Source organism: Lepus europaeus, chromosome 5 (genome assembly GCF_033115175.1).
Source record: "Lepus europaeus isolate LE1 chromosome 5, mLepTim1.pri, whole genome shotgun sequence".
In the NCBI taxonomy this organism is placed as follows: domain Eukaryota; kingdom Metazoa; phylum Chordata; class Mammalia; order Lagomorpha; family Leporidae; genus Lepus; species Lepus europaeus.
This window is the reverse complement of record NC_084831.1, coordinates 112890338-113034516: the sequence shown is the minus strand read 5'-3', so window position 1 is coordinate 113034516 and position 144179 is coordinate 112890338. Positions and strand designations below refer to the sequence as shown.

At 41.9% G+C, this 144179-nt stretch overlaps 2 protein-coding genes across 5 annotated transcripts; one reads left to right on the top strand and one right to left on the bottom strand.

The window, feature by feature from the left end:
* Window positions 1-41262: 41262 nt before the first annotated feature.
* LOC133760930 (cyclin-dependent kinase 1-like) lies at window positions 41263-42286 on the bottom strand. The gene has a single exon (XM_062193511.1). The coding sequence runs from the start codon at window positions 42261-42263 to the stop codon at window positions 41370-41372; it is 894 nt and encodes a 297-aa protein (XP_062049495.1). The 5' UTR covers window positions 42264-42286; the 3' UTR covers window positions 41263-41369.
* Window positions 42287-52151: 9865 nt separating this feature from the next.
* WARS2 (tryptophanyl tRNA synthetase 2, mitochondrial) lies at window positions 52152-142916 on the top strand. 4 transcript variants are annotated; one of them, XM_062192066.1, is made up of 7 exons: window positions 52171-52256; window positions 99311-99508; window positions 103639-103896; window positions 126206-126286; window positions 130449-130534; window positions 137050-137168; window positions 139795-142916. In XM_062192066.1, exons 3-7 carry the CDS (start codon window positions 103648-103650, stop codon window positions 140241-140243), a joined length of 984 nt encoding a protein of 327 aa, XP_062048050.1. In that variant the 5' UTR covers window positions 52171-52256; window positions 99311-99508; window positions 103639-103647; the 3' UTR covers window positions 140244-142916. The 4 variants fall into 4 exon arrangements, with proteins under 4 accessions (XP_062048048.1, XP_062048047.1, XP_062048049.1 ...); XM_062192064.1 differs by lacking the exon at window positions 99311-99508 and having other exon boundaries at window positions 52152-52256; window positions 103642-103896; XM_062192063.1 differs by lacking the exon at window positions 99311-99508 and having other exon boundaries at window positions 52152-52256.
* Window positions 142917-144179: the final 1263 nt, after the last annotated feature.

Sequence of the window (144179 nt, the reverse complement as noted above, 5' to 3'; positions counted from 1 at the left end):
ATAGGGGCACTGGTTTGAGACCTGGCTGCTTCACTTCCGATCCAGCTGTCTGCTATGGCCTGGGAAAGCAGTGGAAGATGGCCCAAGTCCTTGGGACCTTGCACCCGAGTGGGAGATCTGGAGGAAGCTCCTGGCTTCAGATCAGCACAGCTCCAGCTGTTGCAGCCAATTGGGGAGTGAACCATCGGATGGAAGACTTCTCTCTCTCTCTCTGCCTCTCCTCTCTCTGTGTAACTCTGACTTTCAAATAAATAAATCTTTTTAAAAAAAAAGAATATATGTTTGCATTTTGGATGAACTTTTTAAAGACCCATCATACTGGCTTCTCTTTGGAGGAGTAATTAATACCCTTTCTCTTAACAATTCACTTCTAAAATTTTATCCTTTGCATATATTTGTATGTTAATTATATATACATGTAAGTGCATGTATGTATATGTGCTTTTCCAAGTTTGTGGGAAAAGTGGGTAGAATTAAAAGTTCTTTGTTTTGATGCAAAATTTTTGAACTCCATGATTCATTTTTCATAATACACATTTTCTGTAAACTTCTTGAAGACTCCACATATGCCTCACACACACATACTTGAGTATGTACACACAAACATATAATACTCAGATAGCATTATTTATAAAAGCAAATAACTGGACATAGCTTCAATATGCCTTTCTTGCTTAAGTAATAGACTATTTGCATAAATTCTGATAACCAATTTATGGGTCATTATTTGATTATTAAAAGAGAATTTTAGGGGCTGGCACTGTGGCACAATAGGTTAATCCTCTACTTGTGGTGCAGGCATCCAATATAGGCGCTGGTTCGAGTCCTGGCTGCTCCTCATCTGATCCAGCTCTCTGCTATGGCCTGGGAAAGCAGTAGAAGATGGCCCAAGCATTTGGACCCCTGCACCTGAGTGAGAGACCCAGAAGAAGCTCCTGGCTCCTGGCTTTGAATCAGCCCAGCTCTGGCCATTGCAGCCATTTGGGGAGTGAGCCAGCGGATGGAAGACCTTTCTCTCTTTATCTGTGTCTCCGTAACTCTGCCTTTCAAATAAATCAATATATAGAAAGGAGGGGAGGAGAGGGAAGGGTTTCAGGAAGAATTGAATTCAGAACCAACTTATTTATTTATGGCATTCTACAATGTAGGCAACTAACTCTAAGTAGTTCTGAAAGTATAGAATGTGAATACGAAAATTATTCTTTATATCTTCCTTCTTGTGGGCTTAGAGGCTAAGGAAGAAAATGTATATACACAGGGTATGGGTGGGTTACGAGGCTTCAAACTACATTGCTGTAACTGTCACTTAAATAACTTACCACCTTTGAATAGTAGTGACTGCCACAAGGACATGAAAGTGAAATTAGGTATTAATGAGTTAAGAATTAAGAGCCAAATTATAACTCAGAAATTAATATTTTACTAATCCATAAACACCAATTTAACAAATAAAAATTTCTGCCTTGTATTTTTTAATTAAAAAGGCAGGGGAAATGAATAGTCAAACAGGCTATTTATAGTAAGATGGTCATATAATTTCTTGATTGTGGGAACCAATGATCTAGATTGAGAAATATGATTGTCATTTAGATGTTAGTCTCCAAACTTACACTTGTAAATGTTTTGATTGCAAATGCACTGAGATCATGATGGCAATTAGAAATGTGTGTCTGATTCATTTCCATTTACCCAAGAGAGCATACAAATAAGTAATGTAATGTCTCAACAGACTGGAAAATTAAGGTAATTGATGAAAATTTAACAATTCAGTGAAAGAATTGTCATCAGCCATAGCACCAATGGAATGAATCAGGAAATCTCAGGCACCAACTCATGTCAAAGCCACTCAGCCTGACTGTTAAAAAATGTTGAAAAATGGGCTGGCGCTGTGGCTTAGTGGGTTAAGCTTCCACCTGTGGCAGCGGCATCCTGTATGGGTGCCGGTTCTAGTCCTGGTTGCTTCTCTTCCAATATATGTCTTTGCTTATCACCTGGGAAAGCTGTGGAAGATGGCCTAAATGCCTGGGCCCTTGCACCCTTGTGGGAAACATGGAAGAAGCTCCTGGCTCCTGGCTTGAGAACAGCCCAGCTCTGGCCAATGTGGCCATTTGAGGAGTGAACCAGTGTATGGAAGATCTTTCTCTCTGTCTCTCCCTCTCACTGTCAGTAATGCTACCTCTCAAATAAATAAAATCTTTAAAAAAAATAAAAGAATTTTAAGGTATATTGTTAGATTAGAAAATTCAGGCAGAAATCAGTATGAATGGTATGTGACATTTTCTATTCTAAACAAGATACATAAAACATATGTAAGAGTACCCAAGAAATCGTTATTGGTGGCTAAATGGCTAAATCTAATTAATAGAGTAGAAAATGACTTGGTCTTCATTAAATTTCCTATATGCTCTAAAAACCACATAAATATATCAAAATATATTATATATTCACACATAAAACACATATGTATATATTTATATATTTGTATGGGGTGTGTGTGGTTATGCTTCCTCTTATCTTACCCAGAGTCAACCTTTCTATATTTTCTCCTTATTACATAGGATCCCTCCCCCAATTTGGACTTCAGCCCCTCAATCATCCACTCTTTTCTGTCTTTATTTTTTCTTTTCATCTAGCTATTTCCATCATTTACAAACAAACTCATCCAAAAGTACGATCCTGTCCCCAGCCTCTCATCCTAAATTGTTGGCTTGCTACCTCTTTTTGCCACCTTATTTCTTTTTAAAAGATTTTTTAAAAAATTTGAGAGGTATGAATGGTGGGGGAGAAGGATGGAGAGTTCCACCATCTGGTTCCCTCCCCAAATGCTTGCAACCACTGTGGCTGGGCTGGGGTTAGAGCTAGGATCTGGGAAGTCAATGCAGGTGTCCCACCTGGGTGGCAGGGACCTAAGAACTAGGGACATTACTGCTGATTCCCATGGTTTACAATAGCAGGAAGCTGAGATTGGGATCCAGAGCCAGGAATTGAACACAGACACCCCAGTGTGGGATGTGGGCATCTTTTTAAAAAAATATATTTATTTATTTATTTGAATGAGTTACACAGAGAGAGAAGGATAGGCAGAGAGAGAAGAAGAGAGAGAGAGGCCTTCCATCTGCTGGTTCACTCTGCAATTGGTAGCAATGGCTGGAGCTGCGCCAATCCAAAGCAAAGAGCCAGGAGCTTCTTCTGGGCCTCCCACATGGGTGCAGGGTCCCAAGGACTTGGGCCATCTTCTACTGTTTTCCCAGGCCATAGCAGAGAGCTGGGAAGGAAGTGGAGCAGCCAGGACTCAAACTGGTGCCCATATGGGATGCCTGTGCTTCAGGCGTGTGTTAACCCACTGCGCCATAGCGCCAGCCCCGGGATGCGGGCATCTTAAACACTAGGTTAGACATCTACTTCACCACCTTATTTCTTGCTGAAATAATAATAGCTAAGGTTAACAGTACTTAGTGTGTGGCAAGCACTAGCCTAAGTTCTCAATGTGTAAGTCATTTAACCACGAAAACTCAGTGATATAGGAATTATCACGTTTTGCATATATGAAGAGTGAGGGAAAGGGAGGCAAAATTACCTGCTGTGAGAAACAGCCTCATCCGTCCACTCAAAGGATGGGACTCAGATTCAGGAAGTGCAACGAAAGCGAGACGTTATTAGCAATCTTGCAAGAGACAGTGCCTGGTGGGCCAGCACATCTGAGGTAGTTTACAGCGAACTATTTATTTCCTAGCATGTAGGTCCCTCCCCCAGTTCCTCATTGGCTGAGTACTATGGCGTTGCAATCTTCTCAGCATTTGCTTCAGCTGGTTGGCCACTAGCATCCTGCTTGCCTGTGAACTTTCAGGTGCATATGAATCTAGCTGATATGCTAGCTAATCGTCTACTCACAGCTAATCATTTTACTTTGAAAATTAATGAAATGATTACTTCTCACATCTGCCTAAGATTGCAGAGTCAGTGAACAATGGAGCTGATCACACCAACTCAACAAGTGCAATTTCAGTGTGTTTCTAATTTCTTCTCCCTGTAAGTTTCTTATGTATTACCTTATATATAATTATAGGTACTTCTATGTATTATATTATATATCTTACACATAGGAAGTTTCTATAACCTTCCTACAGGTTTCTGTTGTCTCCTACTTCTTCACTTCCTAGTAATTTCTCAGGCTCTGTAATCTGGCTCCTTCTCTCTACAATCCATCATTGAAGCAGCATAAAAGATTTTTTTAAAATGTGATCCTACTGTATCTGTTATGATATTAATTCTGATGACTCCTTGTCTTTTCCTTAATTTCTATGGTATACTCTCTTATATTTCTCTCACTATGCTTTTACCATTTCTTGATGGGCTTTTCATTGTTCAATCACCCTTTCCAAGAAAACTCTTTCTCAAGACTCCATTAATGACTCTCTTCTCCATCTATCTGTTTTATCCTAAGGGATATTCCTCCCCTTGCTAGTCAGGCAGACTAACCCCACTCCCGTTGAGAAGTCCAAATCTGTATTTCTTCTTCCTGAGGAACCAGTAGCTATGAGAGCCTCAAGCTGTGTCCGTCTTCCAGCTCCTCCTAGAATTTTCCTTATTTTAATTTTTTTTTTTATTTTTGACAGGCAGAGTGGACAGAGAGAGAGACAGAGAGAAAGGTCTTCCTTTTGCCGTTGGTTCACCCTCCAATGGCCGCCACGGTAGGCGCGCTGCGGCCGGCGCACCGCACTGATCCGATGGCAGGAGCCAGGTGCTTATCCTGGGCTCCCATGCAGGTGCAGGGCCCAAGGACTTGGGCCATCCTCCACTGCACTCCCTGGCCACAGCAGAGAGCTGGCCTGGAAGAGGGGCAACCGGCTTATTTTAATTTTTTAAAGAAGCATTTATGTTAAGGACAGAGTCTCTCTCTCTCTCTCTCTCTCTCTCACACACACACACACACACACAGAGTGAGAGAGTGAGAGGGAGAGAGAGATTCCATCTACTAGTTTACTCATCAAAATGGTCACTATGGCAAGGGTTGTTCCAGGCTGAAGCCAAGAGCATGGAGCTCCATCAGAGTATCAGAGTCTCCCATGTGAGTGGCAGGGGCTCAGGTACTTGGGCCATCCTCTGCTGCTTTCCCAGACACATTAGCAGAGAGCGGGATCAGAAGTGGAGCAGCCAGGACTTGAACCAGTGCTTCAGTATGAGAATGGGACGTCAGTGTCACAGGCAACAGCTTAACTGGCTGTACCACAATGCTGATCCCACCTTATCTTGTTATCTACTGTGTCACTCATTTAGAAGCCAGAGTCATTTTTTAAAATATCATCCCTCTTCCTCTTATTTATCTGCTTTAGCTCAGGTTCTCTTGCCATAGGTCCATAACATGACAGTAACTTCACAGCTATCTTTCTGCCTCAGTCTCTCTCTCTTCAAAGATCTTTCACATCAGTGTCAGCTGTCATTCTAAAGCAAATATCTACTCATTTTAATTCCATATCTAAAGTTCCTAGATGGCTCTTCATTGTCAATGACAATGACAAAAAAGTTCAATTTCCTTAAGTTATTATTCAAGAGATTTAATTTTATGTCCCCACATGCCTTTCTAGCTTCACCTGCTACCACCCCATCCCCCATCCAAACTAATTTCTTATAACTATTTTCCTGGCACCAAACACAATGCACCATATTTTCACACCTCTTGGCTTTTGAACATTTTATTTCCCTGATTATGAATTGTTTCCATTCTTTTAATGGTTGGAAAATTCCTGGTAGTATTTTAAGATTAGATCAAATGGCACCACCATTATGAAACATTCCTCAGTTTCTCTACTAGTCACTTCCTAACTGCTTGGCACTTGACATTTTATATATACATATACATATGCATATACATATATATATAGCATGTTATATTCATATGTTTCATATCATAACATTTTTCACTATGTATTTAAATTATCTGTTTATATGCTCCTCTGTCCACTAACCTCTGGGCCTATTAGCTTCAGGCCCCATATCTTATTTGGTTTCTTGTTCTCTGCACCAGGAAGACAAATTTTGCTCTGTGAGGTGTCAGAGATGGGAAACATCATTGGAAAATATTTTAACTGCATCTCAGTTGTGGTTGCTAAAACATGTGTTCAAGTTAGCCTTTATCCAAGTTATAAAAATCAAAAACAAACAAAAATTCACTTCCCCAAAGTGAGAGATCCTTACATCTATTGGATCTTCAGTGAGATTTTTCCTTAGTGCACTTTATATTTGGATAACCTTACTCAAAATCCCACAATAAGAATAAACAAGGTGTAAGTAATAAACCCAATTTGGTTAGATTAACAGGTTATTTTAGGTGGTCTTTTCAGATTTAGTGACTGAATAGACACATCCAAAAAGAAGTACTAACATGACATAGAACAGTGGTCATCAAATCTTTTCAATGAAGGTCCAGAAAGTAGATATTTTAGGTTTTGAAGGAGTAGTCTCTGTTACAACTACTCAACTCTGCCAATGCAGGAAAACCACCTATAGACAATATGAAGGTAAATGAGTTTAGATATATACTCAAAAAATCACTATTTATGGTAACTGAAATTCAAGTTATATGCTTTTATGTGTCACCAGCACTATCGTTTTAAACTCTTTTCAACTATTTAAAAAGGTAAAAGCCATTATTGATTCACTGATCACACATAAAGAAACCTTGGGTTAGGTCTGGCCCTTGAGCCATCATCACAGGCTCCTGAACTAGAAAACAGTTCAGAAGACAAGTATCTAGAAACACACATGGAGAGACAAAAAGGTGAAAAATATACAAGATGATAAGAGACACAGCGAATATAATGAGAGGTTTGAAGAGTTAAATGTTAACCGTGCGTCCCATGGTCAATGTTGAGTTCCATGGGAAAGGAGAAAGCAGGAAAGAAGGAGATGGCTGCAATTTTTTTAGAACTCATAACAGTACATCCACAGGCTCAAGAAGCTTAGCACTTCCCTAGCAGTTAAAAGTTTAAAAAAAAAATCACACACATAAACACACACCATGGAGATCATCAAAAAGTCATTCTTGCTTTTAAAATTTTGAATCAATTCATTTGTAAAGAAGAGCAAGGAGAGAGAGAGAGAGAAAGAGAGAGAGAGAGAGAGAGCTTCCATTTGGTGGCTCCCTCCCCAAATGCTCACAGGAGTTGAAGCTAGGATAGGTTGAAGCCGAGGGCCTGGAACTCCTCTCAAGTCTTCCGTGCAGGGGGGAGGGACACCAGTTCTTGAGCCATCATCTGCTGCCTACCCAGAAGGTGCATTAGCAGGAAGCTGGACTCAGAAGCACAGGCAGGACTCAACAGGAGATGTGAGAATTCCAAGTGGTATCTTAACTGCTGTGCCAAATGCCTGCCCCACAGATTCTTTTAAAGATTCCTTTAAGTGAGTGACAATTAGATTTGCAGTTGATTTTTTCAATAGTCATAATGCAAGCCAGAAAGTGGTGAAATGATAACTTCAGTGGGAAAAGAACCCAGTAAGTGCATACCTAGAATTATATACTCCAGAAACTTATCCTTTAAGAACAAAGATAAGAGAAAGTTTTGGACAAAACCAGAATTTACCACCAGCTGACCACTATTGAAGGGAATTCTGAAATGATGGGCTTCAGAAAGAGGGAAAATGATGTTCTCTGATAGGCTTGAGAATCACAAACAGCTAGAGAGCAAGAAAAAATGGTAAAACCAAATGAATACTCACCATAAAATGCCATGTTAATATTGTCTTTTGGTTTTGAAAACTATAAAGCGGGGGTTGGTGCCGTGGCGCAGTAGGTTAATCCTCCACCTGTGGCACTGGCATCCCATATGGGCACTGGTTCTAGTCCCAGCAGCTCCTCTTCCAATCCAGCTCTTTGCCGTGACCTGAGAAAGCAGTGGAAGATGGCCCAGGTCCTTAGGCCCCTGCACCCACGTGGGAGACCAGGGAGAAGCACCTGGCTCCTGGCTTTGGATCGGCGTAGCTCCAGCCATTGCGGCCATTTTGGGGGTGAACCAGTGGAAGGAAGACCTCTCTCTCTGTCTCTCCTTCTCACTGTCTGTAACTCTACCTCTCAAATAAATAAATAAAATCTTTAAAAAATATTATAAAGGTAATAATAGTACATCAGTCAAAAGTTTAAAATAGGTTATATTGTATGTCTGCATTTTTAAGGTGAAGTGAAAGATATTCTTTTTTTTTTTTTTTCTTTTTGACAGGCAGAGTGGTCAGTGGCAGAGAGAGACAGAGAGAAAGGTCTTCCTTTTACTGTTGGTTTACCCTCCAATGACCGCTGCGGCCGGCACGCGCGACCACCGCACCATGCTGATCTGAAGGCAGGAGCCAGGTGCTTCTCCTGGTCTCCCATGCAGGTGCAGGGCCCAAGGACTTGGGCCATCCTCCACTGCACTCCCAGGCCACAGCAGAGAGCTGGCCTGGAAGAGGAGCAACCGGGATAGAATCCGGCGCCCCGACCGGGACTAGAACCTGGTGTGCCGGCGCCACAGGCAGAGGATTAGCCTATTGAGTCACGGTGCTGGCCAAAGATATTCTTTAATATTACATTTTGATATAAGTATGATGTCATTGCTAGAGTAATAACCAAACTAATATAAAAAAATATGTAAGGGAAATATGTAAGCAAAGGAAAGGCACATGATAAAAAATGATTAAAGAAATTTTTAAAAGGAAAGAAAAACAGTGGCTCAGGAGTGCAGTGGAGGATGGCCCAAGTGCTTGGGCCCTGCACCCCATGGGAGACCAGGATAAGCACCTGACTCCTCCCTTTGGATAGCGCATTGCACTGGCTGCGGTGGCCATTGGAGGGTGAACCAACGGCAAAGGAAGACCTTTCTCTCTCACTCTCTCTCTCTCTCTCTCTCACTGTCCACTCTGCCTGTCAAAAAAAAAAAAAAAAAAAGGAAAGAAAAACAGAAGGAAAGCACAAATAAGATGTAGATTTATGATTCTATTAACTGGAAATGGGCTAGATATTTTGGCTAACAATATTATCAATCTGGAATATTAAACAAAAATCAATGAAATTATGTTTATAGGAGAGACATTTAAAATGTAATAATACAAAAACTTTGAAAGAATAAGGACTGGAAAAGACACACCATGCAAACACTAGCCAAAGGAAAGCTAGATTTATAAGTAGCAGATGAAATAAATTTTTGGGAAAAAAAACATGGTTAATGATAAAGAGGGTTACTTCATAATAATAAAAAGTTGAATTCATTAGGAAGATTATTTTATAAGTCTTAAATATCTATGTACCAACTTGGTTATACTTATGGGTTCCATCAAATTCCTGTAAAAAGCAATTTTTCTCTTGAACTCAGACTTACGGAAAATAGAAAAATGCTATATATATTACTCAACTCATCAGATTAAGTTAGAATAACATTCATAACACAAACACACAAAAAAGAAAAATATATGTACAAAATATAGCTCAAAACCAAAATTTAAAAAGGCAAAATAATTTGGATATTGAAAAATGACAGTGGTAACCCTTGATTCAGTGTTTGTTTTGAAATATTTAATGTTTTAAAAAGTGCCAGTAATAATTTGTGCAACAAATTACAAATATCATGTACTAGTTACCTTTAACAAATAAAATGTTGGATTCTCTTGGGGAACTATTTATCCCTTAAAAAAAAAAAGCAGGCCAGCGCCACGGCTCAATAGGCTAATCCTCCACCTTGCGGCGCCGGCACACCGGGTTCTAGTCTCCGTCGGGGCACCGGATTCTGTCCCGGTTGCCCCTCTTCCAGGCCAGCTCTCTGCTGTGGCCCAGGAATGCAGTGGAGGATGGCCCAAGTCCTTGGGCCCTGCACCCCATGGGAGACCAGGAGAAGCACCTGGCTCCTGCCTTCGGATCAGCACAGCGCGCCGGCCGCGGCAGCCATTGGAGGGTGAACCAACGGCAAAGGAAGACCTTTCTCTCTGTCTCTCTCTCTCTCACTGTCCACTCTGCCTGTCAAAAAAAAAAAAAAAGCAAAATACACACCCACCTCATTTCTGAATACCAATTCAAAAAGTATAAGAAAATATTAGCAAATAAAATTTAGCAATATATAAAAAGAGTGATACATAATGACCAAGTTCTTTATATCCCTGGAATACAAAATTGATTTGACATTTCAAATAATTAGTTAATATAATATCTCTTACACAAGGCATATAGGAGAAAATGGAGAGCCTTTCCCCTATCTAGACCTTCCCTATGCTTTCACAGACTGTCATTGCTTAGAAAAGCTGGGAAACCAAGAGTTTAAAAGCATGGGGAAATCTTTCCTTTACCAGCATCAAACCAAGGCTGGAGCTATGTACCAGTTTGCAGCCAGCCAGCTTTTAGATCCACAGGGGTGGAGGATTTAACATATTTTTAAATTGGGTAGAATTCAGAAAACTGGCAAAATTATTAAATGGACTGGAGAGACTGGTTTATAAAGAAAGATGAAAAGACCTAAATGTGTGTGTTTTGGCTAGCTGACAGCAGGGCCAGGCAGTGGTTAGCACATGCCAGTATTTGACAAATTCAAATATCAAGAAAGGAGAGGAACAGTTGAGGAGAGTGGTAGAAATAGGAAAAGAAAAACAAAAAGATATCCAAATAAAAGTTTTGTTCTGTCCGTCTGTCTCTACCTGTGAAACAGCCTTGTCAGAGAAGCAATGACGTCTGGTCCTTGGATGGCATCTGAAGACATCACTACCTTTTTTTTTTTTTTAAGATTTATTTATTTATCTGGAGTTACACAGAGAGAGAAGGAGAGGCAGAGAGAGAGAGAGAGGTCTTCCATCCGCTGCTTCACTCCCCAATTGGCTGCAATGGCTGGAGCTGTGCTGATCTGAAGCCAGGAGCCAGGAGCTTCTTCTGGGTTTCCCACGTGGGTGCGGGGGCCTAAGCACTTAGGTCATCTTCTACTGCTTTCCCAGGCCATAGCAAAGAGCTTGATAGGAAGTGGAGCAGCTGGGACTTGAACTGGTGCCCATATTATATGCCAGCACTGTAGGTGGCGGCTGTACTCACTATGCCACAGCACTGGCCCTGATATCACTTCCTCTTAACACAAACCAGCTGCCAGCCAGGTGGTGAGATGTTATCACTGAGCCCTTTTATTTCTGCTTAAGCACTGTCTCCCCACTACCTGTCTCCTTTAACTAGCAATTTCCCAGAACTAAGTCGACACTTGGCGTATTTTTTCTTGCTTCCTTGTGCATATCCAATGAGAAGCAGACAGTTTTTAGGGGACCTGTGCAGAGCATATTAATCAGTCACATTTCTAAATCATGCTGGGTGTCTATGATGAAGTTGGGTAACAGGATTGCCATTCCCTGCTACCATCAGAATTTGAGACAACCCATGATAGCTGTACTACCCAGAAGTGACCAGTGAGACAGCCAGGCAGCAGTGAGCTGTGCATTGGGTCACCTCCCTTGTCAGTCTCTTCTTGACCCTATCCCTGGAGCATATAGAAAATCTGAACCATAGCAATGCCATTAAAAATGAATGCCATGGAATTACTGTCTTCATTTGTGATCCACCTGCTTAGTTTCTCCAGCTGTTCTATTTATTCTATAGCTGCTGTATCTATTCTATTCCTTATCTGCCCTATTCTCTAATCCTTAGTCCATATTCCTTTGAGTTTTTGTATCAGTGCTCCAGAGTAAATGCTCATTGGTATGCATACTGGTGTGGGAGTAAATGTCAAAATCTATATGCATGTATGTGAAATCATGTACAAGTCTGCATGTGCATTTCTGGGTTTATAGTGAAGTGTTGCTGTATATCTAAGAAGATAGAAAATTGGTGTTGTGAGCCAAAAATAAAATTTAAGAAGCACACTGGTAGCAATTCCAAAACTAATACACAAGAGTTTATTTTAAAAGCATTGTGGTTTATGTATATTTTAAATTTCCCCATTTTCAGATGAACAAACTGAACTGTGGCTGCAACTTAACTCTGAAGTGCTTCTCATTGGCAGCATCAGGTGAGGCCACACCCCAGAGGGTGGAGAGTAGGGTCTGAGAGAAGCAGTCATTATTAATCAGTCATCCTGGAAAAGAGGTAGGTTCTGCATCTGGAGATTAAAAAAAAATGGCAGTTCTGCCTTAGACTGTGGACAAGGGAAGGATTGCTTCTCCCTGGGCCCTAGTTCTCTTAAGTAGAGGCTTGAGGAATCCACCTATGCTCAAGGACTTTCCCATGTGGTGGAGAGAAGCTGAAATCTGCCCTATGGAGCAAGGTCAACCCCATAGCAAGAAGGAGGGAGGTTCTTGGCTACTGTGTCACAATTAGGTTTGCCTACAGGTTATAGAAAACCCAAAACAGCAGTGACCTAGGCGCTCAAAGAAGTCCAGAAGTGACTAGACTACAACACTGTGGTGGCCTCACCAGGTAACCAAAGATTTTAGTTCCTTCTTTGCTCTACCCCCTCAGCATCTATGCCCAACCTCAAGACCACCTCATATTCCAAAATGACTGCCATAAACCCTGTCATCACATCCTCATCCAGGAAGCAGGAAAAATACAAAGGAGGCATTTCCCAGCTGAATTAGCTTCTATATGGAGGCTTTCTTGCAGTCCATTCTAGTTGTGTTCACCAGAACTTAGTCTGGTGAATATATCTAGCTGCAAGAGAGTCTGGAAAACATATCCTTGAAGCCTTGCTAATCACCATGACTAATGAAATTGTTTTTCTGGTAACTAAAGAAGAGAGAATGGATATAAGGTGGGAAGTTTTTCTGCATCAGCTGAGCAAAAATGTGTGGTCTAGATTAGACCCCAGAATGTTGAGTAGATTGCCAGCTGAAGGATGATTTTGGTGTATGCTTCTTTTTGATTACACCCGAGGCAGTACCACCAACCAACCAAGTTATGTTAACTGTTGTAGTCTGTTCTTGTTCATGCGTGGGGTATTAAAGACAGGGTCTGTGTTCGTTCTTAAACAAAAGGAAGAGCAGCACCCAGAGGCAGTGTGGTGGAGTTCCCAGTGGTCTCAGAAAGCACTGGACTGAATAGAAGCAAAGAGAGCTTTCTGTAGCAGCAGACTGACTACGCGGTCACGGGCAATGTGTCCACAGATGGAGGGGACACAAGCAAGACACCTCCTAGAGACTCTCTGGCAAATACCAGAAGGCAAGACCACCTCAGAAATGGAGCTGGTATCCTGCTGTCCCCCGGGCTAGGGGGTCAGTGAACTTTATGCTGAACCATAAATACACGACATTATTTATAGTCCAGGACAGGTGAGGTTGCGTTTAGGGGTATTTGAGTGATATGAAATAGACACATTTCAAACTTATTTGTTTTACACATGAACAATTAGTTAAGAAAATGTGGGGGCTGGTGCTGTGGAGCAGTGGGTTTACGCCCAGGCTGGAAGAACCAGCATCCCATATGGGCGCCGGTTCAAGACCCGGCTGCTTCACTTCCAACCCAGCTCTCTGCTACGGCCTGGGGAAGCAGTAGAAGATGGCCCAAGTCCTTGAGTCCCTGCCCTCATGTGGGAGACCCAGAAGAATCTCCTGGCTCCTGGCTTTGGATCGGTGCAGTTCCGGCCATTGCAGCCAATTGGGGAGTGAAGCAGTGGATGGAAGACCCCTCTCTCTCTCTGCCTCTCCTCTCTCTGTGTAACTCTGACTTTTAAATAAGTAAATAAATCTTTTAAAAAAAAAGAAAATTCAGATGCAATCCTCTTAGATTAAGTCTCAGCTTCCCAAAGTGGGCACTGGCTGATGATTGGAGAGCATGAGATTTTTGAAGCATTTTTCATGGAACTCAGAGACCAGAGAGAAACCAATGAGCTTTGGTGCCTAACCCTCCTTCCTACACCATATTCATAAACCTGAATTCCACCTAGCTTCTCATTTGAAATCACTTCCACTGCCCCCAAAGTTAGAAACTAATGGCCTAGGCATTACATTTACTAATGTTGACCTCATTGTCTTCAACTCAGAAATATTGCATATATGCTTAATAAATTTCATGGATATGTTATGTATATGCTTCTAGTCCAGCCTATATCCACAGGAGCTAAGATTCAATATTGTTCACAGTTCACTAAAGAAGATTCCAGACATCATCAATTACATGATTTAGGAGAGGAAGGGATTTTATAGAAATCAGGCTTTGAAAACTCTTATTTATCCTTCTGGAAGGATGAAAATTATGCTGGAGGGAATGTGGAAGGGGTGGGAGGAGTGTGTAATAAAAACACAATTAACATTTACCAAGTTGTAAAGGATACAGAAATGGTGAACTACAGACTCTTGCCAAGTCCTGGAGTAGTAGGAATTGATGAAACTCCTTGAGATTGAAAGCAGCATACAGAGGCTCTGGGTGTGCAGGTGTTGCAGCTGCCCCAGGGCACCTGTTACTGCAGCCTCCACCACGTTCCTGGGGCTCATATATCCAGAGTTCACATTTATTTTCCTGTGTCTGATTCCTGGTGAAGTTGAATGTCTGCCATGGCTGAACAGTCCCAGCCTTTTCTAATGGTCACCTGGCTGCCCTGGTGTTAAATTGCAGCAGCTAGTGCGTTGTGAGGCTCTTGTGATGGTCATGGTCATGGTCTCATGTATCGCAGCAGGTGTCATCCCTAATCTGATATTTTCCACTGTTATTCTTTTATGCTCCAAAAATTTAATTCTCAGGGCTGGTGCTGTGGTGTAGCAGGTGAGGCCACCACCTGCAGTGCCAGCATCCGATATGGGTGCCAGTTCAAGCCCTGGCTGCTCCACGTCCAATTCAGCTCTCTGCATGGCCTGGGAAAGCAGATAGAAGATGGTCCAAGTGCTTTGACTTCTGCACCAGCATGGGAGACCTGGTAGAAGCCTTTGGCTCCTGACTTAGGATCGGCACAACTCTGTCCGTTGCAGCCAATTGGGGAGTGAACCAGCGGATGGAAGACCTCTCTCTCTCTCTCTCTCTCTCTCTCTCTCTTTCTCTCTGTAATTCTGCCTTTCAAATAAATAAATAAATCTTAAACAAAATTTAATTTCCCAACTAGCCAAAGTTGTTGAACTTCTGTATAGTATCTTCAGTTCTTAGTAAGTATCTTTTACATTTAAGACAAATATTGATGTTTATTTTTGACTATTTTTTTCTGGGCTAACTTTTCTCAATCCCTGTGCATTGCTGCGCTGGGTTCCTTATCATCTCCTAAATGTCTCCCAGGTCTTCACTACGCAATGCATCCTTTTTCTGCTGCCTGTCAAGGTCTGTTTTCTAATATAGAAAACATCAATTTGTGGCCTACTAAAAAAAAGAAAGGAAGAAAGAAAGCAGACACCCAATAAGGGGAAGCACTCCTACAAAGCAGGTGGTGAAATTTAAAATTGTATTGTCTCAAACAGGCATTTGGGTGGAAAATACAAACTAGGTACCAAAAGTATTTAGGTCCAATTGTGGCCCCCTGAGTTCTTCAAGACTTAACTTCTATAGTTGACTCTTGGAAATCTGTAACAGGGAATGAAAATAAAATAGAAATATATTAAGGTCCATCTTAACATTTTTGGGTCAATTTTTTTAGGATAGTTATTCTTCCCACACACAATTCCATAATTCTAGTTTCAGATTCAAATGTTGATCTAGGTAAGTGATGGACTAACATGCATTGTTTTGAATATTTGTATTATACTAATATTGACATTTCTTCTACAGATAGATTTTCCTAAAGCAATGGAATATAATGTCAATTAAAATTCAACTTATAATACATATATTGCTGTTATGAGCCACGTAATACATATGTCTATTTTGCTTGGTTTTCTTTTTTGTTTTGTTTTGTTTATCATAACATAGATGATAATTGTGAAAAGAAAAGTATTTGTCATACTATGCTAATAAGTCTACCTTAAATTATTTTTTGGGGTTGGCATTGTGGTGAAGCAGATTAAGCCACTGAGTACAACACTTGTATCCCATATGGGAGCACAGGTTTGAGTCCTGGTTGCCCTGTTTACCATTCAGTTCCCTGCTAAATGCGTCTGGGAGATAGTAGATGGTGGCCCAAATGCTTGGGCCCCTGCCACCTACATAGATCTAGATGGAGTTCCTGGTCCTGACTTCAGCTTGACCCAGCCCTGGCCATTGTGGTCATTTGGTGGTGAAAGAGCAAATGGAAGATTCTCTCTCTCTCTCTCTCTCTCTCTCTCTCTCTCCAAATGTAACAGTCTTTCATAATAAATAAATTAATCTTTACATAAAATTAAATTTTTGAAAATGTATTTATTTTCATTTTATTTGGAAGGCAGAGAGACAGACAGAGAGAGCTCTTCCATTTGCTGATTCACTCTTCAAATGCCTGAAATAGCAAGGGATGGGCCAGGTTAAAGCCAGGAGCCAAGAGTCAATGCAGGCTGCCTGGTGCCAGGGAACCAAGAATTTGGGTCATCACTTGAGGCTGCCCAGGGAGTACATTAGCAGGAAACTAGAATTAGAAGTGGAGCCAGGATTTGAACGCAGGCAATCTGAATGGTTGAGCAGTGGCTTAACTACTATGTCAAACAACTTGCACCCTATCCCCTAAGAGTACTTCTATTGATTGCTAAAGAAAGGTCATGGGTAGCACTGTGGTATGGTGGGTAAAGCAGCTGCCCACAGTGCCAGCATCTCATATTGGCACCAGTTTGAGTCCCAGCTGCTCCACTTCCTATCCAGCTCCCTGCTGTGGCCTGGGAAAGCAGCAGAAGATGGTCCAAGTCCTTGGGTCCCTGCACCCCCATAGGAGACCTGGAAGAACCTCCTGGCTTCTGGCTTTGGCCTGGCCCAGGCCTGGCCGTTGCAGCCACCTGGGGAGTGAACTAATGGATGGAATATCTCCCTCTCTCTCCTTCTGTCTCTCTGTGTGTAACTCTGCCTTTCAAATAAATAAAATAAATCTTTAACAAAAAGTCACTACTCCTAATTAAAAGTGAGTATCATTCAATGCTGACTTTGTACAGTGAATCAAGATATTATAGGTCTATACATGTAACTTTTTATTTTTTAAATTTTTACCTTTTATTTAATGAATATAAATTTCCAAAGTACAGCTTATGGATTACAATGGCTTCCCCCCCCCCATAACTTCCCTCCCACCCGCAACCCTCCCCTCTCCCGCTCCCTCTCCCCTTCCATTCACATCAAGATTCATTTTCAATTCTTTTTTATATACAGAAGATCAGTTTAGTATATATTAAGTAAAGATTTCAACAGTTTGCCCCCACATAGCAACACAAAGTGAAAAAATACTGTTGGAGTACTAGTTATAGCATTAAATATACATGTAACTTTTTATTAAAGCTTCCTCTATTGCTGAAATTTTAGGAGTAAAAAACAAAATTTTTGTTATTGCAAACCCAATATTTGTCTTTTAGCACTTTGTTTTCTTCTGCAGCAACAGGATTTGAGGGTCACAGGAAGTTCCTTAAAAGATAATTACTAAACTATGATAGAGCAACCTGCAAATGGGAGCACTGAGTAGGCAGCGTACTATAGTTAGCAGCAGAAGATGTGGTTCATTAGAGGGAAACATCGGAATATGATTCCAGTGACTTTTGGAAAGATGGGCATAATTCCCTCAAGATGGAGTCTGCTCCAAGACTGTTCAAAATGTGGTCCTTCACAGAAGACAAAGGGATTGCTGCTGAACTGACGGGCTGCACATGCCCTGCCAAGGCCATCTACTTCACAGGCAGAGGGGAACTGATGATAAGGCAGTGTGCTTTAAAGACCCTGCAGGAGAGGGAGAGAGAGAGAGAGAGAGAGAGAGAGAGAGAGAGAGAGAGAGAGAGAGAGACGCCATTCCAGGATCACTCACTCTAGCAGAAAGAACCTTTACTGCTAAGAAATTTTTCTGAGTTAAATACAATTCTTCATGCTATGGCTAGTTCACTTTCACTTTTGTTTTCTATTTCCTTCTCCTTAGAGACAAATAAGCTGGTCAAATAAAACTAAAGAACCAAAAACAGGAGCACAAATTGCCCCGAGTTGGCAAATTCTTTTCCCTGGGTCTGAAGAACAGCAAATGCTCTTCTTGGCAGGTAGAGGGCACTGGCCGGAGGCAGCTGGTCTACCTACTTGCGGATAACCGAAATTCTTTCTATTAAGGCACAACTCGCCAGGGAATGATTTGCTCGTGCCAACCAAAACAATAATAATCATAATAATCATGGGAATGAGAGCAGCAACTTTGAAGTCTATAAAAATGCCAAGCTGTGCGGGTTTCGGGCTGGTGTTCCACCATCAGGGTGAGCAGGAGGTCTCGTCCACCCAGGTAACATTGTGTGAGCCCCATAAGGAGATGGTTAAGTCAAACGCTGAGATGACTGCTCCTAAGAGGGGAAAAATATGTCAATCACACTTTGCCTTTGACACAAGGAAATTCCTTGAAACTGAGAATGGAGAGTGGAAGGGAGGGAGAATGTCTCCTGATGTGGGTGGCCAGGAAACCGGGTGCCAGAGAAGCATGAGAGGAGAGAGGAGAGAGGGAGACAGAGTGGGAAAAAAAAACACAAGATTGAATTCTAATCAAAATGCTATGAGGCGTTCACACCAAGCCTTCAGAGAATATTAACAAGGTTACCCGAGGGGGGGGCTTTAGCCCCAGGAATTATTAGTGAATATGGAATTATATTTGCACAAACACTACCAGATGCAAGGAGCTAAATGTCCTGCAGATGTGGAAAGAGCCAGCGTATGTTCCAAATAGGCGGCAGCTTTATTTGTTTTACCTTCTTCCAAGATCCTGGGTAGCACGTTTCTGAGGGCTTACATTTCTGGAATGGCCACCACTCCACCAGGGCCCTGTTTCCCAACTGCTGCTTGAACCAGCCTCGAAAGTATCTCTGTCCAGGACCATGTGGAGTGTCCCTGAGACAGATGTGACAAACTCACCAACCTACCTCTACTATTTCTATTTTGTGGGATGGGGATCATAGCTTTCCTAAAAGGGATTTTTATGAAATGTGAAAGAATTTGCAACTAGATAAATTGTAGGAATTTCAAGCAGGGATTTTGAACTCAAACATCACCATGTCATGCCGGGAGAATAAAAGAGAAGAATACAAAAGGAACGGAGAGTTTCCTTTTATCGGAACCATCACTTGCAAGTCAATCACATCACATTCACCCTGTTAAAGGAGACTACCTCAACCTTGAGACTGTCAGTCCGCTGCTCTCAGGGGGGGTCCCCAGAATGCATGTTCCCAGGTCCACACCACAGCTCTGCTCACTGTGAGCAAGAATCACCAGTCTGATAGAAGAGTTGCTTAGCACACTGATAGGACATGTAGAGCAGGTGATCTGGAAGTTAATGGCCTGAGTCCCTTCCAAGTCTCTTGCAGGGGCCCTGTCAAAATGTGGGCATGGTGATATACTTTTATAAAGTTTAAAAAATCAAGGTATTTAACACCAGTTAGCTAACACTGCCCCCACTTCCCTCTGTCACTTCTCCCTTTGTGTAGCATCAGATTGGGTTTAAGACAGGTTTAGTCTGAGTGGAGTGGACTGTCTTATTTGATTCACATCGCTTCTGTATAGAGTTGGCTGTAGCTACCCAGTTGTATGAATGGAGCCCAGAATACTATCAATCCACTGCTTACCTAACTCACCGGCTGCCCAAGATACATCATGCTGGGTTGTGAATGCCCCCTACAATACCTACCTGGGAAATCAAGAGGATGGTGGAAGAGAAACAATATCTAAATGCATAGGACCAGAAGCAAGTCATGGAAGAATCATCTAAATTTTATAGCTCTCAGGTATAAAAGCTTGATTAAAATTTTTCCAAATTTGGCAGCACAACAAAATCTTGCTTGTTGAGCAAACAACAAGTTTTGGTGCTGAAAAATGTTTTTTCTAACTACTGACAGTAAAAAAAGTTAATAAGCCATAATAGAGGAAAATTGAAATATGTCTCTATTCTCTCTATTCAGTATATCACAAAATGGTTATCATATGAAGAAGCCATCAGTACATGCTTCATGTATATGCCTGTGCGTGCACGTGTGCACACGCATACCCACACACACACACACACACACATGGAGATATTTCAGGCAGTTAATAAATAAAAGCATATTGTTTTCCTGGATGTTGTAATGTTTGTTATATCTGTCACCTTTTAAAAAATGTTTGGGGGCCAGCACTGTGGCATAGCAGGTAAAGCCACCACCTGCAGTGCCAGCATCTCATAGTCCTGGATACTCCACTTCCTATCCAGCTCTCTGCTATGGCCTGGGAAAGCAGCAGAAGTTGGCCCAAGTCCTTGTGTCCCTGTACTCGCTTGGGAGACCTAGAAGAAGCTCCTGGCTCCTTTGGATTGGATCAGCTCCAGTTTCAGATTGGATCAGTCCTAGCTGTTGCAGCCATTTTGGGAGTGAACCAGCAGATGGAAGACTTCTCTCTTCCTCTGCCTCTCTGTAGCTCTGCCTTTCAAATAAATAAATAAGTCCTTACCAAAAATTTTTTTAAAAATAAAATTAATGTTTGTTTTAATTTTTATTATAAATATATTATCTAATGTTATTTTAAAATTTTTAATTTACTTGAGAGACATAGAGACAGATAAACATATATATATATATAGAGAGAGAGAGAGAGAGAGAGCGAGAATTCCCACCCTCTTGTTCACTCTAAAATGCCCATTACAACTGGAACTGGGCCAGGCTGAAGATAAGAGCCTGGAACTCAGTCCAGGACTCCCACCTATACAGTCAGATTCAAACACCTCGAACCGTCAGCTGCTGCTTCCCAGGGTGTGCACTGCTAGGAAGCTGGAATCAGGAGCTGAAGGTAGGCCTTGCACGCCGGCATTCTGATACGGACCACAAGTGTCCTACACAGGGACTGACCCTCCCTCCACTAGAATGATGCATAACCAGACTGTGCATGCCTTTTCTCACAGAAGGCTTCCAATATTGTATAAGCTTCCAGCCCTTATAACGGAGACTTGCCCCTGGTACCATGAAACATCTGAGCACTTTTTAGACTTCCTTTTCTTCTACTCATCAGCTGCTAAGGCTGTTTTGTTCAAATAGTTTTACAAGTGAGGAATCCCATACTTTTAGTTATATCCTTCCCAAATGAATTTGAATAAAAAATCTGTCTTATGCCAAAAGAAGTAGTGGCCCTTGCCCTAGGTGTATTCCCTGCCCCCAGTGGAGGGCATGCTGATCTCTGGTTTCCTGTGCTTTGTTGAGTCTAATTCCAAGGTTTCTGCAGATAGTCTCACCCCTAATCTCAACTCCACCCCATAGCTTCTCATTGTTAATAGCCCTGAGCCACCTCATGGCCAAAAACCTTTCTTTATTTCTTTGCCTTTGCTGTGAAAGATGCCTTCATGGGCTGAGCCCCTGGCAATTCTCCCTTCTTAGATAGTTAGCAACTTTTTGGCAATACTTATACTACATAGAAATAAGCAGGAAAGGGATTCCAAAGCATTTTGTCTCAGGTTCTTTGAAAAAAATTTTTAATTGGAATTCAAAATACACCCCTCTAAGAGGTCCACCAGATTAATTCCAGGCAGCAAAATCTCCAAGACATCCTCTCAGAGTCTCTTTGCAACTTATTATTGGCTATCCAGAACCACACTGGATCATTGGATGCATCTGCTTGTATTCTCTTTTTTATAAGAAAACCCAAGATCAGCAATGACTTACAATCTTTACTGCTTAAATGCTGATTTGGATTCCAGAAACTCTGTGGGAACCCAGCAGAATTTTCAGTCCATATTCTGCAAGGAGGTATAAAGTCTGGTTTTTTTTCCTTCAGTACACCTATCATGTTGCTTTCGATGTGAAAAATAAGCGAGTCCATTTTGCGAAGAAGCAGAAAACCTGACTTCTGTGGTGGAACAAAGTCATCCAGCTGCTGGCGTGGCTCCCCAAGTCCTAACACAAGGCTTCTGCTCTTTCCCTGGGCAGCAGCCACAAACAAGGTGCTTCCGTTTCTCAGCGGCAAAATAAGAATTGTGTCATTTCTTTCCCATTTATTTCACAAAAGTCTCAGGGGGAACAGAAGTTAGATGATTAATGGCTGAAAACTCTTGCACAAACACAGAATTCTTAATAAAAATAATCCCTCCTTGCCACAGTGATAGGCACCACTGACCTGATGCTAAACCTTGGCTGAGATTGAAGGCAATTCAGATAACTCTGGGCCCTGTCTGTGAATTCAGACTTCTTTTTGCCCTTGTGAGGACAACCTGAGTTCATGCTGCCTGACTTCCTCCTCTGACAAGCTCCCTGTTCACAGCCCTCCCAGGCTCCAACTCAACCCCCAAGTAAATGAAATCTTGTTGAGGAGCCATACATGGGAAACTGCAAAATGTGCATTGTGAGGTCAACATAATTTTATCCTGTCTTTTTCAGGGCACATGCCTGCTCAGCCCATACCACAACATTATTAAGAAAACTACTTGAGATCAAAACTCAATTTTTCATCTAGTATAGGCCCTTCCTGAGAGCCCCTGCCTGGCTCTGTAAAGAGTCTCCAAGTCAAACACATTTCCTGTCATGCCTGAAAGCCTGGGGTGTGTTTGAAGAGTAAATTCTCTCTTGGTAGAAACTGGTAAAGATTATTTTAAAATCAAACAAGGGCTTATGACATATTTTAAGCTATTGTGATTATTGATCATGATCTATTCCTGGTCTTCAGGTGTAACACAGCCACGAGAAATTGCCCTGGACTCAATCTAATTTCTAAGTAAATTCAGAAAATTCAAGGTGCATGGTTAGTTATTTGACCAACTCTGATGCATATTAGACTGTCTTGTCCTAAAACAACCTTCTTCTTATTCCCTTCCCTAAAAGGAAGAAAGACAGAGGAAGGAACTTCCTAATGGAGAAAAGAACCATTAAGCTTCATTGTGTTCCATGATACAGAGGACAAAGAAGCACAAGAACCTGGGCATTAGAATCAGATGGACCTGGATTTGGAATCCCAGCTGTTCCAGTCGCTAGCTGTGGGATTTCAGGTATTTATCTAATTTTACCAAATCCACTTCCTTGCCTACAAAGGGAAACTAATACCTTTCAAATAGACAATGTTTTTGTACTACCTATTCAAGCAGATAGAACAATATATTAGCACTTTTAAAAATAATTTGTATTTATTTATTTGAAAGGTATGTGTGTGTGTGGAGAGAGAGATATTCCATCTGCTGGTGTTCAGTCCCCAAATGCTTGTGATAACTGGGGTTGGGCCAAGACAAATCAAGAACTTGGAATTCACTCCAGGTCTCCCATGTGGGTGGTGGCAAGGACCCAAGTACTTGAGCCACCACCTGCTGCCACCTAGGTTGCATATTAGCAGGAAGTTAGAATTGAAAGCAGAGCCAGGGCTCAAGCCCAGTTACTCCAGTATGGGTTTTGGCATCTCAAGCAGTGTCTGAAGCACTGTTCCAATTGCCATCTCTATACATTAGAACTTTAGGAACCAGGACAAGTGTTTGATAAATTTTTGTGCCACCACAGAAGTAATAGTGAAAATGGAGTAGATGTTATATCTATAAAGTGTTAGCAGAGTGTCTAATGGATAGTAATCAATATGTAATATGATGATAATCATAATAATGAAAATAATAATATATTCTTGGACTACCAGTAAATCTATTCTAGCTAAACCACAAATAGTTTGTGAAAATCTATGTGCTGGGCACTATAGGAAATGGAAATACAATGATTTGTGCAAAATAAAACTACTTTCAAAGAATGGGCCACCTAGTCTTACTTTTAAAAATATTAGTTAAGATCTGACTTTGTGAGTTCTCTGCCCAAAATATATGATAATTATATACTTCAATTGTATGGGCTATACCTGCTATAACACAATATATTCATTCCTCAAAAATATTGTTCAACTATAAAAATACATGTGAAACTGAAAAGAGAACAGGTGAAAACATTTAACTTTGTAACCAGGGAACTAAAAAATCAGTAATTATTACCTGGCAGATAAATTGAAAAGGCCAGGGAAGCAGATCAGCAGAAGCTTATCTCAGGGGATATTTGAAAAATGCATAAAAATAGGGGCTGGCGCTGTGCCTCCGCAGGTTAACACCCTGGCCTGAAGCGCAGGCATCCTGTATGGGAACCGGTTCTAGTCCCAGCTGCTCCTCTTCCAATCCAGCTCTCTGCTGTGGTCTGGGTCCTTGGGCCCCTGCACCCGTGCAGGAGACCCAGAAGAAGCTCCTGGCTCCTGGCTGCAGATCGGCACAGTTCCAGCTGTTGTGGCCATCTGGGAAGTGAACCAGCAGATGGAAGACCTCTCTCTCTATCTCTACCTCTCTCTGTAACTCTGCCTGTCAAATAAATTTAAAAAATAAAATAAAATAAATCTAAAAAAAAGATAAATGCATAAAAATAATCATGTGGGACTTCTGCATCTGAAGAACAGAAACTGGGTTTACTTTCTCCAAAACAACTTCTTAGTCAACTTCTCATTTTACAATAACACATACTATTTATGGAGGAGAGATGTTAATTTTGGCTCATAGTTTTGGAGGCTCACTGTCCAAGATTGGACAGCCCCACTGGTTCTGCCTCTGGTGATAGTGGTGGATACCAATGATAGAACATGTGTAGAGAGGGCCTGCGCCGTGGCTTACTTGGCTAATCCTCTGCCTGCGGCGCCAGGATCCCATCTGGGCACCAGGTTCTAGTCCCAGTTGCTCCTCTTCCAGTCCAGCTCTCTGCTGTGGCCCGGAAAGGCAGTGGAAGATGGCCCAAGTGTTTGGGCACCTGCACCCGTGTGGAAGACCAAGAGGAGGCATCTGGCTCCTGGCTTCAGATTGGTGCAGCACGCCGGCCATAGTGGCCAGTTGGGGGTTGAACCAATGGAGGCAAGACTTTTCTCTCTCTGTCTCTCTCTCACTGTCTAACTCTGCCTGTCAAAAAAAAAAAAAAAAAGAAAAGAAAAAAGAACATGTATGGAGGAAGGCTCACATGGTGGCAAGCCAGAAGGTGGAGAGTGCAACTGGGCTCAACTCAATTTTTATAATCAATGCTCTCTCAAGAACCACCTTCCAAAGGCACTGCCCACCCCACTCAGGACCTAAGGACCTCTCACTAAGCCCATCCCCCCAAACATCATAACTGCGTTAAGTTTCCACTCTCTTAGGACCACTAACTTAGGACTCTGGGGATTAAAGTCCTGCATGCGTTTGGGAGCTAAATCATGTTCAAACCCCAGCAATAATGCCTAGAGTGTAACACAAACCTGTAAGAAGTAATACCTCTGAAGTTATTGGAAATAAGCAATAAAGGACATATGAGTGATGGAAACAAATGAGGCGAACCCTAGGATTTCTCAGCTTTCTATTAGAGGGCATGACATAGAGAAGGAAAACCAGGGAGAGTCCAGTGGTCTTCTTGAGGTGAGCAGTTGGGGCTGCGAATGCAGACAAGCCAACATGGCCAGAGTTCTCAGAAGAGAGAACTAAGAAAGGAGAGAGATCAACAGAGGGGAGTGAACATCTGAGAGCTCCGGAGGGTTCCCTCCTAGGTTTCAGTTGAGAACTGATACTGCGAATGAGAAAACTGCCTGAAACCAGAGGATAAATCACCTTAAAGGATAAGAATGGACCATCCCACGGCTTATCCAGGGCTGGGGAGAATGGCTATTCCCATCAACCAGAGTGGGAAATCTCATAATTCACAAGGCTAAGTGAGTAATAAGAAGGAACCTGCAGATGACATGATCCTATACATAGGAGAGCCAAAAGTCTCTACCGAGAGACTATTGGAAATCATAACAGAGTTTGACAAACTGGCAGGCTATAAAATTAACACAGAAAACTCAATAGCATTTGTATACACAAACAATGTCATGGCTGAGAAACACTAGTAAGGGATTGGGGCCAGCAAAGGTAAACAGGATAGAGCACAGTATCAGACACCCACACACAACCATTCCTGACCTCCGATCAAAGTCCATTAAGTAAAGAGAGGATAGTCTTTGAATAGTGAATAGTGCTGGGGGCCAGCATTGTGGTGCAGTAGGTTAAGCAGCTGCCTGGGACACTGGTATCCCACATGAGTGCCAGTTCAAGTCCCAGCTGCTCCACTTCCAATCCAGCTCCCTGCTAATGCGGCTGGGAAGCAACAGAAGATGGCCCAGGTATTGTGCCCCTGCCACCCATGTGGGAGATCCAGAAGTAGCTCCTGGCTCCTGGCTTCAGCTTGCCTTGCCCTGGTAATTGTGGCCATTTGAGGAGTGAGCCAGAGGATGGAAGATTTCTCTGTCTCTTTCTATGTGTGTAGCTCTGCCTTTCAAATAAATAAAGAAATCTTTTAAATAAATAAATAGTGCTGGAACAATTGTATATTCATATGAAAAAAGTAAATTCTATCCACAAATAACACCATATACCAAAATCAACTCAATTTTGATTGTATACCTAAATGTGAACCCTAAAATTATAAAATTGCAAGAAGTTGCTTGTTTGTTTGCTGAATCATTTGACATAAGTTACAGATATCATGACATTTCAACTCTAAGTACTTCAAAGCATGTTTGGAAAAATTAAGTGATTATTCTACTTATCGATGTTACTGTTTTCACATTCAATAATGACTATACAATAATATTACCTGACATACAGTCCATAGTCAAACTTTCTTAAGTGACTCAATAATATCTTTTTCCTTTTCAATACAGGATTAAATCCGGAGTATGCATTGCATTTAGTTTTCTTGTCTCTTTATTGCAATAATCTAAAATAGCACCTTCCCCTCAAAGTTCACATTTTATGACATTCACATTTTTCAATAGCCTTACTAGAAGCCATGAAGGGTGCCCAAAAACATGGATTTGTTTGGTCCCTTATGTTTGGATGTAGGTTCAACATCTTGGCAAGCATACTGTATCAGTAAATAAATAAATCTTTTTTAAAATAAAAAGAGAGACAAGAGAATGCTTGCATTTTTAAAAGATTTATTTATTTATTTGAAGGCAGAGTTACAGAGAGGCAGAGGCAGAGAGAAAGAGCAAGAGAGGTCTTCCATCTGCTGATTCACTCCTCAGATGGCCTCAACAGCCAGAGCTGTGCCGATCCCCAGCCAGGAGCCAGGAGCTTTTTCCAGGACTCTCATGTGGGTTCAGGGGTCCAAGGACTTGGGCCATCTTCTACTGCTTTCCGAGGACATAGCAGAGAGCTAGAAAGGAAGTGGAGCAGCCAGGACTCAAGCCAGCGCCCATATGGGATGCTGGCACTTCAGGCAGCAGCTTTACCGGCTATACCACAGCGCTGGCCCCAGTGCTTGCATTTTAAAAAAGAAAAAAGATGCACCACAAAGGGCTAACAGTGTTTCTCTTGGCTGTAGGATTCCAAAGCAGAAGTATGATGTAGGAGAAGAGAACATCTACTTCTTCTGTATTTTTCTTTATAGTTTGAATTTATTTTTCCCATGTGAATGTATTTCCTTTAATATTGAAAAAACACATTCTAAATAAGGAATTTCCATGTTTGGGGGCTTGACTCCCACTTACAGAACACTGTTAAGTAGATCATGGTGCAATAGTTTCCCATTGTTCCTGGAAAACTTTTTCTACATCTTTTGTTTTTTTCTGCCATTCTACATAATGGAGGAAAATGACTGAGTTTTGTCTACATTATAGGAAGATTGGAAAAATAAAGAAAATAAGTTTGGCTTTGTTCTATGCAATTTTTTGGTTGTAGTAATATACATAACTCCCTAGGGAACTCACCAAGATGTGCTGAAGCAAATAGAGGAAGAATTTTGAAGTGGAAAGCTTAGGATGGAGATATACAGAACACTTGACTCTCCAAACATAATCCTAACATTGTTAATTGTTATATATTTACTTTCCAGACCCTGGAGGTCAGGAAATTGTTTTCTCATACCAAAATTACGTTACAGTCATAAAAAGTAGATACTTGGTTACTTTGTTATTAGAAAGATTTCAATATTTATTTAAGAAAGACCAAGAATTACCAGAACTCATTAGACTAAGGCTTTATAAAATAATAAAATGTTATCTTAGACTTAAAAAACTTTTACTGACACATAGTAAAATAAGTATGTGCTGATCCTGACATTTGGCAAGGGGGAAGTTGGACAGCATGGTAAAGCAGTCCACCCACATCTCATTCAGAGAATTACAGTTGTGTCTCAAGGCTGCAACATGTTACAGTTGGCTATGTCATTCCCCAGTACTGCCATTTTTTTTTTAACTTTTATTTAATGAATATAAATTTCCAAAGTACAGCTTATGGATTACAATGGCTCCCCCCCCCCATAACTTCCCTCCCACCCGCAACCCTCCCCTTTCCCGCTCCCTCTCCCCTTCCATTCACATCAAGATTCATTTTCAATTCTCTTTATATACAGAAGATCAGTTCAGTATATATTAAGCAAAGATTTCAACAGTTTGCCCCCACATAGCAACACGAAGTTAAAAATACTGTTGGAGTACTAGTTATAGCATTAAGTAACAGTGTACAGCACATTAAAGACAGAGATCCTACATGATATTTTTAAAAAATTAATTAATTTTCTATGCCATTTCCAATTTAACACCAGGTTTTTTTTTTTCATTTTCAATTATCTTTATATACAGAAGATCAATTCAGTATATATTAAGTAAAGATTTCATCAGTTTGCACCCACACAGAAACACAAAGTGAAAAATACTGTTTTAGTACTAGTTATAGCATCACTTCACATTGGACAACACATTAAGGACAGATCCCACATGAGATGTAAGTACACAGTGACTCCTGTTGCTGACTTAACAATTTGACACTCTTGTTTATGGCGTCAGTAATCTCCCTAGGCTCTAGTCATGAGTTGCCAAGGCTATGGAAGCCTTTAGGGTTCGCTGACTTTGAGCTTATTCTGATAGGGTCATAGTCAAAGTGGAAGTTCTCTCCTCCCTTCAGAGAAATGTACCTCCTTCTTTAATGGCCCCATTCTTTCCACTGGGATCTCACTCGCAGAGATCTTTCATTTAGGTCTTCTTTTTTTTTTTTTTTTTCTTCCCAGGGTGTCTTGAGTACTGCCATTTTCTAAAAGCCCTGGATAGCAAATGCAAGTGGAAAAAAAATGAATAGTTTCATTTTTAGCATATCTAGCAGTACTTTGCAACTCCCCCTGGAGAACTGGAAGCTCCTTGGACATCACAATTCCTGCCACGGAAGACAACAGAATTGGTACAAAACGGAACTAACGTGTTTCTGCCACTTGTTTGATCTAAATTTTAAAAATCAAGAGTTGACCCTTCCTAGTAGGTACCCAAATAATGTTACTGATCAAAGATGTTTGAAACCTGGCATTGACAATTAAGGGAAAGCAGAGTCCACATACTTCTCCCACTGTTCCTGACCAATTCTAACCGTGGAAAACCATCTCTGTCCAGGCTAAGCCCAGAAGAACTGAACACAATGGAACAAGTAAAAGTCCCCCCACCCCTTTCTCAAATACCTGCAATGGCTGGGGCTGGGGCTGGACTGGGCTGAAGCCAGGAATTGGGAACTCAATCCAGGTTTCCCACATAGGTGGCAGGAATGAAATTACTTGGGCCATCAGTGCTGCTTCCCTGTATCAGCATTAGCAGGAAGTTGGAACCAAGAGCTGCAGCTGCATATGGAACCCCATTACCATGACTTAGGTTAACTGGTAGGCCAAATGCCCATATTCACTTTTTCCTTATATATATCTCCTGTGCTCCTTCATACACCCCCACAAGCTAGAAGGCAGTTAAATGCAATTGTTGTGATATACTCAATTTACACTGCTCCTCAGTCCATCAAATGAGGTGGAAAATGTCACTGGTGAACATTTATTTGAGGATTGTCAATCAATTTTTATATTTTCTTAGAAATAATCAATTAGGGCTGGCGCCACGGCTCACTAGGCTAATCCTCCACCTTGCGGCGCCAGCACCCCGGGTTCTAGTCCTGGTCGGGGCGCCAGATCCTGTCCCAGTTGCCCCTCTTCCAGGTCAGCTCTCTGCTGTGGCCTGGGAGTGCAGTGGAGGATGGCCCAAGTGCTTGGGCCCTGCACCCCATGGGAGATCAGGAGAAGCACCTGGCTCCTGCCATCGGATCAGCGCAGTGCACTGGCCACAGCGCGCCAGCCGCGGTGGCCATTGGAGGGTGAACCAACGGCAAAGGAAGACCTTTGTCTCTGTCTCTCTCTCTCACTATCCACTCTGCCTGTCAAAAAATAAATTAAAAAAGAAAAGAAAAGAAATAATCAATTAGGGGCTGGCGCTGTGGCATAGTGGGTAAGGCCATTGCCTGCAGTGCCGGCATCCCATATGGCCGCTGGTTTGAGTCCCAGCTGTTCCACTTCCAATCCAGCTCTCTGATATGGCCTCGAAAAGCAGTGGAAGCCGGCGCTGCGGCTCAATAGGCTAATCCTCTGCCTGCGGCGCCAGCACATCGGGTTCTAGTCCTGGTTGGGGCACCAGTTCTGTCCCGGTTGCTCCTCTTCCAGTCCAGCTCTCTGCTGTGGCCCAGGAGTGCAGTGGAGGATGGCCCAAGTCCTTGGGCCCTATACCCGCATGGGAGACCAGAAGAAGCACCTGGCTCCTGGCTTCAGATCAGCGTGGTGTGCTGGTTGCAGCGGCCATTAGAGGGTGAACCAATGGAAAAGGAAGACCTTTCTCTCTGTCTCTCTCTCTCACTCTCCACTCTGCCTGTCAAAATAAAATAAAATAAAATAAAAAATTTTAAAAAAAGAAAAGCAGTGGAAGATGGCCCAAGTCCTTGGTCCCCTGCACCTGTGTGGGAGACCTGGAGGAAGCTCCTGGCTCCTGGCTTCAGATTGGCACAGCTCTGGCCATTGTGGCCAACTGGGGGAGTGAACCAGTGGATGGAAGACAGCTCTCGCTCTCTCTCTCTCTCTCTCTCTCTCTTTCTGCTTCAGCCTCTCTGTACCTCTGCATTTCAAATAAATAAATAAATCTTTTAAAACAGAAAGAAATAATCAATTGGAGGCTGGCATTGTGGTACAGCAGGTTAAGCTACCACCTCTGCCTCCAGCATCCCATGGAAGCACTGGTTCCAGTTGCAGCTGCCCTGTTTCTGATCCAGCTTCCTGCTAATGCACCTGGGAAGTCAGCAGAAGATGGCACGAATACTTGGGCCCCTGCCACCCACATGGAAGACCTGGATGGATTTCAATGTTCCTGGCTTCAGCCTGATGAGCCCTGGTAGTAGCAGCCACTTGGGGAATAAACCAGAGGGTGGGAGATAGCTCTCTCTCTCTCTCTCTCTCTCTCTCTCTGTAACTCTGCCTTTCCAATAAAAACAAATAAATATTTTTTTAAAAAAATAATCAATTAAAATTGAAGTTTTTTCCAGCCTTCCAAAATGAGAATTGGATTTCAAATATTTCAAAATTTGCTCACACTGGTACCTACATTGTTCTGTTCTATTCTATTCTATTCTACAAAGCAATTATTTATTGAGCAGTTGCTGTGCACAGGGCTTGTACCCTACAATCCCAATCAAGGCTGGCCACTGCTCTTAGTGGTCCTCAGAGAACACAGCCAGCTGGGAGATGGGATAGGGTGTGAAAGATTCTATGAAATACGGGAGTTCAGGGCGGAGAGGGAATGCCAGGAGGGGCACTAACTCCATCTGAAGAACATAGCTTGTGGCTTCACGTCTTCACAGTATGTACAGGAGAAACATACTGTTTGCATTATAGAAAGTGGTGTGAAAGCATCCTGTTTGGGAAAAGGAAATGAAAACATGCATATTTCCCCCTTGACTTTGTTCTTGCTCGCTATGTTTTCTTCCAAGTTCCTCCTCTTGTCTCATCATGGGCTTATGACTCCTCATGAGCTGCCCAGGATGCTGGCTCTAAATAGATTCCTGGGAAAGGGTCTGAAAATGTCTGTGTCATGCCAGGGCGTGAGAGGCAGTAAGTGAAGGGGATGCCTGGGCAGGGGAACAGGCACTCACCACACAGCTGGCTCTAGTTAGCAAAAAAAACCCAGGCCTAAGGCGGCAAGGCCAAAAGGCCCAATCTTTGATAATGATCCGACCACTCTATTGAGATGTTACGTTTGGGATTCTCCACTCAAGCTATGCTCCCCAATGCTGTCCCCCAGGCAGAGTTAAGTGGCCCTCTGGATCTTCACAGAAACCCTGTTTCCTTTCCCTGGTGATATTTGCTTTCAGTGGGGCAATCCTCTGGTCACTTCTCATTCTCATTGGGCTCAAGACTTCTCTTTGGTCTTTAGTGATTACCATAGTGCTTGGCTCAAAGCAGTTCTCAGTAAATGCTTGTATCTTTTTTAATTAAAAAAAAACCACAAAATATCTCAAATTAAAGAGACACACACACTTTTAATCCCACTGCTTAAAAAATTACACAAATATTTGAAAGTTCTCCTTTAGTATCCTTCCTTTTCCTTCTGATAAAGCAGGTACACCAACATTTACGTTAAGCTAATTAATGAATGAGTGAATAAATAAATCTAATAGAACTGAAGAAGCCAAGGGAAAGAATGTCAAAGTTAGGGCAACCAGCAAAAGGCACCTAAAGAATGGCCAAGGAGACCTGGGTCTTACCAGAGCAGATCAGCCCAGGCTTGGTTGCCTTAGAGATGCCTCCTCAGGTGAGCCTCAGCTGCAGGCTTGTTGACAGCATGTGACAGCCTGGGCAACACACAGGGATAGAAAATTCCCTAGAATGTTGGAAGCATGTTCTTAGATAGAGGCTCCCAGTTTCTGCATCTGGGGCTCAAAGAATCAGTCTTAAGTAAAGCACAAATTCCTCCTCTGATAGCATGTTAGCTTTTTTTCTTTTTCAATACTGATTTATTTATTTGAAAGGCAGAGCAGCAGAAAGAGAAGGAAAGATAGAGAGAGATCTTCCACCTTCTGGTTCACTCTTCATAGACTTGCAATAGCTGGGGTAGGCAAGGCTGAAACCAGGATCAGGAATTCCACCTTGGTCTCCATGTGGTAGTAGGAATCCAAATACGTGGGCCAACATCCACTGCTTCCCCAGGTACATTAGTAGGAAGCCAGATCAGAAGCACAGTAGCTGGGAGTCAAAGCAGCCCTTCAATATGGGTTGCTAGTGTTGCAAGGAGCAGCTTAACCTGTGGTGCTACAATGCTGGCCCTGGTTGTTAGTTTCCTGAGTGAAGCATTTGTGTTCTTCACATTGTCTTACTACACACAGTATCGAGCAGCGTTCCATCACAACAGACGAGGGGAAGGGCGAAGGTTGTCAGTGGTACACAGCATCTTAAGGTGCAATGAACAGAACTTGCATTAATTTTCTATTGCTGCTCCAACAAATCACTACAACTTAGTGGCTACAAATGACACATATTTATTTTCCTACAGTTCTAGAGGCCAGAAGTCCTGAAATCAAAGTGTTGGTTGGGTCATATTCCTTGTAAAGGCTCTAGGAAGAGAATCCATCCTATCCTTTCCTAATTGCATTCCTTGGCTGGTGGCCCCCTTCCTTCTTCCACACCGTTTTCTTTCCTTCATTTTAAATATTTATTTATTTAAAAGACAGAGCAAGCGAATGAGCGAGCAAGAGGGAGAGATCTTCCATCTGCTGATTCACTCCCCCAGAAGGTCACAACAGCCAGGGCTGGGCCAGGCTGAAACCAGGAGCTTCATCTGGGTGTCCATGAGGGTGGCAGGGGCCATCTTCTGCTGTTTACCCAGACTATTAGCAGGGAGCTGGATTGGAAGTGGAACAACTGGGACATGAACTGGTGCCCATATGGAATGCCAAAGTTGCAGTAGGGGGCCTTTACCTGCCACAGTGCTGGTCCCACACCCCCATTTTCACCTTCACATCTCCTGGAGATTACACTGGGCCCACCTAGACAAACCAGGATAATCTCCCCAACTCAAAATCCTTAACTTATTTGTATCTGCAAAGCTCTTTCAGCCATGTTTTGGGGATTAGAATTATTTTGTCTGCAGAGATTTCTTGAAGACAGAGAGAAGATCTATGTGCTGAATAGTTCAGATTGTCCTTAGTTCTAAGAAGTAGTTTGACCTCGTTTGCTTTGCTTGTTCTATTTATTTGTATATTTGAGAGGTACAGTTACAGAGAGAGAGACAGAGAGAAAGATCTTCCATGCTCTGGTTCACTGCCCAAATGTCTGCAATGGCTGGAGCTGAGCTGATCCTAAGCCAGGAGCCAAGAGTTTCCTCCAGGTCTCCCACATGGGTACAGGGGCCCAAGGACTTGGGCTATCTTCCATTGCTTTCCCAGGCCATATCAGAGAGCTAGATCAGAAGAGGAACAGCTGGAACTAGAAATGGCACCCATATGGGAAGACCGTGTTGCGGGTGGAGGCTTAGCCCACTATACCACAGTGCCAGCCCCTGCTCTGCCTCTTTGATCTCATTTTTCTTATGTGAAAACAGAAAATTTCATTCAACAAGTATGTTATTAGCCATGCACACTGAAAATTCAGAATAAAGCAGACAATGACCCTTTGTTTTATGAGGCTTACATACTAGAGGAAGGGAAAATAAAGTGAAATACAGTAGGTACAGATAATGCTGAGGACTGGGGAGGAGACCCCCATATGTGCAGAGGGCAGTGGGAGGCTAGGTTGGAGAACACAGATCATTTTGGCTGTACAGGTTCTGATAAGGACTGTAGAGTTTTGCCAAGTGACAGGGAAGAGCCACCGGAGGGTTTTAGGCAGTGGAGTGGCATGAGTTGGCATTTTAATTATCTGCTGCGTGAAGGAGAACTGAATGGTGGAACGGAGCAAGGGTAGATGCAGAGAGATGTATTAGGTCCTTACTCTCCTTACCTTCATGTCTTTACTCATTAGCATTTACATCTTCATGCTTTGTTCATGCACTTCGCTCTTCTAAGGGCACCCTGTTCCTCTTTCCAATTCAAAATTCTGCTCAGTAACCCTTTCAAGATCTAACTATATACTCATTTTATTTTTTTATTAAACTTTTATTTAATGAATATAAATTTCCAAAGTACAGCTTATGGGTTACAATGGCTTCCCCCTCCCAAAACTTCCCTCCCACCCACAACCCTCCCCTTTCCCGCTCCCTCTCCCCTTCCAATCACATCATGATTCATTTTCAATTCTCTTTATATACAGAAGATCAGTTTAGTATATATTAGGTAATGATTTCAACAGTTTGCCCCCATATAGCAACACAAAGTGAAAAAAAATACTGTTGGAGTACTAGTTATAGCATTAAATAAGAGTGTACAGCACATTAAAGACAGAGATCCTACATGATATTTTTAAAAAATTAATTAATTTTCTATGCCATTTCCAATTTGACACCAGGGTTTTTTTTTTTTCATTTCCAATTATCTTTATATACAGAAGATCGATTCAGTATATAATTAGTAAAGATCTCATCAGTTTGTACCCACGCAGAAACACAAAGTGTAAAAATACTGTTTCAGTACTAGTTATAGCATCACTGCACATTAGACAACACATTAAGGACAGATCTCACATGGGATGTAAGTACACAGTGACTTCTGTTGCTGACTTAACAATTTGACACTCCTGTTCATGGCGTCAGTAATCTCCCTAGGCTCTAGTCATGAAAGGCATAAGGGGATGTGTGGAACTGGTTATCCTTTGTCCCCACTTTCAGATGAGAACATCAAGGTCCAGAGCCCTTAGGAAGCCTCTCCAAGGTGATGTCACCAACAAGCAATAAAACTAGGACTGCTCATAAATGTGGTTCAAAGGAAATTGAAAAGTGTGTCCTCATTCTCACTGTCAGGGACCTTGTGGGCTCAGACTGAGCTGCCCTGTTGCTTGTATTTTTTAAACTGGGGTGCTTGAGTTGACATGACCTTGTTTGTGCTCTAGAATAGCTCCTATCCTGCTGTATTTTAGTAGGTTGACAATAAACCTCCCAAGGGCCAGTGTTGTGAGTCATAGCAAGTGAAGCTTGCTATGCCAGCAACACTGGCATCCCATATGGGGCTGGTTCATGTCCCAGCTGCTCCATTTTCGATCTAGCTCCCTGCTAATGGCCTGGGAAAACAGCAGAAGATGACCAAAGTGTTTGGGCCCTTGCCATCCACGTGGTAGACCCCAATGAAGCTCCTAGCCCCTGGCTTCAGCCGAGCTCAACTTTGGCCATTGCAGCTATTTGAGGAGTGAACCAGCAGATGGAAAATCTCTTTCTGTCTGTTTCTCCCTCTCTCTAACTCTGACTTTTAAATAAATTTTAAAAATCATTAAAAAGAAAGGAAGGAGGGGCTGGCACTATGGCACAGTGGGTTAAAGCCCTGGCCTGAGGTGCCAGCATCCCATATGGGTGCCAGTTCTAGTCCCAGCTGCTCCTCTTCCAATTCAGCTCTCTGTTATGACCTGGAATAGCAGTAGTAGATGGCCCAAGTGCTTGGGCCCCTGTACCCGCGTGGGAGACCCAGAAGAAGCTCCTGGCCATTGCGGCCATCTGGGGAGTGAACCTCTCTCTCTGTCTCTACCTCTCTCTGTAACTCTTTCAAATAAATAAAATAAATCTTAAAAAAGGAAGGAAGGTGGCCGGCGCCATGGCTTAACAGGCTAATCCTCCGCCTTGCGGCGCCGGCACACCGGGTTCTAGTCCTGGTCGGGGCGCCGGATTCTATCCTGGTTGCCCCTCTTCCAGGCCAGCTCTCTGCTATGGCCTGGGAAGGCAGTGGAGGATGGCCCAAGTGCTTGGGCCCTGCACCCGCATGGGAGACCTGGAGAAGCACCTGGCTCCTGGCTTCGGATCAGCAAGATGCGTCGGCCGCAGCGGCCATTGGAGGGTGAATCAATGGCAAAAAGGAAGACCTTTCTTTCTCTCTCTCTCTCTCTCTCTCTCTCTCACTATCCACTCTGCCTGTCAAAAAAAAAAGGAAGGAAGGAAAGAAGGAAGAAAGAGAGGGAGGAAGGGATGGAGGAAGGGAGGGAGGAAGGAAAGAAGGAAGAAACTTCCCCTGCTTCTCTGTGGTGGGATCCAAGTATTGAACAGGACCCTGTTAACACCTGTAGTGTGACCAATAAACATGGGAAAGGACGGCAATGAGGAAGTGAGGGAGGAAGGAAGAATGCTGGCTTTTGAATTGCATTTGCCTTTGAGGTTTTAAAAAAGAAGGAGATCCCTGCAATAACATTTCAAAAATACCATGTGTGGTGCTCGTGGTGACACAAAGATGACCTTTGTCATTCTTTACCTTTATGAGCATGCAGAATGCATGCATTAAATGATCTCTGAGTGAGCGAGTAGTATCAATGGATACAATGACTGTACCTTGCCCTGACAACTTTTATAACCAAGTGGTTTTCTGCTGCCTTTGCCGCCTCTTCCTCCTTCTCTTCCTCCCTCTCTTCTCCTCCCTCTCCTTCTTCTCCTCTCCCCTCCTCCCTTTCTTCTTCTTCCTCCCCTGCCCCATCTCTACTCTCCCCCATCTTCCTGCCTTCCCCAGCCCTTACACTGCCTTTCTGCTGATGCTAGCTTTCAAATTATCCCTTTCCCACATGTATGTGTTCATAGTAGAAGATTCTTTATTCTCCCTGTCTTAAATTTATTAGCTAACTATTTTTTTTAACCAACACACTCCATTCAAGCTAGTCACAATTTGGTCCTATTCCTCTAAAACTAGCAAACCCAGGACACAGTTTCTGGTGTCCCGCAGATTTAAAATGCGATAATCAGAGAACCCTTTAGATCCCAGTGGGACCGTCCATCAGATTAGGATAAAGTTTTAGCCTGTCAGCCTGTAGGTGTACTTCCAAAGTATTGGGAGATTGGTTAAAAATGCAACATCTGCATGAGCATAAAGTTAGATGGTTAAGAGCAGGAAGGAACCTTGAGAACCATATGGTCAACCATGTCTTTTTCTTTTTCTTTTTTTTTTCAGATAACAAAGCAGGCTCACAAGTAAAGGACTTCCCAGTGTGTCTTTGCTCATCATGGCAGAGCTGGGCCTGGGAATAAAGTTCAATGTTCTTTACAGTGCACTCAGGGGCTCCTGGAACAGTATCTTCTTTTGCTTCCCATTGCCTCAGCCCTCCTAATAATGGAAATGTACCCTCTTTGATGCACAACTGATATTGGACAGCATGCCTGACAGATATGCTGGCAAACAGAGGCCTTGATGATAAATAGGGAGAAGATGCATGCATGAGGACTGAACCCAGAAATAAATCATATCTTCACATAGTGTTTATAGAAACTGCATTTTGAGTAATTTCCATAGAGATTATTTTACCCACCACAGGAATGCTATTCCCTCCCACAGGGATCTGACCAGACAAAAAAGGGAAATGGAATGGAGGAAGAATAGTAATTTAGATTTATATATAAAACATTAGTTGGAACCTAAGTAATAACCCACAACTAATCAGAATATTTTATGTGTTCTGCTTTTTAGCAGAAACAGCAAACCACAAGAAAACCAGCTCATATCAGAGAATTTAAAAACACTTCCAGGGTTTATCTTAAGCTCAAAAAAACATTTTTTCCAACTCCTTGCACCATTTATCTTTATGATACCCTACTTCCTATCCCCCTCCCCATCATGTGTGTTCATTTACTCACTTAATCAATCTCCTAATGTTTGTTGAGCCTCTCTTTGATATGCCAAACACTCTGCTAAGTCAGAGATGAAAATGGCTTTGCCTTCAAGAAATTTCACAGAAAATTATCCTTAATTTAATTTTTTAAAAATTTTTAGAGTTATATTTCTAGTTCTGTAAATGGTTAGCCCTAATTATTTCCATTAGACTTTCCAGATCTACTGAGCACCATTTTGCTTATGGACCAGATATATCATGTTCCTCTGCTCCAACGCTCAGCAAATGGGAGGAAACAGAAGATGAGAAGATCAGAGGATGAGAAGAGCAGGGGTATTTATCCTCCCTCTAACAATACACCTTGTTCCCCACACCTGCCCAACTGTGGGGGACAGTGGCTCTATTCTCCCAAAGGCTGTAGCATGTGGAGCTGGAGCTATGGTGCTGTGCCTTAAGCCTCTGCTTGAGATACCTGCATCCCATATCAGAGGTCAAGTCCCCGCTGTTTCAATTCTGATTCAGCTTCCTGCTAATGCAAAGAAGATCAGCAGATGGTGGCCCAACTACTTGGGCCCTTGCCACCCATATGGCAGATCTGGCTGGAGTTCTGGGCTTCTAACTTCAGTGTGGTCTAGCCACCATTGTAGCTATTTGGGGAGTGAATCACTGGATAAAAATTCTCTCTCAATCTCTCTCTCTGTGTCTCTCAAAATTTTTTTTTTTTTACAGGCAGAGTGGATAGTGAGAGAGAGAGACAGAGAGAGAGAGAGAGAGAGAGAGAGAGAAAGGTCTTCCTTTTTGCCATTGATTCACCCTCCAATGGCCGCTGTGGCCAGCACATCTTGCTGATCCGAAGCCAGGAGCCAGGTGCTTCTCCTGGTCTCCCATGCGGGTGCAGGGCCCAAGCACTTGGGCCATCCTCCACTGCCTTCCCGGGCCATAGCAGAGAGCTGGCCTGGAAGAGGGGCAACCGGGATAGAATCCGGCGCCCCAACCAGGACTAGAACCTGGTGTGCCAGCGCTGCAAGGCGGAGGATTAGCCTGTTAAGCCACGGCGCTGGCTCAAAGTTCTTTTCAAATAAAATAAATAAAATCTCAATCTTCAAACTCTTAGGCTAGTGTTGTACAAATCATTGCAATTGGCAATAACAAAATAATGAGCACACTTTTTTTTTTTATTGGACAGGCAGAGTTAGACAGTGAGAGAGAGAGAGATACAGAGAGAAAGGTCTCCCTTCCATTGTTTAACCCCCCAAGATGGCTGCCACGGCCGGTGCGCTGCACCAATCCGAAGCCAGGAACCAGGTGCTTCTTCTTGGTCCCCATGCAGGTGCAGGGCCCAAGCACTTGGGCCATCCTTCACTGCCTTCCCGGGCCACAGCAGAGAGCTGGATTGGAAGAGGAGCAACCAGGACAGAACCAGTGCCCCAATCGGGACAAGAACTCGGAGTGCCAGCACTGCAGGTGGAGGATTAGCCTGGTGAGCCATGGCGCTGGCCTAAATTTCTTTTTTGATTTCTTCTATGACCCACTGTTCATTAGGAGCATGTTGTCCAGTCTCCATGTGTTTGCATATGTTCTAGAGATTCTTAAGTTGTTGATTTCCATCTTTATTCCATTGTGGTCAATGAAGATGCATGGAATGATTTCAATTATTTTGAATTTGCTGAGACTTGCTTCACGGCCTGGCTTGTTGTCTATCCTAGAGAAAGCTCTATGTACTGGTGAGAAGAACGTGTATTCTGCAACTTTGGAGGAAAAGTTCTGTGGATATCTGTTAGGTCCATTTTGTCTATGTGTCAATTAACTGTTGTTTCCTTGGTGATTTTCTGTCTGGTTGATTTATCCATTGCTGAGAGTGGGGTACTGAAGTCCCCCACTATTATTGTATGGGAGTCTCTGCCTCCTTTTTGATCCATTAACATTTCTTTTACATAGCCCGGTGACCTGTAATTAGGTACTTATACATTTATTACAGTTATATCTTCCTGTTGAATAGATCCCTTAATCATTACACAGTGCCCTTCTTTTGTCTCTTTGAAATTTTTGTGATAAAGTCTATTTTTCTAATATTAGGATGGCTATATCAGCTCTTTTTTGGTTTCTGTTAACATGGAATATCTTTTTCCATCCTTTCACTTTCAGTCTGCATGTATTGTAGTTGGCGAGATGTGTTTCTTGTAGGCAGAAAATAGATGGGTTCTGTTTTTTTAATGCATTCAACCAGTCTGTATCTTTTAACTGGAGAGCTGAAACCATTTATATTCAAGGTGACTATTGATAAGTAACAACGGCCCTGCCATTTTTCCATGAATATTCCTATTGTTTACTTTGGGTTTCCTTTGTACTTTTACTGAGAGATTTTCTGCCTTTTCTTTTAGTGATGTGATGACCATGTTTCTGTGTTTCTGTGTGTAGCACATCCTCAAGCATCTTTTGTAAGGCTGGAGAAGTGTGACAAATTCTTTCAATTTCTGTTTGTTATGGAAGGTCTTTATTTCACCTTCATTCATAAATAAGAGCTTTGCAGGGTATGATTATTGGGATTGACAGCTTTTTTTTTATCTTAAGACTTGGAATATATCTGGCCATTCTCTCCTAGCTAATAGGGGTTTTTTTTCCTGACATCAATATTAGATTTATTGTTTTGTTATAGTAACAAAAAGTTGTTACAGAAAGATCTACACACACATACAGAATTACATTTAAATTCATATAGAACAATATTTACATTTTTAAGTTACAGTTTTGAAATAAGAAGAACAGCTTAAGTTTTACAACAAAGAAAAGAAAAATATACAAGACAAAAATAGAGTTAACAGTAAAAATACAACTATTCATTCTTGGTGTAGCAATGTGGAAACTTTGTCAAAGAGCTATATCTTCTTAATCTGAGTGTCCAAATCATTAAAATATGGATGATTTAGTGCCATTGTGCCAGAAATCCGTTTGGCAGGATCATAGACTAACATTTTCGAGAGCAAATCCAAGCCATTTTCATCCAAATTTTTGACATGAGATGCCAAGCTTCCTGGTTTCCACTTGGGAAATCTATTCTTATAGTCCTGTAAGGATTCCACTTCTGGCCACACTTCGTTATTGGGTGTGCCCAAGGCTCTGAAAATCCGGAAAAGCTGATCAATTTCTGAATCTCCATGGAAAAGTGGTTTCTTAGTTGCTAATTCTGCAAATATGGTGACTATACTCCAAATGTCAACTGGAGTCGAGTAACGAGCTGACCCCAGCAATACTTCTGGAGATCTATACCAGAGTGTTACTACCTCATGTGTATACACTCTAATAGGTATTCCAAAAGCTCTGGCAAGGCCAAAATCAGCCAGTTTAATAGTTCCTTTGTCATCAATCAATAGATTTTGAGGTTTTAAATCTCTATGAAAAACTCTTCTAGAGTGACAAAACACAATCCCCTGTAGGATCTGGTATAAGTAACTCTTAACAAGCGAAGAATCCATGAACCGACCAGGAGGGACTGAATCCAAGTATTTCTTGAGATCCATGGAAAGGAATTCAAAGATGAGATATAACCTGGAATCTTGCATAAGCACATCTTGAAGACTGACTATATTTGGATGACGAAGTTCTTTTAATAGAGAAATTTCCTGAATTGCAGTACTAGGAACACCTTTCTCTTCACTTTCTAGTCTGATTTTCTTCATGGCTACCACTTGGCCTGTAGTTTTGTGTCTACCCTTATATACAACTCCATAGGTACCTTCTCCAATTTTCTCGATTTTGGTATAATCCTCCATAGTTAATCAGTAGGTATGGTAGATCCTTGCCAGAGCCCGCTAATAGGGTTTTTGATGAGAAGTCAGCTGGGAGTCTAATTGGAAATCCTCTGAAAGTAATCTGACATTTCTTTCATGCATATTTTTAGAATCTTTTCTATATGTTTTACTGTGAAGTTTCACTACAATGGGTTGTGGTGAAGAGCTTTTCTGGTCATGTCTATTAGGAGTTCTATGTGCTTCCTATACTTGAATATCCCTTTCTTTCTCCAAATTAGAGAAGTTTTCTGTAATTATTTCACTAAGAAGGCCTTCTAATCCATTTTCTGCATGCCTTCAGGAACTCCCAAGACCTGTATGTTGGTCTGCTTGATAGTATCTCATATATCTCCATATCTCCAACACTATTATTTAGTTTTCTAATTTCTTCGTTTTTTTGGTCTAACTGTAAAATTTTCAGATTCTCTTCTAACTCAGATATTCTTTCTTCTGCCTCACTGATTCTGTTGGTAAGGCTTTTCACAGCTTTTTTTTTTTTATTTGTTATATTGAATTCTTCATTTCCAATATTTTGTTTTGATTTCTCTTTAAAATCTCAATTTTATGAGAAAAATTTTCTTTCATGTCATGTATTGATTTCTTTAGTTCATGGATTTGCTTCTGATTACTTCTGAATAATCCTACAATCAGGCTGGCACTGTGGTGCATTGGGTAAAGCTTCCACCTACAGTACCAGCATCCCATATGGGTGCTGGTTTGAGTCCTGGTGGCTCCACTTCTGATCCAGCTCTCTGCTATGGCCTGGGAAAGCAGTAGAAGATGGCCCAAGTGCTTGGGCCTCTGTATCCACGTGGGAGACCTGAAAGAAGCTCCTGGCTCCTGGCTTCAAATCTGTGCAGCTGTGGTTGTTGCGACCATCTGGGGAGTGAACCAATGGATGGAAGACCTCTCTCGCGCGCTCTCTCTCTCTCTCTCTGCCTCTCCTTCTCTCTGTGTAACTCTTTCAAATAAATAAATAAATCTTTAAAAAAATTCTAAGATCAATTCTTTGAATTCCATTTCTGGCATTTCTTCATTTTCTCATTCTAGTATTGAAGTGTTGTGTTCCTTTGGGGTGTCTTGTCTTTCTTATTCTTATTTATTGAATTGCTGCATTTACTTTTAAGAGTTGTGGAGATACTTGTTGGTTTATTTTTTTTCCTTATGATTGATTTTATCTTTGGACTATGCCTCTGTGGATTAGTGGAGTGTCTGCTCTTTCAGAGGTATGTGCTGGTTATGGCCAGGGAGCTCTATTCAGTACCACAGGTTGAGGGGAATGCCTAAAGTGACTCCCAAATTGGGCATGATAAATTTCCTCTTTTTTTTTTTGTTAATCAGAGGGGAAGTTTGTTCAGCTCTGTTGGTTTAGTCTAATGCTCACCTCCTCTCCTCCAAGGAGACCAATGCCTGGGGCACTAGCCCAAGGAGGTACTATATTCATCTGCAAGAACCACAAAAGGATCACTGTGATCCTCAGTGTGAGCACAGATCCCACAACAATGACCCTCACCAGGGAGTCAGGGAGCCCCAAGCATGTGGAGCTCCTCACAGTGACTGCCCAAAGACCTAGCCACATGCTGCACCCTCACACACAGCCACAGTGTTTTTACAGTCCCAGTACACAAGGCTCCCACAGTAATGAGCACCTAGCCCTCTGTTAATTCTCCCAGCCAGACTCAGGCATCTCCTTTCAGCTGGCTGCTGGGCACATGGACATGAGCTGGTGCAGCTGTTATGTATGTCCAAAATGGTGCCAGTCCACTCTCAGCTAGTTACAGGGCACCAGCGCTGGGTGATCAGGGAAAGAGAAATGTTCCTTTTTTCACATCTAGGTTGGCAGGTATACTGTCCCCCACAGAGCTCCAAACCAGACTCATTCCAGGTTCTTCTTACAGCTTTATTGTTAGGGGCTTGGGCTGTTGCAGTCTGATCTCACCTCAGTCTCCAAAGCTGGAGACTACTAGGGTCCTGAGTTGTGTGCATCCACGCTCTCCACATAGATCCAAAGTGTCCCTCTAATTTGCATGGAGTTTCCTCTGCTGTTTTCTCCCTAACTCTTCCCTGAGAGTGTACTCTCTCTGCATTTTTTAACTCTCTTTCCCTAGGCTAGCACAGTAAGCTCCCTCTCTATTCTGCCATCTTGGTGCCTCATGACCCAAAGAATGATATTAAAAAAAGAAATGTGTATAGATTGCATTTACTGTTTACAACCATCCCATCTAGAAGATAGTCACGCAAAAAGACAACAAAGTAAGAAACTCTTTCAAAAATTTAATTTTGTTAATTGTTAAGTTCTATTTTCTCTATAGAATACATGTCCAAAGACTGAGGATGAACAGTGACAAAGGTGTACTATTGAAAATAGTCTATGCAGGGGCCGGCGCCGCGGCTCAATAGGCTAATCCTCCGCCTGCAGCGCCGGCACACCAGGTTCTAGTCCCGGTCGCTCCTCTTCCTGTCCAGTTCTCTGCTGTGGCCCGGGAGTGCAGTGGAGGATGGTCCAAGTGCTTGGGCCCTGCACCCACATGGGAGACCAGGAAAAGCACCTGGCTCCCGGCTTCGGATCAGCGCGGTGCGCCGGCCGCAGAGCCATTGGAGGGTGAACCAACAGAAAAAAAGGAAGACCTGTCTCTCTCTCTCTCTGTCCAATCTGTCAAAAAAAAAAAAAAAAAAAAAAGAAGAAGAAAAAGAAAATAGTCTATGCAGTCAGGTGTTGTGGCAGAGTGGGTAAGTCACCTGTAATGCCAGCATCCCATATGGGTGCTGGTTTGAGTCCTGGCTGCTCTATTTTTGATCCAGCTCCCTGCTAACAGCCTGGGAAAAGTGAAGGATGGCCGCTGCCACTCATGTGGAAGAACTGTTTGAAGCTCCAGGCTCCTGGATTTAGTCTGGCTCAGCCAGGGCCACTGCAGTCATTTGGGAAGTAAACCAGTGGATGGAAGATCTCTCTCTCTCTTTCCCTTTTTCTCTGTAACTATGTCTTTTTTCATTTTTTAAAAAGATGTATTTACTTATTTGAAAAGGCAAATTTATAGAGAAGCAGAGGCAGAGAGAGAGAGAGATTTTCCATCTGCTGGTCCACTCTCCAAATGGCCACAATGGCTGGAGCTGCGCCAATCCAAAGCCAGGAGCCAAGAGCTTCTTCTTGGTCTCCCATATGGGTGCAGGTGCACTTGGGCCATCTTCTACCACTTTCCCAGGCCATAGCAGGGAGCTGGATCAGAAGAGGAGCAGCTGGATCTTGAACTGGATCTTGAATCTATATGGGTTGCTGGCACTGCAGGCAGCAGCTTTACCTGCTATGCCACAGTGCTGGCCCCTGTAACTCTGTCTTAAAAGTCTAATTCTCCAAAATTAGTCTTTTATTTTTAAAGATATATTTCTTTATTTGAAAGAGTTAAAGAGAAAGGGAGTGAGAGAGAGAGAGAGAGCTCAGAGATCTCACATCCTCGGATTCATTCTCCAAATGCTGCAAGGCTGGGCCAGGAAGAAGACAGGGGGCAGAAGGTTTTTCCAAGTCTCCCACATGGGTGGCATGGGCCCAAGCCCTTGGGCCATCTTCTGCTACTTTTCACAGGCCATTAGGAGGGAGAAGGATTGGAAGTGAAGCAGCCAAGAATCCAATCAGTGCCCATATGTTATGCTGGTATTGCAGGCAGCGGCTTTATTCATTACACCACAACAGTGCCCCACCCAAATTATTCTATTGTAAATCCACACATAAGGGAGAAATTCTCTGTCTCCTCTAAAGACCTGTTCTAGAATGTTGAAACAGTAGTTTGAAAGAATATGGAGAGAAAACATGACATAGGAACAGGAATTGTAGGGCCTGTAACACTCCTGTACAATCATTCGTCTTCCTGCTCCTACATATGAGCAACTATAAAAGTAATGGGGTCATGATCAATACATGTGAATCATTCACTGAGGTCTGCTCTGACTTTAGCCCTTCTACCCACCTTCTCCTAACCCCAATAAAGATGCCATTGCTCTTGAGTACTGTCAGAGACCACCACATGGCCTGAATTCTGTTAAAGGCCTAGATTTCAGAAACTACCACATGGCCTGAATTCTGCTGAAGGCATTCTTGTCCAGACTGCAATGGTGATGGGTCAAGTTATGTTAACAATGGCAAAAGTCATCTGACATGATGCTGAAGCAGCTAAGGAAATGTTGTGTGCTCTGGTAAAGAGTAAGGGGGAAATTCATGCCAGTTAATAACTAGTCCCTCTCAAGGCTCCTCCACACTGTGGTTGTTCTCTTAATCCCAAATTCCAAGTGAACGAGTCTTTCCTGTAAAAACCAAAACTCCCCACTATTCCTTGTTTCCCTATGTTTGTAAACTTCTTCATCATGAAATCCTGTTTTCACAAAACTGCACATTTTTTATGATTTATCGCTGTCACTTGATAATAAATACTTGGAGTAACCAGACATTTCGGCCTCTACTTCTGCATCTACCTTTGGCAGCAGTGTCCCCTGGTTTCCCCACATTAAAACTCTAATCTGAGTCTGCTTCCTTAACCTATGCGATGTCGCTCCTCTTTTTGGTTAACCTGACACGTTGCCATGCTGGATGCAGCAGAGTAAGAAACAGTGTTCTTAGGGCAAGAAGTTAAATTTGGCAACCCAAAAACTGTTGCCTTGTCCCTTAATTTTAAGGAAATGGTACCCTGAGGACAATCTCATTTTTGCTATTTACATCACTGTCTCTCTGGATTTTGTTGAATGGAACTGTCTAGAAAGAGTGATGCTGCCCTTAAAACTCCTAAGTAGCAGCTGGCATTGTGGCACAACAGATTAAGGAATAGCCTGGAAGGCCAGCATGCCATATGGGTACCAGTTTGAGTCCCAGCTGCTCCACTTCTAATCCAGTTCCCTGCTACCACACCTGAGAAAAAACAGCAGCAGATGGCCCTAGTGATTGAACCCCTTCACCTATGTGGAAGACTCTGATGAATCTCCTGGCTCCTGGCTTCAGCCTGGCTTGGCCCCAGCTGTTGCAGTCATTTGGGGAGTGAATCAGCAGATGGAAGATATCTCTTCCCCCCTCTGTCTTGCTCCTTTTCACTGTAACACTGTTTTTCTTTCTTTTTTTTTTTTAATAATTTTTTTTTTTTTTTTGGACAGGCAGAGTGGATAGTGAGAGAGAGAGACAGAGAGAAAGGTCTTCCTTTTTGCCGTTGGTTCACCCTCCAATGGCTGCTGTGGCCGGCGCATCATGCTGATCCGAAGCCAGGAGCCAGGTGTTTCTCCTGGTCTCCCATGCGGGTGCAGGGCCCAAGCACTTGGGCCATCCTCCACTGCCTTCCCGGGCCATAGCAGAGAGCTGGCGTGGAAGAGGGGCAACTGGGATAGAATCCAGCGCCCCTACCGGGACTAGAACCCGGTGTGCCAGCGCCGCAAGGCGGAGGATTAGCCTGTTAAGCCACGGCGCCGGCCTGTAACACTGCTTTTCAAACAAATCAATCTTTAAAAAAAAATTCTAAGTAGTCTACCTAAACACAAGCCATGTCTTCTGCTTACTGTCCTCAGATGATGATGATTCTCCCCAAAACTACAAGGGAAAGACAGTGTCTTCTGACATTGGTGTAAAGAAATGGGAGCATCAGCCTTTTAAAAATCAGGTGTGTACTTGTTTTGACTTTTAAGCCTGAAAAAAAGATCTGGCTATAAGAGAAACATGCCCCAACATGGAGCAGCCTAGCCTAAGCTTCTCCAACTTTACAGTGGTGTCTTTCAAAGTAGAGCACTGGTCTGCAGATTGAGGTTCTTTCTAGTCCTGCTGTTTATCTGTTTTATGATTTTGGCCAAAGTACTTAATATCTATTGACCAATCACATCAATTCCAAAATGAAGAGCAGAGATACCGTTAAGCCAAAAGTGAAATAGTGTCTAGATCATCATTACAGTTTCCTATATAGTTAACTTATAAGTTTTCTCACTCTAGGTTTCTCATTTTGATTTGGGTCTTCAGAACAGGTCCATCACAAACAGCATAGCTAGTGAACTGCAGCTGCACTGCCGTAATTATGAAACAAAAGGTTTGCTTCTATTATAAAATCTTCTCCTCTAGATTTGAAAGACATATTCAATATAAATGAAAGGTCAGGGGCAAATGGATTGTGTTTTAAGTAAGTTTTGAATACAACTGCCAGTTAGTCTTTGCAGTCTGCAAAATTTTTCTTTAAGTGGATAAATGTGTAGCGGCAACTCTCTGTTACCTTGATCAGCATCTAATACCAGCCTGACACTTGGAATTAAATTAGAGAAACAAAATTGGATACTTTGAGACTTGAGGGCTGATTATACTACTAGAGCTAAGAGTGGATTTAAACTCTTCCCTTATCCCATTTAAATCTAACTAGGTATAAACTCTCCATTACTGAGGAACAGAGGTGTGTCTGCAGAGGTGGAGGCTCCCCTTGATGTTCCTGGACAAGGAAACCTAATCCTTTCTTCTGACACACATGGTTGCAATAGAAACCGTTCCCCAACTGCCAGTCTGGTTTTAATCTGTCATTTCTAGCAAGAGGATTTGCAAGCAATGTGAAGGAGAGAGCAAAATTACCAGAGCTTAGTATAAAATAAAAGTGTTGATGAGAAATCAAACTTTAAGCAAGCATTCAAAATTGTGAGCATAAACATATGCAGACATACGATGATGCTAAAAGTACAGGACTATAAAATTTTTCATTTTAAGTATATTAAAAACTATTTTTAATATGACATTTTAATCTCACTCTACTAAGGTTTGTCAGCTCACCCAAATGATAGCAGGGGTAAAATACTGTCATTAAACACAGTGGTGCTTCATACATTTATTTATTTTCATTTTATTTAAAAGGGAGAGATAAAAAGCGAATATCTCTTTCATCCACTGGTTCATTCCCCAAACACCTACAATAGCCCAGAGTAGGCCAAATAGCAGAGCTTCATTTGAACAATACTATTGGAAAATAAGGTAATCCATAGATGAATTTTCCATAATCAACTGACCACTGCATAAAACAAACTTACAAAACATTCTATGGAAAAAATTCAAAAGTGTATTATAGATTTTCTTTGAAGATACACTGAATAACATATAATCTTTCCTTGAAGTCTTAGTAATTATTATTAAAATCACTTATTAAAATAAGCTAGATAACTCACCACTGTTTCTCTTAGAAGACAGTGAGATTTGGAGTCACAACATTCCCAACACCAGAATACTACTATGAAAATGTGTGAAAGTACACAGAACTGCCCAGTGTCTTTTCTGCCTTCAATCTTCCTTCCGGCTGTTGGAAGCCATCAATCTCTGACAATTAGTTGTAGAATTTGTTAAATTCATATTTGTGGGGCCAGTGCTGTGACATAGCGGGTTAACGCCCGGACCTGAAGCGCTGGCATCCCATATAGGCACCGGTTCTAGTCCCAGCTGCTCCTCTTCCGACCCAGCTCTCTGCTATGGCCTGGGAAAGCAGTGGACGATGGTCCAAGTCCTTGGGCCCCTGCACCCACGTGGGAGACCCAGGGGAAGCTCTTGGCTCCTGGCTTCAGATCAGCGCAGCTCCGGCCGTTGCGGCCATCTAGGGAGTGAACCATCAGATGGAAGACCCCTCTGTCTCTGCCTCTCCTCTCTTTCAAATAAATAAATAAATCTTTTAAAAATTCATATTTCCATTTAAAATGTGTGACTCATTTGCATAAGGCACTACTCTAGGGGCTGGAGGAACTGTAAGACTTAAGAAATACCGTACAGGCCAGCGCCGAGGCTTAACAGGCTAATCCTCCGCCTTGCAGCACTGGCACACCGGGTTCTAGTCCCGGTCGGGGCGCTGGATTCTATCCCGGTTGCCCCTCTTCCACGCCAGCTCTCTGCTATGGCCCGGGAAAGCAGTGGAGGATGGCCCAAGTGCTTGGGCCCTGCACCCGCATGGGAGACCAGGAGAAGCACCTGGCTCCTGGCTTCGGATCAGCGAGATGCGCCGGCCGCAGCGGCCATTGGAGGGTGAACCAGCGGCAAAAAGGAAGACCTTTCTCTCTGTCTCTCTCTCTCACTATCCACTCTGCCTGTCAAAAAAAAAAAAAAAAAAAAAAGAAAAGAAAAGAAATACCGTACAGACCTCATCCAGGAAGCAACCAAGCTATGAGTGACAACAGGGAGGCACCAGATCACCACCACAGCAATGAAACAGAATTTATGACTTCATTGAAGTCTTGAAGTTTGTAAATAATTTTCTTTATAAAATTAAGGTACTGAAGTGATCAAATCTGGGTTCTGATATACTTTCTTTAGTGGGAATGTCTCAGAAATGTCCCCCCAAAAAATACCACCAGTGGAATATGTCTCAGCAGATAAGACTCAGAATTACTGCTGAGGAAAAGTGGATGCATCCTTTGATAGCTCTTGGTGCTGTTTGGTTGCTAGGTTTTATCTTGCAATCTGAATGGCTGGGGAGGCCAGAAGTTTAACCTTGCTAATTTCTACAGTCATAAAATCTAATTAATACAACTGCAAAAAATGCTGTATTGCAATGCTTTATGTATGAGTGTCAAACATTTAAGGCATTTATAAAACTGCATTTCACAAGGTGTACTACTTATCACTTCCCCTCGCAAGATCTCTTTCCTGGGAATTCAGTACTAACACATTCTTTAGATTCTCTTACATCTCTCAGTTATTTTTGAAAATGTCCATCATCTGACGTTTTTATTTTACACATTTTATCTGGTGGCCCTAAAGATTCCCTTGGTTTCAAAGACCACATTTTGCAGTTCAAACCTCTCTCCTGAGGTCCAGACCCATGTATCTATCTAATGGGCATCACATTTGCAAATACTGCAAGCACTCCAAATTTTAACCAACAAAACCAAAACGATCTGTTTTACTGAAGAATAAAACTTGATTTCTTTAAGTGTTTTTCCTTCATCGCTAGAATTCCTCATCTGATCGCTTCTAAATTAAACCGATTATGCTTGAATTTCACCAGTACGCTGTCCATTTATGAGATTTTTACAGTATGGTTTCAAGTTTCATCTTACCCTGCTAGATTTCAGCTCCTTAACTGAGCAGGCGTCTCTCACACAACTTACCTCCTACATATACCTTGTAACTTCCAATATTAGCTCAATGGATCAATGCAACAAAACACATACAGGAATTCTGACACACCTCTTCCAGTTATACATTTACTGAAAGATGCTTACTCTGTCTGGGAGTCTTGCAGGTGCACTAAGAGAAGCAGAGCTGTATCAACCCTTCTTAATAATTCAATCCAGGACACAACACGATGTCTTTCACAAAGTATCTGCTTCCCAAAGCCTTCCCGGATCGGGCTGAAGCGGTGCCACACTCCTACCGCCCTTCCCTCTCCGCCTCAAACTTGGGTGACTGCTTCTACAGCACCAAAAACAGTGCGCATGCTCTATGTATCTGCTGTCCCACTGGCCTGCACACCTCCTGAAGGGCATGCACATTCCCCTGTGTGCACTTAGGGCCTGGCTCCTGGTAGGGTTCAACCAAGTTTGCATACTGAATGAATTTATGAGTCCTCAGGTGTCTTCATAAGACTCACGCCCTCTAAAAGGTCGCACTCCGAGAAAAAGCTGCCTCTAGATGGCCAGGCTCGCTCAACCTACTCGACTTTCTTCGCCGTCTAAAATCTGCTACACACATTCGCGACACAGAACCCCCTCACACCTGTGCTAAGACTCCACGGAAAACTTAAGCCAGGCTCCACCCCATTCCTGACCCCACCTGCTCCGCAGACAACTTTCTCCAGTGCCCTGAGCGCATGCGCAAGAGCATGCGCAGCAACCAAAAAGTGCTGTGGGATTCTGACTGGCTCGGTGAGCAAACGTCATTCGGAAAAAGACGGCTCCGCCCTTCTCAAGATGGCGCTGCACTCAATGCGGAAGGCCCGCGGGTGCTGGAGCTTCATCCGGGCACTTCATAAAGGACCCGCAGCTGCTTCCGTTCCCCAGGTAACAGAAGCCGGCCCTTTCCCGCTGGTTTCCCATCCCGCGAGGTCCTTCTCATCTCTCTTCTCTCCCTCCACTTATTTTTCTCTTCCTGCTTCCTCGGAAGGCAGAGCCATTTCTCTCCCAAGAGCATGTCGCCTGGGACTGCTCTCTTCCTCGGGGAGTGGCGACGTCGCGAGGCTGCGTGATGGCGTAACGCTCTGCGAGCGGAGCGCGACACCGCCGCTGTTGCTAGGCAACGCAGGAAGCCAGTCTCGGCTCGGGTGACGTGAGCAGTGACCGGAGACGAGATAATTCCGGGACTGTTCTTAGGGTCCCATTGCTGTTTTTAATCTTGCTTCCCCTCACAGCAGGCCAGCGGGCCTGTTAGGAATTGGGCCATTTAGGTCGGTACCTCTCCCTGGCATTGCGGTACTGGACCGAGCGTCAGCGCGTCTTCCACTCTGGTTGTTCCTCTTTGAGCGCATTGGTTTGGCAAAGGGTGTCCGCTTGCCCTGAACTTGACGTGTGTTCACAGCACGACCCGTCAGTATTTGCGCTTTTACCTTCGTGCCCAGAAACGGTGACGAGGGTGGGGAGGACCCTGTCGCTCATTTAAGTGTGTTCTCGGGGATAACTTCTTTGTCGTACATTATCTACAGAGATATTTTCTGGGAGCTAGAAACTTGAGGCCTGGTGGTTATTGGGTAATGTCTTGGCATCCTTGCCTATTCGTTGCCATAATGCGTGGGTTTGAGGGTGTCTTGTAACTGGTGTACTGGAAAGAGCACCAGACTGGAGGTTAAGAAGCCGAGCGTCAAGGGGTGCACCTGCCACGAGCTAGCTGTGTAACATGAAAAGTCACAACCGCTGGACGGTTTTTCTTCCTTCAAGCTTTGGAAAATCTGTGCCTCTGTGATTATGGGGCCCAAATATGATAGTGCTGTGATTATGAAAATCAAGGTTTAAGTTCAGCTTAGTTTTCTGAACATCCCACTAATTACTTCATATTCTGAACTTCTGTTTTCTCCATTGGTGTGAGCCTCACAAGATTCTTGTGAGGGTCAAGAACATACTGTACCAGAGAATTCTTTGTCGAGATACAACTATTCAGTATTATTTAAATCAGGTGGTGGTGTTAGCTAAGAGTTGATTTTAAAATCTACCAACTACTTCTCTCCTTGAAGTTTGAGGGTTTCATTGTGCACAGCCTGAATTAGTTGATTATGTATAGCTAATAGGATATTGAAGCTTATGCTAAGAAACTTAATCTTAGACCCAAACTTTCCCTCATTCCAAACTATAGAATGTCATGGGAATAAAGAATCAAAAAGAAAAAAAGAAGAAAAATTGAAACCCACTAGTAATTGCCCAGGAACGTTTAGGACACTAAATCTTTCAAGATGCTGAAGATAACATTTCTTAAGCCTCTACTGTTGTTTTGGTGGTATTTATTATTTAGTGGTATTTATTAGTGGTATAACATTAATCAAGTATGAATCTAGATCATTTCAAGGTGTAGAGTTTCCAGAACAGATTAGTATTTCCAAACCTTTAACTTTGAGTAGAATACGAAATAAAATGTTAAAATATTTTTAAGTCTAAATCTACATACAATTTAAGTCATTAAAAATGTGGTTTGGGTAGGTGTTTGGCCTAGCTGTTAAGACCTCCCACATCCCATATAAGAGTGCTTAGGTTAGAGTCTTAGCTTTCACTCCCAATTCCAGCTTTTTGCTAATGTGCGCTCTGGAGGGCAGCAGGTAGTTGGGTCCCTGACACATACGTGGGAAACCTGAATTGAGTTCCTGGCTTTGATCTAGCCCAGCCTGCCCATTTCAGGCATCGGGAGAGTGAACCAACACATGGGAAGCTCCATCTCTCTCTCAATAAGTTTTTAAAAAGCCTTTCAAAAATATTATGTGAAAGATTAATATCTTTTGAAAGACCAGTTGAGGAAATATAAAAAAATTATATTTATGGTGTGGTTATAATTTTGTTTACATAGAGATAGTTTTATAAATATGTATACAGAAAAAGACTAGAAGGAAACCATTCTTAATTATTTGTTTTGGTTTGGTCTTCCTAAATAGTGGATTAAAAGTGATTTTTCTTTAAGCATTCTCTATTTTTCACATGTTCTAAGTTGAAGTTATATCACTTTCATAACCAGAAAAAGTTTTGAAAGCATAAATCTCTATACAAATCTTCAGTCATTAATACTGTTTGTGATATTTTAAGTTTCTGAAAGAGATACTTGTCCCACACTGCTGTTATTAAAATGGTCTTAGAAAAGGACTACTAAAAATTTATGGCCCCTTTTCCTGTGTGTATCTTCTTTTTCTCTTGAAAAGCTTTCTTTGAAGTCAAAGGGATTTTGTGAACAGATGCAGAAATATGTGAAGGAAGAATTGGATTCTTAAACCAGATGCATTAGACGTTTTTATGACATCTCATAACCTTTGTAGAAAACAAAAATTATTTTGCAAGAGCATGGTATAGTTGAAAGAAATGTATATTTATCATATGAATGATATTATCAAAAACCCAGAAATGGCAAGTTCCTTGTTATTAGTTTTGGCTGTGCAGACTTACTCCCTGAGGTTGGAGACAGAGGTAGGAGAGCCACGCCAGTGTTCTGTTAGAAACTGTGACCGATGGACTGTTGTGATTCCTAACTTATTCTAATGTTGTTTGGATTTATTTTTAAAAAATCATGGATAAAAAGCTTGGCATTGACAATCTTTAGTTATAGCAAATCACGGCTTTTACCTCTCAATGGTAGATGTAAAGTCAAGTTCAAAATAAAAAAACAGGGAGAAAACAGGAACAACAGCGTATCATGCCATATTCCTTATGGTATACCTACAATTTGTATGAAAATGGTTTATTTTGCCAGGTGTTGCCTGACAGAAAACTGTTGAAATGTGACAAGAGGAATGAACATCTGATGTTATGTTTAAATGCTGATGGTATTAGATAAATTTCCGCCTGTCATCATTGGCCAAACACAGAGTCCATACTTCTTTAAGCACTAATTCATGATTGTGTTATGCAAGCAGTGAAATATTAATGGTTAGTAGATTTTTACAAGAATATTTATAATCATTCAGTTGAAATATCAAAACGTCTGCATTTTATTGTGGTTGAACAGCCTGCTTCATTATTCGCTGTCCCCAGCCTAGGTCTGACCAGAATTAAAACACTGTTCCTGCTGTTCACGATCACTCAGTCTGACTCTTAGTTGCAGGAATCATGCCTGCAAAAAGCAAGCACTGTATTAAATTTTTGATTTTTATTATCTTGTATTCTCACAGCAACTTTTTTTTTAAAAAGAGCAACTTTCATTTCAAAATATTTTTATTTACAAAGTTGCAAAATATTTGCAAAGACTTCCTGTATACCTTTCACCAACCTTTGCCTTGAATAATCATAATGATCAAAACCATGCAACTTAACACTGATATAATACTGTTAACGAAGTTAGCTATAGATCTGGTTCATGTTTCACCAGCTTTGTCATCAGTCCTTTTGCTGGTCCAGAATCAAATCCAGGACTGTACACTGCATTCAGTTGTCATTTCTCCTCCAATATGTGACAACCCGTGTCTTCCATGACTTTGCCCATTTTGAACTGTCCTGGTCAGTTATATCTCTCACAGGGATAGTTAGAGTGAGATCATGCATTTGAGCAAGAAAACCACAGAAGAGGTGTTCCTAACAGGGCTTTATGGCAAGTATTAGCACATATTTTTAACAGGAGGACATAGGCTTTAGATAGTGATTTTCCCACATAGTTAATTAGTGGTGAAATTAGGATTGTAAAATTTACTGCATTTGGCAATTAGTAAGAGATTTGTTTTTGTGCAAAAAAAAAAAAATAGAAATTCATGCATTGTTTTTCTTAATATGCATTTTCTTTTTTAAACATTTATTTATTTATTATAAAAGAGATACAGAGAGAAAGAGAGGAAGAGAGAGAGAGATTGAGAGATTGAGAGATCGAGAGATCTATCTTCCTTCCACTTGTTTACTCCCAGATGGCAACAACAACCAGGGCTGGGCCAGGCCAAAAGCATGAGCCAAGAGCTTCATCTGGATGTCCCAAGTTGGTGGCAGGGCCCCAAACTCTTGGGCCATCTTCCACTGTTTTCCCAGGCCATCAGCAGGGAGCTGGACCAGAAGTGGAGCAGCTGGGTCTCAAACGGCACCCTTATGAGATGCTGACATTGTAGGTGGCAGCTTTATGCACTAGCCATAATACCTGTCCCTATATTGCACATTTTCCGTGAACTTTTTGAAGACCCCTCATGTTGGAGTCATCGGCATTGCATGTTTTCAGGACCTGCTGTGGTCATTCAGGAATTTTGCTAATCCATCACTGTTTCCTTTTGAGCAGACAATGTCACTTACTGTGCTTTTCCTAAATAATAAATACATGGATACCTTGGAGATATTGCAGGTTTGATTGCAACTACCATGATTAAGCAAATAATCACAATAAAGTAAGTCACACAGATTTTTTTGTTTCCCAGTGCATATAATCCCAGTGCATTATATTTACACTACACTGTAATCTGTGAAACATGTAATAGCATTATGTCTAAAAACAACAAAGTACATTTCTTAATTTAAAAATACTTTATTGAGGTGTGGGCATTTGACCTAGCAGTTAAAACATCTGTGTTTCATGTAAGAGTGCCTGGGTTTGATAACTGGCTATATGCCTGACTCCATCTTCCTGTGAATGTAGGCCCTAGGAAGCAGCAGGTGATGGCTCAAGTAACTGAGCTCCTGAAACCCACATGGGAGACTGTATTAGTTCCTGGCTCCTGGCTTCGTTCCAGCCCAGTGCTGGTCATTGCAGGCATTTGGCTGGGAGCTCTCTGGCTGGCTGGCTGCCTTTGTCTCTCTGCCTCTCAAATAATAAATAAAAATTTTTAAATGTGGTTTATTACTGAAAAAAAAAAAAAACTAATGATCATCTGAGCCTTCAGTGAGTCACGATCTTTTTGCTGGGGAGGTGTCTCAGCTTGGTGTTAATGGCTGCTGACTGATCAGGATGGTGGTTACTGAAGGCTGGGGTGGCTATGGTGATTTCTTAAAGTATGAAAACGGTGAAGTGTGTGTATTAATAGGCTCCTCGTTTCATGAAGGAGTTCTCTGTAGTTTGACAGGATTTTACCCACAAAATTGGAATCATTCCTCTCAAACCCTGCCACTGCCTTCTCACCTAGGCTAATGGATATTCTGCATCCTTCGTTGTCATTTCGTGATGTTCACAGCATCTTTACCAGGGTACATTTCATCTCAGGAAACCACTTTCTTGGCTCTTCCGTATGAAGCAACTCCTCATCCATTAAGATTTTTCTTGTGAGACTGCAGCAGTTCAGCCACATTGTTGGGCTCCATTTCCGAAGTTGGGTCCCTTGTTGCTTCCACCACATCTGCAGTTACTTTCTTTTCTTGAGTCTTAAACCCCTTGAAGTCATACAGTGGTTGGGATCAGTTCTTCCAAACCTCTGTTAATGTTGATGTTTTTACCTCTGCCCATGAACTACAAATGTTCTTAATGGTGAATCTTTTCCAAAAGTTTTAAATGTGCCCAGATTCATCAAGAGGAATCACTATGGCAGCTGTCACCTTAGAAACATATTTCTTACATAATAAGATTTGAGTCACAAAATTAGTTCTTGATCCTTGGGCTGTAGAATAAATGTTGTGCTAGAAAGCATGAAAACAATACTAACCCCATGGCCCACCTCCATCAGAGCTCTTGGATGACTAGGTGCATTGTCAGTGAGCAGTAATATTTTGAAAGGAAACTTTTTTTCTGAGCAGTAGGTCTCAACAGTGGGCTTAAAGTATACGGTGAACCATTTTGTAGACAGATGTGCTGTCATCCAGGCTTTGTCGTTCCATTTACAGAGCACGAGGTAGATTTAGCATAATTCTTAACGGCCCTAGGATTTTTGGAATGGTCAATGAGCATTGGCTTCAACCTAGAGTCACCAGCTGCATGGGCTCCCAAGGAGAGAGTCAGCCCATCCTAGGAAGCGCTGGAGCCAGGCCTTGACTTTCCTCTTGCTCTGAAAGTCGTAGATGACATCTTCCAGTAGAAGACCTGTTTCATCTACACTGAAAATCTGTTGTTTAGTTCTGGATAACTTGCTGCAGCTTTTACATCAGCACTTGCTGCTTCACCTTGCACATTCATGTTAGTGGGATGACTTCTTTCCTTAAATCCCCTGAACCAACGTCTGCTAGCTCCAAGCTTTTCTTCTGCAGCTTCCTCTTCTTTCTCAGCCTTCAGAGAATTGAAAAGAGTTAGGGGCTTACTCTGGATTAGGCTTTGTCTTACAGGAATGTTGTGGCTGGTTTGATCTTCTATCCAGGCTACTAAAGTTTCTGCGTATCAGCAATAAAACTGTTTCACTTTCTTATTATTTATATATTCACTAGACTAGTGCTTTTTATTTCTTTGAAGAACTTTTGCTTTGCACCCACTACCTGGAGCAAGAGGCGTAGCTTTCAAACCTGTCTTGACTTTTGACATGTATTCCCCACTAGTCTTAATCATTTCTGGTTTTAAGATGAGAGGCAGGCATACAACTCTTTTTTCACTTGAACACTTACATGCCATTGTGGGATTATTAATTGGCCTAATTTCAATACTGTTGAGTAAAGGACTAGGGAGGCCCTAGGAAGCTAGAGAGGGAATACTGGTTGTTGGAGTGGTCAGAACACACACAGCACTTGGCAGTTGACTTCACTGTCATACAGGCGCAGTTTATGGCACCCCAAAATAATTACAATAGTAGCATTAAAAAACACTGATCAAAGATCACCATGGCAGACAACACTGATGAAAAAGTCTGAACTGGTGCAAGAATTAATAAAATGTGACATAGAGTAACAAAATGAGCACAGGCTTTTGGAAAAACAGTGCTTATAGACTTGCTTGAGGCAGTGTTGTCAGAAACCTTTGTTTTGTAAAAAATGCAGTATTTGTTAGAGTAGAAGCCACAGCCTGGAAATGCTGAAGACAGTGATGCTGCTGACTCCCAAATTCCTTCTTATTGTATTTTTTGCATGACTGTGAGTTATAGAAGAACTTCCTGCAGAAGTTTACAAGTGTTTTTTGTGTCTATCCATATGTCTTAGAAAAGGAACTAGCATTAAGGTAGTGGCTGCTCTTTGCTAAAGCCAGATTCTCCGTACTATGCATACTTTATCTTGATTACTTCTAATGAGACTCTTGTAGGGGTCAGTGTTGTGGTGCAACAGATTAAGCCGCCACCTGCAGTGCTGGAATCCTATATGATGGTCTGCTTCTGATCCAGCTCCCTGCTAATGTGCCTGGGAAACCAGCAGAGAATGGGCCAGAACCTTGGACCCCTGCACTCACATGGGAAACCCAGAGAGGGATCCTGGCTCCTGGTTTCCACCTGCTACAGCCCCAGTCATTGTGGCCATCTGGGGAGTGAACCAGAGGATATAAAAGAGAAACCATTTTTATAAAAGAGAAAGCTAAGGCTTAGAGAGGTTAGATGATTTTTTTTTCAAGTCACAGTGCTAATAAATAGCAGTGCCAGGATTCAAACATAGCCTTGCCTGAGCTTTTCCCACTTAATAATTAATTGTCTCTTATCAAGTGAAGTTCTACATGAATCTCTGTTAGACAAGAAAGATAAAAGCAGGGCTTCTCTGATGTGAGAATTAGAGGACTATGTATAGCCCTACTTATTTGATTTTCTTCTCTTCTGGATCCCAACCCCACCTCACCCCTAACACATGCACACACAGGCACACGTGTGTGCACGTGTGTATATACATAACAACCACAGTCCCAGGGCCCCGAGATGGTGCCAAACAATCTTAGATTTCTTAACATGTGGTTTAAAAAATACTGCAGTTTCCTTAAATATCCGAGTGAGTTTGTTGATCAGGACCACGTATGAAAGGTGGATTACTTTAGGGACCTGCTCTGTCAGTGAGTGGTTTGGGGGTATTACTTTGATATGTATATATTTTATCTTTTTTTTTTTTTTTTGGCAGGAAGAGTGGACAGTGAGAGAGAGACAGAGAGAAAGGTCTTCCTTTTTCCTTTGCCGTTGGTTCACCCTCCAATGGCCGCTGTGGCTGGTGTGCTGCGGCTGGCGCACCGCGCTGATCCAAAGCCAGGAGCCAGGTGCTTCTCCTGGTCTCCCATAGGGTGCAGGGCCCAAGCACTTGGGCCATCCTCCACTGCATTCCTTGGCCACAGCAGAGAGCTGTCCTGGAAGAGGGGCAACTGGGACAGAATCCAGCGCCCCGACTGGGACTAGAACCCGGTGTGCCGGTGGAGGATTAGCCTATTGAGCCGCGGCGCTGGCCCTGTATATACTTTATAACTAAGATTTAATAATGTTTGTTCTACTTATCCTGAGCTACATGAGCACATGAGGTATGGCCATCAACAGTTTTCTTTCTTCTTTTCTCAAAGCTGACTTCTGTGTCAGATGCTGATCTTTGAGCACAAAGATGATGCTGCAGCTTTAGTCTCAGTGTCTGACTAACCTGGCTTCTATTCTTACCAAGAACACTTACTCCAGTTCAGCTTTTTATTCTGTTCTACCACCACCTCTGAGTAGTTCAGGAATTTTTCCTCTAAAGACTGTAACATGAGGTCTAAGTCTTCCTCCTGAAATTCCACAGGAGAATTGCACTCTTTTTAAGATAGAAGCTGCCCTGGCACAGTGTGAGACCCTAGATGCAGAGAGATCATTTTTTTTTTTTTTTTTTGGACAGGCAGAGTGGACAGTGAGAGAGAGACAGAGAGAAAGGTCTTCCTTTTGCCTTTGCTGTTGGTTCACCCTCCAATGGCCGCCGCTGTAGGCGCGCTGCGGCTGGCGCACCACGCTGATCCGAAGGCAGGAGCCAGGTGCTTCTCCTGGTCTCCCATGGGGTGCAGGACCCAAGCACTTGGGCCATCCTCCACTGCACTCCCTGACCACAGCAGAGAGCTGGCCTGGAAGAGGGGCAACCAGGACAGGATCGGTGCCCCAACCGGGACTAGAACCTGGTGTGCCGCCGCCACAAGGCGGAGGATTAGCCTAGTGAGCCGCGGCGCTGGCCGCAGAGAGATCATTTATAGGCCACAGAGATGCTGCTCTGATTGCAACTTGACTTAATTTAACTTGGCTCAGGCATTTACAATTTCCTCTCTCTTTCTTCGGAATACCCTGTCTTTTAGGCTCAGTTGGAATTGGGGAGGGGCTTAACCCTTTTTCTTACCTTCATTGCTTACTGTGTGGGATGGAGGTCATTGCCTTGCCCTGTCACCTGGGTTCTGTTCATCCCTCAGTCACTTAAAATTCATCTATAGCTCGCTCTCTCTGTCTTCTGGGGACACAAGATTTCTTGTTTCTTTCTTACTACCTCTCCATGTTCAGTTGAACTTACTTCTGGTTGGTTAAAAAGCTGCCTTGTTGACTTCCTGCCCCTTATCCCAAAAACCAGTCAAGACAATCTGGTTTCCAACCCACAGGGATTCACATGACTTCTACTTCCACGTCTGTTGCTTTCTCTGCTGGGAAATCAACCAGGGAGTAGGCATGGCTGTCTCTCCCTCATGCCCCTGTACCCATGTGCAGTGAAGTACAGTGAAGATACAGCCCTGAATGAGCTTGCAAGCTTGCATTGCTTCTTGTCCCAGTTTCTTGGTATGTGGTTGTAGACTTTTCAGTGAGATAGTTGAAAGTATAAAATGAAATTTAAAAATCTCACCTTGTAAAATGCTTTCAACTGAAATCTATTGTCATTAATAATATGCTATGATTATATAGCACTTAGTTGTTTCAAAAATGCTTCATTTAATTGCATTGTGAGTGCAACATACAGTCTTATGGTTTAGCCATCTGAATTTTTTATTCACTGATTAAACTTTCATTATGCCTCTCTGATTTTTTAAAACAATTTTTATAATGATACTGAATCTAAATAAGTTAATATCTTCCAGATTTTGGTTCAGTGGGTCCTATCCTATGTGTGTTAAATTAGTTTTGAAGCCCTGGATGATTAGAATCACGATCATTTCTGTCATTACTAAATAATTGATCATGGGGGTGATAGTGATAATAGTTACATTCTTTGGATGCTTACTATGTGACTAGCACAGTTTGAAGGGTTTGAAAGAGTTAGTTAATTCTCACTTTATCCTCACAGCTCAGTGAGATTGGGGCTAATGTTAGCCCCATTTTATAGCTGAGGATGCTTAGGAGGTTAAATAACTGTCCCCTATGGTTACATACCTAGCAAGGGTTAGAGCCAAGATGGAAACCCAAATGGCCTGTTCCTGTGCATTAACTATAATAAAATGATGATAAACTCTGAAACAAATTACACATTAATTTGCTGATAACTGCCCTGCAACTTTTAGATCTGTTTCGTGAAAGCCACTTATATATCTTGCCACAGTGTCGTTTAAAGCAGAAAATATAAATCACCCTTTGTTGTTGCTGTTCTTACAGTCTTGTTTAGCTCGATGAATTATGAGAAAGGAGCAAAGTTGTCTTGTAAATTTATCTGCACGTCTCCATTTGGCTACTGCCACTAGGATTACCTTGCATAATATAAGGGCTTTTAACACATGAGTCCCCAGGTGCATGTAGGAAGTTCTGTATGTACACATTCTGCAGCTCAAAGGTCAACTTGTGCAGAGCCCTGCGGGCAGAAGGGAGGTGGTGAGTGCTAAAGCTGATGGATGACCAGGGGACTACTATCTAGGGTCTAGTTGGGATTTACGGCTGGAGTACTTTCTTCAAAAAGTAGCTGAAGTACAATGTGGGCAAGTGAGAGAGATGAAAGTAATTAGTCTGCAAGGGGTAAGGACAAATTTTATTCTAAAGGAGTCTCCGTCAAACGAGTTCTTAAGGAGGTCTCTGCAAGTCACTAATTATAGAGGGTTAAGATGAATTGTTACCAGATAGTACATAAATTAGGGCGTTGATGAGGGTTTTTGATTTATTTTTTGAAGATTTTTTTTTTTTTTAAATTTGAAAGTCAGAGTTACAGAGACAGAGATCTTCCATCCACTCGGTCACTCCCTGGATTGCTGTAATGGCCAAGGCTGATCCACACTGAAGCCAGGAGCCAGGAGCTTCATATGGGTCTCCTATGTGGGTAGCAGGGTCCAAGCACTTGTGCCATCTTCTGCTGCTTTCCCAGGCCATTTTCAGGCAGCTGGGTCAGAAGTGTGGTAGCTGGGACACTAACCAGCACCCATGTAGGACATGGGCATCTTAAGTGGAAGGTTTACCTGTTCCCACAATGCCAGCCCCGATGAGGCTTTCAATTAACATCATTGAAGAATCAGTTTTATAAGCCAAACAAAGGGCTCCTCTTGAACTTTTCCTTACAGTCCCTGTGAACAGAGCCATTGAGTGAACCCTTTTACTTTGTATTCATTCAGCCCCATTCTTTCCTTGCTGCATTACTGTGGACCTCACTATGATTTGGATATGGTTTTGAGTGTGTCCCCCAAAGGTTCATGTGCTGAAAGTTTGGTCCTTGGTGTGGCATTGTGGAGGTGGTAAAGCTTTTATGAGGTAGGGCTACAGGAAGGTGCCCACTCATTAAGGGCATAGCTTTCAGAAGGGATTAATATGGTTCTTGAGGGATTTTTGTTCCTGTGAAAGCAGGTTGTTGTAAAAGGACCAAGCCTGGCCTCTGAATCTCTCTGACTTCCTTTTTCACCATGCGATATCTTCCTCATGCTCCCATCACTGTGATGCTATTTGCTTTAAGACATATGGAAGAGCATAGAGAGGATCTTTAATCCATTGGTTTATTCCCCAAATGTGTCTGCAACATCTGGGACCAGGCCAGGCCAAAGCCCAGACCTACCACGTCTGTGGGCTGTCATCTAGTGTCTTTGGAAGTGTGGAAGAGCCAGGATGGTTCAGAATACCTCATTCCACAGGTGCAGCCATTGGCTGCCATTTAGTAGACAAAGCTCAATAGACCACCACCAGTCCTAAAATATAGGAAGGATTCTTCCTGTTGAGCCTTAGTTATGAGAAGTATACATCTGGGAAAGTAAGTTATTATTTAAGTCTTTTTTTTTATTTGAGAGGTAGAGTTATAGACAGTGAGAGAGAGAGAGAGAGAGAGAGAGACAGAGAGAAAAGTCTTCCTTCCGTTAGTTCACTCCCCTCATGGCCGATACGGCTGGCGCTGCGCCGATCCGAAGCCAGGAGCCAGGTGCTTCCACCCAGTCTACCATGGGGGTACAGGGATCCAAGCAATTGGGCCATCCTCTGCTGCCCTCCCGGGCCACAGCAGAGAGCTGGACTGGAAGAGGAGCAACCGGGACTAGTACCTGGAGCCCCAACCGGGACTAGAACCCCCAGGGTGTCGGTGCCAAAGGCGAAGGATTAGCCAAGTGAGCCACCGGTGCTGGCCATTATTTAAGTCTTTGATATTAATTCCCATCACAGAGGAACTCAATAGGTATTTAATGAGTGATTCAGTGAAAAACAAAATCGTTGGGATAACATGCAAGAAATTGCACAGTGTTGACAGCAAATGGGTTATTAAATTTTTAAAAAATATTTTATTTATTTGAGAAATAGAGTTAAAGACAGAGAGGGAAGGACAGAGAGAAAGGTCTTCATCTGCTGGTTCACTCCCCGAATGGCCACATTGGCTGGAGCTGAGCTGATCCGAAGCCAGGAGCCTGGAGTTTCTTCTGGGTCTCCCACACAGGTGTAGGGACCCAAGCACTTCAGCTATCTTCTGCTGCTTTCCCAGGCCATTAGCAGGGAGCTGGATCAGAAGTGGAGCAATCAAAATGCCAACTGGCACATGTGGGATGCCAGTGCTGCAGGTGGAGGCTTAGCCTACTGCGCCACAGCGGTGGTCCCAGATTGTTGTATGTATTTTATGTATTTAATTACAAAAGTAATTCAATGTTCGTCACAATTTTTAAGTGATCTTTATCAGTGCCCAACGTATGCAGATATTTATAAATGATTGGAAGATAGTACTAATTTTATTTCAATGATTTTCTAAGTTGGCTATCAGTCTTCAACTTGTTATAACTGACTTTTATTGCCACTCCAGCCTTAATTTTATTATTTATAAGTACTGCTAATGATACTGGGGTTTGCTACATGCTACCTTTTTTAAAAGTTAAATTTATTTGAAATTCAGAGTGACACAGACAGTTGCAGAGACAGAGAAAGAGATGTTTAATCTGCTGATTTACTACCCCAAATAGCCACAATAGCTGGGGCTGGACCAGTCCAAATCCTGGAGCCTGGAACTCCATCTAGGTCTCCCACAGGGGTCGCAGGGGCCCAAGTATGTGGGCCATCTTCTGCCTTTCTAGGGGCATTAGGAACTGCATCAGGATACTCGAATGGGCAAGCTGATATGGGATGCCAGCATTGCAGGCAGCAGCTTATGCCACAACACCAGCCCCATACCTCTTTATATTATACTGAAGGTTGTTTTTCTATTTTATTTTATTTTTTTCCTATTTTCATCTAAGACTGAGGGAGCATGCTGAATAAGTGTGTGGTAGTGGTGGGGAGGAAGATTGACCTTCCCTTTTCTTTTCTCTCTTTTTTTTTTAACCTGCTACACCACAACACCGAGTTAAAGGCTGAGTTATAGAAAGAAGGTGAGAAAGAGAGATCTTAATTTACTGGTTCATTCCCCAAATGGCCACAATGGCCAGGGCTGGGACAGGCCGAAGCCAGGAGCCAGGAGCCGTGAGTTTCTTCTGGGTCTCCCACGTGGGTGCAGCGGCCCTGGATCATGTTCTGTTGCTTACCCAGGCACAGTAGGATCAAAAGAAGAGCAGCTGGGACTTGAACCAGTGTCCATATAGGATGCCAGTGCTGCAGGCCATGGCTTTAACCTACTGCACCACAGTGCCAGGCCCAAGATGGAAACTTTTATTTTGAGTATAGTTTTACTTCAAGAGACTGGCAATAAATTTCACATATCCACATAATGATTTATGTGGTGGGTTTTTTTTTGTTGTTGTTGTTGTTACAATCAAGATTTTGCTTTATTCAGCTCATGAAGGAAACATAAAACTCACTTAGTATTTTGACATTGCCTTTTTTTGCTAGTTGTCCATTTTAAATCCCTTTAAAACAACTTGCAAACCATGCCTAGAGCCTTTGCTCGGTAAACCTTGGTATGCTCTGCATACGCTTGGAAAACTGTCTGAGGTCCCAGTGTACTGTTACAGGATGTAGGAAGTAAGGCCATTTGTAAGCTTTCAATATAAGGCAACTGCATTTTTCTTTGCACTATGATAAGAGCAGAGTAATGTGATCCAAGCACATTTTATGTCTAAATGACCAAGGCAAATAATTCATATTTTCTTATTTTAAAGTGGCTGTTGGTGTTTGAGTACTTAGTCAGGAAAGCCTTATTGCTGTACGTTATTACCAGTTTGTCATTTAAATAATTAATAAAACCCTAAGTCAACCTAGCTTAATTGCAAAGCTATGATGGAATATAATGTTAGAGAGGAGGGGTTTAATTGCATCATTGTTTTGATAAAATCTGTCTGAGTCCATATAGGTTGCTATAGTAAAATATCAGACTGAAGGTTAGGCAACTTAGCTGGGAAGACCAAGTTCCAGGTGCTGGTAGAGTTGGTGTCTGGGGAGGGCATCCTTGCTAATTCATAGATGACTGTCTTCTTGCTGTAACTGCACGTGGTAGAAGGGAAAGGGTTGCTGTCTGGTGTCTCATTTATAAAGGCACTAATCTCATTCATAGAGCTCCACTTTTGTGACCTAATATATTCTACAAGCTCCACCTCTAAATACCAACACATTGGGAATTAGGTTTCAACATGTGAATTTTGGGAGGACACAAACTTTGTTTCTTTTTTTTTTTTAAGATTTATTTATTTATTTGAAAGGCAGAGTTACAGAGAGAAAGATCTTCCATCTACTGGTTCACTCCTCAAATGGCCATAATAGCCAGGGCTGGGCCAGTTGAAAGCCAGGAGCCAGGAGCTTCTTCCCATGTGGGAGCAGGTGCCCAAGTACTTGGGCCATCTTCTGCTTTCCTAGGCACAGTAACAGCTAGCTAGATGGGTAGTGGAGCAACCAGAACTGAAACTGGGATCCATATGGAATGCCAGCATCACAGGCAGCAGCTTACCTGCTAAGCCACAGTGCCAGCCTCAAACCTTGTTTCTTATAGCCTCTGACTACAATGACCAGACAGCTTATAAAACCCAGGACCATTTGTCCCCATAAGTTTTTAAATATCTTGGAAATTCCAACATTTAGCATCTACATGACATCTCCCTTTTTTTTTTTTTTTTTTTTTTTGGACAGGCAGAGTGGATAGTGAGAGAGAGAGACAGAGAGAAAGGTCTTCCTTTTTGCTGTTGGTTCACCCTCCAGTGGCTGCCATGGCCGGCGCATCTCGCTGATCTGAAGCCAGGAGCCAGGTGCTTCTCCTGGTCTCCCTTGCGGGTGCAGGGCCCAAGGACTTGGGCCATCCTCCACTGCCTTCCCGGGCCATTGCAGAGAGCTGGCGTGGAAGAGGGGCAACCGGGATAGAATCCAGCGCCCCTACCGAGACTAGAACCCGGTGTGCCGGCGCCGCAAGGTGGAGGATTAGCCTGTTAAGCCACGGCGCAGGCACCCATGTTGTTTTTTACATCCTAAAATGTAACAGAAATTCTTTTGTAGACCATGTGTTGTTAATTCTGATTGGGAATATATTAACATGCCTATGAGTCAGGCAGAGACACAGCATGTCCTCTAGTCTCATCTTTCTAACTAGCAGACTTTTTGGTCTGGCTTCCCTGAGATGTATCTTTTTTTTTTTTTTTAAGATTTATTTATTTTGCTTGAAAGTCAGAGTTACACAGAGAGTAAAGGCAGAGAGAGAGAGAGAGAGAGAGAGAGAGATGTCTTCCATCCAATGGTTCACTCCCCAGTTGGCTGCATTGGCCGGAACTGCGCTGATCCGAAGCCAGCAACCAAGAGCCGGGAGCTTCTTCCGTGTCTCCCACGTGGGTGCAGGGGCCCAAGGACTTGGGCCATCTTTTACAACTATCCAAGGGCATAGTAGAGAGCTGGATCGGAAGTGGAGCAGCCAGGACTGGAACCGGCGCCCATATTGGATGCTGGCACTTCAGGCCAGGGTGTTAACCCTCTGTGCCACAGCGCCGGCCCTGAGATGTATCTTTTTAAAAGTCAGGTGCCCACCTTTACTCTAACAGTGTGAACATAGGGCAGCCAGCTTCTGTTTGGACCACATGTGAGAAGGAAGAGGGAGAGAGAGAAGTGGCTTTTCAAGAAGAAGCCATGATAGGGTTACTTCTTCTAGCTGAATTGCACTTACATTTTTGCCTTCTACAGGGGGATCCTCAAGAAAAAGCATGGAAAGTGGGAAAAAGTAATGTTTAAATCAGAGTTTTAAAATTTTCTCTATGGTCAAACCCTGGGGAAGAGGCAAGAGCTAAAGAATCCAAAAAGGAGACAAAGGTGGGAAAAGAATCATTAAAGTATAGATCTAAGATTCCAAGGAAGTTGAGAATTTGAAAGAAAAAGAAATGAAGAGCAAGATAATAATATGGTAAGATAAAGATGAATAATTATTCATTAGTATTTTTAATTTGTATACTTGGTATTTCATCAATGATATTAGCAATAATAGCTCTAAAAGACATTTGGTGCAGAATGTGAATTAGAATGAGAAAGTTGAGAAAGTGGGGATTGATTTTTTGAAAAGGCTGATTGAGAAGGAATAGAGAGTAAAGGGCATTATAATGAGTATCCTTAGCAAATGGATTTTTTGGATTTAGAGTCTTTAGTGAATGTAATTATAAGATTCAGTAAAGATGGGGAGGTTGGAGGTACAGGAAAAGAGATGTAAAGTAATGAGAGAAATGCAATCTAGAGCAAATGGCTAAACATTAGGCAAGACAAATCATATCTGAGACTGCTAGAAAGTTGGAGAGGAGCAGAAGGAACAGGCCATCAAGGAGAGAGGCGCCTTTCTGTGAAGGGAGGAAGGAACCTCCACTGTGACACGGCCTTGACTAAACAAGTTCAGAGTCGGTGAACTCAAGGGACTCCATAGCCTAGACAGCTCTTAGCAAGAGTCTCGGGTGATTGCTGATGTCATAAATAAGAGTGCCAATTGTTAAATCAACAACGGGAGTCACTGGGTACATGCTCCCCACGTAGGATCTCTGTCCTTAATGTGTTTTACTATGAAACGTAAAAACACTACTAGTGGAACAATACCCTATACCTTGTGCGGTTGTGTGAATGCAGCCTTTTGAAATCCTTGCTTAGTATATACTAAGTTGATCTTTAGTATATGACGGTAATTGAAAATGAAACTTGATAAAGGGCGGGATGGGAGAGGGAGAGGGGAGGGCCACGGGAGGGAGGGAGGTTGGGGGGTGGGGAGCCACAACAATACAAAAGTTGCACTTTGTAAATTCACATTTATGAAATAAAAAAATTTTAAAAATTTTAAAAAAAAAGTTGGAGAGGGCTGTGGGTTTAGTTAGATGTGTTTGCTGACAATGGCGTGGGAAATTGGGGAACTCCAAAACCTGTTGAGCATTTTCCTCTCAGGGCTCCTATACCAAGGAGATGGTATAGGTCAGTGGACTACTGAACGGGCTCTGAAGTCAAGCTTTCTGTATTCAAATTCAGTTCTTCCACTTGATAACTGAGTGCCCTTGGGGAAGTTACTGGATCTCTCTGTACCTCATTTTCTTCATCTATAAGTAAAGAAGAGCATGCAGTTAGAAACTTGAACTCTAAAGCTATACTATTGGGGTTCGGGGCTAGTAAACTCCACCACTTACTAGTAGTGTGACCTTCTGAAGTCACGTAACTTTTCTGTGCTAACTTTCCTGCACCTTAATTTCTTCATCTGTAAAATGGTGGCAGTAATGTTGTCTACCTCAGAGGGTTATTGTGAGAATTAAACTCAATAATATTTATAAGTATTTAGAACAGTCCCAGGCACATAGTATATATAAACTTCATAGTATTATGTGTGATTTCCCAGGAAGCATATATTTTAAAAAAAAAAAATTTTTAAGTAAACAAATTTCAGTTATTTCATATACACAGATTTAGGAGCATAGTGATACTTCCTACTCAATCTCTCCTCCCCCCCCCCCCCCCGCCCTACATAAGCTTTAAAAAAGAGTTGATACGTGTATTGAGAGCCTAATTGAAATTAGAAATTATAAATCAGATTTATAAGTAGACTCTGCATGGCTTTGAGGGTTTTTTTTTTTTTTTTTTTCACCAAAAGTTCACAGCTAGTAAGGCTTATGAATGAAGAATGAGCTCTCTAGCCTTGATCCAGGACTGGAATTTCGCTGTTTTGGGACATAATGGTGGAGGGATTTGAGATTTCTCATGAGAGCATAGTTCATGTGAGTGAACTTGGGACCAGGCTTTGTAGGGAAGAAGAGAGGACTGACAGGGCCTACTGCACCAGGAAAAGTGGAAAATCAGAAGTTCTGTTCCTAGGTAACCTTGGAGAGCAAGTATAGTGAGAAGGAAAGCATGAATAAATTGAAAGGTGGAAGGTTACAGACTAAGTGATAGAGTGACATTTATGACTTTAAAAGTAGAATTCTGATGAGAAGGACCAAGTTAGGGCCTAGCATTAAATGGTTGAAACTGAAGAGGTTACACCAGTGTAATGAATGCTGGTGTATTGATGGATAATATTCCTGATAATTGAACTCTCTTGGATAATAGAAATTTGGGTAGAAAAAGAATAAGCTTCCTAAGCCTTTAGTCAATTTAGGAAAATATTCAAATGGTGGGAAAATAACAAAAAAGGGCTGAGTAAGTGTAAACATCTCTTCTCCCATTTACATAGTCTTTAGGACATTCTGGATCACCCAAAGTCTCCTGAACTATTAAAAGACCTCATTCAGTGGAGTATTATTAAGCTGTGTTATTTGGTGAATTATGTCCTTAGTTTTTGTTCATGAAAGTAATAAGGTCATAAATATTTTATATGTGTTGATTCATTCAACAGGTATTTTTGTGCACTTTCTGTGTACTAGGTGTTGAAAATAGACCATGAAGAACATAGACATAATTCTTGTATTCCAATAGGATGATTATAATACATGAGTAATTAAATCACACAATAATTTAGGTGTTAGCAAGGGATCCAGACAAAAAATAGAGCAGGGCCAGGATACTGGCAAGATGTATTATCATTTGAAATTGTGTATAACTCCATGTAAGCTGGGTGATGAGAAAAGGCCTCCAAGAAGGTGACTTTTGCTAGAAGACCTGAAGGTGGTGAAGAGAGGTGCAAGGAGGAGGTCTGGGGGCAGAGCCTGGAAGAGTAAAGAATGGAAAGTCCATGAAGCGGGGTTCACCTGGCATGCTTGAAGAATAGCAAGGAGGCCGGTACAGCTAAAGGAGAAGTGAGCCTTTTCTTTATTTAACAAATACTGTATAGTCATCTGTTAGTATCCATGGGGGATTGGCTCCAGTAACTCCTGCAGATATCAGAATTCACACATGCTCAAATTCCTTATGTAAAGTGGTGCAGTATTTGTATAAACCTATACATATCCTCTTGTATACTTTTAAGTCATCTCTAAATTACTTCTAATGCCCAATACAAATCTAAATGTCATGTTAATAGTCATTATACTGTTTTCTTGGCAAAAGAAGTCTATACAAATTCATTACAGACACAGTTCTCTTTTTTTTTTCCAAGTATTTTTGAATCCAGTTAGTTGAATCCATGGGTGCAGAACTTGCAGATTTGGAGTGCTGACTGTACAGCAGTTACATGATGTTGGATGCTTTTCTAAATAATATTGGTGGCCAGCTCACTCTGAATGTGCTTGATCATATAAATACTTCATAAATATTAATTTATTTAATACAGCTATTAACCTTTTAATATATTACAGATGAGGATCTATAAAACAAGTCTCAAGTAACTTGTCACATGAGCAACACAATGTACACAGCCAGCCAGAGAGGGAAGTCAGGATTCTAACCTTGAGTTAGATTTGCATTCTGTCGCCCATTATAGCAGTAGGTTATGAAATCAGATGACGAATAGGAAGTTGGATGTGGGAAGGTCAGTTGTATATAGAACCTTTGAAGCAATTATGAAGACTGTCTTGAAATGAACTGGAAAGTCATCAGAAGGCTTTATGTGGAGGAGTGACATAATCTCACGTACACTTTAAAGCCTCAGTGTGGCTGTTAGGTTAGAAAATAGAGGAGCAAGAGAAAATGCAGGAATTCTAATTAGGAGGTAGTACAAGATGTAAGCAGGAGATGATGTTGGCTTGGACTAAGGTGAGTAGTTAAGATAATTTTGTAAGAAATTATCAGATTCTTGATATTTCTTTTCAAGGAGGTAGAGCACACGGATTTTCTGACTAGTTAGATATGGGATAAAGGAAAGAAAACAGTCAACAGTGTTTCCAAGGTTCCAGGCTGTAGCAATGGAATGACTTGAATGAATTCACTGCTTACTGAAATGGTACAGATTACAACAAGAAGACAACTTTGTGTGGAAGATTATTAGTTGTGTTTTAGAAATGCTGAGATGCCTCGTGAACATCTAAGTGGAGATGTCAGGTGGGGAGTTAGATATACAATATAAAAGCTCAGGAGAGAGGTTTAAAGGGTGATAGACATTTGGTAGTCCTCAGTATAGACTCTGCTTTAAGCCATGAGGTTGGATATCATCATCTTAGAAAGAGGAGAGACGTCCAAGTACTGAGCCTGTGAACATTTTAGCATTAAGAAGCTGGCAAGGAGGGCCGGCGCTGTGATGTAGTGGGTAAGGCTGCTGCTTGCAGTGCTGGCATCCCATATGGGTGCCAGTTTGAGTCCTGGCTGTTCCACTTCCAGTCCAGCTCTCTGCTATGGTCTGGGAAAGCAGTAGATGGCCCAAGTCCTTGGGCCGCTGAACCCATGTGGAAGACCTAGAAGAAGCTCCAGGTTCCTGGCTGTTGCAGCCATTTAGGGAGTGAACAAGCGAATGGAAGACCTCTCTTTCTTTTTCTCTGTCTCTCTGCCTTTGTAACTCTGCCTTTCAAATAAATAACTAAATCTTTTTTTGTATGTATGGAAGATTTACATTTTATTTTTTTAATGTTATATTTATATATTTATATATATTTACATTTATATATTTATATATATTTATATATTTTTTAAATTTCATAGAAAGCTTTTATTTAATAAATATAAATTTCATATGTACAACTTTTGGATTATAGCGGTTCTTACCCCCATACCTGCCCTCCCACCCCCAAACCATCCTATCTCTCACTCCCTTTCCCATCCCATTCTTCATTAAGATTCATTTTTAATTATCTTTATATACAGAAGATATATATGCTAAGTAAACTCTATGCTAAGTAAAAATTTCAACAGTTTGCACTCACACAGACACACAGCATATAAAGTACTGTTTGAAGACTAGTTTTACCGTTAATTTGCATAGTACAACTCATTATGGACAGAAGTCCTACATGGGGAGCAAGCGCACAGTGAGTCCTGTTATTGATTTAACAATTGATATTGTTATTTAAGATGTCAGTGATCACCCGAGGCTCTTGTCATGAGCTGCCAAGGCTATAGAAGCCTCTTGAGAACTACATCTTTAAAAAGAAAGAAAGAAGCTGGGATGGTAAGGCAAACCACACAAGACAGTAGCCAAATCGGTAGTAGAAAATATAGGAGAAGGTGACATTCTGGAATTCAAATTAGGAAAATGTTTTATAGAATAACACATGTACATGCATATGCATACAGACACACAAGTACACACACACATACACACAGTCTCCCCACTTATTATTTATGAGGATAGACTAGACCAGGAGCATCAACTACTTTTCTTCTCTAACTACCATGGTCTCTACTTGTAGCAAATTGGAAAGTCAAATGATTAATAAGATGGTTTGATGTATATAGAATCAACAAAAGGAGTTCATTGAATAACCTTATTGGCTAGAGCAATCAAGCTGTGATAACCCCAAGTCCCCCTCCTGTGTGAAGCAGGAGCAAATGCTGGCCCCTGGACAATTCTTCAAAATGTAAGGTTTTCTCAGTAGAGCTGTTTCTAAGCTTATACTGCTGAAAGGGTGGTATTCTTTCTTTAGATATATAAATGTGCCTAATCTTACTTCTGTTAAGTCTTGTGCCCAGAGATCAGTTGGGGGTCACAAATTTCCTTTTATTAAATGTAGAATTTCTACCATGACAAATGTGTACAGACATTCTCAACACATACACATAACTTCACAGGTCTATTAACCCAGGTTAAGAAGTCTTCTTTTAAGTTTACTTATCTCTGTTTTGTGGAATAACTTGCAAAAGGTAAACTTACTCCTACTTTTCAAATATCAGGCCCTCATCCTTGTTGTTGCCTTCTCTACTGTGTGGTAAGTGCAAAGCTAGTCTCGTGGTCCACACCACAGCATGTTTATGTGAATAACAAGGTTCTTCAGAAAGTAAAGCCTCTTGTCTAGGTACTGAGGCAGACCTTCATACCCTGTTCCTTCCTGTTCAAATGGCCTTTTTAAAAAAAATTTTTTTGACAGGCAGAGTGAACAGTGAGAGAGAGAGAGGAAGGTCTTCCTTTTCCATTGGTTCACCCCTCAATGGCAGCCGCAGCCAGAGCGCTGCGGCCGGCACACCATGCTGATCCGAAGGCAGGAGCCAGGTGCTTCTCCTGGTCTCCCATGGGGTGCAGGGCCCAAGCACTTGGGCCATCCTCCACTGCACTCCCAGGCCACAGCAGAGAGCTGGCCTGGAAGAGGGCAACCGGGACAGAATCCAGCGCCCCGACTGGGACTAGAACCCTGTGTGCCAGCGCCACAGGCGGAGAATTAGCCTATTGAGCCTTGGTGCGGCCTCAAATGGCCTTTTAATAAAGTTCTAGTGTATGTTTATACAATGTGTATAAATGTGTAAGGCTAATGCTGGTCAGTTCAGAAATCTAGCTGTAGCAGGAGTGTGAGAATCTGAATATAAGATGATGCTGCCTAAATGTTTAGAAATATACACATACAGGGCCAGCGCCATGGTGCAGTAGGTTAATCCTCTGCCTGCGTTGCTGGCATCCCATACGGGTGCCAGTTCTAGTCCCAGCTGCCCCTCTTCCAATCCAGCTCTCTGCTATGGCCTGGGAAAGCAGTGGAGGATGGCCCAAGTGCTTGGGCCTTGCATCCGCATTGGAGAGGGGGAAGAAGCTCCTGGCTCCTGGCTTCGGATTGACGCAGCTCTGGCCATTGCGGTCCTTTGGGGAGTAAACCAACAGAAGGAAGACCTTTCTCTCTGTCTCTTCCTCTCACTCTCTGTAACTCTACCTTTCAAATAAATAAACAAAATCTTAAAAAAAAAAAAAGAAATATACACATACATGTACTCTACAAACATATAGACATGTATACATATTTGGTTAAAATTTTGAAGGAAATCATGGCAGAGTATAAATAATTTGCCTGAAAAGGAAGAAAAAAAGCATTCCAGAATATTAAGAGTAATACTGTGTGAACTTCACAGAAAGTATCATCAGAGTGTCAATGATTAGAATTGATCAGATATTTGGCTGTCTTTTTCAGCCAGAAGATGGATTTGAACCAGATTACCACATCCAAGGTTTAGTTTTGAAGAGAGGGAGGGGAAAAAAAAAACCAATTATTTGTCTCTTTGTTCAAAGGCCTTTTTTGTCTTGTAGATCCCTGAAAAGCTAGTAGAGGAGCCAGCCTTTCACATCCATTAAGGTTAGCCCTGAAACTGTTGAATTTGATCTCTTCCATTTACCATCTGGATACAGTAGAGAAAAAGCTATTCTGCACTGGGTTGCTGGACACCATCCAGAAAGTAATATGTCAGGGCATCAAAGGCTTGAGGCACTTGGTCCAGTCTGTCTAATGATCACAGGCAGGGTCTGCTCTCCAGTTTGGTAGCATGTTTTATTTTTGCAGTGACAATGTATATCCAAGTAAAATAGATCACAAGGATTACTGCCAACTTGTCAAAGTTAGCATTCTTCCATCATAGACTTCAAAAAAGGACTTTATTTTAATTGGGCAGAGCTTGATTTCCAAAATCTACCTCCCCTTGTCCTAATTCATCCCCTTTCTAATGGAGAACACTTATTGCAAGAAAGATTCTAACTCAGAGTTTGTTTCATTCCAAACCCAAGTCCCAAGTTTAAAATCTCCTAAAGATTGACCTCTCTTAAAATGGTGTTCATTATCCCCTTTCTATGTGTGCCTAGTATCTGGCCAGCTAATGATCATGTTGGCACATTTCCAGGAATCTGACAACCACATCTCACTATTCACACCAACTGGAGCCAATTGTAGCTGGGTTTGTGTGTGTGTTTTACTCTATTATTTTAAAATGTGGATAGGACGCAACGGCAGTGGCAAGTCCTCTAGTCTCCTCTGGGATTGCACAGAAGACTTGCATAATAGGACCTGCAATATCAGGGAGCATATGGCTGCGCTTTAAGGTAGCTGGAGGCCATCTAAATCTAGGCTCTAGGTAAACCAGGCTTCGTTTGGAGTGTGCAAGATGAATATAGGAGAACTTTGTAGCTTCTGCAATAGGTAAAATGATAGGGAATTGCCATTTTGTCTCTTGCTCAGGGATGAGATGGCAGCAGAAGAGTCACCATGGAGGAGCCCTTGCTGGGTTCTTCAAAAGTAGACAGTAGCACTTGGTCTTGTACCTTGTCAGGTTAGCCAGGAGGTCCAAAGTTACCATTTATTCTGCTCTAAACTAGTACTGCTGGCACTCCCATCTCATCACTATTCAATAGACTTAACTCTCAGAATCTTCCTGCTGCTTATCTCCCTTTAGATCTCCTGGTGCTGAGAGCAAGTAGTTTTGCTAGATGAAGAAACACAAAATCTCCAAAAGCGAAGCCGTCTTGACTACTCTTAACAGTATTATCTCTTTGAAACACTGCTTGCATACTCTTAGCTCTTGTTTGGCCACTTTGAAACCAGCCTGTCCCTGTCTCTAGACTGATGTCTTGTCTTTCCTCCAGTATTTACCTGCCCTCAAGTCTCCTTTCTTGCTAAGAAAAGAAAAAAAAAAGAGAGAGAGATGAGGACAGATCATGCTATCAAGTCAGTACTAGAGCTAGAGCTAGACATGCTGGCCCTGTCGTCTCCTGCCTGAGTGATTTAGCTCCTCTGTGCCTTAGTCACCTTGTCTGTTAGATCTGAATAGTAACAGCAGCCTATGTTAGAGGTTTGCTGTGAGGTAAGGTAAGTAAGTAAGGTAGGTAGAGGTAAGTAAGGAATGCGAGGGAAAGCATGGCCCAGCAGCATGCTCAATATATATTTCCTATTATTGAATATACTTTAGGATAAACAGGTTTAATTATTTTTTACCTTAACCTGGCATTAGCCTCTAAGCTTTCTGTTATTATTGTAAATGAAAAGATCTTGAGTGCTGCTAAATTTCAGGGGTTTCTGCAGAAAGATCAGAGCCAATGGGGGTCTTTAAAATCACATTACTGCCTTTCTAGTTGTGCGGTCGTCACTGAAGCGCAGTGTGTTGGAAAGAGCTGGGAGGTTCAATACCCTACTAGAAGGTAAACTCGGGACATGCAGAGATTTGAGCCTTTTGTTTGTTTTGCCATACCAGTTTCTAGACCTGTGCCTGGCCTTTCAGAATGGTGAAACTTCCTTGTTAGTCTTCTCCTTGTTTTCAGCTCAGTCCCTCATAAACTCCCATGAGTTTGAAAAAGAGAGGGTAGAACATTTATCATTTACCTTTTGTCCTTTAATATGTGTCTGGATTCCTTCCTGGTTGTAAAGAACCCCCTCTCTGTGTGAGCCTTGGTAGGCCCAGTATACCTTCTGCTACTGTAGAAGCCAGAGCAAGCAAAGGTATGTGATGTGGGCTCAAGCAATTGGACTTGGCTGCCTGGAGCAGGAGGCATCTACAAGAGGAGTGGAAGGTGAGATTCATTGGTAACAGTGGCCTAGGCCCTGGCAATGGACAGGGGGTGGTGGCAGCATCCAGACTTGCTACTGCTGCTGTGTATCCTCTTCTGCTTTAAATGGGCAAAGTCAATTTGCTACTTACAGTACAAGGTTCTGAGTGGTACATGTGGGTGCTAAATTTTGTCACTACCAGTAGCATAACATCACAGATGTCCCCTTTTTGCACTTCAGTCTCTAAACCCCACCTATTGACCTTCAGCTCACCCTGCAGCTATGTTCCAACCTCATCACATCCCTATTCTGTTTACCAGACTCCTTTCTCATGATCCCTCACTCCACCACTGGTGGCCAGTCTCCACCTTCAGTGCGTTATAAATACCCTCAAATCCTTTGTAGTCTTCCCTTTGTTGTTGGCATTCAGTGAAACACAGCTTACTCTTCACTTTCCTTTCACTTACGCTCAAGGAGCCAAACATGGCTGCAGATTGTTACATAGCTGTTAGCTGTATGCTTCAACTTTAAATCCCAAACCCAAATCCTGAAATGGGTGCTTGCTGTTACCTGACAGCTGTGTTTCTCTGGACAATAGGTTTGCTCTTCTGTGAGACCCTGTGTTATTTCTACCTCTGAAACTTTGCTTGTCTCCCAAACAAGTGACGTTCTCACTTCATGCTTCATTAAGAGAAGTGGACAAGACACAACTCTCTTTTTTTGTTTTAGTCTCTATGCTTGTCTGCTCGGTCAGTTCAGGTCACAACAGAAGATGTGTTCCTGCTTCTCACACTGGTCACTCACTGAGTGGATTCACTCTCTACTGATATTCTTAGGGACTTAGCACCCATTTTTGTTTTTTCTGTCTTGCCTGTTATCAGAAATATCTCCCTCTCTTCTCTCTGGATAGTTCCCATCACCACATATGCTGCTCTGATGGTTCCCAATTTAAAAACTGGTTTTTGGCCCTGTAATTCCCTTTAACTATTACCCTTCTTCTCTGCCACCTTCATGACAAACTTTCCTTTAAAAAATGTCAGAGTTATGTAAAGTGCTTAGGAGTTTCCACTCCGCTCTAGCAACAAGCAAAAAGCTGAGCAAACTGAAACAAACAAAAAAATCAGCTCTTTTAGATCTGTCAGAGAGGTGAAGTGACAGAGAAAATTGCTATTTCCCAACATTGGAGCTACTGATGTTTTGGGTACAGAAAAATCACATTTTACCAGAGCAGAAATTCTCAGAAGAAACCTCCCTGGGACTGAGCACCAGGGTGAGGAAACACAAACTGCAACTGGTGATTTGCTAAGCCTAGTGTGGGCGACTCTGAGAGTCAAAAAAAATCCAGTGATGCCCAGCGTTGGAGTGAATCCTCACGTGTTTGTGAGTTTTGTCTCCAGGAGCTTCTAGTAGAGAAAATATTAGTGAAAAATTCTCTAGTACTTCCAGCGTGCAGCCAGGCAACGAGCCATTCTGAAACATGCTGGAGCACTCTTCCTAACAAACTCTGCACTTAAGGGAAACACTTTTATCAGGGACTAATCAACTAGGGTTTTATCAGGCCTTAACCCTTCTACTGTAGGGGAAATATCCAACTCCTGCTGAAGTATTTGTGAATTTCACAGCCCAGAAGCACAGGCTCACCAAATGACAGACCTACTCACAAGCCCCCAGAACACTGCTCCTCTGCCCTCACCCTGACCAATGCACTACTATTAGAATGCAGTATTTGACCTGGAATATCATGTCCATTTAGGAACAAAACTTAGAAGACATAGTAAAAGGCAAAATGCTCAGTTTGAAGAGACTGAATAAGCATCAGAACCAGAGTTGTATGTGGCAGGAGTGTTAGAATTATCAGGACAATAGTTTTTCTAAACTATGATTAATATATTAAGGGCTTTAATGGGAGAAGTAGACAATGTGAGAGAACAGATAAATAATGTAAGCAGAAGATAAAAGCTCTAATAACCAAAAAAAAAAAAAAATACTGGGAACCACAACCACTGGCAGTAGTGAAGAATGCCTTTATGGATTCATCAGTAGACTGGACATAAAGAATGAAAGAATCTCTGAACTTGAGGATATGGCAATAGAAACTTCCAAACTTGAAGAACAAAGGAAAAGTGTCTAGAATAAGAAAAAGATGACGAAGGTGAAGAAGATGGAGAGAAGAAAATATGCAGGAACTGTAGGATAACTACAAAAGATTTAATACTCGTGTAATGGGAACACCAGCAAGAGAAGAAAAAGAGAAAGGAATAGAATATTTGAAGCAATAAATGTGGAGATTGGGACCTGTGGCTGGGCTCAGAGAGACACCCCCTCTGCCCACGCCAGATAGCCCAATGGCCATGTCTTCTTGCATGTACGAATTCAACTGATAACAGTATTATGCAAGGTAATAGCAGCAGTATATTCGATTATGTATGCCTGTGTGTATGGACACCTGTGCACACAAGTGTGCTCATTTATGCTTATATATTAGTGAAAGGAATGACAACAGTGATACAGGGCAAAGGAAGAATTAGGAATATTTGGTTATTACTACATATTTGCACTATCTACCAGCAGGATGTATTTTAAAATCACTTGGATTAGTTGTGAATGTGCAAAGTCTGGGAAACCATTAAGGAAAGTAAACAAAAAGAAGTATAATTGATGTGCCAAGAAAGGAGAGAAAATGGAATCATAAACTGTTCAGTCAAAATCACAAAAGGCAGAAAAACTGTGGAAGTTGAACATAAGAACAAATAACAAGAACAACAAGTTAAAAGCAGTAACAAATATCATAGATATGAATCTAGCTCTGTAAATAACAATTTTAAATTTCAGTGGCCAAAATATATCAATTAAGATATTATCAAAGTGAATCAGAAAGCCAGAGTTGACTATATGTTGTCTGTAAGAAATTCACTTTATAAGGACACATACATATTTAAAGTAAGGGGATGGAGAAAACTGTATTATGATAACATTAAATCATAGAAACTGGCTAAAAGTAAGTAGCCATGATAATTTCAGACAGACTTCAGAGCAAGGAAATTTGTCAAGGATAAGGAGGGACATTACAAGGTGATAAAAGGGTCAGTTCTTCAAGAATACAAAGCTCTTCATAACATGGATGCCTCTAATGACACAGTGTCAAAATACATGAGGCAAAAACTCATATGACTGCAAGCAGAGACAGGAGAATGCATTCTTCACTTTGGAGAATTCAGCACATCTTCACCAGAAGTGGACAGATTTAGCAGAGAGAAAATCAGTCAGGACATAGAACTATCAATCAACTAGATGTAATTGGTATTTGTAGACTGGTTTACCCCATAGCAGCAAATTACAGATTCTTCTTGAGTTCACATGTGAAACTCACATCTTGAGCTATGAAACACACCTTAAGTTTAAAAGAATGGAAACCCTACAGTGTCTGATCTTGGGCAAAATGGAATTAAATTTGAAATCAGTAATAGAAACATATCTAGAATTTTTTTAAAAGGTTTACTTATTTGAAAGTGAGTTACACAGAAGTAATATCCCAAATTGATCATTTCCTAACAAAGGAAGGTTGAAATGATCCTGACACTTAAAATATGCATTTCTGTTGTACTTAACCAGTTAGCATCAGGAGTTTGCTGTTTGTCCATTACTACTGGGGTAGTATTTTTGTGGGTAATTCTCCTCCACAGTGCTTTGGTTATTAGGAACTGTCACAGTGGAAACCCTGACCCCTTGAACCATAGCAGCAGCAGATGAGCAAGGAAGGAACCAGATCTCAAAATATTTTGTTTTAAGATGTTATTTGTCATGTTGAAGTCATAACACAACATCTGATATTGATTCTGAGATTCTTAATTTGTTCTTTCTAAAGATTCAGATTTAAAAAAATAATAAACACATTTTCACTCAGTTTTCCCATCGGTAACTTCCCCTCACTCAAGTCAAAACATCCTGATCCTGTGGTGTTCTGCTGTGTTTGTGCTCCTTTTGGATAAAGAGTGCTCCTGGGCGCCTGGTGAGGTGCACGCTGTGCTTGTCTGCCACCAAAGAGAAAATGATGCTGTGTTGTAGGTTAGACACACAATCTACCAGAACTAAATTTATGCCCTGAGCTCTCTGTAAACGTGTGAATGCCTCTATAGCAGCATACTGTTAAATTATCAGGAAATTGTCTAATGAAATCCACTCTGAACCTTAAGGTAGGATTGCTTCCATTGTAGGGAAGGTTGAGTAGCTTTGCAAAGGGTTTATAAAAATAATGATTTTACATTTTTTTTTATTTGAAAGAGAGACAGGAAGGGAGGGAAGGAAGTAGGGAGAGAGAAAGAGAGGTCATCCATTCACTGGTTCCCTCTGTAAATTCCCACAGTAACTGGAGCTAGTCCAGGCCAAAGCCAAAGAACTCAACCCAGGTTCCTACATGGGTGGACCCAATTGAACCACACCTGAGGTGTGCATTCACAGGAAGCTAGTAGAGTCCGGATTTGAACCCAGGCTCTCGGATATGGATTGTGGTGGTCCCAAAAGGCGTCTTAACTGCTGCACCAAATGCTCACTCCAATATGAAACTAGCTTTCTTTTTTTTTTTTTTTTTTTTTTGACAGGCAGAGTGGACAGTGAGAGAAAGAGACAGAGAGAAAGGTCTTCCTTTTGCCGTTGGTTCATCCAGCGTTGGATCACCGTGCTGATCCCAAGGCAGGAGCCAGGTGCTTCTCCTGGTCTCCCATGGGGTGCAGGGCCCAAGCACTTGGGCCATCCTCCACTGCACTCCCTGGCCACAGCAGAGAGCTGGCCTGGAAGAGGAGCAACCAGGACAGAATCCGGTGCCCTGACCGTGACTAGAACCCGGTGTGCCGGCGCCGCAAGGCGGAGGATTAGCCTGTTGAGCCAGGGCGCCGGCTGAAACTAGCTTTCTAAGGTGGTATTATTCTGAGATAATTTTATTATAGATTCAATTAAAATTAAATTGCATTGGGAACTTGGAAATATGTTCTGGTAGTTGTAGGTCCTCCCTTCCTCTTGTCCCCTACAACCACCAAGTGCCATGTACCTCAAGACCAGATTTCCAGCTCCTGCATTCTTTAAGCCTTGTGGAGTATTCATTTCTACTTCATTCACAGAGATATGTTGAACTCCCACTGTTTTGTCATTAGGGACAAAAACATGGCTCTTGCTGTTGAGGAATTCACTGGCTGGGGAAGGTAGCAAGCATATAGGACAAATCAATTACAGTGCAGCCACATCCAGGGAGAAAACAGCATTGTAGGTTCTTTTTTTTTTTAAGATAGATTTATTTATTTATTTATTTATTTGAAGGTCAAAGTTACACATAGAGAGGAGAGGCAGAGAGGGAGAAAGAGAGAGAGAGGGGTCTTCCATTCGCTGGTTCACTCCCCAGATGACCGCAGCGGCTGGAGCTGAGCTGATCCGAAGCCAGGAGCCTCTTCCGGGTCTCCCACGTGCGTGCAGGGGCCCAAGGACTTGGGCCGTCCTCCACTGCTTTCCCAGGCCACAGCAGAGAGCTGGATCAAAAGTGGAGCAGCCGGGTCTTGAACCAGCGCCCATATGAGATGCCGGCACTCCAGGCCAGGGCATTAACCCGCTGTGCCACAGCGCTGGCCTTAGCATTGTAGGTTCTTACAGGTGCAAGGAACTCATCTTGCGGTGGAGTTCTGGAGAAGATACTGAATGCAACATTTCAACTGGATCTAAAAGATGAATTGAAATCTGTCTGGAGGAGAAGGGCATGCTAGCCACAGGGCCTGCATTTGTGTATGCTTAGAGTTTAGAAAGAATATTTTTTTTTTTTTTTGAATAGGCAGGGTGGACAGTGAGTGAGAGAGACAGAGAGAAAGGTCTTCCTTTTCTGTTCGTTCACCCCCCAATGGCCGCTGCGGCCGGCACACTGTGCTGATATGAAAAAAAAAAAAAAAAAAGCCAGGAGCCTAGTGCTTCTCCTGGTCTCCCATGCGGGTACAGGGCCCAAGCACTTGGGCTATCCTTCACCGCACTCCTGGGCCACAGCAGAGAGCTGGACTCGAAGAGGAGCAACTGGGACAGAATCCGGTGGCCCATCCCGGGACTAGAACCTGGTGTGCCTGCGCCGCAGGTGGAGGATTAGCCTATTGAGCTGTGGCACCAGCCAAGAATATGACTTTTTCAGAGAAGAAAAGTTCATAGAGTGTGATGTTGGGAGAAAAAACATTTAAAAAAATACACTTGAGCCTTACTAACTCAGCACTTAGTAAGTTAGCATTACTTTTTTTTTTAACTTTTATTTAATGAATATAAATTTCCAGTGTACAGCTTATGGATTACAATGGCTTCCCCCTCCCATAACTTCCCTCCTACCCGCAACCCTCCCCTCTCCCGCTCCCTCTCCCCTTCCATTTGCATCAAGATTCATTTTCAATTCTCTTTATATACAGAAGATCAATTTAGTATAAAGATTTCAACAGTTTGCACCCACATAGAAACACAAAGTGAAACATACTGTTTGAGTACTAGTTATAGCATTAAATCACAATGTACAGCACATTAAGGACAGAGATCCCACATGAGGAGCAACTGCACAGTGGCTCCTGTTGTTGACCCAACAAATTGACACTCTAGTTTATGGCGCCAGTAACCACCCTAGGCTGTCCAAATGAGTTGCCAAGGCTATGGAAGCCTTCCAAGTTTGCCGACTCTGATCATATTTAGACAAGGTCATAAAAGACAGAGTGAGGATAGTAACCAATGATCCTAAGAGTGGCATTAACCAGGTCTGAACAATTATACAGCATTAAGTGGGGAAGAGGACCATCAGTACACACAGGTTGGGAGTAGAGCCATTGGTGGTAGAGTAGAGGTTATGATTACAAAGGAATGAGGCCCAAGTACGCTAGACAGGGTCTAGAACAAAGGACAGAGTCATTATTAGAGGAGCTAAGAAAGGTGCTGTCTAAGCTACAATTAAGTTTTCTGATTGAGAGGCAAATAGAACCTGATAGAAGGGGCTTGATAATAATCTGGTGGGCTTTAGGCCTTGTAAGTTAAGAGGCCCAGACCTATCTATCTCTTCACATGGGGTATATCCTAAGGGAGGTGTGAACCTCCTAGGGGAAGGCACTCTGTTGACTTTCATTACTTGGCTGGCCTGGGAGGAGAGCTGGCCAGGTAAAGGCAGGGGGCATCTCTAGTAAGTTAGCATTACTAACAATGCCTGTGGAGTGGGAAGGCTGCAAAGAAGCGGAAGTTTTGAGAAACGTGAGAGAATGTGCTAAAGGCTTTGTTAGATAAATAATCTGATAGGTCACTGAGTTATTTTTCTGCTGCAGCATTTTTTAAACAAAACAAATTTCTCATCCAGGTAGAAAATAAACAGAGAAAATCACTTTAGTGTAACTCAGCTGATGACCTTGCAATAGCAGCATCTTTACCCAGCTGAGTTTGCCTGTCTACATAGAACGTTCTCTGTTCCACTTGGTCCTTGAATTTCTCAGTCATCTTCACCATTGAATGGTTCAGACATGAGCATTTGCAATTAATTTTTTTCACTATCACTATTTATTTAATAGTAATATAAAAACATTATTTTTCACAAAAATATCTGCAAGTTTACTGACTGAGGCAAGCAGTTGTGCCATTTGTAGTACCAAGTATTTTATCTTTATTAATTACTCAGTGCGTAGTAATTTGTCATCTAATTATGTGAAAAATAATGCACTTTCAAGATGTACTTTCAAATTATGTGTTTAGATCTATTAAAAATAAAAGCAGCATTTTATTGTTTGAACTAATTATTTTACCTTTTAAAATTTAGTCATAGTGAAGAATTACATATGACATTAAAAAAATTCCAGTTAGCAGGGGAGGAGTCCTCCTAATTCTTAATTATGTTGCATTTAAAACTACTACAGTTTGAGTGTGAGTGCTGATTTTGTGGTGAAGGTGTTGTTCAAAAATAATCAAAGCATATTTATAAAAATAGAATATATGCATTAAAATTACAAAACATCAAAATAAAATCATAGTTGAAAACATATTAACAAAAAAGTATTTGCAGCAAAAGGAGCATGATAAATATTCCATTAATAAACAAAGAAAACTTTTTGGAATTTTTGGAAAATTGAAATAAAATATGAAAGCAAAAAATTATTTTGATTTATACACTCACAACTTGATTACCCAAAAGCACAAATTCCAAATGAAGCAATTGGAATCTGAGAGAAAAACTATGATGTTGTATTTCTTTACAAGTGCAATAGATATTCCTTCATTGTATTTTACAACTTTTTAATCTACATATTGAGGAGAGACAGAGGCAGAGACAGATTAACTCCTGTCATTGGTTCACTCTCCAAATGCCTGCTACAGCTGGGAATGGGCCAGGCTGAAACTGGGAACTAGAAACCTAACTCAGGTCGCCCACCTGGTGACAGCAATCCAACTGCATGAGCCATGACCACTGTCTCCCTGGGTCTGTGTAGCAGGAGAGTTGACTCGGGAACTGGAGGTGGGTATGAAACCCTGGCCTATGGCTTGGAATGTGGGCATCTTAACTGCTAGACCAAATACCTACCCCTCTTCAGTTTATTTAACAATATCTAATGGACTAATTTAATAACAGATTAAAAATGTTATCATGAAATTTGTTATGCTTTCGTTGTTATATAAACAATCAGAAAAGGAAATGTTCTTGAATTTTATGAGGCTCAATGAAACAACTGCCTAAGGAATATAGAGTTATTTTATACACACTCACGCACAGAGTAAGTGTAAATCAAAGTCAGTGTGGTACCACTGAACTTGAATAGAAAATTAAATCTGATGGTAGGGGCCAGCGCTGTGGTGCAGAGGGTTAACGCCCTGGCCTGCCAGGCCGACATCTCATATGGGTGCTGGTTTGGGTCCCGGCTCCTCCACTTCCGATCTAGCTGTCTGCTATGGCCTGGGAAAGCAGTAGAAGATTGCCAAGTCCTTGAGCCCCTGCACCCACATGGGAGGCCCGGAAAAAGCTTCTGGCTCCTAGCTTTGGGTCAGTGCAGCTCTGGTTGCTGTCATTTGGGAAGTGAACCAGCAGATGGAAGATCTCTCTCTCTCTCTCTCTGGCTCTACCTCTCTGCAACTCTCTTTCAAATAAATAAATCTTTAAAAAAAAAAAATCTGATGCTAAAGTTTTAAAAGAAGAATTAAATACTCAAATACTCAACTGTGCCAATTCTAAGTTATATTGGTGATTTTTAGGAGATGAAAAAACTCTTAATCGATGCTAATCTTAACACTTTTTGATAACCTTCTCTTGTATCTCTAAATAGTTTGCCAGTTTTTTTCGAAACTTGTATAAGATGCCCAAAGATATGACATGCAGGAAGCTACATGGCATGCCAAAAATATGTTGTACTATTTGTTCCCTAACATTACGGGCTGTCATTGAGAACTTCCAGAGATTATTAAGATAAACTTTTAAACCTAAAGAGGGATGATGAATTAATGGTCAGCTAACACTGGTTCACAAATTTAAATCTTTCTCTTTTTTCCCTCCAAGTTCATTTATTATAAAGTGTTCTAGGATTTCTTTTTAAAGAACATCAAAGAAGAGTTATACATATATTTACTTGGTTTTTAAAAGTAAAAGAAATAGTTAAGTGTTTACCTTCTAAGACAGCCAGTATCTCAAAGCCATTTGGGGCACATGCATTGTGAGACAGCAGTTAAGCTACCACTGTGGATGCTCACTTCCCATATAGAGTGTCTGATTTGAGACCTGGCTACTCTGCCTCCCATCCAGTATTCCTGCTAATGTGGACCTTGGGAGACACCAGGTGATGGCTCAAGTACTTGGGTCCCTGCCACCCCTGTGGGAGACCGGGATGGAGTTCCAGACTCCTGGCTTCAGCATGGCCTAGTCTTGGCTGTTGTGGACATTTAAAGAGTGAACCAGCAGATGGAGAATCAACCAGTCTCTCTCTCTCTCTCTCTCTCTCTCTCTGTGTGTGTGTGCGTGTGTGTGTGTCTGTCTGTCTGTCTCTCTTTGTGTATTGCTCTGCGTTTAACATAAATTTTAAAAAATAAAACTAAGAAAAATATTTATGATGGGGTAATTATGGGGAAAAAAATCTCTTAGGGCCTCAAAGGGAAAAAAAATCCTTTCAGAGAACAACAGAGGCTCAAGGCAACTCAAACAGTGTATGTCATCCTACTTCATCAGAAAAATGGGATACAATCAGTATTTTTTGCCCAAAGAAATAGTATTTACCAGGTTTAAATTGATATCTTTCTGAGTGATTATAGAGAAGTGAAAATTCCAGAGTTACTGTTTAAATGAAAGAAACAAATGGAGCAAAGCCAACCATGTGCAATAATTTTATGGAATCAATGCAAATAGGACGCTAGAACTTTAATCCCAGAACAAAGTAACAGCAACTTCATCTAGGGTTACATCCCCTTAGTTGATCTTGGCTGTGTGTTTATTTGATGTGGTTTACTCACTGATGTGTCCTGCATCTCAGCACGCTACCTGTGCACGGCTGTGGTTTGGCTAATCACAACAGTCAACACAGAATGCTTTTTTTCTGCTCTGCCTTGCCCTCCCATGGGCTTGGGCAGCTCTGTGAGAGAAGCTCAGTATCCAGGTCGATGGCTATCCAGTAGGAAGTTACTACATGACAGATCCTGGAAGACTTGCTGTATCAGCGGCCTGCATTAGCCATGTGCATCTATTCCTAAGACTGCCATAACAAAATGTCACAACCTGAATGTCTTGACAGCAGAAATTTGTTCTCTCAAGGTTCTGGCATCTGAGATAGGGGCATCAGTGGGGCATGTGCCCTGTGACAGCTCTAGGAAAGAATCCTTGCTTGCCTCTTCCTGGCCTGTGGTGGTGGCTCATGGGGTCCCTGGCATTCCTTGACTCACAGCTCCATCACTCTGACCCCTGCCTCCATTCTCACATGGCCTTCTTCCTTCTGGGCCTCTGTGTGTCTTTCCTTTTTAGGACACCTGTCGTTGAGTTTAAGGCCCATTCTAATCTAGTAGGACTTCATCTTACCCAATTGCTCTTTAAAGACCATCTTTCTAAATAAGGTTGTATTCTGAGGTTCCAGGTGGACATGAATTGTGGGGAGACTTAGCCCACTACCACAGGCAGTGGAAAAGCTGTAAATTTCATCTGATCTAAGAAAGATGACAGTTGGCATATAATTTTTATTTATTTATTTTTTTTACCTTTAAGGCTCTAATATAACCCCTAAGATTACTTTTATGGTTTCAGCTGAATATTATATTGACTATAGTGGTAAGATGCTTAATGAAAATTAGCATGCTGTAAAATGTTAAATGTAAGCTAAAATTTCTCATAAGAGTTCTCACTTGCTTAACTAAGATTCATTCATGGAGATACTTACCTGTAACATGTCTGTGTAATCTCTATGTGTGTCAACTCAAGACTGTGAAGAATATTTATACAACACATTGTTGGACTTGACCCTCTGGGAAAGAACCCTTGGAGGTTCCTTGTTTTGAAAAGAGTTCAGGTGATGGTATGCAGGATGCAGAGTCTGGTGGAAGCTACTGAAGCTGTACAGATGAGGTAACAGAAGTCGAGACTACTGATGGAGGTGGAGAAGTGACAGCCTTGATGATTTAGTAATTGATTAGATGATTATAATAAGGTAGGTAATAATTACTGAGCACTTTCTCTGTGCCATGCACCATTCTTAGCACTTTATTATATACTAATTCATTTAACTTTTGCAGTAATTTTCTTAATTGGTACTATTAAAATTTTTTATTTCAGGTGGAGGATGGAGGCACAGATACTTGCCTTGACATTGGAGAAGCTGGGATTTGAACCTGTAGAATATGATGAAGGAAAGGAAAGAGAATCAGAAATAATTCTTAAGATCCAAAAACTGGGCCAGTGCCGCAGCTCACTAGGCTAATCCTCCACCTGCGGCGCCGGCACCCCTGGGTTCTAGTCCTGGTCGGGGCACCAGATTCTGTCCCAGTAGCTTCTCTTCCAGTCCAGCTCTCTGCTATGGCCCAGGGGTGCGGTGGAGGATGGCCCAAGTGCTTGGGCCCTGCACCCGCATGGGAGACCAGGAGGAAGCACCTGGCTCCTGGCTTCTGATCTGTGAGGCACGCCAGCCGTGGCAGCCATTTGGGGGATGAACCAATGGAAGGAAGACCTTTCTCTCTGTCGCTCCCTCTCACTGTCTAACTCTACCTGTCTGCTATAAAAAAAAAAAAAAAAAAAAAAAAAAAAAAAAAAAAAAATCCAAAAACTGGCTGGATAGGTGTGTCATTAGCCAGGATTGAAAATACAGAAGCTTTTTGGCCAATCAGATAAAGAGAAGGAATTCATGATGGGACTGCACCCAGCTGGTGGTGACTCTACTTCATTTCAGTCTCCACTCACACTCTGACCCTTTGTGCCATGCGTTGCACCAGCTATACCCCTGCATTGCGCTAACCACAGGGTATTCCAGTTCAAACCTGGTAGTTTATGGGAACCGCTTTTGTTGAAATCACTAAAGAAAGAAATGCCTGTGAATTTTCTGTCCGAAGTGCTGCCTGTTTTCCGTGTCATTTTGGTCTCATTAATCAGCGTTGCAGCAAAGCAGACACTGTGCTGTGTATTTTACTGTCCCCAGCACAGCAGCGCCTATGTCTCTGCCCCCAGGCCGATGCACTGGGGAAAAAGAGAGAGGGAAACCATCAATCTTCCCTGCTGTACATGTCAGCAACGATTCCTTCCCCTTCCTGTTGGCTGTCTCTCTCACCACCTGTGTTTAGAATTAGCACTGAAGCTGCTGCCCAGATGAATAAGAACTACTGTCCTTGTCACCTGCCCTGGTACGGGCCACCACTTCTCGATGCAAACAAGTACATCAAGCAGTTATCTTTAGTGTGAGCAGTGTAAGGGAGAGAGCCACACATCCCCTACAAAGTTTATTATAGCATAAAATTCAATAAGCTATTAAGTCATACAGTCTAGGAGGTAGCATCACTTAATGGACCAGGGTGATAAAAGCAAATAATTTATTGATTGCCTTGCTATTTTTTCATCATCTCCTTCCAAAGACTGAAGTGAATCTACCTAGGTTCCCGTCCTGTCTCCACTGTTCACTAGCTTTGCGCCATTTACTTAACTTCTCTGTGCCTCATTTTCCTCTTCTGTAAAACAATGATGATGGTTCTACTCACCTCAGAACTTTTTCAAGGATTAAATGAGGTAATCTGTCTGTAGCTCTTCTAAAGTCTTTCCCACATAGTAAATAGTCAAGAAATGTTAGATATTATTATCATGAGCCTTATTGTTCAATAACAAAACTGTGGTTCAAAGAGGTGAAATGATTTGTAAAAGGCACAGAGGGGGTTGGAACCTGACACTCTCTGATCCCTAGAACTTATACCATGTTTTATAATTTTTAAAATTATACCATACTGTTTACGTTGTCATGTTTTGCAAATAACTTCATGAGTAAGCTTTGTAGATCACTTTATTTATATATATTTTTTCCTATTATGTAAAAAGGTAATTACTGATGTTCCTGGCAGCATGACACTCTTACAGGTCAGTTCATCTAATCAAGCCCTATGCAGAAAAGGTAGGCCAGTGTTTAAAATTTGGTGATAGAAAGTGTTCATACCCTTAAAAAGACCGGTTAAACACTATGAAAGTGTCAAAAAGCAAATCATCACTCCCATTCCCTGGGTGTGCGTCCTGCCTTCCTTGTCAGCATTTACCCGTTTGACAAATGTTTATGTAAAACCACCATTCTTGGGCCTTTGGAGGGTACTGTTATCCTTACTAATTTATGGGCGAGGAGGTTCTATGATTTGCCCAAGCAAATACAGAGAGTGCACAACACAGCTGGCGTTGGACTCGCGTGTACTGACTCTCAACTCAGGCTCCTCACCCCTACTGTGTATTGCCTTTCAGGACTTATGGTCCCTACATTCTTACCTGTTCCATAGCATTGCATTATAGGGAAAAAAAAAAGGGATTTATTTAATATTTCCTCTACTAAAATACTTGATTACTTGTAGTCCTTTTATAATTAAATAATCATGTGGGAGCATCATGTATCCTTCTATGCTTGTTTGAGTGTTTCCGTAGGACATGTTTCCACACATTGTATGGTTGAGTCAAAACATTTGAGATTTCAACCTCCTTAGATGGTCAGTTAAACTTATGGACTGCTGGTTGCATGTCAGGCCCTGAGCACTTTCTGTTGATAAGCTCATTGCCATCCTCCTAACTGTCCCAGGCCTTAATACTGTTGTTATTCCTGTTCTGTAGATGGTCAAGGCCACACAAGTCATAGAAGAGGGACTTGAATCTGGGCAATCTGCCACTAGATCCTGCTGCTTAACCATGGCCAAACTAGTTGTCATAGCTGTATTTCACTGTTTGGCATTTCTAGAACTTAGTCTAAAGTTGAGTTAACAATCTGAGTTGACAGAAATGTCTGAATGTGGATGTGCTTGGGACAGCCCTGAGGACTGTACCAGCCTACAGGTTGGGTGATGAGAAAGGGAGCCACGGTTGTCTGGAAATAGAGAATTGCTTCACCTCATAGAGATTGGGACAGCCAGAGATCCCTTTTTTGGTGAACTACCTATATGCCAGGAAAATAACTTTAGAAATATTTTTCTCTGTGTGTAGTGTTGGTACCTCATAAGAAATCCATGCTGTCTCTCAGAGGATTAGAACGTATGGGATAGTCATGGAATTATTTCCTACATTGTGTGTAACACTTTCTGACATCTCAGCTTCACTTGGACAGAGCTACCTTTTAGGCCAGGTTTTCTTCAACCATCTACACCAACCATGAGGTCCAACTATAGCTGCTTCAGTGTTAAATCCAGACTCTGATGGGAGAGGAGATCAGAAGAAGTTAGGGAGTTTGCCAGGCCAGGAGATGTATAGAAAAGATTCTAGGCAGAGATAATTTTGTCCTCCAACTATCACAGTTCTGATGTTAAAATTCTCTTAGTGGGAATACTATCTTGGTGAAATACAGGTCCCAAATGCTTTCTGAATCCCTGAGCATAAGGATTTGTGGAACTGGATATGATCTCCTGCCCTTCACGGCTGCCAAATGTGCTATCCAAATTTCCTGAAGCCAAAGGGGCCTCTGACAATACCTTCATAAAGAATTGTATCAGGGATCTTGTTACCTGAAAATGTAAAGTATGAGCGAGTGAACTTACTCTTCACATTTTTGCAGTTTTCATATGTGTATGCATGTGTGTTCCTGTGTTTCCTAGCAGGTTGGCAGCTTTGGAGAATAATTATATAGTAGTTGGCTTGTTATAGTAGTTTCTCAATCTTGGCCTCACATTAGAATCACTTGGGGAGCTTTAAAAAAAAAAATCCCAATGCCCATGCCAAATCCCAAACTGATTAAGTCAGAATCTCTTGGGTTGGAACCCAGGCATCTGTATTTTTTAAGACTCTCAGGTGACTACTATGCAGCCGAGATTGAGAACTGTTTACTTAGAAGTCAGCTGCTCTCTGTCATTCGTAGTGTTTCCATTAGTACCTCATTCTATGCAGTTGAAGTTAATTTCTGTTTTTAAGATATATTTATTTATTTTTATTTAAAAGTCAGAGTTACAGAGAGAGAGGGTGAGACTGAGGAAGAGAATCTTCCATCCACTGATGCATTCCCCAAATGGCCACAATGTCCAGGGCAGGGACATGCCAAAGCCAGAAACCAGGAGCTCCATCCAGGTCTCTCATGTGGGTGGAAAGGGTCCAAACTCTTGGGCTACCTTTTGCTGCTTTTCCCAGGCCATTAGCAATGAACTAAATGGGAAGTGGAGCATCCAGGACGTGAACCAGTGCCCAAATGAGATGCCCGCTTCACTGATGGTGACTTTACCCTGGTTGAAGTGAATTTCATTACTGGTGCCCAAAAGCCCCTCTCATAGTTTAGCATGCATCAGAATCATCTGGAAGGATTATTACAGCATAGATTTCATAACTTCTATCATCTCTTTTGGGATAAACCCCACCCTTGGAATTCCTGATTTTGTGGGTAGTGGTTGGGACCCCAAAATTTGCATTCCTAACCAGCTCTCACTTTATGGTGATGCAGGTGGAACAGAACATACTCTGAGAATCTCTGCTGCAATCCCTTCCTCCCACCTTCTGCTCTCTTTCACTAGCGGTGGCCATGGCCGCTGCCTCAGGTAGTCCACACTCAATATACCACTGTTAGCAAAGGAAATCAATGCTGGAGGAGGCTTCAGCATGTTGCCCACTGCCAAGTCATCATTCAATCTAATTTAAAAAAAAAATTTTACTTGGGGCCAGCATTGTGGCATAGCAGGTTAAGCTGTCGCCTCCAATGCTGGTGTCCCATATAGGCGCTGGTTCATGTCCCTGCTGCTCCACTTCTGATCCAGTTCGCTGCTAATGGACTGGGAAAAGCAGCAGAAGATGGCCCATGTGGGAGACCTGGATGAAGCTCCTGGCTCCTGACTTCACCCAGTCCTGGCCATTGAGGCAATCTGGGGCATGAACCAGCGAATGGAAGATCTCTCTGTCTCTCCTCTGTCTCCCTGTGACTTTCAAATAAATAAATAAATACATCTTTTTTAAAAAATTTATGTGCAGATAAAACATGCTCTTTATACAGATTATTTCCCCTAAATCCCTGCTACTTCAGAATCAGAGCCACCACTGGAAAGTTTTCCAGAGTGCCGAAATGGAACTTGAATTTCAGTTTCCCATGTAAATAATTTTATGAATGTGTTTACATACAGCTGAGATCACATTGTTAAAATTAGTTTTCAGGAATATTGTGGACTCTAAGAAGCTTTGATGTGCTGTGCCCCAGGATCTTAAGCACCATTAAATAATTGGGTTTCTGAATTTCGGAAAGCCAATTTTCAAGCAAACTCTTAGAACATAACTTGTTTAGCAAGTGCCTATAATTGGAACATTGGGTTCATTTTGTTTATGATTAACAGTGCCCTTTATGTTTGGAGCCAAAGTGCTTTGTCATGCATCCAGTTAACAGTTATTCAGTGCCTACAGTGTCCCCAGCGCCATACTATTTGCTGAGAATATAAAGATGAGACAGACAACCCCTTCCCTAGAAGAGCTCATACACTAGGTGGGAAAATATTTACTCAGCAAATAAGAAAATATTTCCCATGTGCCTTTATGATATGTGCAGTAATGAAAAACTGATGACGGACGGATCTGTTATGCATAGAGAGAGACTGAAGGGGGAGGGGGGAGGAGTGTGTTGAAGAATCAGGGAGAGACTGGTAGGGGGTTAGGACTTAGGGGAGTTTCCCAGGCAGAAAAGGGGTACAAGACCTTCTAGGATTAGGGACCAGTAAACACAGAGGAGATGAGCCGCACAGGAGCCAGTCATTTGATGAGCTCCCCACATCGTGTGATCGAAGGGCATGACCTGCCCCACCAAGTCTGAGCCCCATCCCAGTGGAAAAATGAGAGGAGCTATGCTAAGTCAGTATATGTGGGATTTACACTTTATCCCAGGCTCTTTTCTAAGAACTTGATGCTGCTGTATATTTCTTATGACCCTGAAGAAGTTAGGTTTCATTTTCAACAGAATACTAATTTTTTTTTTTTTTTGACAGGCAGAGTGGACAGTAAGAGAGAGAGACAGAGAGAAAAGTCTTCCTTTTCCGTTCACCCCCCAGTGGCCGCTGTGGCTGGCGCGCTGCCGGCGCACCACCCTGATCCGAAGCCAGGAGCCGGGTGCTTCTCCTGGTCTCCCATGCAGGTGCAGGGCCCGAGGACCTGGGCCATCCTCCACTGCACTCCTAGGCCACAGCAGAGAGCTGGACAGGAAGAGGAGTGACTGGGACAGACTCTGGCTCCCTGACCGGGACTAGAACCCAGTGTGCCAGTGCCATAGGCGGAGGATTAGCCTATCGAGCCGCAGCACCAGCCAGAATACTAATGTTTTGAAAATGTCTCAAATCGAGTGGTTTTCGAACATGCTCTGTATAGTCCCCTTCTTATGTTGGCTAAGGTGAGACTAAAAGACCAGACAGGAATCTCTGCTGGGCTCTCCCACTGACCCTCCCATTATCCAGCTAAGCCTTTTTTGGGCTGTTCTATGTATTGGGCACATCTAGTAAGATATTGCATTTCAGGGGCTGACACTGTGGTGCAACAGGTTAAGCCACCCACTGCAATGCCAGTATCTTATGTGGGCACTTGTTCGCATCCCAGCTGCCTCACTTCCAATCCAGCTCTCTGCTATGGCCTGGGAAAGCAGTGGAAAATGGCCCAAGGGCTTGGGCCCCTGCCCCCTCATGTGAGACCTGAAAGAAGCTCCTGGCTCCTGGCTTTGGATCCGCGTAGCTCTGGCCGTTGCGGCCATTTGGGGAGTAAACCAGCGGATGGAAGACCTCTCTCTCTGTCTCTACCTCTCTCTGTAACTCTATCTTTCAAATAAATAAAATAAATCTTTAAAAAAAAAAAAGAAAAACCAGTCCTTTATTTATTTTAAGCTTTTCAGATCATTCCTCGTATTTTAAACATTGTAGTACTTCATGAGCTCTTGCCTGTAGTTATTGTTCCATTCAATATAAAAATAAATTATGCAGTGGTAGGACATTTGTGGTAAAAATATGATACCTGTTGATTGGATTTATAAAGCAGTATTAATAGGAATTAAGCATATTTTATACTACCTGTCATGTTATTGTTATTTATATCATGACCAGGTAATATATCATTTTAATTTCATTAATTTTCTAATAAAAGCTAAAGGGACTCTCCAGTTTATTCTGTGCTTACATAGAACTTTTGTTCTTAAATGTGGCTGGGCTGCTCTGAAGTAACGATGGACCAAAGTGCCATGACTTTGTATTTGCCCATCTCTGCCTAATGGGAAGATACTAAGGTGCTGTTTGACAGGGTGATAAAAATCTGAAGAAAACAGCTCCAAGAGATGTTTAAATACAAAAGGAATAGCTACAGGAGAAGAGAGTCTTGTAACTGAACAAACCTGGTGGTACATTCCATTTGAGTGGCTGTAATGCCATAGCCCAGACTGGGTAAGTTATAAGGAACAGACAGACATCCCTTTCCCAAGGCTGGGAAGTCCAAGACCAAGGATTCAGCAGTGGTGCCTGGTAAGGGCTGCTCTCTGCTTCCAAGAGAGCATCTTGTTGCCACATCACTCAGAGAGGAGGAAAGCCGGCCTAACACAGAGGGGAGACTGAGGACAAAAGAGATTGAGCATGACTTAATCACTTTAAAGAAAAAAAAAAAAAAGCCCCACTTCTTCATTCTCCCACCACACGGAATAAGTTGCAGCACAGATGTTGGAAGGGATACGCATTCAAACAGAAGAAAACCAGGGGAAGAATGGAAGAATGTTGTTCAGTCTGTCGGGCTGGAGTTCTGGATTCTGCTCCCAGCTGGACCACTAGCTGTATGCCCGTGGCCTTCTGATAAACATCTCCTTGGTGTACTCCCACTTTGGAGAGGGTGCTGGGGCGGCGGGGAGGTGTGTTGGGGTAGTAGTTGGGGTGCTGCCAGCCTGTCTGGAAGGAAAGACGTTCTGAACTAGAAGCAGCCCCAGGTGCTGGAAGGAGCACAGAGCTTGGAGTTCAGTGTCAGGAACTTAGATCCAGATCTGACTTCCCTGGTTTACCCTGGCGCTGCCCTTCCCTGGTCTGTGAGGGCAGTGATTCCTGCCTCCACTGAGTGAGATGAGACAGGTGAAAGGCGCAGGGGATGTTTCTGATGGCTATGTTTCATCACAAGAAGGAAACGCATCTGCCACAGCATTCCTGAATGTGATGGAAGGGTAGCACAGTACGGGGAGGGAAGATGGCTACACAGCTCTAAAAATTTGGAAGTGACTTAGATTAGCTGTAGAAAAGATTTTTTGTTGTTAAAGATTTATTTATTTATTTGAAAGAGTTACACAGAGGAGAGGCAGAGAGAGAGAGAGAGAGAGAGAGAGAGGTCTTCCATCCGGATGCTAGTTCACTCCCCAACTGGCTGCAACGGCCAGAGCTGTGCCGATCCCAAGCTTCCAGGTCTCCCATGCGGGTGCAGGGGCCCATCTTGTAGAAAAGATTTTTAAAATCACATTTACTACCTTTAAACTCTTTCACTGGGCTAACAACATATATTAAGTGCTAATCACAATGTAATGGGTTTGTCCCTCCTTTACTCCTTCTTTTTAAAAATATTTTTTTTCAGTTTTCATTGTTGACCTGCATATTGTTTCTCATTTGGGGGTGATATAAGACCTGCTTTCCTTTATGCTGAATTAATATTTACTATACTGATTCCCATGTCTGAGCATCTGGTTTCATTTCTAAACAGCAATGAACCCATTTTTCTTGGTGCTGAGTGAGCGTTTCTCCGCGGACCAGGGCTGTCCAAGCTTCCTGGAGGAAAGCGCTGACTACGGCAGAACACAGCTGAGCTGAGGCCAAAGCCGAGCCCTGGAGGAGGCTCCTTCAGGCAGGGCGATGGTGCTGTTTTTCTGTGCCCAGTCTCCTCCCTGGTAACTTTTAAATCGTTAATACAGAGATACTGTCATGAAAGGGTTGAAACAGCCCTGGGTACAATGTAAATGACAGACTTGAGCAACACTAGCAAAGAGCTATGGAGGGAGAGGTCCAATGATAGCCTGAATTTATACACAATTAGAATAATCAGCAGACTTATAGAAAGAAATGTCCAGGGCCAGCGCCGTGGCTCAATAGGCTAATCCTCCACCTTGTGGCGCCGGCACACCAGGTTCTAGTCCCAGTCGGGGTGCCGGATTCTGTCCCGGTTGCCCCTCTTCCAGGCCAGCTCTCTGCTGTGGCCCGGGAGTGCAGTGGAGGATGGCCCAAGTGCTTGGGCCCTGCACCCCATGGGAGACCAGGAGAAGCACCTGGCTTCTGCCTTCGGATCAGCGCGGTGCGCCGGCAACAGCGCGCCGGCTGCAGCTGCCATTGGAGGGTGAACCAGTGGCAAAGGAAGACCTTTCTCTCTGTCTCTCTCTCACTGTCCACTCTGCCTGTCAAAAAAAAAAAAAAGAAAGAAAGAAAGAAAGGAAAAAAGAAATGTCCAGCCTGACTAGCAGGTATTGTTATTGATTACTTTTTTTTTTTTTTTAATTAGAATCTGTGATTGAAATGCTATTCTGGTAAGACATAAAGGTTGTTCAGCTGAGTCCTGGGTTTACCTCGTGACTGTTATGAAAACGAAGGTGATGAATGAACAATTGATGTGACATCTGGGCACAAGCAGGACCATGTAAGAAGAGTTAAAACGTTTGTTTCCCACCATGATACTGAGGTTGACAGTGTTTGAAAGCTGGTAAGCGGCCTTCTTCTGATATGTCTTATCCACTTGATGTCAAAGACAGAAGCTTCCTTTGGGCAATCACAAAAAAATTGCCTTTTTGCCATAATTACATTTGAAATTTTTCAATTTCTTTTGAGCCCAGTAATTAAAATTCAGAAAATTATAAATTTTGGTTACGCTCAGTACCTTACAACAGAAGTAGTCTTAGCTCTGTCAATTGGCAAGTGTGTGCCACATTAGATCCCAACACCCACCTTCTCTTTTGTTATATATCGAATCCCAGGCCTAGAGCTGCCCAGTGGCAGTGCTGGGTCTGCTGTAAAATGAGCCAGTGTGGACAGAAAGGGCATTTGTTGGGAGCATATGCCTGAAATGACAGTACAGACCTCTGGGTAACGAGCTCCTTTTCTGTCCTCCACGCACTGGGATGGGACTGTGGGCGGATGCTCCAGCCTTCCCTTGAGGCAATGCCTGTGGGTTAGTCTTGAAGCTGTTTTCTTTGTGGTTTGCCTGCTGTCCACTGGGAAGCCTGTGCTCCTTTCATTTTCATTCTTTCCTACTCTAGTGCTTTTGAACACAGAACCCCCAACCTCCCACCACCCCAACTCTGCATTCCAACCCTGTGATTTCATGGTGCCAGGAGTATGTCCCCTGCCATGCTGTGAGGCTGCCTGCTGACTCCTGCAGGGGGAACAGACAGGAACATAAACTCACCGCTGAAGAGCAGGACACTCTCTGTATATTTTTTAAGACCAGGGATCCAATTCCCATTTAGAAACTGTATTTTTTCAATAGCTCCTTGAAAATTGAATGAAACAGTTCTTGTTGCTCTTATTTCTTGATAAAATCATTCCTTCTGCACTGGTGTGTAGAGTCCCAGAAACCAGAGAATGGAAAAGATGTATTAGATCATGTCTAGCCCATTCCCACTGGTCACAGCTCCTTTTTCCCACAGTCTCTCTTGTAGTGCTTTTCTCTTTTAGTTTTCTCAAGAATTTGTTTTCTCCATTTCTCTTGGGGAATAATTTCTTAGTTTGACCATGGAGGAATTTATATGGAAATATTCATATTCTTTTTTTCAGCTTAATATTGCTGGTCTTCATAACCCTTTATATTACCATAAACAGTCTCTCTTCTTCCTAGGTCAAGTATTTCTGGATGGTTTTTTTCTCCTTTCTATTTATTAAGTTCAGAGTTTGTTTTTCTGCTTTGCTTTCTCTCTTCATCAATCAACCCTAAAGACCATTAATCATTTTTTACTACACTGAAAACTCCTTTGCTTATTCCCATATCAGGAACCCAGAGATGGTTAAGGTCCCTTGATACCGGGGAAAGCTCACTCATATGTATTCACTCAGTTCTCTCTCTCTCTCTCTCTCTCTCTCTCCCCCCTCCCCCTTCATCCCCTCCCCACCTCTGGGCTGAATTCTCAATTAGAAACTGTTGTAAAAATACTGTTTCTTAATTCTGATTTTGCAGTTAGTAATTTTGAGACTGTATGTGTGTATGTGTGGATTATATTTATTTTGAGTTACATAAAAGATACTTTTCATACTGTCAGAACCATAGGTCTTTGAGGCCCCTCCTTGAAGACTTGGACCATGGAGCTATGAAGAGGCATCCTATTTGAGGGATGCCATCTGAGGAATAGAAAGGAAACTAGACTGCATTTGTAGGATTTGGAGTTTGGGGGGAATGGGAAGGGGAGAATTTAAATACTCTTGGCATTCACCTATCTCAGGTAGATTGACTCCCAGGTGCTAGTGTAGGGGTAACATGGTTCACCATTTCCTGGACTGCAGGATTCAATATTGTAAAGATATTGTTTCCATCCAAAGCTATCTATACATTTAATGTAATCCTGGTCAAAACCACAACAGATTTTTTTTTTTCCTCTTGGGATCAGATAAGATGCTTCTGAAGATGTATTGGAAAGTACAAAGGGCCAAGGATGGCTGGAATACTCTTGATTTAAAAAATAAATAAATAAATAAAAAAAAAAAAGGAAAGACTCACTTCATCAGGTTTCAGTACTTATTAAAGAGTGATTTGATAAATATAGACACATAGACTAATGGGACAGAAAGACCAGCCCTGGGCAGATTCTTCATATAAGGATCCTTGGTTTATGACAGATGGCATTTCAGAGTAGTGGGAAAAGGCAGTCTTTTCAAGAAATGATGCTGTATGAATCAGATATCATATAAGGAGAAAAAAAATCAGATGCCTACCCCACACCATATGCAAAACAATCTCCAAATGGATAAAGATCTAAATGTAAAACACAAATTTAAGGCACACACACACACTTTATATATGTATATATATGTATACGTGTCTAAATACTCATGTTTTCATGACCTCAGGGTATTGGAAGATTTCTTCTATGATATATCTGTAGTCAAAAGTTACACATTTGATGAATTTAAGAGTCTCTCTTCATCAAAGGATAATATAAAAGAAGAAAAATAGCCACAGAATGAGAAAATACCTCCTCCACAAGTGATTGACAAATTATTAGTATACAAACTTCTAAATCAAAAAAGATTTAGAAAGATATCAAAGATATCAGACAGCATGACTTTAATAGGCTCTTTAGAGAACAGGAATTAAAAATACCCTCGAGCATAAAAGAGTTATCAACTTCTTTAATAATCAGAGATAAAATTAGACCATAATGAGATTACACCTCATTTCCAGCAGATTAGATAACAATAAAGATTGGCAATGTTATGTGTTGAAGAGGCTGTGCAGTAACAGGAGCTGATGGTACAAAGTGTACATTGTACCTACTTAGGAATAGTTCGCTAGATTGTAACAGAGTTAACATACATTTCCGTACCTTATGACAGCAACTCTGCTCCTAGGCATGTGCACTAGAGAGTTGGCATATAATACTCATACACAAAGATACACATACAGGAATGGTAATTTTCCCCTGTAACTTAATTTGCACATTTCAAACCTACAGGAAGTTTGCAAAATTAATATGAGGAATATAATAAAGTCTTAATATACTATGGCTAAGCAACACATAGAACCTAGTGGAGAAAGCCTGAAATCCCATCTGCCCCACTTAGGAGCTGTGTGATCCTCAGTGTTCTCATCTGTAGATTGGAGGTACTAATACACTTTCCATTATAGGTATGGATTGAGTAAGGATTAAACACTGACCACAGTTGCTATAAATTATGGCATTGCTCATCTTTTATGCTGATCATGGTTAAAAGTGATAACAATGCATTTTATTTTTCTGGAACTATGCATTACAGCACATTTACTGATACATACCTATTTTTTATTTTTCACGGTAAAATATAAATTAATTCAGGGGAGAACAGAATTTTTGTGCCCTGTATTACCTTTTTTTCCTTCTGATTTTCCTATTAAAACTTCAAAATACAGATAAAAAGAAGAATATGACAAAACTTTTTATAAAAAGTTAAAATTGAAAACTTCTTTTGGAGAAATAAAAAACCAAATATGTTTTGTCCAAAGTGAGAGGAAACAGAAGCACAAAAATGTCAACTGTCAAGGAGTATATTAGAAATAGAATGTTTCCTATTTCCTAGCCCAGGATTTTGCCCACTAAATTATAATATCAGCAATTATTTAAAAAAAAAAAAAACTTAAATAAATAGCAGTAGCCTTTATCCCTAATCCTGTGGCTTCACTTCCTTGGTTGCAAAATAACCCTTAACTGCCTCTTTTATCTCCAGTGAGTTTTGACCCTGTGACTGTAGCCTTTCTTCTTGACTGCTGGAAACACAGTTGTCTTTTCCTTTTGGGACCTTCTGCCTGTGCCCTATTTGCCTTTCCAGTCTGGTCTTGACCATGTTGCTACCATGTATCTCCTGTAATGCATTTTCTGAGGAGTTGGAGACCTTTTCATGTGTAGCAATATGTTTGTAAGCTTTTGAGTGCCAATAAACAGAACAACAAAAAAGCCCACATTTTATTTTCTACCCCTAATAGCACCTAGCATGGTGATTTGTACAGAGTAGGTACAAAATAAATGCATGATAATGATGATGATGATGCTCTGTTGAATTGCAGTGTACAAAAACAGGACCAACTATCATAACTATGGTAAAGTAGACCAAAGAGTTGTGGCAAAATATGCTTGTTTTTCTTTGTTCCAGAAGGACTGCATGAAGCGAGTGTTTTCTGGCATCCAGCCTACAGGAATCCCACACCTGGGCAATTACCTGGGAGCCATTGAGAACTGGGTGAGGCTGCAGGATGAGGATGGCTCTGTGCTATATAGCATTGTTGACCTCCACTCCATCACAGTCCCCCAGGACCCAACCATCCTCCGACAGAGCATCCTGGATATGACTGCTGCCCTTCTTGCCTGCGGCATAAACCCAGACAAAAGCATCCTTTTCCAGCAATCTCAGGTCAGTGTCTCCAGTTAGAACTGAGGAAACTTTCATTTTCAGATTAGTTGAGGAGAAAATCGAATGATTCATACAGCTTTTGTTTATGATTTTAAAAGAATTGTTCAAGGATTACTTCATCAAATGTGGTTGTTTCCATTGAATATTTTACCTGTATTCTTATCATTGACTATCATTATGCTGCAATAGTATTTTTCAACTTTTTCTCTGCAATACTGGGTAAATTTATAGCCTTTCACACACCAAAAATGTTGCTTCTCATTAATGCTAACCCTGAATTGTTTTCCTTTGTTGGATTGCCTTCAAACTGATGATTTCATGTGGTTGACTCATCTTGTGATCAAGAAGAAAATTTAGCAAACAGTGACTTTAAGAAATTCCAATATTGCTTTCCTGGGTATTGACTTTGGAAGGCCTATCGGATAATTCCTATTGTTCATTCTTTGTATGATAGCTCTTGAGAAATTGGGAAATTGGAAGACAATGTGTCAGTGTCTTGTGTCCAAGCCAAGAAAGGCTTCACAGCAAAGCCAAAATATCTGACTCATATCTTCACTATGGATGAGTCAGTTTATTCTTGGACAAACTGATAGCCTGGCCTTGAGACAGGGCAATTAAGAGGTATCTTAGCAGAGGAGATGAAAATTCTAACCAAGTCATGCCTCATTGCATGTCTGCTTTAATCTTGGCACAAAGCCCCACCCCAGGAGTGGTTTGTCATGCATGTCATGGAGCATGTCAACATGTATGCATATACATAACCCCAGGAGTGGTTTGTCGTTCATGTTGTGGTGCATGTCAACGTATATGCATATACTTAATCCCAGAAGTGGTTGTCATGTGTGTTATGGTGCATGTCAACATATATGCATATACATAACTCCAGAGTGGTTTGTCATGTATGTTATGGTCCTTGTCAACATGTCTGCATATATATAACCTTCTTCAGTCATAAGCCTCTGCCTGTCTTTTTTATGTACGTTTTATTACCCACAGAAGTTAATGTGATGATTTGCACAGAGCAACCAGTTTAAAAATATGTGATAAATGAAAAGAGTGTAACTCTTCAAAATAATAAATGCAGTCTTGTTGCCAATGTGGAAATAATTTGATAAAATCCTAGAATCTTAGCATTAAAAGGACTTTAAAGGCAATTTATCCCATCTTCCTTTCTTATAGTTGATAGGAAGCCTATATTTACACATGACTTTTCAAATTCAATGTTGGATGGATTTGTTTGTGATAAAGTCCTTGCTTTATTGAGCAAACATCTGCCTCCCTATAATTTTCATCCATTCATTTAACTATTGCTATCTGAAAATACACAGTAAATCCACTCTGTCTTCCACATGACTGCTCTTCAAAGACTTGGAGGCATTGATTATGCACCAGCCTTATCTCACAGGTCCTTGCTCTGTAGGTCCTTCCCCAGCAGGTCCTTCTGCAATAGGCATGGCCTTTGCCACACTGGTTGTTCCCAGATCTTTCACTTCTTGTGTTGTGCTCCTTCAAAAGGATTCTCACCTTCTCCTGAAAGGAATGTGCCTTCTCATGAAGCAGTGTTAATTCAGACCCTACATCCATCTCCCACATTGCAGAGTTGGTCATCAAGAGAGCCACTTTTTTTGACTCTCCTAATGCATTTTGCAAAGCAATTCATTTTCATTACATCTAAGCTGTTTTGGTTACAAATTCACTTGTGGTCCTTATTTTATACTGTTTATAACAATTGTATTCCCAGTCACAAGGACCCATTTCCATACTTCTTGTAGGTGAATATGCCTAATATCCATGAAGTATGGCTTGCTTTCTTCAGTGATGTCTAAAATTAAAGGTTTATTTAAAACCACATCCAATAATTGTACTTTGAGTTCATTTCTCAAGGAATAATTACATTTTAATATTACCTATCAATTATTTGTTTTGCAAAGGATTTTTGTCAGTGACTTCTATAGGTATGACATTTTCAATAGTTCACATTACATTACATTTTCTTCTTGTAATTTTCCCATGACAACTTCAGGGTTGAAAAATATAAACCACAAGAAGAGCATGACCAGGGCCAGTGCTATGGTATTTTAGGCTAAGCCTCTGCCTGTTGTGCTGGTTTGAGTCCCTGTTGTTCCACTTCGGATCCATCTCTCTGCTTATAGCCTGGGAAAGCAGTGGAAGATGGTTCAAGTGCTTGGGCCCCTGCACCCATATGGAAGATTCAGAAGAAGCTCCTGGCTCCTGGCTTCAGGTTGGCCCAGCTCCAGCCATTGCTGCCATTTGCAGAGTGAACCAGAGAATAGACGACTTTTCTCTTGTCTTTTTCTCTCTGTCTGTAACTCTGCCTCTCAATAAAATCTTTAAAAAGAAAAAAGAAGAAGAAGGAGAAAATGACCTAAAAAATGGTGGTTTGTTGTTCAAAATAGCAGTTGTGGAAGAATCTTCAACAATACGTGAGACTTTGTAAAGACTATCTTATATGAAGGATAATAAAATTCCCCTTCCCTTTGAATGAGACCTGATGACCTCATTAGGTCTGATACTTAGTGACTAGGAACTTATGTCCCCATAGTTTCCCATTACCATTTTCATTTGGTTAAGTAAAAACTAGGCTTGCCTAGTGTCCACAGAATGCTCAAAGAAGGACATCCAGCACCAGTTCCCTCAGAATGGCCATAAGGCCCCAGGTTGCCCATGGATGATGAAGGAAAGATCCTCTTCATGCTTTCTCTCTCTCTTTTTTAAAAGATTGATTTATTTATTTGAAAGTCAGAGTTACACAGAAAGAGAAGGAGAGGCAGAGAGAGAGAGTCTTCCATCTGCTGGTTCACTCCCCAATTGGCTGCAATGGCTGGAGCTATTCCGATCCAAAGCCAGGAGCCAGGAGCTTTTTCCGGGTCTCCCGCTCAGGGGCAGGGGCCCAAGGACTTGGGCCATCTTCTACTGCTTTCCCAGGCTATAGCAGAGAGCTGGATTGGAAGTGGAGCAGCTGGGACTCCAAGTGGCACCCATATGGGATGCCAGCACTACAGGCAGTGGCTTTACCTGCTACACCACAGTGCCAGCCCCCTCATGCTTTCTCTTAAAACCATGAAGGTATGCATTGGCTTTGGCTTCTTAGAACCATTTTCAAGTACAAGTGTAATTGAATAACCTAGTTTCCTAGAAACTGTTGTGATTGTAGACACTTAGCACCACATTTGCTATGCTCTAGTAGATGAAAACATCATCATAGCAATGATTTATGTTTTGTGATACAAATTTCAAAAATTGGCCCTTTTCTTATTTTTAATTGGTAAATAAATTGTATATGTGGTATATAATATGATATTTTGAAATATACAAATAGACACTATGGAATGGTCAAATGGTTAACATATGCATTACCTCACATACTTGTCTTTTTTTTTTTAATATGGTGAGAACTCTTGAAATCTTCTGTACTCTTTTAGTGATGTTCAAGTGTCATGATTTTTAAGTATACAATATACCATTATTAACTATAGTCATTTTTTAAAGATTTATTTATTTATTTGAAAGGCAGATTTACACAGGCAGAGGCAGAGAGAGAGAGGTCTTCCATCCGCTGGTTCACTCCCCAGACGGCCGCAATGGCTGGAGTTGCGCCAATCCGAAGCCAGGAGCCTGGAGCTTCTTCTGGGTCTCCCGTGTGTCTGCAGAGGCCTAAGGACTTGGGCCATCTCCTCCTGCTTTCTCAAGCCATAGCAGAGAGCTGGATTGGAAGTGGAGCAGCTGGGACTCGCACCAGTGCCCATATTGTGTGCCAGCACTGCAGGCAGCAGCTTTACCTGCTGCTCCAGAGCACCCGCCAGTCATGTTGTGCAATAAATCTCTTCAACTTTTTCCTCCAACCTGACTGAAATTGTGTATCCCTTGATCAATATCTCTTCATTTTCCCCACTACCTGTGTCTGATAACCACTATTTTTTTAACCTTTATTTATTTATTTGAAAGCCAGAGTCACACAGAGAGGGGAGACACAGAGATCCATCTTCCATCCTCTGGTTCACTCCCCAGGTGGCCACAATGGCTGAGGCCGATGCAGGCTGAAGCCAGGAGTTGGGAGCTTCATCCGGGTCTCACACTTGGGCAGCAGAGACCTTCTTCCACTGCTTTTCCCAGGCCATTAGCCTGGAACTGGATTGGAAGTGGAGCAGCTAGTACTCAAGTCAGTGCCTGTATGGGATGCTGGTATCACAGGTGGAGGCTTCACCCGCTCTGTCATAATGCCAGGCCCTAACCACTATCCTACTCTACTTCTCTCTGAGCTTGACTTTTTAAATTCTGCAAATAAGTGAAATTGCATGCTATTTGTCTTTCTGTCCTTGCTGTTTTTACTTAACATAGTATCCTCTCAGTTCATCCACATTGAGCAAATGGCAGGATTTGCTTTTTGATGCTGAATAATATTTACCTGTGCTTGTATACCACATTTTCTTGGTCCCTTCAGCCACTGAGGGACATTTGGGTTAATTCTGTGTCTTGACTATTGTGAATAATGTTGCAGTGACCATGGGAGTGCAGGTGTCTCTTGGACGTAACAGACTTCATTTCCTTTGGATATTTGCCCAGGAGTGGGCTTGGTGGATCACGTGATAATGCTAATTTTAATGTTTTGAGAATTTTTCTACAATATTCCATAATGACAACACTAATGGACATTTCAACCAGTAGTTACAGGGGTTCCCTTTTCTCCATGTTCTTAGCAACACTTATCATTTGTCTTTAAAAGCAACATTACTAAAAAAAGGAAAATGAAATGAAAGTTACTATATATTTTGAAATTTTTACTTATTTATTTTCTTTTTTAAAAAAAAATATTTATTTATTTATTTGAGAGTTAGAGTTACTGACAGAGAGAAGGAAAGACAGAGAGAGAGGTCTTCCATCATCTGGATAACTCCCCAAAGGACTGTAACGGATGGAACTGGGCCTATCAGAAGCCAGGAGCCAGGGGCTTCTTCTGGGTCTCCCACACAGGTGCAGGAGACCAAGGACTTGGGCCATCTTCTACTGCTTTCCTAGGCAACAGCAGAGAGCAAGATCAGAAGAGAGGCAGCCTGGACTGGAACCGGCTCCCATATGGGATGCTGGCACTGCAGGTGGAGGCTTAGCTCACTGTGCCACAACGCCAGCCTCTACTTATTTATTTGCAGTTGTCAGGTAATAATTATGTATTTTGTGGGGTCCAGTGTGATGCTTTCTCCCACTGTGTGATGAACTCAAGATGCTAAGATCACTGTTGCAGCAGGAGTTAGATGATCAGCCCATGGAGACTCCGGTGGATGCAGGTTGAAAAGAAAGGAATCCTAGCATTTTTAGACCTATTAAAAAAACCTGGATGTCATGTTTGTTAGACGCCTAACATTTTTTTTTTTTTTTTGACAGGCAGAGTGGATAGTGAGAGAGAGAGACAGAAAGAAAGGTCTTCCTTTTTGCCATTGGTTCACCCTCCAGTGGCCGCTGCGGCCGGCGCATCGCGCTGATCCGAAGCCAGGAGCCAGGTGCTTCTCCTGGTCTCCCATGTGGGTGCAGGGCCCAAGGACTTGGGCCATCCTCCACTGCACTCCCGGGCCATAGCAGAGAGCTGACCTGGAAGGGGGGCAACCGGGATAGAATCCGGTGCCCCAACCGGGACTAGAACCCGGTGTGCCGGCGCCGCAAGGCGGAGGATTAGCCTAGTGAGCCACGGCGCTGGCCAACGCCTAACATTTTTAAATGAGTATGGTTTACCAGGCCCTCTCATATGTATGACTTCTCTCAATTGTCAAAACAGCCACAGGAGTTATATGTTACTGTAGCTTTTCTTTCAGGAGCAAATAAATTGGAAAATGTGCTTAAAACCAACTTTGAGAGAGGCTTGGTACTTAGTAAAGGCTCCAGATCTGGAACTTCCTGCTTACTGCCCAAGGGCAGATGGCTCGGGGTGGCAGAACCAGGACTCTTCTGCTTTTCCCTGCTAAAGGACAATTTCGGGAACGCCAGCCCCTCCCAGTCTTCTTGGCTCAGAGCTGACTTCAACCTCTACTCCTTCTCCCCAGCCATCCTTATCCCCCTGGCAGCCACGGTCACTTTTCTACAAAAATCCCATCAGCACCTCCCTCCAGCCCACTGTTAAGAATTGAAGCATGGCCGGCGCCGCGGCTCACTTGGCTAATCCTTAGCCTGTGGTGCCGGCACCCAGGGTTCTAGTCCCGGTCAGGGTGCCAGGTTCTGTCCCGGTTGCTCCTCTTTCAGTCCAGCTCTCTGCTGTGGCCCGGGAAGGCAGTGGAGGATGGCCCAAGTGCTTGGGCCCTGCACCCGCATGGGAGACCAGGAGGAAGCACCTGGTTCCTGGCTTCGGATTGGCGCAGCGCACCGGCTGTGGCAGCCGTTTTGGGGGGTGAACCAACGGAAAAGGAAGACCTTTCTTTCTGTCTCTCTCTCACTGTCTGACTGCTTGTCAAAAAAAAAAAAAAAAGAATTGAAGCTCACTTGGCTGACAGGCCTGCAAGAGTGAGGCCCCCGAGGGCAACAAGCTGGCCTTTTTTTCTCCTACACCACTAAGTTCTGCAGACTTTTAATTTTCAGTTTATTTTTGTGTTCAGATCTAACTTTTACCATAAGATAGAAGTTGAAGGCCTTATTTTGAGAAAATTTGATATATCAAATTCTTATCTTCCGAATATAGCAGGTAATTTTGAGGCTATTTATATATATATATTTGAAAGTTCCTTTATACTGAGAGTTTGGTCATACTTTAAGCATGTAATTGATCATTAAATATGTAACAGAGAAGACAATTATACTGTGTCAATTAAAATTGATGATGCCTGCATCCTCCTTTACCCCACCCACCACATCCAATTATTTGTAAGTAAAATATGAATTTTGAAATTGTGAGTAATAGATTTTTATATTATATAATGTCTTTTCAGACATCTCCATTGTGTTAAGTAAACTATTTACAGCTAAATCATAAAGACTATTTTCCCATGTGTTATTGTTGTATGTCAGAAAGAGGTCTAGTAACGACATGAAACAGGGAAAGAATTTAACTATGGTAAAATGCTGATTTTACCAACAATTTTCATCTCCAGTCCTTTGCATTCTTTCTCAGCAGTCTGACTGGAACAATTTAGACATACTGAAGATTTTTCTTATTTTCTTTTTCTTTTTCTCCCATTGGCCTCTAGTCATGGTGCTTCCCCTTAAATATGTTTGCCATATGTGGGGAATGTTGCAGACCTTCTCTTCTGGAAGCTTGTATGTGTGTGTGTGTGTGAGAGAGAGTGTGTGGGGGGGGGGGGGGTGGAGAGGGAGAGAACCTTCCTGTGTGGTGTGTGTTTGACAGAGGCTTCCATCCTGATGCCCAGGTCCTTGGCCTTCCACCTCCAGCAGGCCAGCAGGTGTGAGTACGGTTCCTGTCTGAGTTCCACAGCTGTCTCTAAGGCACAGGTCTCCCCATCCTTTCTGTGCAAGTTAATCAGCCTGCAGATGGGAGCTAAAAAGTGGGGGACTGGCTTTCTGCCACAGCCAAGAGAAAAGGAAGGCTTGGACCAGCAGACGTTGTGTTACAGAGGAACCGAAACAGTCCAGGGAAGAGTCGAGGGAGAAGGGAATTTGTGACTTTGGGATATGGCCTCATTCTCTAATTGAGTTATGTTTTGTTTCCCAGGAAACTAAAATGAGTAATAATAGTAAATAGGAGAGGACAGTGGGGGAACCCACTTCTGAATGAAGGTCAAGGAACTAAGTAGGTGGATCCTGGCTTGCTGTATGCAAACAGAAGTCATACCTGACCCATTGTCCCTTCTCTTAGAGGTGTAAAGCCAAAGTCTAAAATTGGACATAGAGTCTCGTGTTTTCATTTCTCCTGACAATTCTGGAAGCAGATGTGAGCATGTGTTTATGTCCATTGAACTCTCAAGGGTGTTTAGCTACCAACAACAGGTGCACATTCAGCTCATGATAGAAAGAGGGCCAGCAAACATCCGAATAGATTAACTGACTTCCAAAGTTCCTAGGGGGGAGATAAGGCTCTAAATGTCCTGTGGCATAAATAATAAGCAAAAGTTGGGAAAATAAGTATATAATCAAACTCTTCATGGATTTCTTTCTAGAGTTTCCACTAGGAGCATATCCTTTATTATATCCTAAACGCCCTAAATGTTGTAAGTTTTACCATTCACATATAGATCTTATAAATAACAATTTTATTTACAATATGAGGTGCAAAAAACTCATGGTTGTGAGGGGTGGGCATTTGGCACAGCAGTTGGGACACCCTTGGGCTGCCTCAGCCCATATCAGGGTGCCCGCTCTGAGTCCCAGCTCTGCTCCCAGGGCCAGCTGACGCTCACCCAAGGAGAGGGCAGGTGTTGCCTCAAGTACTTGAGCCCCTGACTCTCACGTGTGAGACCAGACTGAGGATAGGAGATCTCTGTCTGTCTCTGTTTCTTAAACCATTTATTATTTTTTAAAGTTTATGGAAAATGCAGTTAGAAGATGAGTTTAGTGTGGTGCAAAAAATACTGAAATTTCTGAATAATTTTTTCATAATATGCATTTTTCATGAATTTTTCTGAGAGCCCTCATATTATTAAAAGCCACATTGGTTTAATATCACCATAGTTCTCATCAGGAAAGTCCTTAAGTATTGAGAATCTATATAACATATAGTGAGATATATATATGTTTTCTAAAATTGTTTCTCTAAAATTTTTGCTGGAAAGCTGAAATTTTACCATTACCAACACCTTCTTTGTGTCTTTTGCTTTGAAATGCTTTTCCTCCCTTATTTCCACATGATGAATTTTGCTGGAGGCTACTACTTTGTTAATCTTTTTAGAAAACAAACTTCTGGTTTCATGAGGCTGTCTACTGTATCTTTGTTTTCTATCTCATTACTTTCATTTTCTTCTCCCTTCTATATTCTTTGAAATTACTTCATTCTTTTCTTAACTTTTTGAGTGGACCTCATTAATTTTCAACTATTCTTCTTTACTAATTAAACATTGAATATCATAAATCCCCTTCTATGTACAGGTTTACTGGCATCCACAAAGTTGTGGGGTGTGTGTGTGTGTCTTTCTCTCTCTCTTTCTGAAACTCTGCCTTTCAAATAAATAAATGAAACAAGAAAACAAACAAAAAACTATTCTTAGCCCAGGGGCTGAAGATAAGGAGTCCCAGGCAGATTTGAGCACAGCAGATTTGTAACCACTGTGTGGGGAGATTATATAGCCTCACCCATTGCCATGTTACTGACAGCACATCCCGTAGGAAACATCCCTTTCATTGGACATGTCCATGTGATTTGCTTTAGCCAATCAAAAGTGAGTAGGCGTGATGCACAGCATGTCCATGCACAATTTTCACTTGAAGTCTTTTTATCAGATGTTAGAGTAGCCACTCCTGCTCTCTTTGGGTTTCCATTTGCATGGACTATTTTCTTTCATTCTTTCATTCTCCATCTGTGTGCATCCTCAAAACCTAAGAGGGTCTTTGTGGTAGCATATAGTTGGAACCTGTTTTCTTTATCTACTCAATCACTCCCCCCCCCTTTTTTTTTTTAATAGAAGAGGTAGAGAGTGAGCAAGAGCATGCATGAGAGAGATACAGAGACTGAGACAAAGGCAGACAGAGCTCCCATCCATTGGTTCACTCCACAAATGCCCAGAATGGCCGGGACTGAGCCAGGCCAAAGCTGGGAGCCAGGAACTCAGTCCAGGTCTCCCACATAGGTTGTAGGCATCCAGCTAGTTAAGCCACAGTCTGCTGTCTGCTAGGGTTGCAGTGGCAGGAAGCTGGAATCTGAAGCAGAGCCAGTAACTAAATGCAGATAGGCCAAAATAGGACACTGCTGTGCCAAGCACCTGCTTCATTCTGTCTTTTGATTGGAGAATTTAATCCATTTCTGTTCAGGGTTATTACTGAGATGAGGACTTACTATGCTGGGGGGTTTTTTCCTGGTTGATTTGTGGATCCTTTGTTCCTTTCTTCTCTTACTCTGTTCTTTTGTGATTTGATAATTTACTATAGTGATAAACTTTAATTTCTTTTTGTTTATCATTTGTATATCTCCAGGCAGAATCTTTAAAAGCTATTCTGATTGTTCTAGCTCTTTTGCTCCTTTTCCTTTAGACACACGAATGGAGTGTTCCACGTAAGGACTCCTGCTTTAGTTTGTGTCCTGGAATGAGAAGATGTATAAATCAGAGTTATAGGCAATCTATAGGTGCCACTATGTAATGTGAATGAAAAGAAAACAATTTTTTAAGGTTTATTTATTTATTTGAAAGACACAGTTACAGAGAGAGAGATCTTACATCAGCTGATTCACTCCCCAAGTGGCTGCAACAGCCAGGGCTGTGCCAGGCTGAAGACAGGGGCCAGGAGCTTCTTCTGGTCTCTCACATGGGTGCAGGGGCCTAGGGACTTGGGCCATCCTCTGCTGCCTTCCCAGGTGCATCAACAGGGAGCTGAATTGGAAGTGGAGCAGGCGGGACTCTAACTGGTGCCCATATGGCATACTAGCACTGCAGGCCATAGCTTAACCCGCTGTACCAGAGTGCTGGTTCCAGGAAACAATATCTGTGAGCCACTATGTTTATTTGTTACCAAGTATAGTCTGTCAAAAGCTGATGAATATGATGCTGTGGATAAAGAGAAAAATGCATGCAAACACACACATTGTATAATAAGCAGTAGAATTACATAGAGGAAACTTAGAAGTCACTGATAGACACTACTAATTTGGCCTTGGAAGTATTCAACTTAGAAGAGGCAGGGGAAACTCCATTGGCAAACACACGTACTGACAGAGGTGGGCCAGTTGAAGATGTGAGAGTTGATCATTGATACAGAGTTCTTTAATTAAAATCAGATCCCCAAACAAGGTTCTTGTTAAGGGGTTTTGTCACGGGGATGATAAGAGTCTAATAAAAATAACTCAGCATGAAATTGCTAGTTTCTGAGAGGAAGCAATAAATGGAAATTTGTGAGTTTCCAAAGTTTTCCAAGTGTCCTGACTAAAACTTACAGAACCTGACTCCTGAGAAAATAACATTTATATGTGAAATAGTAAGACATTAAGGGACACCAAGAATATCTTTGGATTTGTTCAGGATTTACTGACTCAGCTAATTACTTAAATGCATTTGACACCTAGCAGCTATACCTTTTGGAATTGTGCAATCTTGCACTTTTTTTTATTAATTAAGCACTTTGGAATTTTTTTAGAAAATACAGAAAATGCAGAGAATGATATAACAAACATTCATGTGCCCAACATCGCGATGAATACTATTATCAATTTACCTTGTTTACTTTGACTTCATATATTAAATTTTTTTAAAAAAAAGATGGATGAAATTGAAGGTCCCTTTCCTCCTTTCTCTGTTTCTTGCTTTTGCCCCTCCTCCCTACTTCCCTTTTCTCTATCCCCCGGCATCTAGTGTCTTGGATTTAGTGTGTATCTGTCAGCTCATTTTATGTTTGTTTTCATGTTTAATTCCATGAAAAGAATATAATTTGTTTATGTGGTTTAAATTGTAATATTGTAGGGGCCAGCACTGTGGCATAGCAGGTAAAAGCTGCCGCCTGTAGTCCTGACATCTCATATGGGCATTGGGTTCAGGTCCTGGTTGCTCCATTTCTGATCCAATTCTCTGCTATGGCCAAACAAAAGATCTAAGTTAATGGGCGTATAGACAATGGCTATAAACAATAATTGAATGAAAAAATCAACATTTCACCCATATACAGTAAATTTTAAAGTAATCACAAATCATTGAAACTATAGTAGTAAAACATTCTTAACCACTGGTTTCACAAACGTACAAAACAAAGTTTTGCAAAACTATATTTGCAGCAATATTGATACACACACTGAAACACTCTGAGCAAAGTAAAGAGGCAACCAGCAGAATGGGAGAAAATATTTGCAATTATAAATCTGATAAAGGATTAATATCCAAGATATGTAAGGAGCTCCTGAAACATTTCTTCAAAGAATTCTCACAGGAGTTGAAACTTGACTCTATGAGTATAATCCTGAAGACAAAGCACAATCAAAACAGTAGCTACCAAAAGGTGGAAGTAGTCTAATCAAAGCCAGGAAAGACCACTCAAGGGCAGAAGTCATGGCACCAGTTTTTTGAGGATGCTAGAGGTATTTGTCTTGCTGACTTTCTGGAAGACCAAAGGACATAACAACTGCTTATTAAGAGAGTATTCTGAGAAAGTCAGCCAGAGCTTCAGCAGAACTCCCAACTGTCCCCGAGAGAGTTTCACTGAGAGTTCACCACCACAATGCTTCTGCTCATCCTTTTCATCAAACAAAGCCATTTTATCTAGAGTTTCAGCGGGAAAGCATTAAGCAGCCACCTTAGAATCCTTATTTGGTTCATTCTGACTGTGTTTCCCAATCTCAAAAAGAAAATCTTTAAAGTACATCCATTTCTCCTAAGTTAATAATATGAAAAAGACTGCATTGACATGGCTAAATTCCCAGGACCCTCAGTTCTTTAGGGATGGGCTAAGTGTCTGACATCATCACTTATAAAAGTTGTGTTGAATTTCATAGTGATATATTGAAAATTAAAGTTTGTATTTTTTATCTTTTAATTTTTGTGAATTTTTTTATTATTTTTTATTTTTATTTTTTTGACAGGCAGAGTTAGACAGTGAGAGAGAGAGAGACAGAGAGAAAGGTCTTTCTTTTTCTGTTGGTTACCCCCCAAGTGGCCACCGCGCTGCGCTGATCTGAAGCCAGGAGCCAGGTGCTTCTTCCTGGTCTCCCATGCCGGTGCAGGGCCCAAGCACTTGGGCCATCCTCCACTGCACTCCCGGGCCACAGCAGAGAGCTGGACTGGAAGAGGGGCAACCGGGACTGAATCCGGAGCCCCAACCGGGACTAGAACCCAGTGTGCCAGCACCGCAGGCGGAGGATTAGCCTAGTGAGGCGCAGCGCCGCTGGCCAATTTTTGTGAACATTTTGAAGTCCTTTGAATATATACAACTTCAGAAAGTTTCATGAAAAAAGGAATTAAAAGGTAAGTTTATTTGGGGCAGTGTTGCAGTACAATGGGTTAAGCTACTGCTTGCAACCCTAGCATCCCATATTAGAGCACTGGTTCAAGTACCAGCTACTCCACTTCTGATTGAGCTCCCTGCTAATGTGTGAGGGAAAGCAGCATAAGATGGTGCACGTACTTGGGCCTCTTCCACCTGTTGTGAGTGACCCAGACAGAGGTCTTGGATCCTGGCTTTGGCCTGGATATTGTGGCCATTTGGGGAGTAAACCAGTGGATGGAAGATGTATTTCTCGCTTGCCCTCTCTTTCTCTGTAACTCTGCCTTTCAAATAAATAAATAAATCTTGGGGGCGGGGGAAGGAAAAAATTATGTTTATTTTGATGCAAACTGTATTTTTAATCCATGCATTGGTCTTTGTGTGTAGCCTTCATTTTAAATAATTGTTAAAACACCATTGCCAAAAATATGTACAGAACTCCACAGAACAGAGACAGTACTTTGGCTAAAGCCTGATTGCTGACCATACTCGAGTTCTAAGTAGACACAAGGAACAAAAGGAAACCAGGGCGAGGGGGGGAAGATGTCTGTCTGAATCAAACTTCTCTTTGTCATCAGGGTATATCCGTGGTGGTCACAGATTGTGGGCTTCCAAAATAATTTGGAGGGTTCAAGTACAGCACAGGAATTCCACTTGTCTGCCTGACTACTCCCCTGGATGATGTACTGTAAGGTGAATGTCATACAAGTTTCTGGTCAGCCAAACCCATGCAGGATCTGAAAACAAGGATCGAGTTCTTCAGAAATCATTCCTATTAGTGGCAAAGTGGTAGATTCCCTTAAGCCAACCTCCGTCGTTTTCTACAATGTCAGGAGCTTCATTTGGCTGGCCGGTGGTGCTCACAGCAACTCTGCTAGAAGCCAGTTAGCACCTTTGGGCTCTGCACAGGCCTGCATGACCCAGATTAAATCTATTCTATTTAAGACAAAGAGATGAGATGAAATTGCCAAGGGAGTAAGTGTAAAAAAGAATAGAAGTAACGATAAAGGACTAAAACCTGGGGGTCAGCACTATTAAGGAAGGGAGAAGGGGAGGAGCCTGCAGAAGGACTTTGAGAGGAAAACCTGCTGAAATAGAGGTGGCAGTGGTGGTGGTGGCGACAGGGGCACATAATAATGTAGCATCCTGGGAAGCCAGTGAGGAATATATATTAAAGTGTCAAGTAAGGGGACAGCTTCACCTTAACCATTAGCAGTGATGACAGTGACAAGCAATCTTGGTGGAATAGAATTGCAAATGTGGTTGATATGGGTTTCATTGAGAATTAGGGGTGGGGGAAAAGTCTTATCAAACACACTGGGAACCCATTCTTACCAACCATGTTGCAAGGCTCTGAAATTGGATTTAAGTTGGGGACCAGAAATTCTTGTGTGGAATGATTTTTTTTCATTCTATTTTCTAATGTTCAAATTCTCTCTTTAGCTATATGTAGTTTAATATTAATCACATGACTCAATATTTCATAACTCAACTTTTACATTCATAAACTTTTGATATAAACTTTATGTTGTATAGAATAGTAAAGATCATAAGTGTATACAGCTTTGTCCATTTTCATAAACTAGCAGTCAGAATGCCCTTTATTTCTTTTTCTCATCACTGTCTCTTTCCACAAGAGAACCTGTCTTTAAATGTTATATAGATAGAGTTATTCAGTAAGTACTTTTCTCATCCAGTGTATGTCTGGCCTCTTTCATTCAGTATTATGTTTGTGAAATTCATTGATGTTGTGTGTAACGGTTCATTCACACTGTGATATTGTTCATTCATTCTGTGATATTCCATTGCCTGAGTATACCACAGTTTATCTGAGCGTTGTTCTGTTAGGGGGTATTTGGAATGATTAGAATTTTGGTTGTTTACAGCATGTTTTTTTCACATATATTTTGAGGAACAGATGTACATATTTCTGATGGATATATGTGTAGAAATGGAATACTTTGCATACCCACATTCCCACAGCAGTGTATAAGAGTTCTAATTACACAACATCCTTGCCATACTTGATACTGTTTGGTCTTTAACTTGAATTATTCTGAAGAATGCATTGTAGCATCACATTGTGCTTTAATTTGCATTTAATGGAAGTAATTTGCATTTCTCTGTTGATTAATGAGTATTTTCTGACATTATTTCGATATCTTATTTAGACCTAGTCATATTTTTGACTAATTTTCATAGGTTTGTCTGTTTTTGTTATCAATTTGTGGTAGTCTTTTATACCCCTATGTTCTGCATACCAATATATTCCATACAGGGATCACAACATCTTCTCTCACTTGATGATCTAACTTTTTACTCTTTAAGAGAAGTTCTTAATATTAGTTTCATTTAATTTATCAAAATTTTTTTTCTTTGTGTTCAGTGCTTTTTGGATCCTGCTAAAAATCCTTATTGACTAGAAGAAATTTTAAAATACAGTCAACCAATTTACTGTTTTGTTTTGGTTTTTTTTTTGCAAATTATAAAAATATATATTATTATTTAGGTAGAACATTTTAGTCTACAGTGAAGAATTGCCAGGTTCCCTAAGAGTATAGTTTGTGTATCACTTGTTCTCTTTCGTTTTCAAAAATATCTACAACACATCAGGCCTACATAACCCCATTTCAGAAGATCTTTTATTCCTTCCTGTCATACCCAGCAGTTGTTGAGTGTGTTTCTTACCCCGTTTGTCTCTAATTGCCTTAACTTATAATTCCAGAGACAACAGACTAACAGGAGTGGTATACTCAGGCAATGGAATATCACAGAATGAATGAACAATATCACAGCATGAATTCCTCACAAGATATAACCTTAGCTAGGTTTACTTCCCTTCTCTCCTGTTGGAGTGGAAGATGTTTTAGTCATCTATTGTTTGACCTGTATCGGGTACCATTCTGTTTCCAGCCTCAAGAATATTGTTCTTTTAACTGTCTTTTTGTCTTTACTTTCAGTGGCTCTCCTCCTGCTTAATAAACAGCCAATAGGATTGTCACAGCTTTTCAAAAAAGTGAAATTTTTGCTGTTATAAGCCTATCAGTTTTCCTATCTCTGTCCTTGTTTAAAATCAAGTGTCTCGGGGCCAGTGCTGTGGTAAAGCCGAGTAAAACTGCTGCCTGCAGCACTGGCATCCCGTATGGGTGCTGATTCAAGTCCGGACTGCTCGCTCCACTTTTGATCCAGCTTCCTGCTTATGTGCCCAGGAAAAGCAGCAACAGATTGCCAAGTTCCTTGGGACCCTACATTCGTGTGAGAGACCCTGATGAAGCTTCTGGCTCCTTGTTTCAGCCTGACCCAACCCTGGCTGTTGGGGTCATTTGGGGAATGAACCATCGGATGGATGGAAGATCTTTCTCTCTCTGTGCCTCAGCCTATCCTTCTCTGTAACTCTGACTTTCAAATAAAATAAATAAATCTTTAGGGGCTAGCACTGTGTCATAGTAGGTTAAACCTGCAGCACCAGTATCCCGTTTGAGTGCTGGTTCATGTCCTGGCTACTCTTCTGATCAAGCTCTCTGCAATCACCTGGGAAAGCAATAGAAGATGTCCAAGTGTGTGGACCCCTGCACCCACATAGGAGACCTGGAAGAAGCTTCTGGATCCTGGCTTCAGATTGGCCCAGCTCCACCTGTTGCAGCCAGTTGGGGAGAGAACCAGCGGATAGAAGACTTCTTTCTCGGTATCTCCTTCTCTCTGTCTGTAACTCTGCCTCTCAAATAAATAAATAAATTTAATATCCAGAATTTATGAGGAGCTCAAGAAATTCAACAACAACAACACAAATAATCTGGTTAAGAAATGGGCAAAGGACTTGAACATTTTTCAAGAGAGGAAATTCAGATGGCCAACAGACACTTGAGAAAATGTTCAGGATCACTAGCCATCAGGAAAATGCAAATCAAAACCACAATGAGGTTTCACCTCATTCCAGTTAGAATGGATCACATACAGAAATCAATAAACAATAAATACTGGTGAGGATGTGGGGAAAAAGGTACCCTGGTCCACTGGTGGTGGGAATGTAAACTGGTGCAGCCACTGTGGAAGACAGTATGGAGATACCTCAGAAATCTGAATATAGACCTACCATATGACCCAGCCATCTCACTCCTGGGAATTTACCCAAACCAAAAGAAATCAGCATATAAAAGAGTTATCTGTACCCCATGTGCATTGCAGCTCAATTCACAATAGCTAAGATATAGAATTATGAAATTATGCTATAGATACACTATGGAGTACTACTCAGCTGTAAAAAACAGAAAAGAAAGGATGAAAGGAAGGGAGGGAGGGAGGAAAGAAGAAAGAGAGGAAGGAAAGAAATCCTGTCTTTTGCAACAAAATGGACAAAACTGGAAACCATCATACTTGGTGAAATAAGCCAGTCCCAAAAAGATAGATATCATATGTTTTCCTGATCCAAGGTAACTAATAGAGTATCTGAAATGTAATGTATTGGAGTGAAATAGACATTGTGAGAGTCAATGATTGTTTACAGCCCTTGTCTTGTCCGTTGAGGAATAGTGTTTTTGTATTTTTTTTCTTTTCTTTTTCCGTCATACTATTTGCTGAAATCTTTTACTTAGTGTAGGGCTAACTATATGATCATTAAGTAAACAAAGTAGGTCTTTGTAAAAATTAAGAGGGAATGTGACAGGGAAAAGGTAGGGTTGGAGCCTGGGTGGGAAGGAGGGTAGTGGGGGAAATGTTACTATGTTCCTAAATCTGTGTATAGGAAATACATGAAACTTGTACAACTTAAATAAAATTTTTAAAAAAAGAGCAAGACAGGGGCCGGCGCTGTGGCTCACTTGGTTAATCCTCTGCCTGCGGCGCCGGTATCCCATATGGGCGCCGGTTCTGTCCTGGTTGCTCCTCTTCCAGTCCAGCTTTGTGCTGTGGCCCCGGAGGGTAGTGGAGGATGGCCCAAGTGCTTGGGCCCCTGCACCCACATGGGAGACCAGGAGAAAGCACCTGGCTCCTGGCTTCGGATCGGCGTAGTTTGGTGGTAGTGGCCATTTGGGGGGTGAACCAACGGAGGGAGGACCTTTTTCTCTGTCTCTCACTGTCTAATTATATCTGTCAAATAAATTTTTAAAAAAGGAGGAAGACAACCAATTAAAAAAGATAAATCTTTAAATAAAATCTTCTAAAAATTAAATAAACTTGAGTAGCTTACTATGTGATGAAATTGCGTAAAATGAAGTGCACCCACACAATGAGTACCTGGAAAACCAGTGAAGTCTAAGTAGGGTAAGTGAATTATATCAAAATCAGTTTCCCCGTTATTAAACTATAGTTATGCAAGTTGTTGCCTTTGGGGAAACCAGATGAAGAGTACACAGGATCTCTCTGTTTTATTTCTTACTACTATGTAAATTGTAAATTGTAAATTACTACTATGTAAATGTAAATTGACCATTATCTCAAAATAAAAGGTTAAAACAAAAGTCTTTCTAAAATTTACCTGTGATGCTAATAACCACCATTTATTGAGTGCTTCCTAAGTGCTAGGTACTGTTCTAAGCACTGTCAGGTGGATGCTGTTGTTACCCTGGTTTTATAGGTCACAAAATTGAAGCACTGAGAGGTGAAGTTGCTTCCTTGGAGTCACCCAGCTGTCAGGTGGCATCATTAGCCTGCAGACCCAGGCAGCCTCACTCTAAAGATAGAGCTCTTAACCACTCTGCTGTGCTTCTTCATGTCTTTCATACTTTCTCTCCTCCTGATCTGTCTTTAGCTCATTGTAACTTGGCTTCTATCCCATTCTGCTCCCTGGAAACTGCTTTTGGCTAGATCACCAGCAGGTCAGTTGCCAAACATAATGCTCCTGTTCTTTGTGCAGCCTTCTTGTTATCCACACAACTCAACAGCTATTTATTGAGCACACACGGTGTGCGGTGTGCTCGGCTGTTGTAAGGCAGTGAACAAGAAGGTGAGAGTGTTGTGGGTGAGGAATGTGCATGTCTCATTATAATTAACGGTTGGAAATCTTTAGTGCTCGGGCAGGCATTTGGCACAGCAGTTAAGTTGGCGCTTGTGGTGTGCGCATTCTGTATCAGAGTGCCTAGATTCTAGGCCCAGCACAGCTTTCAATTCCTGCTTCCTGCTAGTGCACACTCAGAGGCAGCAGTGAATGATTTGGTAGTTGGATCCCTGCCACCCACCTAGAAGACTGAGATTGCATTGAGGCTCCTGGCTTTGGACTGACCCAGCTTCACCTCAGCTATTGCAAGCAGGTAGAAGATCTCTGCATTCTGCTCTCTCTCTCTCTCTCTCTCTCTCTTTCCCTCTCTCCCTCTCTCCCTCTCCTCCCTCTTTCTCTCTGCCTTTCAAATAAAATGAAAATATATAAATAAATAAATTTTAAAAAGAAATCTTCAGCTCTTGTCTGTTTATCATGGCTGAATTGAGGGTGGTCAATAAGGAACTGTATTGTTCCATGCCTTTGTTTTTCTGTGGGTTCACAACATAAGGAAATATTATATTCAATGCCGTTTTTTATTCTTTCCCCAAATAGAAATTAGAACCTTTCCAAGCAATCATTGTGAATACAAATAAAGAGAACCAGACTCTAAAGTATACTATTCTTCTTACAACTATTAAAGATGAATTGTGAAAAATTCATTGCTTTTGTTCTTTTTCCTGCTGTCTTGTATGAGGATAGTTTGAATTAATTTGATACTCCCTGTTTTGGAAACACCAGGAAGATCTCTGTAAGACTATTAAGTAAATCCCATTCTGTATGTCCAAATAAAAAGCTACTCCAAGGAAAATACTTGACTTCATGGAGGCGTGATGATGGCTTTTACACATCACCAAAGCTAAGCACTGGAACCAGAGCTGAAGGCAAGAAGTCACCTGATCATTCCACACACCTATGCTTTTTTCTGCTTTCATTGCCTAGCCCCCAATTTAGTAAGGACAAAAAAAAAAATCTCTCCTACTTCTTCATGCTCTTATTTTATTGGTCCCAATGGGAATGTGTTTTGCTTGATGATTAGAAGCAACCCTAATCCTCTTGCTTACATCCTGGGTTCCCAGTTTGGGCTGATAGCTGTTTATTTGTTGAGGCAGTTAGAAATTTGCATGGACAGTGCTGTCAGGGTCACTATCCTCAATGAAGCCCAAATACCTCGTGGAGAAAGATGATAAATGCAGCCCAGAGATTTGCAAAACTGTGAAAACGATTCCTTGTCAAGCATGTGAAAAACAATGCTTTCATTTCTATAATTTGAGAGTAAAATTGAGAAACTGTCTTATACCAGATGGAGATTCTTTGATAATAAAATAGACCTGGGCTGATTTGGCTTTGTTTCTTTGCGTTCCTTTTGCAAGACTCAGGAAGAACACATTGGAGCCACTTTTCAGAATTGGCAACAGTCTTGGCTTTTCAAGGAAATCATATGGACACAAAAAAGCCACAGTGGATGAAGGGCTCAGAATCCCCACAGTCCACAAATAGGATGCATAGGGCTTCAATTCTAGGTCATCACTTAGAATGTGGCCTGGGCCCAAGAGTCATCACAGCTGTTGCCAGATGTGGTTACTTGATTAAATTTGGTTAAAACAAAAACAAATGGAAGAAAGTTTATATTTTCTCGTTGGCATGACCTCTTCTTAAAAAAAGAAATGAAAGTAGAGGAGGAGGAATTAAAAACCAAAAGTGACCTTTGGAGCAAGCATTGTGGCACACTGGATTAAGCCTCTGCTTGGGATGCCCACAGCCCATATTGAAGTGCTGGTTCAAGTCCAACTGCTCTATGCTGCTGATCCAACTTCCTGCTAATGCACTTGGGGAGGCAGTGCATGATGGCCCGAGTACTTGGATCCCTGCCATCCACGTGGGAGACCTGAGTGGAGTTCTGGGCTCCTGGTTTCGGCCTGGCCTATCCCTGGCTACTGCAGCCATCTAGGGTATGAACCAAAGGATGGAAGATCTGTGTCTTTCCTCCTTTCTCTGTCACATTGCCTTTCAAATAAATTAATCTTTTTTAAAAATGCTCTTTTGGATGATGGGATGACAAAATGAACCCTAAATCATTCTAGATCTAAATAATTCAATATTTAATTTTAAGCTCCACTTTTTAAAAAAAATTATTTGACAGGTAGAGTTATAGACAGTGAGAGAGACAGAGAGAAAGGTCTTCCCTCCATTGGGAAGGTCTTCCCTCCCCAAATGGCCACCTTGGCTGTCGCTGCGCCAATCCGAAGCCAGGTGCCAGGTGCCCCCTCCCGGTCTCCCACATAGGTGCAGGGGCCCAAGTGTTTGGGCCATCCTCCACTGCCCTCCCAGGCCACAGCAGAGGGCTGGACTGGAAGAGGAACAACTGGGACTAGAACCCAGAGCCCATATGGGTCGCTGGTGCTGCAGGTGGAGGATTTACCAAGTGAGCCATGGCACCAGCCCCAAGCTCCACATTTTTCTCTACTACCATTGACAAGTGAAGTATTATAACTGTAAGTTATCTAGAGAGTTCTTGAAACCTGTGTGTGTGAGTGTGTGAGTGAGTGTGTGTTTGTGTGCATGTATGTGTCTTTTTAGTAAGTGTGGCTTTTTAAGAACAGCTGTCTCGGCTGGCACCGTGGCTTAACAGGCTAATCCTCTGCCTTGCGGCGCCGGCACACCGGGTTCTAGTCCCAGTTGGGGTGCCAGATTCTATCCCGGTTGCCCCTCTTCCAGGCCAGCTCTCTGCTATGGCCCGGGAAGGCAGTGGAGGATGACCCAAGTCCTTGGGCCCTGCACCCGCATTGGAGACCAGGAGAAGCGCCTGGCTCCTGGCTTCGGATCAGTGCGATGCGCTGGCCGCAGCGGCCATTGGAGAGTGAACCAACGGCAAAAAAGGAAGACCTTTCTCTCTGTCTCTCTCTCTCTCTATTCACTCTGCCTGTCAAACAAAAAAAAAAAAAAAAAAAAAAAAAGAACAGCTGTCTCAGGACATAATGGGACTCTCTCACTGGAGATGCTGAAGCAGAGTCTGGCCACCTCATTGCTAGAGGTGCGTAGGGGAGGATTTCAACACTCAGTTAGTTGTTCCATCAGTGGGCTTTTATGATTTCTTAATCTAAGACTCTGTGAATCAGAACTAAGCCACCTTTCCCTGTCATTCTTTTGATAATCTTGACTTGAGGTATTTTCAGCCATTTAAGAAAATACCCATTTTCTGTAATAGTTTTGTCTTACATGTAAGAACATGTTGGTCCCTTTTGTTAAGGTTCTACTTGATGTCTTTAGGTGTCTGAGCACACACAACTAAGTTGGATCCTTACCTGCATGGTCAGATTACCTCGATTACAACATTTGCACCAGTGGAAGGTAAGTACCAGTGAGCTGATTAATAAACAGAAAGAATGCTGTTTTCCCTTTTGATTTATTTTCTGTTAGGCTGTGGGAATCCTGTTTTTTATCCTTCCACTCTCCTCTCCAACCCCTGCCCTGCTACCCCTCATGGTTGGAATAGCATCTTGTTGTTTTTTCTTTTCTTTTCTTTTTTTTTTTTTTAAAGATTTATTTACTTACTTGAAAGTCAGAGTTACAGAGAGAGAAAGAGAGAGAGAGAGAGGTCTTCCATCCAATGGTTCACTCCCCAATTGGCTGCAATGGCTGGAACTGCACCAATCCGAAGCCAGGAGCCAAGAGCTTCTTCCAGGTCTCCAACCTGAGTGTAGGGGCCCAAGGACTTGGGCCATCTTCTACTGCTTTCTCAGGCCATAGCAGAGAGCTGGATTGGAAGTGGAACAGCCGGGTCTCAAACCCATGCACATATGGGACCCAGTGCTTCAGGCCAGGGTGTTAACCCACTGCAACACAGCTTTTCTGCCTCAGGGTATTAAACAAAAAGTAAAAGGGATTTCCAAAATTCCTTTCCATGTAAAAAAAAAAATCCTGTTGAGGGGCCTGCCATTGCCTGCAATGCCGGCATTCCAGATAGGCACCAGTTCGAGTCCTGGCTGTTCCACTTCCAATCCAGTTTTCTGCTATGGCCTGGGAAAGCAGTAGAAAATGGCCCAAGTCCTTGGGGCCCTGTACCCACATGGGAGACCTGGAGGAAGCTCCTGGCTCCTGGCTTCAGATCGGCACAGCTCTGGCCATTGCAGCCAGTTGGGGAGTGAACCAGCTGATGGAAGACCTCTCTCTCTCTGCCTCTCCTTTCTCTGTGTAATTCTGACTTTCAGATAAATAAATAAATCTTTAAAAAAAAAAAAAGTCCTGTTGAATCAGACTTACCTTTGGATAGACTTAGTAATAAGGATTTTGAACCTGCCGCATTATAATTAACAAATAAGTCACAATTTCTGGTTTACTGGGCCTTGCAGCTGCCTCCCATCCCAGTTGGAATTAGCTGGCAGTAAGGAAAGAACGTTTTCATTGTGGGGAGAAGAGACAACATTTTATTTAACATTTAAACAAGTTCAGTCCAGGCAGCAGTTCAAACCCACAGAAAAATTAAAACTGTACTTTCTCTAAGAAATTGAGCTGAGAAAGATAAATTGGATAATTCATAGTACTTTACTTCCATTTATTTTTGCAATTGGATAACCCAAGGGTAGGTGGCCCCAAACTATGTCAACACTAATTCAGTTTTGGGCTTCTTTCAAGCATATTTTCAGGGCCATTGGTTTCCACGCAATTTGGTCTTCAGAAGCCTTCACGTGGAGCAGAAAGAAATAGAGCTTTAAACTGGCAGTGCCCAAATGCTGTGTTCTGAATCCGGGTGACCCAGCAAAATTGCTATTCTGGGATCAGGAGGCAGGAGCTTTCCTGATTAAATCATAAGGGTTGCACTCTCATGGGTGGGACTAGAGCCTTTATGTAAGAGACCAAAGAGAACTCCCAGAGCTAGAAGGTGCAGTTGATGAAGCAAGAAGAGTGACCTACTAGCCCCTGAACTTTGACCTCATTGTAGACTTTTCAGCTTCCAGAAATGTGAGAAAGAAATTTTGCTGTTTATAAACCACCCAGGCTGTGACGGTTTGTTATGGGAGCTCAGACAAACCAACACTAGATAAATAAAACATCATTGGTAATGCTAAGGACTCATTACCTGCCTGAAATTAGAAACAAAAATTTGTAATATTCTCTACCATATTTTTTTGTTTTAGGCAAGACTTTCACATTTTATCAGAATACCTCTGCCATTAAATTTAATGCTGTAAATTCGTGTTTATAGGAACTGAATACTAATATCAAGTGAACTGTTCCCACTTTAAAACAGATTGGAAGGTTTTCCTGATAGCACATTATCAGCAAACACAATGATTATTCTGGAGAAGCCGTTCCACTACTCCACAATTTCTTCTTTGTGGGAAAAGCAGGGACTTCAAATCCCATTCCTATCTTAGGGCATGTGATTGCTTCCTCCAGTCATTCTTGAAGCGACACATACTAATGCTACGTCTGTGAGCTTGTGCCATACTGGGTGCTGGAGAGACAGTGGTCAACAGCCCCTTCTTGAGGCTGTGGTCTGCTTGGGGAGAGACATTCTAAAAAGTCATGAGAAAGTGTGCAAAGTGCTCTGAGGGCAGAATTCCAGAGCTAGGGAAGAATCTGATAAGACCACCTAGCAAGATTTTTATTGGGACAGTGAGGCGTAGAACGGTGAATTGGAAGGACGGGGCCAGGGTTGCTGGGAGGATAATGAATAACAGATATGTAAGGCATCTGAGGCACAAAGTAGGCACTCAATAAATATTAATGTCCTCCATATCTCCCCTCTTCCCTCATAATTTCAAGGTCCAGCATGCTAATATAAAAAGTCTGTAAATCTAATGCAGTAGCAAATTTTAAAAATTGGTTCTTTTTCCATTTGCTATATCCAAATTAAGTTTTCACTGCCTTTACCCAGTGTGAACCGAAAATTAGCCTTTACCATGGACACTGCAATCAGGGGATGTATTGAAGCAGTTAGATGTTCAAGCTTCCCAATTTCCTTTGAATAGCCTATAGAATTAGTTGCTGTAAGTTAGAAACTACTTGAGATATAACCAGAAAATTTAAGTTTGTGACTAAATTATGGAATATTGAAATTAAGATGGTTAAAGCCAGAAGCTTTTGTTTTGCAGATACATCCTTAAAGGGTGTGACTGCACACTGGTGGAGGAAGACTGATTTATGGACCAATGAACTTGGTCCTCAGAATCACACAAGTATGCAATCCAGTCGGTCCATGCTGAAATAATTGGACTTGAGAGAAGTGGATTCACATTTATTGACTGAATAAGATTTGTCCATACACTAAAATATCTGCTTATTGTTTTTCAAGAGATGGGATACCTAGGCTTTGGAACTGCATATAATATTCCCTTCTAATAAGTAACTCTACTCAGAAAGCCAAATTACAAGCTAGCAATGTTCAACTGCAGTAAGAAGTTTATATTATTAGGGTTCATGTTAGTGGCCACACTAGTAGTTTATAGTCAACACATATTGCTCACCAGTTCTTCAGTATTTCTAATATCACCTCTGGTGTTTCTATCAACTTCTCCATTAAGAAATTATTTAGGGGGTGGGGGAGGCATGTGACACACTGGTTAAGATGCTGCTTGGGACGCCCACATCCATGAGAGTGCTTGAGCTTGAGTTCCAGCTCTGCTCCCCATTCCAGCTTCTTGTTAATGTGCAGTCTGGGAGAAGGCAATGGTGGCTCAAGTAGTTAAGTCCTTGCCACCCACATGCAAGATTTCCCAGCTCCCAGCCTCAACCTGACCCAGCCACAGCTATTGAGGGCTTTGGGGGACTGAACCAGTAGATGGGAAATCTCTCTCTCTCTCTCTCTCTCTCTCTCTCTGCCTCTGTCTCTATGCTTCTACCTTTCAAATAAAATAAATAAATAAAATTTTAAAAGGAAATGATTTTGGTCTATACAACCTGTACTCTTGATGGAAATTGCTTTATCCTTAATGCTTTCACATCTTAATAACTGGAAGGTCAAGACAAATAATCAGGATTGGTTGGATTAACATGTGTTAGGTACATTTTTTAAATGTTATGGTTTTTGTTTTTTGGTTTTCTTGAATGTGATTTTAAGGAAACATTACAGTTTGGTCAATACCATGGCTCGTGATGTTCTAGGAGGTTTCCACTACTGAACAACAGGGCTTTTGATGTTAACTCATGTTGCTATGCAGAAATTTAATTTCATGACAATTTCTGACCTTGTCTGTGAAATCTATAGTTCATCTGATTTGGAACCTAGAAAACCCCTATGGCCTTGCTTTAAGAAAATGAAGAAGAAATAGTGGCAATGCCAGATCCTTTAAAGAGGCAGAGGTGAACTGGACTCTTCTCGTTTCTGCCTAACCCTGGAGCGTGACAGTGAGCAGGCAGATGAGGGCCGGAGTTCCTGAAAGGAACCAAGGTGTGGTGTTACCACAGGTGGCTTCAGATCACACTTGGCCTGCTTTGAAAATTTCTTAATTGAGCAATATCATTCAGTTCAAGTCAGATTCTTCCCCCTCTTCTCTTTTCACCCCTATAGGCGAAGACGGGCAAGCAGAAGCATGATGGAACCACGGGCCTGCTAACATACCCAGTACTCCAGGCAGCCGACATTCTGCTGTATAAGTAAGGAGCGAGCCCACCCAGGTCTCGTGAATACCTGTGATGACAGGAGGGTGTCATAACCTATCAGTCAGGCAGAAACTTGGTTGTTGGGGAAGGGACACAGAAAGGCTAAGACACATGAATCCATTTGTATCCCCCAGTAATAGGGTCTAAACAATAGAAGAGTGTGTCCATTAGAAACTAGTACTACTGTGTTAACACCTAAATAACACTGGATATGTACTGGAAAGTGTTGTAAGTGCTTTATACATGTTAGTCCTAACAAGACCTTATTCAACTGGCACTGTGATCATCTCATCTTACAGATGGGAAAGGTGAGGCTCAGAGTAGTAATTTAGTGTACCCAAAATCGTGAAAGTTAGCAATGCTTGGTGCCAGGAGTCAAATCCAGGAAGTTTAGATACAGTCTCTTTCTTAACTGCTGTGCCATATAAGTAAGAATTAAATTTCTTCGAGGGCCTGTACTATGGGCTAAGCATCCACCTGTGGCGCTGGCATTCCATATGGGTGCTGGTTCATGTCCTGGCTACTCTTCTCCTGATCCAGCTCTCTGCTATGGCCTGTGAAAGCAGTGGAGGATGGCCCAAGTGCTTGGACCCCTGCACCTATATGGGGAACCCAGAAGAAGCTCCTGACTCCTGGCATAGGGTTGACCCAGCTCCCACTGTTGCAGCCATTTGGGAAATGAACCAGTGAATGGAGGGCCTTTCTCTCTGTCTTCCTCTCTATATATAACTCTGCCTCTCAAATAAATAAATAAAATCTGAAAGAAAAAAAAAAGAATTAAATTTTGGGAATGAAAATGTGGATTTCTTATGTTATCCAGACTCAGTGACACAAGACTATCTAATAGAACTTGCCATGATTATGGAAATGTTCTGTAGCCACATTTTCTGATATTGTAGCCACCAGCCACAGTGGCTGTTGAACATTTGGAATGTCACTAGTGAGACAGAAACTGAATTTTATGTTAAATTCTAATTACTTTAAACTTAAGTAGCCACCTGTGGCTACTATATTAGACTACAGAGTTGAAATTCAACTTTTTACAGTGTGCCCTCACCTTTCCTGCACCCGTGAGCCATTCATTCAGCCACTGCTGCCTCTTAAGGGCCTCAGAAGTACACCACAGAGGATGGAGAGCTCTGCACTCTGTAGAGCTGGCCAGCGCCTACAAAACATTCAGACAGCTAAAATAAATCAGCTTGGTTTACTGGAGCACTCACCCTTGTCTTAGTAGCCTTCTTTTCAAATTAATGCTATAATTAGTAATCCAATGGTAGTTTTTTCACTTGATGTTGCTATATGGGCAAAATGTTGAAATCTTTACCTAATATATACTAAACTGATCTTCTGTATACAAAGAGAATTGAAAATGAATCTTTACATGAATGGAAGGGGAAAGGGAGCGGGAGGGGGGAGGGTTGCGGGCGGGAGGGAAGTTATGGGAGGGGGGAAGCCATTGTAACCCATAAGCTATACTTTGGAAATTTATATTCATTAAATAAAAGTTTAATAAAAAAAATTCCTTAATTGCTTGATAATAAGTAGCAGGGCAGGACTCAAGCCCAGTCTGATGTTTTAGACTATACTATGGTTTTCCCTGTAATAGAGATCTAGAACTTGGGAGTATTTCTTGGTATTGGTTTATTTGGTTTTAGATATTTCTAGATTTTGAAAAAGTTTATAGCCAAAATATCTCTGAATATTTATGTTTCATATGGTTATTTAGGTGGGCATACTGAGAGATGGGTAAAACATTTGTGCTTTATCCTACCAGCAAGCCTCTGGCCTCACCAAAAAAGGTTGACTCAAGTCAATTATAGGTGGGCCAGAGAATAAACACAAGGGTCAAGAATGGGAAGAGGAGCCTCCCAGATAAGTCTATAAAAGATTTAAGTACTTGTTTTGGCAGAGCTTGATAAGGACCCCAGGAAGAGAGGACTGAGACTATCTTAACTGGAGAGGATGATAAATAGCAGATATGTCTAAGAAAGAACAGACACTAAATTATTTTCCCTCTTCCTCACCATCGTGGATATATTAGTATCTACAGTGACACACACATGCACACGCACACACATAGTTTTTATTAATAGACAGCAAATACTTCTTAAGTGCCTATAATTTCACTGGTCCAGGAAAAGACACACTGTGTGGCCCTGCGGGAAAGGGAAGGAAGGAGTTAACATGAATTGAGCGTTACTGCCCAGGCATCATGGAAGGTACGGCACAGGCGTCATCTACTTGTGATAGGTGGGCAGTGTTGTTCCCATTCTCCAGATAAAGCAATGAGCTTTCCCCAGAGTATTCCAATAGAGATAAGAGTGACCACCAGGGCTAATCAGATTCTCTTTCTCAAGAATTTGACCAGAGAATTGTGGGCAGATGATAAGAAGATAGAGAAAACAGAAACTGGAAGGACATATAAAATGAAGAGACAGAAACCTCAGAAAACTTGAGTGTGCAGACACCAAACCAAAGGAAAAGAACAAAATGAGCAGAAAGTCAGGTGATTGGTGCGAAGCTTCAGAAAGGAAGTGAGGAGCAGAGCACTGCCACGGAGGGCCCTTGAAAGAAGCTTCTTGGGAGCTGTCTTAGGAGTTGAGCGTTCCTAAGACTACTTTGGAGACTGCCAGTTTTTGAGCTCCATCCACTCTCTAGGGGACCAGTCTGTGCTGGATCTTTATGAGACTGTTAGGAGCTAGTCAAACCTCATTTGTACATTCTGCTGATATTTACCTTCCACCGTCTGAGCAGTTATTTCTCTTCTTTGGCTTTCTTCTTTCCAGCCACTGGGGAAGGGCAGCCTGAGAAGTGTAGTGTCCAGGCTTCTGGTCCCTAAAAGTCAAGAGACAGCCCAGAAGGGAGAGAATTGTGCTGAGATGCCATCAAAAAATCCAGGACTGTCGAAAACACAGTGAGAAGGACTGAGTGCATTTGATGTGACTTATCCTTTCAAAAGAGAACTGATTAAAACATAAAGACTGAGCTGGAGGAGTAGCCAGGCCAGTCTATTTGAGACTGTCCCATGATGCTAGTTTGGACCTTGATGCTGACGGTAAAGATGAAGAGAAGTGGGCAAAGGAAGGAGATATTTAGGAGATGAAGCAGGTGTGGCTTCACAAAGGACTGGCTGTGAGTGAGAGCAAGGCAGACTCCCTGCCAGGGTATCACTGATGTCCTCAGAAGCAGCAGTCGGATCCTCACACTGGGTGACTCACTTCTGTGCCCCCACAATTCTTACTCACACCCCTGGATTGATGGTGGTGCATTCACTGAGATGGGCGATAACTGAGACACGCCCAGCCGGCAGAGTGTATACCTTTATTCCATTTACCTCTCCTCCTGGGGCTGTACACCTCAGGCAGCCCAGCGGTTATTCTATCTCTCACAGCACCCGGCACTGGCCCTTTCACACCGTGGGTCTTGGGTAAATAACCGCTGAATTGGAAAGTCATTCTAGAATCCCCAGCAAGCCACCCGCGATGGGGAATTTATCCTTTTTGACAGGAGAACCACCACCAAATTCCTGTGCCAGCGAGACTGTTTAAAGTAGCAGCACTAAACCCTCACAAACACAGCCAAAGGAGTAGAAGAAAGGAGAGAGCAAGAACCAATCTGTGAGCAGATATATGCAGGCGAAGATTATTCATCTGGACACTAATTCTGCCGGAGGGGTGGGGTGGATCCCGAATAAATGCAGAGGCAATAAGGAACCAAGCAAAAGAAAAATGGTTTAGTCACCAGAGAAGAAGATCAGACGCATTATTATGTGACAGAAGTTATAACAATCAAAATTATGAAAGACTTTTGTTTTATGTTGTGTCTAAGAAGGCACAGTCAGGGCAAGAAAAAAAAAACGAAAATGGAGAGAAAGAGTAGACATATTAATATGGATATCATTATGTGGGGTATAAATTTTAAAAGCACAGCACTAAATTATTTGAAGGGAAAGGAAGCCTATGAGGAGAGAGCTTGGAAATGTGAAGAGCGTAAGCCCCATAAGTGAGTAGAATCAAAGACAGGCTGAATTAATGTAAAGTGTAAACTCAACGGATGGGAAGTAAAGGCCGAGTAAATTATAGGAGGTGAGAGGAGACTAGAAACAAACAAACTAAAATCAGATGAAAATGCCAAATGGAACAGTGGGACCAGGTGAAAAAAATTAAGATTTTTTTTTTAATCCTTTTTTAAAAAACCAAAGCCCCATAGAATTGGAAGAAAAAGAGGCAAGGATCCGACATCAGGCAAAGACGCATGCAGCGTCATTATGAAAACTAAATGTGTTTTCTGTTTAGTTTGGTTGCTTTCGGAATCTGGAACCATTTTGACATGTGGAAATGTTCATTTTGATGTGCTTAAAGTGTATTGATTATGGTAATTGTTTTTTCTGTGTTAGTTGCAGTCCATTGTGATTTCCTATGGGCTACTGTAATTGCTTTCTAACCTGCTCTGTTGGCTAATTTGGTCTGGGGAGTCAAGGTGACTTGTGTGTGTCAGCCCCACTGTAATTACCAGACGAGAGTAGCAAAGTCCAGCCAAAGAAGAAGAATTTGCAAGGGTGAGCCGAGTGCATGGAAAGTGAGAGCACCGTGCAGGGCTCTGAGGGATGCACAGCAAAGAGCATCTTGTGTTGTTACCACTCAGGGAGCCAGTGCTCTCTGCTTCATGCCATGTAGAAGACAGCAATGGATGTGGCCCTAAGAGTCCTTTTGTAGAATTTCCTACATCCATTTATTGACCTTGAAAGAAGAGAAACCACTCTGTGGTCCACTGCCATGTCCCTGCATTTTGCTGTTCCATTCATTGTTCTGTCCCTATTTTCTTTCAATTAAGAGTTCTCAGCATTCCTGTACTGAGCCATTTATATTTCGGGATTACATGATCAGGTATGTGAACTATCAATTTCAAAAACAGTTTCTACCCATAGCAGGGTTGCTACCCAGTTGTGTGACTATCTCTAGCAGTATGTGTTGATATTGGTGTCTGAATTAACTATCAAAAAGGAAAATGATCCTGTTTGAGAAAAGTCACAGTGTACCCTACACCAAGGTCTTTTGTAGTTAGTGTCTTTCTTTTACTGTCTTATCCTTCATCTTTTAAAAAAGATTTATTTATTTATTTGAAAGGCAGAGGGACAGATGGAAATCTTCCATCCACTGGTTCACTCCCCAGATGGCTACAACAGCTGGGGCTGGGCCAAGAGCCAGCAACTTCATCCTGGTCTCCCATGTGAATGGTAGGAACCCAAGTACTTGGCCCATCATCTGCTGCTTCCCAGGCACATTACTAGAAAGCCAGATCAAAAGCAGAGTAGGCAGGACTTGAACTGGTATTCCATTATGGAGTCCAGACACTGCAAGTAGCCCCTTACCTCACTGCACCACATTGCCTGCCTCTTGTCCTTGATCTTGTTGGATATTAATGAATATGTGTATGTTTATGTACATATAAAATACAGATAGCTGGGGCCAATGTGTGGCGAAGCAGATTGGACTATCACCTGTGACACTGGCATCCTATATCTCAATGCTTGTTCGAGTCCTGGCTGTTGCACTTCTGATCTAGCTTCCTGCTAATGTGCCTGGAGAAGCAGTGCAAGATGGCCCAAATTCTTGGGCCCCTGCCACCCAGGTAGGGAAGACTGAGGTGAATTCCAGGCTCCTGACTTCAGCCTGGCCCAACCCTAGCTGTTCTAGCCATTTGGAGAGTAAGCCAGTGAATGGAAGATTCTCTCTGTCTCTCCCTCTCTCTTTCTCTATCTCTCTCTCTCTCTCTAACTCTGCCTTTCAAATAAATAAATCTTTTAAAATGTAATATTTTGCTGTGTACTTTGAAGGCATGTATAAACATCATCGTGCTCTGCATGTTTTCTGTAACTTTCTTTGTCCACTCCACATTGCTTTTGAGATCTGTCTACATTGTCCCTATAGATTTTATTCATCTCAGTGCCCTATAGCACATTAATTGTCCTGTGATTGCAGTTTACTTGGAAATGAGGGTGCATATTCCCCAAAAGGTCTTGCATTATTCCTGGTGTGACTGCAAGGGAAAACTCCTGCCTGGTGTGCTTTCTGCCATCTTTGATTTAAAGAATAGGGTGAGGAGTCTTTCAAGTACGAGCCACAGCTCCGAGGTAAGAAGCATCTGGCCCAGGCTGGGATAATGTGTTCTGACTGGGTGAAGGAATGAGGAGTGTTTTTAAAGTACAGTTATGCTGAGAGCATATGCTATTTCAGATCCCCTTCCTCCCTCGCAGCAAGGCCCTGTCAGGTTGGTGTTGATGGCTGTATTCCTCTGCTGTGGAAGAAACAGAACTAGGGTAGACAAACGTCTCGTTGGCATTTGTCTGATGCACAGATAAAGACTTGGGTCTCAACATTCCCTCTGTAGTTGGAGAACATTTGTTGAACACCAACAGTGAAATAGGCACAGGAAATGCAGCTGCTTGCAATATCATTTCCTTCCAAGAAGGAGCCTTGCTGAGTTTTGCTGTCTGTCTTTTATTAAAGGTCCACACACGTTCCTGTCGGGGAGGATCAAGTCCAGCACATGGAACTAGTTCAGGACCTAGCACAAGGTTTCAACAAGAAGTATGGGGAGTTCTTTCCAGTACCCAAGTCCATTCTAAGTAAGTAATGAATGTATGTCTATTAAATCAAAGCATATTTTAAAGAGAGAATTGGATAATAGATGGAGGCTTAAAATTTTCTTAAAATTAAACTTGGCTTTCTTGTAGACAGGCTTCATGATTTGTAATTAGAACCTTCACAGTTTTCTATAATGTAGAACAAATAGATTGTATTAGACTATTGAAAAAAAGATAACTAAAAATGAGAAATATGGGATGACTAAAACTTAAAAATAATTTTCTGTATAAAATATTATATAGTTGTATAAGTAATACCTCCCATTTGATTGAACAGATATCTTTTTTTAAAAAAAGATTTATTTGTTATAAAGACAGAGTGGCAGAAAGAGGGAGAGAGAGGGACACACAGACGTACACACATTATCCACTGGTTCATCCCAAATGCTTGCAACAGGCAGGGCTGGGTCAGGAACCGAATCCAGGTCTCCCACATGACAGCAGGGACCCAGGCACTTGAACCATCTTCTACTGCCTTCCCACACTTACTAGCAGGGAGCTGGATCAGAAGCAGAGCAGCTGGGACTTAAACCTATACTCCATTAGTGGATGCTGGTGTAGTAAGCGGTGGCTTAACCTACTGCACCACAGTGCTGGCCCTGGGCACATACCCTTCCATATTTTAGGAATGAGGGAACTAATGCTGGGCAAGGCTTTTTGTTCAGGTCATGTGTGAATATAGTGGCAGAGCTGGACGCTACACTGAACTCTTCAGATTCCAAAGCCAGAGTACCTTTGCCTTCCCAAATATGCACAGCAGAACAAAAGTCATGAGAAAGAAACTACTGAATCATAATCTAAATAAACCAGAGATAATTAATAATCCTTGTCCTCCATCTTCTTAAATAGACAACCAAGATGAAATGTATAGTCCACTACTGAATCTGAAATGGCAAACTTGTCCTTCAAGGCTATAATAAGTACTGAATCTTCTAGACAAAAGAAACTTTAAATCTCTATCAACATTTTTTAAAGTTTTATTTATTTATTTGAAAGGCAGAGTTATAGAGGCAGAAGCAGAGATAGATAGATAGCTAGCTAGATACGTAGATATCTTCTCCCTGTTGGTTCACTCCGCAAATGGCTGCAATGGCCAAAGCTGGACAGGTCTGAAGCAGGACCGGTCTGAAGCCAGACCAGTCTAAGGCCAGGAGCTAGGAGCTTCTTCCCATATGGATTCAGGGGCCCAAGGACTTGGGCCGTCTTCTGCTTTCCCAAGCTATAGCAGAGAGCTAGATCAGAACTGGAGCATCTGGGACTCAAACCAGTGCCCATATGGGATGCTGACACTGCAGCATCCACAGTGGATGGATTTACAGCAGTGGATTTACCTGCTACACCACAGCGCTGGCCCCTCTCTATCAACATTTTGATAGCAATGTAAACTTGTGGCAGGGGCAGAAGTTGTGGGACCTAGTGCTGTCCATCCTTATTAAGCTGACAGCATTGTAAAAGAGTATAGCATGTGCCTAGTATCAGTTTGGAAACATAAGATGTATAAATCTCTTTTATGCCAGCAGTTCACACAAATAGATTCAAGACAGCCAGACATTGAAATCAATCTTAATTTACTAGTAAGTAATATTTTAATGTTTTGGCCTATTATTTTACATATTTCAACATTTATTCTTCTGTAATGGCCATAACATAAGTAATTGTTAATGACACTGCTTTATAAAGCACAGCTTAACATTTTGATTCTAATAGAGCAATAAACAAGTCATTTCTCATGCACGTACATGTATGTGTATTGGCATGTACTTATTTCATCCTCAGTAAAGAAATGGAAGGATTGTTGCAAGTTGTTAGAATTGTTTGGAGGGAGAACAGGCAGTAGTGTGGTCAGGTGCTGATTAGTAGTGGGGAGCAGACAGAAAGTAGACAAAAAGAGGACAGAAATAAACCTTTTGTACAAGTGTGCACAACAAAATCAGAATGATTTAATTTTATATGTGTAAGAGTATATATTTTGATGTGGATAATGCATTAAAAGATTCCTGAGTATACGAACAAATTGTTAACAGTAATATCACATATTCCAGATGATCTTTACTTTCATTTATGCTTGTATAAACTGCTTGCATTTTTGGCAATGAGTATTTGCTCTTTGAAACTATTTTTATTGTGTATCTTTAAAATTTTTATTCATTTTTTTTTTTTTTTAATTTGAAAGACAAGAAGGCAGACAGAGAGAGATCTTCCATCCTCTGGTTCATGTCCCCAATACCTGCAGTTACTGGGCCTGGGCCAGAATGAAGCCAGGAGCCCAGTACTCCATCTGAGTCTCCCTCATAGGTGGCAGGGTTCCAAATACTTGAACCATCTCTTGCTGCCTCCTAGGGTGTGCATTAGTAGGAAGGTGGATCAGAAGCAGAGTAGCCAAGCCTTGACTCAGGTACTCATACAAGATGCACGTTTCGCAAGCAGCAGCTTAAATGCTGTGCCAAACATTTGCCCCAGTATTTGCTTTTGGAATAAGAAGGAAAAAAGCATAGTCATTTGTTGTTCTTGGCGTGTTTTAGATCTAATAGATCTAAGCAATGACATTCCTGGTGATTTGCTTGTTTTTATTTTTGGTGTGTGTGTGTGTATTGGTGTTTTCACCCAGCGTCGATGAAGAAGGTAAAATCTCTCCGTGATCCTTCTGCCAAAATGTCCAAGTCAGACCCTGACAAACTGGCCACTGTCCGAATAACAGACAACCCAGAGGAGATAGTACAGAAATTCCGCAAAGCTGTGACAGACTTCACCTCGGAGATCACCTATGAGCCAGCAAGCCGAGGAGGTGTGTCCAACTTGGTGGCCATCCATGCCGCAGTGACCGGCCTCACCGTGGAGGAAGTGGTCCGTCTCAGCACGGGCTTGGACACTGCCCGCTACAAGCTGGTGGTGGCAGATGCTGTGATAGAGAAATTTGCTCCAATTAAGAGTGAAATTGAAAAACTGAAGATGGACAAAGGCCATTTAGAGAAGGTGCTGCGAGTTGGGTCAGAAAAAGCCAAAGAATTAGCGTATCCTGTGTTCCAGGAGGTGAAGAAATTGGTGGGATTTCTATAATAAGTTTCAGCTAATCACAAGAATGCTTTTGTATCTTGCAGTCTCTGCACTCCAATAAAGACAGCTGTCCCCCAAGCAAAATAAAAGATTAGTTGGGGACATATCATTTGGAAAACTGATGATTGGCCTCATTTGATGAATAATGCTATTTAGCCTTTCAATGGAGCAGTGTTCCAAATCCCATAAAAAAATGAAGTGACTGGGAAAAAAAATTAGCTGTATCTGAACCCCCAATTATGTGAAGCCCACTCCTTGGACTGAAGTTTTGTGATTGAGGTGAGCAGAAACTTGGGAAATGGGATATCATATGTGCTTCACTCTGGAGTACTTACTGTAGCAGGTGCTTTGTCTATGCCAGCCATTTTAAAAAGCAATACATGGCAGTCATACACTTTAATTCTTGAAGTGCCATTTGATCCTCTTTGTTCTTAGATCTCTTAAAAATAAGTTGATTATTAGAGCTCTTTTGTTACTGAGATAGTGCCTATATTTACACTTCTTGCTTTCTAGGAAACCACACCAACTGTTCCAACGGATATTTGTTTGTTTTTGTAGATATTTATTTATTTTTAAAGATGTATTTTATTTATTTGAAAGAGTTACAGAGAGAGGTAGAGACAGAAAGGTCTTCCATCCACTGGTTCACTCCTCAAATGGCTGCAGTGGCTGGAGCTGAGCCGATCTGAAGTCAGGAGCCAGGAGCTTCATCCAGGTCTCCCATGTGGGTACAGGGACCCAAGAACTTGGGCCATCTTGTTTTCCCAGGTGCATTAGCAGGGAGCTGGATCAGAAGTGGAGCAGCCAGGTCCCAAACCGGCACCCATATGGAATGCTAATGTCACAGGCATTGGCCTTACCCACTATACCACAGCACTAGCCCCTATTTGTTTTCGTTTGTTTGCTTGTTTTTGTTTTCCCCAAAGAAACTTTTTATTTAAGGAATACAAATTTCATAAGTACAACTTTAGGAATATAGTGATTCTTTCCACCATACCTGCCTTCCCACCCACACTCCCACTCCTCCTCCTGTCCCTCCCATTCCCAGTCCCATTCTCCATTAAGATTCATTTTCAATTAACTTTATACACAGAAGGCCAACTCTATATACTAAGGTAAAAATTTCAACAGTTTGCACATACACACAAAAACTGAGAACAAGTTTTACAGTTTATTCTCATAATACAACTCATTGAGGTCAGAGGTCCTGCATGGGGAGTTGGTACACAGTGACTCCTGGTGTTAATTTAACTATTAACACTCTTATTTATGATGTCAGTAACCACCCAAGGCTCTTAACATGAGCTGCCTAGGCTATGGAAGCCTTTTGAATCCACAAATGTCTGTATTTAGACAAGACCATAAGCAAGATGGAAGCTCTCTCCTCCCTTCAAAGAAAAGTATATCCAGGGCTGGCGCTGTGTTGTAGCAGGTGTGGCTACTGCCTGCAGTGCCAGTAGTTTGAGTCTCGGCTGCTCCACTTATGATCTAGCTCTCTACTGTGGCCTGGGAAAGCAGTAGAAGATGGCCCGAGTCCTTGGGCCCCTGTACCTTCGTGGGAGACCCAGAGGAGGCTCCTAGTTCCTGGCTTGGGATGAGTACATCTCTGACCATTGTGGCCATTTGGGGAGTGAACCAGCGGATGGAAGACCTCTTTCTCTCTCTCTCTCTCTCTCTCTCTCTCTCTCTCCACCTTTCTCTCTTTCTGCCTCTCTCTAACTCTGCCTTTCAAATAAATAAATAGATCTTTTATATATATATAAAAAAGAAAAGTACATCCTTCTTTGATAGCCATTTTTTTCCACTGGGGTCTCACTCACAGAGATCTTTCATGTAGAACAATTTTTGCCATAATGTCTTGGTTTTCCATGCCTGAAAGGCTCAATGGGCTTTTCAGCCAGACTAGAATGCCTTAAGGGCTGATTCTTAGCTCAGAGTGTTACTTAAAGTGATTGTCATTCTATGAGTCTGTTGTGTGGACTGCTTCCCATGCTGGAATATTCTCCTTTTAAATTCTATTATTATTACCAGACACTTGATCCCATTTATATGATCACTTTAACACTTAATCCTTTCTATATGTTCACTTTAACATTTAATATTATCACTTTAACAGTTAAGATGGCATTTTTACCACCCAGCTTAATTATATTTGGGGACCCATGGCAAGTTTTTAAACTGTACCCTTAGAAGTAAGTCCATAAGAATGTATGCAGAACTGTACAGCTTTACAGTTACAAACTTCCTCCTCCCTCTCTTATTTCCACTCTTATTTTTTTTCTTTTTTATTAAACTTTTATTTAATGAATATAAATTTCCAAAGTATAGCTTATGGGTTACAATGGCTTCCCCCCTCCCATAACTTCCCTCCCGCCCGCAACCCTCCCCTTTCCCGCTCCCTTTCCCCTTCCATTCATGTAAAGATACATTTTCAATTCTCTTTGTATACAGAAGATCAGTTTAGTATATATTAGGTAAAGATTTCAACATTTTGCCCATATAGCAACATCAAGTGAAAAAACTACCATTGGATTACTAATTATAGCATTAAATAGCAATGTACAGCACATTAAAGACAGAGATCCTACATAATTTTTTTTCAGATTAATTAATTTTCTATGCCATTTCCATTTTAACACCAGGTTGTTTTTTTTTTTTTTTCATTTCCAATTCTCTTTATATACAGAAGATCACTTCAGTATATAATTAGTAAAGACCTCATCAGTTTGTGCCCACACAGAAACACAAAGTATAAAAATACTGTTTCAGTACTAGTTATAGCATCACTTCGCTTTAGACGACACATTAGGGACAGATCCCACATGGGGTGTAAGTACACAGTGACTCCTGTTGCTGATTTAACAATTTGACACTCCTGTTCATGGCGTCAGTAATCTCCCTAGGCTCTAGTCATGAGTTGCCAGGGCTATGGAAGCCTTTAGAGTTCGCTGACTTTGATCTTATTCCGATAGGGTCATAGTCAAAGTGGAAGTTCTCTCCTCCCTTCGGAGAAGGGTACCTCCTTCTTTGATGGCCCCATTCTTTCCACTGGGATCTCACTCACAGAGATCATTCATTTAGGTCTTTTTTTTTTTTTTCCATTATATCTTAGCTTTCCATGCCTGCTATACTCTCATGGGCTCTTCCGCCAGATCCGAATGCCTTGAGGGCTGATTCTGAGGCCAGAGTGTTGTTTAGGACATCTGCCATTCTATGAGTCTGCTGTGTATCCCACTTCCCATGTTGGATCTTTCTCTCCCTTTTTGATTCTATCAGTTAGTATTCCACTCTTACTTTTTACTGAGGTCTATTTTCAGTTGACTTTATACACATATGATTAACTCTAAGTTAAGAGTTCAACAAATAATATGAAGAAAAAAGAACTATTCCTCCACAGTCAAGACAAGGGTTGTTCAAGTCATTGTTTCTCAAAAGTGTCAATTTCACTTCTACAGATTTCCATTTTGGTGCTCTGTTAGTTGTCACAGATCAGGGAGAACATATGGTATTTTTCCCAATGGGACAGGTTATTTCACTAAGTATGATGTTTTCTGGATTCATCCATTTTGTTGCAAATGGCTGGATTTCACCTTTTTTTTTTTTATCACTGTGTAGTACTCTATAATGTACATATCCCATAATTTCGTTATCCAGTCTTTGGTTGATGAGCATTTAGGTTGATTCCATGTCTTAGCTATTGTGAATTGAGCTGCAATAAACATAGGGGTGCAGATATCTCTTTTATTTACTGATTCCATTCTCTATGTTTTTTTAATTGAGAGCTATAAAATATGATCTTCAAAGAAGGCTGCTTTATTTCAACTTGGTTTATTTATTATACAAGAGCTCAAGACCCTGAATTATGTACTTTATAAGCACTTCTTGCATTCATCTTAGTCTCAGCAAAGACCTGTGAATAGGAGAGCAACCTGCCACTTT

Excerpts from the sequence above, each read along its gene's own strand:
- WARS2 (XM_062192063.1), top strand. The coding sequence starts at position 52,167 with ATGGCGCTGCACTCAATGCGGAAGGCCCGCGGGTGCTGGAGCTTCATC. Across the intron at positions 52,257-103,638 it reads CAGCTGCTTCCGTTCCCCAG|AAGGACTGCATGAAGCGAGT; the intron begins GTAACAGAAGCC and ends TCTTTGTTCCAG. Across the intron at positions 126,287-130,448 it reads AACATTTGCACCAGTGGAAG|GCGAAGACGGGCAAGCAGAA; the intron begins GTAAGTACCAGT and ends TCACCCCTATAG.
- LOC133760930 (XM_062193511.1), bottom strand. The coding sequence starts at position 42,263 with ATGGAGGATTATACCAAAATCGAGAAAATTGGAGAAGGTACCTATGGA.